This window comes from Mirounga angustirostris, unplaced genomic scaffold (assembly GCF_029215605.1).
Source record: "Mirounga angustirostris isolate CCGP_5_RB_7025 unplaced genomic scaffold, mMirAng1.0.hap1 SCAF_11, whole genome shotgun sequence".
Classification (NCBI taxonomy): domain Eukaryota; kingdom Metazoa; phylum Chordata; class Mammalia; order Carnivora; family Phocidae; genus Mirounga; species Mirounga angustirostris.
Window position 1 is genome coordinate 80,715,616 of NW_026991719.1, and position 144,179 is coordinate 80,859,794.

General features: G+C 40.9%; 4 protein-coding genes and 1 pseudogene across 6 annotated transcripts; 1 reads left to right on the forward strand and 4 right to left on the reverse strand.

The window, feature by feature from the left end:
- Window positions 1-17,435: 17,435 nt before the first annotated feature.
- LOC123848213 (tRNA wybutosine-synthesizing protein 2 homolog) lies at window positions 17,436-34,794 on the reverse strand. Its single transcript, XM_064574340.1, has 5 exons — window positions 34,619-34,794; window positions 32,717-32,904; window positions 32,480-32,626; window positions 20,089-20,210; window positions 17,436-18,872 (listed from the first exon to the last, which is right to left on the reverse strand). The coding sequence occupies exons 1-5, from the start codon at window positions 34,705-34,707 to the stop codon at window positions 18,861-18,863; spliced, it is 558 nt and encodes a 185-aa protein (XP_064430410.1). The 5' UTR covers window positions 34,708-34,794; the 3' UTR covers window positions 17,436-18,860.
- A 302-nt stretch (window positions 34,795-35,096) lies between these two features.
- Window positions 35,097-60,461, forward strand: CSTF2 (cleavage stimulation factor subunit 2). Of its 3 annotated transcripts, XM_045880444.3 has the most exons (16): window positions 35,097-35,246; window positions 36,339-36,417; window positions 36,752-36,921; window positions 37,629-37,765; window positions 38,241-38,360; window positions 38,475-38,612; window positions 39,899-40,022; window positions 45,513-45,575; window positions 47,958-48,017; window positions 48,198-48,284; window positions 48,663-48,804; window positions 49,594-49,769; window positions 50,348-50,655; window positions 53,909-54,019; window positions 54,960-55,085; window positions 57,769-60,461. In XM_045880444.3, exons 1-15 carry the CDS (start codon window positions 35,189-35,191, stop codon window positions 55,080-55,082), a joined length of 1,896 nt encoding a protein of 631 aa, XP_045736400.1. In that variant the 5' UTR covers window positions 35,097-35,188; the 3' UTR covers window positions 55,083-55,085; window positions 57,769-60,461. The 3 variants fall into 3 exon arrangements, with proteins under 3 accessions (XP_045736400.1, XP_045736411.1, XP_045736420.1); XM_045880455.3 differs by lacking the exon at window positions 48,198-48,284; XM_045880464.3 differs by lacking the exons at window positions 47,958-48,017; window positions 48,198-48,284.
- NOX1 (NADPH oxidase 1) lies at window positions 57,925-84,762 on the reverse strand. The gene is given in 13 exon segments (XM_045880482.3): window positions 57,925-61,076; window positions 64,203-64,327; window positions 64,522-64,668; window positions 65,063-65,225; window positions 65,442-65,677; window positions 66,997-67,089; window positions 72,635-72,767; window positions 72,856-73,037; window positions 73,142-73,293; window positions 73,994-74,078; window positions 74,332-74,443; window positions 78,641-78,735; window positions 84,407-84,762. Coding segments are annotated over 13 exon segments (1,695 nt in total). The 5' UTR covers window positions 84,452-84,762; the 3' UTR covers window positions 57,925-60,949.
- Window positions 84,484-105,046, reverse strand: LOC123848248 (NADH dehydrogenase [ubiquinone] 1 beta subcomplex subunit 2, mitochondrial-like; annotated as a pseudogene).
- A 20,104-nt stretch (window positions 105,047-125,150) lies between these two features.
- On the reverse strand, window positions 125,151-139,710 carry XKRX (XK related X-linked). The gene is made up of 3 exons (XM_045880492.3): window positions 138,532-139,710; window positions 134,426-134,694; window positions 125,151-129,041 (listed from the first exon to the last, which is right to left on the reverse strand). Exons 1-3 carry the CDS (start codon window positions 138,864-138,866, stop codon window positions 128,296-128,298), a joined length of 1,350 nt encoding a protein of 449 aa, XP_045736448.1. The 5' UTR covers window positions 138,867-139,710; the 3' UTR covers window positions 125,151-128,295.
- Between the last annotated feature and the right edge of the window lie 4,469 nt (window positions 139,711-144,179).

Here is a 144,179-nt window from a genome sequence, read left to right on the forward strand (position 1 = left end):
AAGGGAGCCTGCTTCTCCCTCTCCCTCTGCCTGCCACTCCCCCGGCTTGTACTCTCTCTCTAATAGAAAAGTTAAAAAAAAAAAAAGAAAAAAAAAACACAAAAAGTCAAACAAAATAAGGAGAGAGAGGAATATGCTCTAAATGATAGAACAAAATAAAACCTTAGAAAAAGAACTAAATGAAATGGAGATAAGCAATCTACCTGTAATTGTAATGTAACAGTAATGGCCATAAAGAAATTCACTGGATGTGAAAGAAGAGTAGATGAACTCGGTGAGAATTTCCATAGAGAGAGAAAATATAAAAAGAACCAATCACACCTGAAAAATATAACTGAGATGAAAAATACACCAGAGGAAATCAATAGCAGATTAAAAGATAAGGGGGAACAGGAGGTGCCTGGGTGGTTCAGTCAGTTAAGTCTCTGCCTTCAGCTCAGGTCTTGATCTCAGGGTCCTGGGATTGAGCCCCACATCAGGTTCTCCACTCAGCGGTGATCTGCTTCTCCCTCTCCCTCTGTGATCTCTCTCACTTTCGCTCTCTCTCAAATAAATAAATAAAATCTTTAAAAAAAATAAAAGATAAAGAGGAACAGATTAGTGATCTAGAGGCTGGGTAGTGGAAACCACCCAAGCAACACTACAAAAAAAGAAAAGAATTTTAAAAAACAAGGATAGATTAAGGGACTTCTGGGAAACATCAAGCATACTAACATTCACATCACAGGGGTCCCAGAAGGAGAAGATAGAAAGGGGCAAAAAACTTAACTTGAAGAAATAATAGCTAAAATTTCCCTAACCTGGTAAAGAAAACAGACATCCATATCCCAGAAGCAGAGATGCTCAAATAAGATGAATCCAACGAGATCCACACCAAGACATGTAATTATGAAAAATATCAAAACTAAAACATGAGGAGAAAATCTTGAAAAACTCAAGAGAAAAGAAAACTTATATACAAGGATATCCCACAAGGTTATCAACTGATTTTTCAGCAGAAAGTTCGCTGGTCAGAAGGGAATAACATGATATATTCAAAGGGCTGAAAAGAAAGAACCTACAACCCAGAATACTCTACCCAGCAAGGTTATCCTTAAGAATTCAAAGAGAGAGGATGCCTGGGTGGCTCATTCAGTTACACGTCTGCCTTCGGCTCAGGTCATGATCCCAGGGTCCTGGGATCGCGTCCCACATCAGGCTTCCTGCTCAGTGGGGAGTCTGCTTCTGCCTCTCCTTCTACCCCTCCTCCCTGCTGGTGCTCTCTCTCTCTCAAATAAATAAATAAAATCTTTAAAAAAAGAATTGAAAGAGAAAGAGTTACCCAGAAAAACAAGAGTTAAAGGAGTTCATCACCACTAAACTTTCATTATAAAAACTGTTAAAGGGACTTCTTTAAGCAGAAAACAAAAGGCAATAATTAGAAGTAAAATTATGAAAGAAAAAAGATTCACAAGTAAAAGCATACATACAGGAAGGATGATAGATCAATCAATTATAAAACTAGTATGAAGGGCAAAAGACAAAAGTAATAAAATCAATTATACCTAAAAAAATCAGGTAAGGGACTCACAAAATAAAAAGACATAAAATATAACATCATATACATAAAACGTGAAGGGAGAGTAAAAAATGAAACAGACTCTTAACTATAGAAAACAAAGCTATGGTTACCAGAGGAGGATGGGGGATGGGTGAAATAGGTGATGGGGATTAAGGACAACTCGTGCACTTGTGATGAGCACCAGGTGATGTATGGAATTTATGAATCACTATATTATACACCTGAAACTAATATAATATGTATGTTAACTATCCTGGAATTAAAATTTTTTTAAATGAAGGTCATTTAAAATGTGTTCAAATTTAAAGAACCATCAACTTATTACAGAATATTATAAACTCAGGATATCATATATAAACCTCATTATAACCACAAACCAAAACCTATAATAGATATGCAAAAAACAGAAAGGAATCCAAGTGTACCACTAAAGAAACTCATCAATCACAAGGGAAAAGAGTAAGAGAAGGTACAGAGAAGAACAACAAAACATCCAGAAAAGAGGGAATAAAATGGCATAACTACATACCTATCAATAATTACTTTAAATGTAAATGGTTTAAGTACTCCACTAAAAACAAATAGGGTTACTGAATGAAAAAAAAAAGCAAGATCCATCTATAAGATGCCTAGAAAAGACTTTAAACTGAACAACACGTAATAGACTGAAAGTGAAAGGATGTAAAAACATAATTCTGTGCAAATGGTAGTGAGGAAAAAATTGTACAGCTAGCAATACTTAGATCAGACAAAACAGACTTTAAAACAAAGACTAAGAGGATGGGAAGATGGTGGAGTAGGAGGGCCCTAAGCTTGCCTCCTCCCACGGATACTAGATAACACTCATATTAGTGTAAATAACCCAGAAAATGACACAAAAACTAACAGAACAGACTCCACAACTAAAGACAGAGAAGAAGCCTCATAGAAAAAGGGAGGAAGGGAGGAGACGCAGTCTGGGAGTGAAACGGACTGTGGAAGTCCACAGTTGGAAGGGAGCTGGGGGCACAGAGAAGAGCAAGAAACATAATGTAACACTGTGGAGTACACTCGGGGAAGAAGAATCCCCATAATACATGGTTTTGAAAGGAAGAGCGGCCAAATTTCGTAAGTTGTTACAATGAGCGAAACTAAAGACCTGGAATTTTTTTTTTAAGATTATTTATTTATTTATTTGAGAGAGAGAGACAGACAGACAGAGATAGCAACAGAGATCAAGAGCAAGTGGGGAGGAGAGGGAGAAGCAGGCTCCCCGCTGAGCAGGGAGCCCAATGCGGGGCTCGATCCCAGGACCTGGGATCATGACCTGAGCCGAAGGCAGATACTTAACCGACTGAGCCACCCAGGCGCCCCTAAAGACCTGGAATGTTAAAAATCAGTGAGCTCTGCTCTAGAAGAGCACAGAAGATAAGAAGCTGAGCCTCACCCTTAAAGAAACAGCATGACAAAGAACCTGCAGAGCTACAGCCTATGGGGCACATGGAAGGGAGAGTGATTTATCTCAGAGCTTGTGCTGGAGAAGCAGGGATCACAAGGAGACCCCTGGAGGAACAAAGGAGTGGGAAGGTGCCATGTCCATTCCTCGCCCCTCAGCATAAACACACAGCCACCTACAGGAACCAGTGTGGTGCCAACACTCCTCCCTAACTTGCTTATACAAACCCTACCCCCTCAACTGACAGATCCACCCTTTTGAGTCATGCTGTCCTCAATCTCTTGCTAAAGGGCCCCTCCCAGAAGACACAGACAAACACGGTCAGTCTCCCATCCCACATCTCTGTGGGGCCTCAACTCTGGTGACGGCTACAACAGCAGCAACTGCCACTACAGTAGCAGGCCCTACTGAAGCCTGAGGCATGCCTTGTTAAGGCTGCACACATGACCCACATGTGCAGATCCCCCTAGCCAGCCCAGTCCCAGCAGCGGGTCTCATTTCAAAAGCAGAACAGCGTGTAACTTGTTAAAATGAACCCAACACAAGCCAGGGACAAAACACGACTCACAACAAAGACAGCCACTGCACACAACTTGACTGAATGAAAACGTGTCCAGGACAAAACAGAGAACACACAACACACATAGGAGACACCACTGAGGTGCCAGGTCCTGGGGGACAGGGACATTGCACTGTGGGGCACTACAGGACCTCTTCTTTGTAAGGCCATTATCTTCAAGAGCAGGAGACATAGGTGACTTGCCTAACACAAAGAAACAGACACAGAGAGTTACACAAAATGAGGAGACACAGGAATATGTCCCAAATGAAAGAACAGGAGAAAAAAAAAAACACAGCAAGGAACCTAAGCAAAACAGATATAAGTAGTACGCCTGATAGAGAGTTTAAAGTAATGATCATAAACTCACTGGACTTTAGAAAAGAGTGGAGGACATCAGTGAGACCCTTAATGAACAGAAAAAAAAGAGCCAATCCGAGATGAAGAACATAATAAATGAAATTAAAAATGGGAGAGTCCTGGGATCAAGCCCTGCATCAGGCTCCCTGCTCAGCAAGAAGCCTGCTTCTCCTTCTCCCACTCCCCCTGCTTGTGTTCCCTCTCTTGCTATGTCTCTCTCTGTCAAATAAATAAATAAAATCTTAAAAATAAATCAAATCAAATAAAAAATAAGACAATAATGTCCACTCTCGCCAGTTTTATGAAACATAATAGTGGAAATCCTAGCAGTAGCAATCATAAAAAACAACAAAAAGCATCCAAACAGGTAAGGAAGAAGTTAAACAGTCACTATCTGCAGATAACATGATACTATATAGAAAAAACCCTAAACACTCCACCAAAAAACTATTAGAACTAATAAATGAATTCAGTAAAGGTGACAGACACAAAATTAATATAAAGAAATCTGCACCATTTCCACACACTAATAATGAATCAGCAGAAAGAGAATTAAGAAAACAACCACATTTACAACTGCACCAAAAAGAATAAAATACCTAGGAATAAATTTAACTAAGAAGGTAAAAGACCAGTACTCTGAGAATTATAAAACACTGATGTAAGAAATTGAAAAGAAGGGGCGCCTGGGTGGCTCAGTTGTTAAGCGTCTGCCTTCGGCTCAGGTCATGGTCCCAGGGTCCTGGGATCGAGCCCCGCATCAGGCTTCCTGCTCAGCGGGAAGCCTGCTTCTCCCTCTCCCACTCCCCCTGCTTGTGTTCCTCCTCTCGCTGTATCTCTCTCTGTCAAATAAATAAAATCTTTAAAAAAAATTTGAAAAGAACACAAACAAATGGAAAGATATACATGCTCATGGATCAGAAGAATTAATATTGTTAAAATGTCCATACTACCCAAGGTAATCCTCAGATTCAATACAATCCCTATCAAAACATCAATAGTATTTTTCACAGAACTAGAAAAAATAATGGTGAAATTTATATGGAATCACAAAAGATGCCAAATAGCCAAAGCAATCTTGAGAAAGAACAAGAAAGTTGGAGGTATACAATGCCAGATTTCAAGATATACTACAAAGCTAAAATGATCAAAACAGTATGGCACTGGTACAAAACAGACATATAGATCAATAGAACAGAACAGAGAGCCCAGAAATAAACCCTCACTTATATAGTTCAATCAATCTATGACAAATGAGGCAAGAATACATAATGGCAGAAAAGACAGTCTATCCAATAAATGGTGCTGGGAAAACTGGACAGCTACATGTAAAAGAATAAAACTAGACCACTTTCTTATAAAGCCAAAACGGATTAAAGACCTAAATGTCAAACCTGACACCATAAAACTCCAAAAAGAAAACTCCAAAAAGAAAATGTAGCACCATTTTTCTGGACAGTTCTCCTCAGGCAAGGGAAACAAAAGCAAAAATAAACTATTAGGACTACACCAAAAAGAAAGCTTTTTCACAACAAAAAAGCCATCAACAAACAAAAAGGATACTACTGAAGATATTTGTAAATGACAGATCTGATAAGAGGTTAATATCCAAAATACATAGAGAACTTTATTCAAGTCATCACCAAAAAACCCCAAACAATCCAATTTAAAAATGGACAGAGGACCTTAATGGACATCTTCCCAAAGAAGACATACAGATGGACAACAGACACATAAAAAGATGCTCCATATCACTAATCATCAGGGAAATGCAATCAAAACCACAATGAGATATCACTTACACCTGTTAGAATGGCTAGTATGAAGACAAGAAATAACAAATGTTTGCAAGGATGTGGAGAAAAGAGAACACTTGCACTACTGGTAGGAAGTAAATTGGTGCAACTACTGTGGAAAACAGTATGGAGGTTCCTCAAAATATTAAAAATAGAAATATCATATGATGCAATAATTCCACTACTGGATATTTACCCAAAGAAAATGAGAACACTAATTCCAAAAGACACATATGCCCCTATGTTTATTGTAGCATTATTTACAATATTCAAGGTATGGAAGCAATCTATGTGTCCGTCAATAGATGAATGGATAAAAGAAATGTAATATATATATACACAACAGAATATTACTCAGCCATAAGAAAGAATGAGATCTTGCCATTTGCAACAACATGGATGGACCTAGAGGGTATTATGCTAGGTGAGAGACATCAGAGAAGACAAAACCCGTATAATTTCACTTATATGTGGAATGTAAAAAACAAATGCATGAAGAAAACAGAGACAGAACTGTAAGTACAAAGAACAAACTCATGTTTGCCAAAGGGGAGGAGTTTGGGGAGATGTGTGAAATAGGTGAAGAGGATTCAGAGTTACAAACTTCCAGTCATAAAACTGGTAAGTCACAGGAATGAAAAGTATAGCATTGGGAATATAGTCAATAATACTGTAATAACATTGTATGGTGACAGATGGAGAGGGTAACTACACTTTATCACGTACAGCATTGTTTAATCACTGCTGTAGACCTGAAACTAATACACTGTACATCAAATATGGTTCAAAAAAAGGAAAAGAAAATATGGTATATATGTACAATGGAATGTAATTCAGCCATAAAAAAAGGAAATCTTGCCACTTGGGACACCATGGATGGACCTTGAGAGCATTATGCTAAGTGAAGTAAGTCAGACCGAAGAAGACAAATACCATATGATCTCACTTATGTGTGGAATCTGGGGGAGGTGGAAACAAACTCATAGAGAACAGATTGGTGGTTGTCAGAGGTGGAGGTGGGCAGTGGACAAAATGGGTGAAGGGGGTCAAAAGGTACAAACTTTCAGTTTTAAAATAAATAAGTCATTGGATATAATGTATAGTATGGTGACTACAGTTAATAATACTGTACTGTATATTTGAGAGTTGCTAAGACAGTAGATCTTAAAAATTCTCACAAGGAAAAAAATATAATTACATGTGGTGATGATGTTAACTAGACTTAGTGTGATGATCATTTTGCAATTTATACAATTCAAGTGACTATGTTGTACACTTGAAACTAACAATATTATATGTCAATTATACCTCAAAAAAGAAAAAAGAAATGAGTAGAAGTAGCCAAAGCCCACCAAAAATATTTACAAAAGACACATTTGAGAAGGATTTTAACCCTGATTAAACAACAGGTCAAGGACCTAACAACACCTCATTAAAGATACACATACAGCACATGAGCATATGAAAGAAGCTCCACATCATATGTCACCAGGGAATTGCAAATTAAAACAACAAAGATATACCACTACATAGCTATTAGAATGGCCAAACTCTAGAACAGTGACAACATCAAATGCTGTGAGAATGTGGAGCAACAAGAACTCTCTCATTCGCTGCTAATGAGAATGCACAACGGTATATAGCCTCTTTGAAAGACAGTTGAATGGTTTCTTACAAATCCATGTATGTTTTTACCATACAATCTAGCAATCACATTCCTTGGTATTTACCTAAAGATGAAAACTTATGTTCATGCAAAAACCCACACAGATATTCATAGGAGCTTTATTCATAATTGCCAAAACTTTGGAAGCAACCAAGATGTCCTTCGGTAAGTGAATGGATAAACAAACTGTGGTACATCTAGATAACATAGTATTATTCATTGCTAAAAAGAAATGGGCTATCAAGCCATGAAAAGACATGGAGGAACCTTAAATGCTTACTACTAAGCAAAAGAAGCCAATCTGAAAAGGTTACATGCTGTATGACTCCAACTATATGACATTCTGGAAAAGGCAAAACTATGGAAACAATAAAAAAGATCAGTTAAAGGTTGCAGGCAGGGGTACTGAGCAAAAAGGATATTTAGGGCAGCAGAAATACTTTGTATGATACTATAATGATGGACAGGTATAATTATACATTTTTCCAAACCCACAGAATTTACATCAAGAATGAACTCTAAGGTAAACTATGAGGTTTGGGTGACTATGGTGTGTCAATGTAGATTCATCAACTGCAACCAAAGTACCACTGTGGTGGGGGATGTTGAAAATGTGTTAGGCTATTTAAGTGTGGAGGCAGGGGGTATATTAAGAAATCTCTGCACCTTTCTCTCCAATTTGCTGTGAACCTACAACTGCTCTAAAAAAATTAAGTCTTTTAAAAAAAACCCACAGGATAGAAGAAAATATTAGCAAATAAGGGTCTAATATCTAGAATATATAAAAAGCTCTTACAATTCAACAACAAAATGACAACACAGGGGCACTTGGGTGACTCAGTCAGTTAAGCGTCCAACTCTTGATTTCGGCTCAGGTCATGAACTCAGGGTTGTAGACTAAGCCCTGCATCAGGCTCCATGCTGAGTGCGAAGCCTGCTTAAGATTCTCTCTCTCCCTCCCCCTCTGCCCCTCCCACCCTGCTCACACTCTCTCTCAAAAAAAAAAAAAAAAAAGACAATCCAATCAACAAATGGGCAAAGGACTTAAATAAACATTTTCCAATGAAAATTTACATATCTCCAATAAGCATATGAAAAGGTGTTCAACAGCATTATTAGAGAAATGCAAAATAAATCCACAAGGAGATACCACTTTACACCCACTAGGCTGGCCACAATTAAAAAAAAAAAAAAAAAAACAGAAACGAGTACTGGCAAAGATCTAGAGAAAATGGAACCCTTGTATACTGTTTGTGGGACTGTAAAATGGTGCAGCCACTTTGGAAAGTTTGAGACTCTGTTAAAAAGTTAAACACAAAATTACCATATCACCCAGCAATTCTACTAGGTATATGCCTAAAAAAATTAAAAACAGGAGTTCTAAAATGATCTAAAATGACTAATAATTGCATGTGCCTGTGATTACAGTAAATACTATTGAGTTATTATTTCTTTTTAAAGATTTTATTTATTTGTCAGAGAGAGAGCACAAGCAGGGGGAGTGGCAGGCAGAGGGAGAAGCAGACTCCCCGCTGAGCAAGGAATCTGACGCGGGGCTCGATCCCAGGACCCTGGCTGGGATCATGACCTGAGCTGAAGGCAGATGCTTAACTGACTGAGCCACCCAGGCATTCCTGTTTGTTATTTTTTTGAAAGATTTACTTATTTATTTTAGAGATAGAGCCACCCAGACACCCCTGAATTGTTTAATTGTGTGAATTATGTAGGAATATCTGAAAATAGCTGCTATACACACCACACACACACACATTCACACATAAATATGGAATGAAGTACTGATACATGCTACAACATAAATGAATCTTGCAATCATTATGTTCATTCAGTTAAAGAAGCCAGTCACAAAAGACCACGTTATAGGATTCAATTTATATAAAATGTCCTTAATAGTCAAATATACAAAGACAAAATATGCTTTATTGGTTACCCAGGGCATGATTGAATGGGGAATTGGGGTGGTTAGACCTACAAATTACAGGGTTTCTTCGTGATGTGATAAAAATATTTTGGGGCACCTGGGTGGCTCAGTCGGTTAAACATCTGCCTTTGGCTCAGGTCATGATCCCAGCGTCCTGGGATTGAGCCCCGCATCGGGCTCCCTGCTTGGTGGAGAGCCTGCTTCTCCCTCTCCCTCTGCCTGCCACTCTGCCTACTTGTGCTCTCTCTGTCAAATAAATGGATAAAAAAAATCTTAAAAAAATACTTTAAAATTGATGGTGGTGACAGTTCCACAATTCTGTGAATATACTAAAAACAATTGAATTATACACTTTAAATGTGAATTGTATCAAAAGAAACTCTTTTTTGTAAAAGAAAAAAAAAGAACTGAAGCAGACTACTAGGAGACAAGGGGATTAGAACTTGGGTTGAGATAACAAGTTAAAGGCATCAACTATGGAAACTCATTCACACATGGACCCTTGTGCCACAGGATTTACCTCCTCTAATCAACTAAAGGACAGGGGTAGATACCCTGCTCATATAGTTCAGATCCAGGACTATGTGATCTACACGGACAGCATAGGATTTTACCAGCTGAATATGTAGGATCTGTGTCTTCAATAGTTGAGTGTGCACTTGGATGAAGAATGGCAGAGCTTTTTTTTTTTTTAAGATTTTATTTAGGGGGAGGGGGGAAAGATGGCGGAGGAGTAGGTGACCCTATTTCAGCTGGTCCCTGGAATTGAGCTGGATATCTACCAGACCACTCTGAGCACCCACAAAACCAGCCTGAGATGTAAGAAGATCTGGATCTCTACAAACAGAATATCGCAGGCCATTGATTTTGAGATACAAAGCAGAGAGCCGTGATTCTGAGGGCAGATATCGGAAGATAAACGGCAGCGGGAGGGAGCCTGGCCGTGGGGATCCTACACTGCCGGTGACAGCCTCGCGCGCTGCGGACGGGGCACAGACTCGCAGACCAGTAGCGGCGGGGAAAGGACTTTAGGGCAGCCCCCGGACAGAAACCCAGAGCAGCGGGGTCGTGCGCACGCAAACTGCAGCCCCCCCCGGACGGAAACCTGGAGAGGCGGAGTCGCGCGCACCTGAACTGCAACCCCCAGGATGGAAACCCAGAGTGCCGGGGTCATGCCAGTGAACTGCAGCCCCCGGGGTGGAAACCTGGAGCGACGGAGTCACGCACACGCGAACTGCAGCCTCCGGGACAGAAACCGAAGCGGTGGAGTCATGCGCGTGCCCTGCGAACTGGGAGCGGCTGGTGGTTTTAGAAGCACAAAGGGCAGAGACGTGCCCCGACCTGGAGGCAGGACTGGGAGCTCTGCGGAGGGGCGCACAACCCAGGACGCTGCAGTTTATAGCAGCACGGACAGAAACAGAGACAGTGTGGCCTGGAGAGCTCACTGAAGAACAGACTGCGGTCTCTGCTCTGAGGCAGAGGGTTGGAAACGGTCTCTTCTGCTCTGACTCATGGAAGAGACGCGGAAAGCCTCCAGGGAAAGGCGCCAGAGAACAAAAGCCCCAAAGACTGATTCCCACTGAGCCCATCCCCTGCCACAGGGGTGCAGGGCAACTCCACCCAAACAGGGTTGCCTGAGTAACAGCGTGGCAGGCCCCTCCCGCAAAAGACAGGCTGGGAAAACAAGAGGCCAGTAACCCTAAGGTCCCAAGAAAACAGGTGCATCTCGCTTGGGTTCTGGTCAATAATTTGGACTCTATACATTCCCTCAAACACCCATCAACAGAATGACTAGGAGGAGGAGCCCCCCAAACGGAAAAGACTCAGAGATCATGACTCATGCTGCAGATTTACAAATGGATGCAGATATAACCAAGATGTCGGAGATGGAATTCAGGCTAGCAATTGTGAAGACAATGGCTAGAATGGAGAAATCAATTAATGGCAACATAGAGTCTCTAAGGGCAGAAATGAAAGCTGAATTGGCAGAAATTAAAAACGCTATTAATGAGATCCAATCCAATCTAGATAATCTAACAGCTAGGGTAACTGAGACAGAAGAACGAATAAGTGACCCGGAAGACAATATAATAGATAAAAAGGGAAAAGAGGAGGCCAGGGAAAAACAACTCAGAATCCATGAAAATAGAATCAGAGAAATAAGTGACACCATGAAGTGTTCCAATGTCAGAATAACTGGAATCCCGGAGGGAGTGGAGAGAGAGAGAGAGGACTAGAAGATGTATTTGAGCAAATCGTAGCTGAGAATTTCCCTAATCTGGGGAATGAAACAAACATTCGAGTCCTAGAGGGAGAGAGGACGCCTCCCAAGATCAAGGAAAACAGGCCAACACCCCGGCATGTAATAGTAAAACTTGCAATTCTTAGAACCAAGGAAACCATCTTAAGGGCAGTTAGGGGGAAGAGATTCCTTACGTACAGAGGGAGGAATATCAGAAATACGTCAGACCTATCCACAGAGACCCGGCAAGCCAGAAAGGCCTGGCAAGACATATTCAGGGTACTAAATGAGAAGAACATGCAGCCAAGAATACTTTATCCGGCAAGGCTTTCATTTAGAATGGATGGAGAGATGCAGAGCTTCCAAGACCAGCAGAAACTGAAAGAATATGTGACCACTAAGCCGGCCCTGCAAGAAATATTAAGGGGGGGTTCTATAAAAGGAGAAAGACCCCGAGAGTGATCTACAACAGAAATTTACAGGGACAATCTATAAAGACAACGTCTTCACAGGCAACATGATGACAATTAATTCATATCTTTCAATAATCACTCTCAACGTGAATGGCCTAAACGCTCCCATAAAATGGCACAGGGTTGCAGATTGGATAAAAAGACAGGACCCATCCATATACTGTCTACAAGAGACTCATTTTGAACCTAAAGATACATCCAGACTGAAAGTGAAGGGATGGAGATCCATCTTCCATGCCAGCAGACCTCAAAAGAAAGCGGGGGTAGCAATTCTTATATCAGACAAATTAGATTTTAAACTAAAGTCTGTAATAAGAGACACAGAAGGACACTATATCATTCTTAAAGGGTCTATCCAACAAGAAGATCTAACAATTGTAAATATCTATGCCCCCAACATGGGAGCAGCCATCTACATAAGCCAACTGTTAACCAAAATAAAGAGACATATTGATAACAATGCGTTAATTGTAGGAGACCTCAATACTCCAGTCTCAGCAATGGACAGATCATCTAAGCAGAAAATCAACAAGGAAACAAGAGCTTTGAATGATACATTGGACCAGATGGACCTCATACATATTTACAGAACATTCCACCCTAAAACAACAGAATACTCATTCTTCTCGAGCGCACATGGAACTTTCTCCAGAATAGACCATATACTGGGTCACAAATCAGGTCTCAACCGATACCAAAAGATTGAGATTATTCCCTGCATATCCTCAGACCACAATGCTCTAAAACTGGAACTCAATCACAGGAAAAAATTTGGCAGAAATTCAAACACTTGGAAGCTAAAGACCACTCTGCTCAAGAATGTTTGGGTCAACCAAGAAATCAAAGAAGAACTTAAACAATTCATGGAAATCAATGAGAACGAAAACACATCAGTCCAAAACCTATGGGATACTGCAAAGGCGGTCCTAAGGGGGAAATACATAGCCATCCAACCCTCACTCAAAAAAACAGAAACATCCCGAATTCACCAACTAACTCTACACCTTAAAGAACTAGAGAAAAAGCAACAAACGACGCCTAAGCCACGCACTAGAAGAGAAATAATTAAAATTAGAGCAGAAATCAATGAATTAGAAACCAGAAACACAGTAAATCAGATCAACGAAACTAGAAGTTAGTTCTTTGAAAGAATTAATAAGATTGATAAACCACTGGCCAGACTTATCCAAAAGAAAAGAGAAAGGACCCAAATTAATAAAATTATGAATGAAAGGGGAGAGATCACGACTAACACCAAGGAAATAGAAACAATTATTAGAAATTATTATCAACAACTATATGCCAATAAACTGAGCAATCTGGATGAAATGGAGGCCTTCCTGGAAACCTGTAAGCTGCCAAGACTGAAACAGGAAGAAACTGACAACCTGAATAGGCCAATAACCACTAACGAGATTGAAGCAGTGATCAAAAACCTCCCAAAAAAACAAGAGTCCAGGGCCTGATGGATTCCCTGGGGAATTCTACCAAACATTCAAAGAAGAAATAATACCTATTCTCCTGAAGCTGTTTCAAAAAACAGAAACAGAAGAAAAACTTCCAAACTCATTCTATGAGGGCAGCATTACCTTAATCCCCAAACCAGGCAAAGACCCCATCAAAAAGGAGAATTTCAGACCGATATCCCTGATGAATATGGATTCCAAAATCCTCAACAAAATCCTAGCTAATAGGATCCAACAATATATTAAAAGGATCATCCACCACGACCAAGTGGGATTTATCCCCGGGATGCAAGGGTGGTTCAACATTCACAAATCAATGTGATAGAACACATTAATAAGAGGAGGGAGAATCATATGGTCCTCTCAATTGATGCAGAAAAAGCATTTGACAAAATACAACATCCTTTCCTGATTGAAACTCTCCAGAGTACAGGGATAGAGGGAACATTCCTCAAGTTCATAAAATCCATCTATGAAAAACCCACAGCGAATATCATCCTCAATGGGGAAAAGCTGAGAGCCTTTCCCTTAAGATCAGGAACACGTCAAGGATGCCCACTCTCACCACTGTTGTTCAACATAGTACTAGAAGTCCTAGCAACAGCAATCAGACAACAAAAAGAAATAAAAGGTATTCAAATTGGCAAAGAAGAAGTCAAACTCTCTCTCTTTGCAGACGACATGATACTTTATGTGGAAAACCCAAAAGACTCCACCCCCAAATTACTAGAACTCATCCAGCAATTCAGTAATGTGGCAGGATACAAAATCAATGCACAGAAATCAGTTGCTTTCTTATACACTAACAACACAACTGTTGAAAGAGAAATTAAAGAAACGATTCCATTTACAATAGCACCAAAAACCATAAGATACCTCGGAATAAACCTAACCAAAGAGGTAAAGGATCTATACTCTAGGAACTACAAAACACTCATGAAAGAAATTGAAGAAGACACAAAAAGGTGGAAAAATATTCCATGCTCACGGATCAGAAGAATAAACATTGTTAAAATGTCTATGCTACCCAGAGCAATCTATACCTTCAATGCCATCCTGATCAAAATTCCAATGACAATTTTCAAAGTGCTGGAACAAACAATCCTAAAATTTGTATGGAATCAGAAAAGACCCCGAATCACCAAGGAGATGTTGAAAAAGAAAAACAAAGCTGGGGGCATCACGTTGCCCGATTTCAAGCTATATTACAAAGCTGTGATCACCAAGACAGCATGGTACTGGCACAAAAACAGACATACAGACCAATGGAACAGAATACAGAACCCAGACATGGACCCTCAACTCTATGGTCAAATAATCTTTGACAAAGCAGGAAAAAACATGCAATGGAAAAAAGACAGTCTCTTCAATAAATGGTGCTGGGAAAATTGGACAGCCACATGCAGAAGAATGAAACTCAACCATTCTCTAACACCATTCACAAAGATAAACTCAAAGTGGATGAAAGACCTCAATGTGAGACAGGAATCCATCAAAATCCTAGAGGAGAACATAGGCGGTAACCTCTTTGACATCGGCCACAGCAACTTCTTTCAAGATACATCTCCAAAAGCTAGTGAAACAAAAGCAAAAATGAACTTTGGGGACTTCATCAAGATAAAAAGCTTCTGCACAGCAAAGGAAACAGTCAACCAAACAAAGAGGCAACCCACAGAATGGGAGAAGATATTTGCAAATGACACTACAGATAAAGGGCTGGTATCCAAGATCTATAAAGAATTCCTCAAACCCAACACCCAAAAAAACAAATAATCAAGTCAAAAAGTGGGCAGAAGAGATGAACAGACACTTCTCTGAAAAAGACATACAAATGGCTAACAGACACATGAAAAAATGTTCATCATCATTAGCCATCAGGGAAATCCAAATCAAAACCACATGAGATACCACCTTACACCACTTAGAATGGCAAAAATGGACAGGGAAAGAAACAACAAATGTTGGAGAGGTTGTGGAGAAAGGGGAACCCTCTTACACTGTTGGTGGGAATGCAAGTTGGTACAGCCACTTTGGAAAACAGTGTGGAGGTTCCTCAAAAAATTAAAAATAGAGCTACCCTATGACCCAGCAATTGCACTACTGGGTATTTACCCCAAAGACACAGATGTAGTGAAAAGAAGGGCCACATGCACCCCAATGTTCATAGCAGCAATGTCCACAATAGCCAAACTGTGGAAAGAGCCGAGATGCCCTTCAACAGATGAATGGATAAAGATGTGTTCCATATATACAATGGAATATTACTCAGCCATCAGAAAAGATGAATACCCAACTTTTACATCAACATGGATGGGACTGGAGGAGATTATGCTAAGTGAAATAAGTCAAGCAGAGAAAGTCAATTATCATATGGTTTCACTTATTTGTGGAACATGAGGAATAATATGGAGGACATTAGGAGAAGGAAGGGTAAAATGGGGGGGGGGAATTGGAGGGAGAGATGAACCATGAGAGATTATGGACCTGAGAAACAAACAGGGTTTTAGAGGTGAGGGGGGAGGGGGGATTGGTTAGCCCGGTGATGGGTATTACGGAGGGCACATACTGCATGGAGCACTGGGTGTTATATGAAAACAATGGATCGTGGATCACTACATCAAAAACTAATGATGTAATGTATGGTGACTAACATAACATAATAAAATTAAAAAAAAAGATTTTATTTATTTGTCGGAGAGAGACAGCAAGAGAGAGAGAGCACAAGCAGGGGGAGCAGCAGGCAGAGGGAAAAGCAGGCTCCCTGCTGAGCAAGGAGCCCAACGCAGGGCTCAATCCCAGGACCCCGGGATCCTGACCTGAGCCAAAGGCAGACGCTTAACTGACTGAGCCACCCAGGTGCCTCAAAATATTTTTATCACATCACAAAAAAACCCTGTAATTTTTAGGTCTAACCACCCCAATTCCCCAGGCGCCCCGCAAAGTGAGTTTCTACATATCGAACCCACGTTTGCCACTCTAGCTTGGCTAACTGCCAGGTTTCCTCACAGAAACCCTGGTAGCCTTATATTTCCACTGGACATTGATAATTTGCTAAGGATAATGACAGTGCTTCTTCGCCTCTATTTCCCTGCTCCCATGAAGATGGAGATTCTTCTCCAGGAAAGATCCTATTATTTGGTGTACATGCAAAATGCCCCCAGTTCTGATACAACATTTAACAGGAAATGAACCAGCCTTCTTCAGAATTACCCTATCAGTGATGTGAAACAGTTTCAGCTATAAGAGGCATAAAGAAATGAAATGAGGAACAACAGCAGTACTATCAAATGGGACACAGCCATAGCAAAGCAAAAGAAAAAACGACTACCTAGATTTTCCCAATTCTTTTCCAGTTGCGTATTCTGAAAAGAAGAAAAAGAAATTCTTCCGCACTTTATTCTGTAGGAAATGAGGATGACTCATCTTTCACGAGTTTTCACTTCTACTTAACATTTCTCACATCATTTTCCTTTTATTTTAATGCAAGCAATACACATCTTTAAACAGTTTTAAATTCCCAAAGTCCCATACTTTTATTTCTACCACTTTATTATCTTCCTGTATTGGTTCCAGACCTTGACTTCCTACCTCATCCCCTCCCCACACGCAATTTCATGCAAATAACTTCCTACATTGTTATCACTCAAATTCTGAGTAAAATCATCAATATAAGAGCAGTACTTTGTATAGTGAGATGATGAAGGCAAGAGATAGAGTTGGTCTTATTTTGTTTTTGGAGAAAAGGATATTTTCTGACTTTATTGTAGAAAGTCACTCCGAGTTGTCAAAAGATATACCTCCCCGGCACTCACCTGTTATTCTCAAAGTATATTTGGCACCAATCTGCTACTCCATCTATCTCTGGATTTTTTTTCTCAGAGCAGCTATGAGGATTCCAATCACAGCCATGGAAGGTAGCACAGCATGAACTGGGAATGGCAATGTAAAAGAGTCAATCTCTACAGAAAGATTAGACACTGCTTGATATTATGGACCCCAAGTAGCCAACCATAAAAAAGGTTCCATGTTCTAAGAATCAGAAATAGCAATTTCCTTGAGGGAATACCCAGCTTTGGACTGAGTCGGGAGTTAATTTCCTATAATCACAGCCAAGGGACTAAAGAAAGCACAGTGAAACCGACTACCTCAGATTTAAGAAGTCCCCTTACTCAAATTTGTAGATGACTATAGTCCAGAGCTATTAGAGTGTTTATCTTCCTCCTGTTTATCAATAAGCAGATACTTAGTCCTATCTTGACTGGGGTATTTACATACACGTTCTTTAGGAAGATGACAGCATTAATACAAATATTTAGAAGATATGTAGGAACATAATCAAATGTTCAACACTTTGAGTATTTATACCATACACATATCAAGGGCCAGTACATTCTAGGGGATAAACCGCAGTGTTCAAAAGGCAGTAGATAGGGAGGTATTAGCACTCCTCGTATTACTCTAGGTGGAGTTTGAAGTTATTTGAATCATAGTCTAGTGAAGAAAATGATGAGAAAAGAACATATCATGCATGAAAATCATGGGAGAAGGTTCACAGGTATAAAAAATATGGCAATCTTATAGGGGGTGCTGACACTCAGGAGGAAGATTTTAGACATCACCCATAGTGAAATAGGAAGACTCTTTAGGATAAGAATCACATGAACAAAAGGAAGATAATTTCTTCTTAAAGGATTCACTTTAAAGAGCTCCCCTAACAGTTAAGGAGGCACTAAATTTGCTAGGAAGATAATAAAACATTTTAATTCTATTAACAAAAAGAGATTTGGGGGGGTGCCTGGGTGGCTCAGTAGGTTAAGCATCTGCCTTCAGCTCAGGTCACAGTCCCGGCATCCTGGGATCAAGCCCCATGTCAGGCTCTCTGCTCAGCGAGGAGTGTGCTTCTCCCTCTCCCTCTGCCCCTCCCCCCGCTCATGTGCGCACACACTCTCTCTCTCTCAAATAAATAAATAAAATCTATAAAAAAAGAGATTTGGTGTTCAGTTCACTTTTCATATTTGAACAACATGATTTTTTTATTTTTGCTTCTTGCAAATTATTTTATTTTTTTTGATGTAGTGAGCCACGATTCATTGTTTTCGTATAACACCCAGTGCTCCATGCAGTACATGCCCTCCTTAATACCCAGCACCGATTTTTTATGGTCTTGAAGAAAAAGATTGATAAAGACTCAAGAGTAGACTGAACCTGAATATGGGTCTGGGGAAGAGATAGCTACTTAAAGCCAAAGGTCCCTAGAACTGTCATCTGCATACAGACCCCCACGTGCTTCTCCAGTACGAGGCAGTGACGCCACTTGCAGCATCTTGGTGACGATCTCAAAGGAAAACACGCACCAGGTCACATCAAAAAGATTCCTAGGGAAAGAAATACAAGGGAAGCTGAGTAACAGAGGCATCAAACAAAAATGGTGAGGGTTCATAGCTGTTCGTGACATTATAGTAGCTAGTTCAGATGAGTACAGAAATGAGACTAGTAATGATAGCTAACATATGAATACTTACTCGTGCCAGGCACAGCAGAGCATGTGCTCTCTATTAGTTAATCATCATCCCAACAACCTCATGAAGTAATTATACCCATATTACAGATGAGGAAATTGAGGTTCACAGACACACAACTAAAATAATGTCAGAGTTGGCATTTAAACCTAAGGTTTCTAAATCTTAGTTTATGCTGTTAAATTACCTCCAATCGTGAACTATCATTCAGCAGAAAATTGGATTATGACCCTTCCGGCTTTCTCTTCTTCTTTGGTCTTGTTAACCACCTCCTACACATACATACCCTTCCAAATGAGTTTTTATTGGCTACTACAATCTATTAGACCTTTCATATTCTGGAAGACATCTTGATTTACTAAAAGGAACCACAGCTCTTTGGATGACTGATTCTCCAACGGCTAAGGCAGGGAATATACAAAATAGGCATCCTGTAGTGTAAGAAAGTAAGGAAAGTGCACAAAAAACACAACAGTGGGGGCATGCCAAAGGGACATGGGCACCAACATGGAGCTTCCAGGGGACAAAGCTGAAACAGTCTTTTTTTTTTTTTTTAAGTCTGTCAGTCTTTTTTTTTAAGGTTTTATTTATTTTATTTGACAGAGAGAGACAGAGATAGTAACAGAGACAGAGAGAGAGAGCATGAGTGGGGAGGAGAGGGAGAAGCAGGCTCCCTGATGCGGGGCTCAATCCCAGGACCCTGGGATCACGACCTGAGCCGAAGGCAGATGCTTAACCGACTGAGCCACCCAGGCACCCCAAAGCTGAAACAATCTGAGAAACAAATAATTCTTCCTACAGAATTCCTACAGAAGAATGCTAAATAATTTATGTAGCTTCTCACCCTCCAGGAAGTAGAACTTAATTTTTCCCAACCCTTCTTAACTGTGGTATATAAAGTGGAAAAAGTAAGTTTACAGAGCAGAAACCTGGCAAACATTACCTTGGCCAGCTGATCAAGGCCTTGACATGACATGATAAAAATGGTCTTCCTCCCAAACACCCATAACCCAGTCTAATCATGAGAAAAGCCATCAGACAAATTCCAACTGAGGCACAGTCTACAAAATACCTGAGTGGTACTCCTCAATACTGTCAAGGTCATCAAAACAAAGAAATTCTGTGAAACTGCCACAGTCAACAGGAGCCAAAGGAGACATGACAACAATGTAATATGGTATCCTAGACTGGGTCCTAGAATAGAAAAAAAAATATAAGTTAAAAGTAAGAAAATCTGAATAAAGTATAGACTTCAGTTAAGAATAATATATCAGTATTGGTTCATTAATTGTAACAAATAGAGCATACTAATCTAACATGTTGATAAAAGGGACAACTGTGTAGGGCAGAGGGTGGGTGGATATGGGAGCTCTCTGTACTATCTTTGCACTTTTCTGGTAAATCTAAAATTATTCTAAAATAGAAAGTTTATTTTAAAAAAAAATCACAAAACTTGGAGAAAGAAATACAGTCAAATCCCAGCCTTTATCCTTATTAACTGTGTAACCTTGTACAAGTCACTATCTGAGCTTTGATATCCCTGTTTATAAAATAGATACTCTGTTTTAGGGGACATCTGCAAGTTAGCAGACTAGGAAGCTCTGTTTAGGCCTTCTATCCCCAACCCACACTGACATTTAAAAAAAAAAAAAAAAACTAGAGGAGACAGGGAAGATGACAGAGTAGGAGGATCCTGGGCTCACCTCCTCCAAGACACACCAAGGCAATGACTTCATGTAGTGCAATGCACTCTGAAAATTACCTAAACACTGGAAGAACAGATCCTCCCAAAGCCAATGACATTACCAAAAAAAAAAAAAAAAAAAAAAGGCCATATTGAGAAGAGTAGAAGGGGCAGAGACATAGCCAGGAATCAAATGCCTGCCATGGTGACCCACAAGCAGAAGGTATATCACAGGCATGGAGGTCCTCTCCTTTGAGGAGTGAGGGGATCAAGACCCAGACTGGGCACCCCCCAGCCCTGGGGAACTACACCAAAAGGAAGAGCCTCCATTATGTCTGTCTTTGAAAATCAGCAGGACTTAAAACTGGAAGATTTGGAAATCAGCAGGGCTTGACTCCAGGAGAGCCATGGGGCTTTAGGAAACAGACTTTGCTCTGCGCCCTCTACACTCAGTCTGAGACTCAGCACGGAAACAGCAGTTTGAAAAACACCTGTGTTATACATGAAGGAGATTTACTAATTTTAGGTATGTGCTGGAGACACAGGGATCTCCTGGAACTTTCCCCAGGGACGGGAGTGCTGGTGGGCAGCACCATTTTTCCTGCCCTCCTTCAGTCTAGCTGGCCCAGCACTGGTGGACACCAGTTCTGATGCTCTCCATCTACCTTGCTAGCACTGCTTGCCCTGCCTCAGTCTTCGCCCGCCAGCCCGCCCCGGCAGGAGCCCCTCCAAAGCAACTACTGTGTCACCACGCCTGGCAGGTAGCCCAGCCTGGGACAGGCACCCCTACAAAGTGACTTCTGCCCTGGGAGGAGGGTAGGATTCCTGCCCCATCCAGCAGCATACCCACAGCCACTCTGGCCAGCCCACTCAGCCAGCTGTACCAAGAGACGGTTGCACCCAAGAGCCACCAGCATCTATAGCCCAGCCTCTCAGCCAGCTACAATGGGAACTAATTCCACCTACCAGCACCACCAGCATGCTCGCAGCAGTCACACCAGTCATTGCTGACAACAGGGATGAGGGCCAGCCACGCCCCCGAGTGTACCAGACACAACAGGAGGACATATGAACCCACAGAGGGGACACTCTCACAGTGGCTGGTTCTGTTGACCAGGGAGCCTGCACTACTGGGCATCACAAAATGCCTTCTTCATAAGGCCACTACTTTCAGAACCAGAAAACATAGCTGACCTACCTAATTCAAAGAAACAAACACAGAGACTCAGACAAAATGAGGAGACAGAAGAGTATGTTCTAAACGAAAGAATAACACAAAAATTCAGAAAAAGAACTAAATGAAATGGAGATCAGCAATCTATTTGATAAGGACTTCAGAGTAATGGTCATAAAGATATTCACCAGACTTGAGAGAAGAGTGGATGAACTAAGTGAAAACAGCAACAAAGAGACAGAAAATATGAAAAAGAACCAATTGGAGCTGAAGGATAAAATAACTGAAGTGAAAAATACGCTAGAGAGGGGCGCCTGGGTGGCTCAGTCGTTAAGCATCTGCCTTCAGCTCAGGTCATGATCCTAGGGTCCTGGGATCGAGCCCCTCATCAGGCTCCCTGCTCAGCAGAGGGCCTGCTTCTCCCTCTCCCACTCCCCCTGCTTGTGTTCCTGCTCTCGCTCGCTCTCTCTCTCTGTCAAATAAATAAATAAAATCTTTAAAAAAAGAAAAGAAAAAATATGCTACAGAGAATCAAGAGCAGGTTAAAAAATATAGAAAAACAATCAAGCAATCTGGAAGACAGGGTAGTGGAAAGCACCCAAGCTAAAGAGCAAAAAGGAAAAAGATTTTTTAAAAATGAGGATAGGTTAAGGGACCTCTGAGACAGTATGAAGCATACTAACATTCACATTAGAGAGGGCCCAGAAGGAGAAGACCCAGAGAGAAGGGGGCAGAAAACTTATCTGAAAAAGTAATAGCTAAAATTTCCCTAACCTGGGGAAGGAAAAAGACATCCAGGTCCAGCAAGCTCAGAGAGCCCCAAACAAGACGAACCCAAGGAGGTCCACAGCAAGACACATAATTAAAATGTCAAAAAGTTAAAAATAAAAGGAGACTCCTTAGGGGCACCTGGGTGGCTCAGTCAGTTGGGTATCCACCTCTTGATTTCAGTCAGCTCAGGTCATGATCTCAGGGTTGTGAGACTGAGCCCCATGTCGGCTCTGTGCTCAGCGTAGAGTCTGCTCGGGATTCTCCCTCACCTTCTCTCTTTCCCTTTCCTCTCTCTCTCTCAAATAAATAAATAAAGAGAATCTTTTAAAAACAAGAGAAAAGCAAATAGTTATGTACAAAGAAAATCCCATAACACTATAAGCTGATTTATTAGTGGAAAATCTGTAGGCTAGAAAGGAGTGGCATGTTATATTCAAAGCACTGAAAGGAAAATACCTGCCACCAAGAATACTCAACCCACAAGGTTATCATTCAGAACTGAAGGAGAGAGTTTCCCAGAAACAAAAGATAAAAGTACATCACCACTAAAACTGCCTTATAAGAAGTGTCAAAGGGAATTTTTGAGGTGGAAGAGAGAAAGCCATAACTAGAAGAAAATTATAAAAGGAAAAAAATTCACTGGTAAAAGCAAACCAAGTAAAGGTAGTAAATCAAACACTTATAAAGCTCATATGAAGGTTAAAAGACAAAAGCAGTAAAAACAATTGTATCTACAAAAGTTAGCTAAGGGATGCACAAAATAAAAAAATGTAAAATATGACATCAAATACATACAATGTGGAGTGGGGGAAGTAAAAATGTAGTGTCTTTAGAATGTGTTTGAACTTGAGTGGCCATCAACTTAAGACAGATTGCTATATACACAGGATGTTACATATAAACCTCATGATAACCATAAACAAAAAACCTATAATAGATAACAGAAAAAGTAAAGAGAAAGGAATCCAAGCATAACACTAGAGAAAGTCATCAAATCACAATGAACAGAACAAGAGAAGATGAAAGGAAAAGAGAAGAACTATAAACATAACCAGAAAACAATTAACAAAAATGGTAATAAGTACACACCTGTCAATAATTACTTTGAATGTTAATGGTCTAAATGCTCCAATCAAAAGACACAGGGTGAATTAATGGATAAAAAAACCCAAAACCCATCTATCTATATGCTGCCTACAAGAGACTCACTTCAAACCTAGATACATACAAACTGAAAGTGAAGGAATAGAAAAAGATATTCCAGGAGCGCCTGGGTGGCTCAGTTGGTTGGGCGACTGCCTTCGGCTCAGGTCATGATCTCAGGGTCCTGGGATTGAGCCCCACATCGGGCTCCCTGCTCTGCGGGAAGCCTGCTTCTCCCTCTCCCATTCTCCCTGCTTGTCTTTCCTCTCTCACTGTGTCTCTCTCTGTCAAATAAATAAATAAAATCTTTAAAAAAAAAAAGATATTCCACATAAAGCAAGAAAAAAAAAAGGCTAGGGTAGCAATACCGATATAAGACAAAACAGACTTCAAAGACCATAACAAGAGACAAAAAAGAGCATTACATGATAAAGGGATCAATTCAACAACAGGATATAACAATTATAAATATATATGTACCTAACAGAGGGGCACCTAAACATATAAAGCAAGTATTAACAGACCTAAAGGGAAGCATTAACAGTAATTCAGTAAGAGTAGAGAACAGCCCACATACATCAATGAATCACCCAGAGAGAAAATCAATAAGGAAACCATGGCTTTGAACAACACACTAGACCAGCTGGACTTAACAGATATATACATTCCATCCAAAAATAGCAAAATACACATTCAAGTGCACATGGAACATTCCCCAGCATAAATCACATGTTAGGCAACAAAACAAGTCTCAATAAATTGATGAAGACTGAAATCATATTTATCAAGTATCTTTTCAGACCACAATGGTATGAAACTAGAAAACAATTACAAAAAAAAAAAAAGGGAAAAACACAAACATGTGGAGGCTAAACATGCTACTAAACAACCAATGGGTCAACTACAAAATCAAAGAGGAAATCAAACATACATGGAGACAAATGAAAATGGAAACACAACGGTTCAAAATCTTTGGTACACAGCCCAAGCAGTTTTAAGAGGGAAGTTTACAGTAATACAGGACTACCTCAATATGAAAAATCTCCAACAGTCTAACCTTACACCTAACAGAACCAAAAAAAGCCCAAAGTTAGTAGAAAGAAGGAAAAAATAAAGATCAGAGAAAAATAGAGTCGATCCTTCAACAACATAGGTTTGAACTGAGCAGGGCCACCTACATACAGATTGTGTTTATTCTTTTTCAAGATTATTTATTTATTTATTTGACAGAGAGAGAGAACAAACTGGGGGAGTGGCAGACAGCGAGAGGAGGAAGCAGGCTCTTCACCGAGCAGAAGCTCAATGTGGGGCTCGCTCCCAGGACCTGAGATCATGACCTGAGCTGAAGGCAGACGCTTAACTGACTGAGCCACCCAGGAGCCCCCAGATTTTGTTTTATAAAGTACAGTACTGTAAATGTATTTTCTCTTCCTTATAATTTTCTTAATAACATTTTCTCTTCTTTAGCTTACCTAAATGTAAGAATAGAACACATAAATACAAAATATGTGTCAATCAATTGTTTGTATTCTCAGTAAGGCTTCCAGTCAGCAGTAGGCTATCTGTAGTTAAGTTATGCAGGAGTCAAAAGTTGTATGCAGAGTTTCGACTTGGCAAGGGTTGGTACCCCTAGCCCCCACACCGTTCAAGGATCAACTGTAAATGAAATAGAGCCCAAAAAACAATCGAAAATATAATGAAACTAAGTGCTGGTTTTTTGAAAAGATAAACAAAATTGATAAACCTTTAGCCGCTCATCAAAAAAAAAAAAAAAAAAGAAAACTCAAAATCAGAAATGAAAGAGAAGTTACAACCAACACCAGAGAAATACAAATGCTAAGAGACTACTACAAAAAATTATATGCCAAAAACTGGACAACCCACAAGAAACAGATAAGTTCCTAGAAACATACTCTTCCAAAACTGAATCAGGAAGAAACAGAAAATGTGAACAAACCAATTACTAATAACAATATTGCATCAGTAATCAAAAAAATCCCAGCAAACAAAAGTCCAGGACCAGAGGCTTCACAGGTGAATTCTACCATTTACAGGAGAGTTTAATAACTATCCTTTTCAGGGGCACCTGAGTGGCTCAGTCAGCTAAGCATCTGCCTTTGGCTTGGGTCATGATCCTGGGGTCCTGGGATCAAGCCCCGTGTTGGGCTCCCTGCTCAGCAGGGAGTCTGCTTGTCCCTCTCCCGCTGCCCCTCCTCCTGCTTGTGCTCTCCCCCTCTCTCTCGCAAATAAATAAAAATCTTTTAAAAAAATAACTATCCTTTTCAAACTATTCCAAAAAATAGAAGAGGAAGGAGTATTTTCAAATTCATTCTACAAGGTCAGCACTGCCCTAATACCAAAACCAGACAAAGGCACTACAAAAAAATTTACAGATTAGTAATCTCTGATGGACAAAGATGCAAAAATCCTTAACAAATTATTAGCAAACAAAATTCAACAATACATAAAAGGTTCATTCACCATGATCAAATGGGATTTATTCTAGGGATGTAAGGATGGTTCAGTACCTGCAAACCAATCAACGTGATACTCCATATTAACAAAATAAAGGATAAAAATCATATGATCATCTCAGTAGATGCAAAAAAAGCATTTGACAAAACTCAATATCCATTCAGAATAAAAACTCTTAGGGCGCCTGGGTGGCTCAGTCGGTTAAGCGACTGTCTTCGGCTCAGGTCATGATCCCAGGGTCCTGGGATCGAGTCCCACATCGGGCTCCCTGCTCCGCGGGAAGCCTGCTTCTCCCTCTCCCACTCCCCCTGCTTGTGTTCCCTCTCTCGCTGTCTCTCTCTGTCAAATAAATAAATAAAATCTGGGCGCCTGGGTGGCTCAGTTGGTTAAGCGACTGCCTTCGGCTCAGGTCATGATCCTGGAGTCCCTGGATCGAGTCCCGCATCGGGCTCCCTGCTTGGCAGGGAGCCTGCTTCTGCCTCTGACCCTCCCCCCTCTCATGTGCTCTCTCTCTCTGATTCTCTCTGTCTCAAATAAATAAATAAAATCTTTAAAAAAAAAAATAAAAATAAAAATAAATAAATAAATAAATAAAATCTTAAAAAAAAAAAAACTCTTATAAAAGAGGGTCTGGAGGGAACACATCTCGATAAAGACATTATGTGACAATCCCACAGATAGCATCATAATCAATCATATAAAGCTAAAAGCTTTTCCACTAAGATCAGAAACAGGAAAAGGATGTCCACTCTCATCATTTTTACTCAACATAGTACTGAAGTCCTAGACAGAGCAATCAGACAAAAGAAAAGGATAAAAGGCATCCAAATTGGTAAGGAAGAAGTAAAACTATCACTATTTGCAGATTGCATGGTACTTTACATAAAAAACCCTAAAGATTCCACCAAAAAAAACTATTCAATGTAATAATTGAATTCAATAAATTTGCAGCATACAAAAATATACAGAAATCTGTTGTTTCTATACACTAATAATAAAGTAGCAGAAGGAAAAATTAAGAAAACAATCCAATTTATAACTGTACCAATAAAAATAAAATACCTATGAATAAACTTAACCAAGGAAGTGGACGACCTGTACTCTGAAAACTATAAAACACCGATGAAAGAAATTGAAGACTACACAAAGAAACGGAAAGACATTCCATGCTCATGGTTTGGGAGAAACAATATTGTTAAAATGTCCAAACTACCCAAAGCAATCTACAGATTTAATGCAATCCTTATCAAAATACCAACATTTTTCACATAACTATAACAAATGATACTAAAATTTGCATGGGAACATAAAAGACCCCAAATAGCCAAAAAAGATCTTAAAAAAGAACAAAGCTGGAGGTATAACAATCGCAGATTTTAAGATATACTAGAAAGCTGTAATAATCAAAACAGTATCATACTGGCACAAAAACAGACACATAGATCAATGGAACAGGATAGAAAACCCAGAAATAAACACATGCTTATATGGTCAAATTAACCTAGGACAAAGGAGGCAAGAATATACCATGGGGAAAAGACAATCTCTTCAACAAATGGTGCTGGGAAAACTAGACAGCTACATGCAAAGGAATGAAACTGGACCACTTTCTAATGCCACACACACACACACACACACACACACACACACCCCTCAAAATGGATTAAAAACCTAAATGTGAGACCTGAACCCATAAAACTCCTAGAGGAAAATATAGGCAATGATTTCTCTGACATCAGTTTTAGCAACATTTTTCTAGATATGCCTCCTCCAGCAAGGGAATCAAAAGCAAAATTAAACTATTGGGACTACACCAAAATAAAAAACTTTCGTACAGTGAAGGAAACCATCAACAAAACAAAAAGGCAACCTACTGAATGGGAGAAGATATTTGCAAATGACGTATCTAATAAGCAGTTAATATCCAAAATATATAAAGAACTTACACAATTAAACACCACAAAAACAAAGAATCCAATTAAAAATGGGCAGAAGACACAACAGACATTTTTCCAAAGAAGGCATCCAGATGACCAACAGATACATGAAAAGATGCTCAACATCCCTTATCATCAGAGAAATGCATATCAAAATCACAATGAGATATCACCTCATACCTGTCAGAATGGCTAAAATCAAAAACACAAAAAATAACAAGTTTTAGCGAGAACGTGGAGAAAAAAGGAAACCTCATGCATTACTGGTGGTAATGGAAACTAGTGAAACCACTCTGGAAAACAGTATGAAGGTCCCTCAAAAAATTAAAAATAGAATTACCATATGATCCAGTAATTCCACTACTGGGTATTTAGCCAAAGAAAAGAAAAACACTAATTTGAAAAGATATATGCACACCCTACACCCTATGTTTACTACAGCATTATTTACAACAGCCAAGATATGGATGAAACCCAAATGTCCATCCATAGTTGAGTGAAGAAGATGTGGTATGTGTGTGTACACACATACAACGCAATATTACTTAGCCATAAAAAAGAATGAGATTTTGCCATTTGCAACAACATGGATGGACCCAGAGAATATAAAGCTAAGTGAAAAAAAGTCCGTCAGAGAAAGACAAATACCATATGATTCCACTCATATGTGGAATTTAAGATAAAAAATAGAGGAACAAAAAAAAGGCAATCAAAAAAACAGATTCTTAAATACAGAAAAACTGGTGGTTACCAAGGGAAGACTGGTGGGGGGAGGAGTGAAATAAAGGAGATAAGAGTACACTTATCTTGATGACCAGAGTAACACACAGAATTGTTGAATCCTTATACTGTAATCCTGAAACTCACATATAACACTGCATATTAATTTTACTTAAACATGGACATTTCTAAAGAAGAGTAAACTTAACAAAGGAGGTGCCTTTAATGCCAGAAACTACAAAAGGTAGCTGAAAGAAATTAAGGAATACACAAATAGAAAGATGACATCCCATGTTCATGCGTTGGAAGATTCAATATTGTTATGATGTTAATACCACTGAAAGCAATCTACAAATTCAAAGCAATCCCTATTAAAATCCTAATGACGTTTTTGCAGAAATAGAAAAATCCATCCTAAAATTCATATGGAATCTCAAGGGATTCTGAATAGTCACCATAATCTTGAAAAAGAACAAAGTTGGAGGTCTCACATTTCCTTATTTCAAAACTTACTAAAAGCTACAATAATCAAAACAGTATGGTACTGGTATGAAGACAGACATGCAGATCAATGAAATAGCCCAGAAATAAACCCTCACAGTTATGTTCAAATGATTTTTTTAAAGATTTTATTTATTTATTTGAGAGAGAGAGAGAGAGAGCACAAGAGGAGGGAGGGTCAGAGGGAGAAGCAGACTCCTTGCTAAGCAGGGAGCCCAATGTGGGACTCGATCCCAGGACTCCAGGATCATGATCTGAGCTGAAGGCAGTCGCTTAGCCAACTGAGCCACCCAGGCGCCCTCAAATGATTTTCAATAAGGGTGCCAAGACCATTCACTGGGGGGGAAAAAGCAGTCTTTCCAACAAATGGTGCTGGGACAACTGGATATCCACATGCAAAAGGATAAAGTTGGACCCTTGCCTAAACCATATACAAAAGTTATCTCAGGGTGCCTGGGTGGCTCAGTCAGTTAAGCAACTGCCTTTGGCTCAGGTCATGATCCCAGGACCCGGGGATCGAGCCCCATGTCGGGCTCCCTGCTCAGCAGGGAGTCGGCTTCTCCCTCTGCCCCTCCCCCTGCTTGTGCACTCACGCCCTCTCTCTCTCAAATAAATAAAATCTTTTCAAAAAAGTTATCTCAAATTATCAAAGACCTAAATGTAAGAACTAAACCTATGAAACTCTTATTAGAAAACATAGGAGAAAAGTTTCATGACACTGGATTTGACAAAGATTTCTTGGCTGTAACACCAAATGTATAGGGAACAAATAAAAAATAGGTAAGTTGGAATCCATCAAAATTAAAATCTTTTGTGCATCAAAGGACACTGTCAACAGAGAAAAGGCTACCCATAGAATGGGAAAAAGTATTTGCAAATTATATATCTGATGAGGGATTAGTATCCAGGATAAAAAAAAAGACTCCTACTACAACAAAAACAATCCCATTAAAAAACTGAAAAGGACTTAAATAGACATTTCTCCAGAAAAGATATACAAGAGGCCAACAGCACATGGAAACATGTTCAACCTCACTCATCACTAGGTATGAGATAACAGAAAATACATATATGGGTCTCTGCACCTGGTTCCCCATTTAGAACTCCTAAAACCCTTATAACTTCTAAGTGATAAGAGCATAAGGAGTGTCTCTTATTCTAATATTTGGTCTTTAACCTTGTACCTGATACAGGGCTCCTAAATACCTTGTTATTTCCTAAGTGATAACAGCATTAGGAGTATCTTTTGCCCTAATGAGGCAACTCTGGGTGGGCTCCTAGATGTGGGCTGGTCACCGAATAACTAAGCCATAATTAGATGTTGGAATTTTCAGCCCCACCCTTCATCCTCCAGAGAGGGAAGTGAGGCTGGAAATGGAGTTAATGACTGATCTTGCCTAAGTGATGAAGCCTCCATAAAAATCCCAAAAGTAGGTAGGAGATTCACAGAGCTTCCAGGTAGGTTAACACATCCAGGTACCAGTCAGGTGACACATCCCAACTCCAAAAGGACAGAAGCTCTTGCACTCAGGACCTTCCCAGAGCTCACCTTACATATCTCTTCATTTGGCTATTCAGCTGTATCTTTTATCATATCCTTTAATAAACTGGTAAATGTTAGTAACTGTTTTCCTGAGGTCTGTGAGCTGCTGTAGCAAATTAACTGAACCCAAGGTTATAGCCAATCAGTGAGAAGCACAGGTGACAACCTAAACTTACAATTGGCATCTGAAGTGGGGTAGGGGGAGTCTTGTAGGATTGAACCCTTAACCTGTGGGATCTGACACTATCTCCAGGTGTCAGAATTGAGTTAAATTATAGGACACCCAGCTGGTGTTGCAGAGAATTGTTTGTTGTGGGAAAAAAATCTCCACATATTTGGTGCCCAGAAATGTCAAAAGTAAAGTGTTCTGTGTAAAAGTAAAGGAGGCACACAGGAGAGGAGAACAGTAGGTTTCCCAATATAGTAGTGAAATGCCAATCAAAACCACGATGGAGGGGCACCTCGGTGGCTCAGTTGGGCATCTGCCTTCAGCTCAGGTCATGATATCAGGGTCCTGGGATCAAACCCAACATTGGGCTCCCTGTTCAGCAGGGAGTCTGCTTCTCCCTCTCCCTCTGTCCCTCCCCACTGCTGGTGCTCTCTTGCTCTCTCAAATAAATAAATAAAATATTTAAACAAACACAATGGAATACCACTTCACACCCATTAGGGTGGCTATTATTCCAAAAATAAAAAAGGAAATAACAAATGTTGGTAAGGATGAAATGGGAACCCTGTGCACTGCTGATGGGAATGTAAAATGATGCAGCCACTGTAGAAAACGGTATGGTGATTCCTCGAAAAATCATACATAGAATTACCACATGATCGAGCAATTACACTTCCAGATATGTATGCAAAAGAATTCAAAGCAGGAACTCAAACAGGTATCTGTACTCCCATGTTCATAGCAACATTATTCACAACAGCCAAAAGGTGGAAGCAACCCAAGTGTCCGTTAATGGACGAGTGGCTAACCAAATTTTCATGTGTACATACAATGGAATATTATTCAGCCTTAGAAAGGAAGGAAATTCTAACACACACTACAACATAGATGAACCTTGAAGGCACTATGCTAAGCAAAATAAACCAGTCACAAAAGTAAAAATAGAGTGTTAAGATTCCACTTATATGAGGTACCTAAAATAGTCAAATTCATAGACACAGAGAGTAACATGGTGGTTGCCAGGAGCTGGCGGGAGGGAATATGGGGGATTAATGTTTAATGGATACGGAGTTCCCATTTGGGAAAATAAAGAAGTTCTGAAGATGGATAATGATGATGGTTGCACAATGTGAATATACTTAGAGCCACTGAACTGTACGCTTAAAAATGGTTAAAATGGTATATTTTGCTATGTATACTTTGCTATAATAAAAATATAGAGAGCACACTAAAACAATCTCCCAAGTGTTGTGAGACTGAAGACCTATGTAGAAAAGCTTTGTAATCTACACAGCCCTTCACAAATACTAGCTCTTTTTAATCATTATCACCCTGTTTACCCCAACCTGATACCATTATCCACATGTTCTGTCCAGCCATGTTCACCCAGCAGCACACTGTTGGAGTGTAAGTGTGGTACAGTGATAGCCACCTTCGTTTTGCTAAACCCTGGATTTCACGTGTCCCTGCAACAGTCTCCCAGAGTTCTGGTCCTGAAACAGAACAAGCCCCCCAAAAGACATAAGTTTTAGACAAGCCTGATTGGAGTCTCGAGAAAAAACTCAGAGACTTCCTCCTCTTACCCAGTTTTCCCCAATGCTTGGTTTGAAAGCAGTCCTCATTCAGCAGCAAGAGGTCACCATGCCATTGCCAAGAACAAGGAAAATCTTCTTCCAATTCAGCTGACCAACTAACTCCCTGGCCTGCTACCATGCAATGTATCTCATAAGACAGCCCTTGAGCAGGTGAACAATCGGGAACCTTCCGGATTCTAGGAAACAAATATAGGAAATGTATTCGTTGAGCATGAATTGAGAATAGAAGTACTTAGATAAGAAATAAAAAATGAGGGGCACCTGGGTGGCTCAGTTGGTTGTCTGCCTTTGTCTCAGGTCATGATCCCAGAGTCCTGGGATCGAGCCCCACGTTGGTCTCCCTGATCAGAGGGGAGTCTGCTTGTCCCTCTTCCTCTGCCCCTGCTCTCTCTCACTCACTCTCTCTCAAATAAATAAAATCTTTAAAAAAAAAAAAAGAAATAAAAAATGAAAATGCTAAAATCAAAAAACCAGAATGACCAGCTTTGATGGACTGCACAATTCTCGATATTGTAGCCTCAGAGCTGAACCCTCAAATACTCACAGAAAGTATAAATATTGCTGCAGAACAGGTATGATAATGCAGTAGTGCAAAACTTAGGAATGTTTCTTTCTGGAAAGCAAGCCAATTGGAACCTACATCCAGATACTGACCAGGATCTGTGTCAGCATTCAGGTGCTCTCTGAGAGCCCCAAGTTTCCTTAGCTATTACAGGTGCTGCTCATTGAGAATCTCTCCAAACATGGATAATGCTACAGTGCCATCTGGAATCTTCTTCATGCAGTGATGTATATCCAGGGGTTGCTGCCTTTGCAGATAGTCCCTGGAGACCAATGAGGGCTTTTATTCCATGGCTCTTTGAGGAACTTAAAATGTAGATCAAACATGAAGTAGTACTTACCCCAGCCTTGGAAGTTTGACCTTCTATGGCCAAGTCTCTGTGCCCTCACAATCTTGAATGTCTTTGCTTGCTTCATTTATACCTTATCCAAGATTCTTAGTATCATCAACCAGACTAAATAACAACTGTTTTCCACAGAACTTTCTGCCAGTGCCCCACAAATCTTGACTGTGGTTTCCCAAATTCTTTGATTCTCCACAACGCACCCTTTCTCTTCTGTACAATTCCCCCAAATAACACTTATTCTAAATATAGTTCCACTTGTGTAGAAATGCATCTTTCCTAGTTTTCCCCCCACCTCTGCATACTGCACCTATGTTGTTAACTGAGGTTCAGTCATAACACCTACAACAACAGCATCAGACGCCCTATCTTCTGTCTTCATTTTGTTATAACCTATAGGCTAAAGATACGTATCACTCCAAGATTGCTACAGTGAAGGAAAACGACTCTGAGGGACAAGAGGCACTGAGGCAGGAGTCACTAGCACGGGGCCTATAAATGAAACCCAAATATACAAAAGCTTACGAAACATCCCCTGCACACACCTCCTCTTTTATAACCAGTAGAGTGAGGTTTGAAGAGAACCAACAATCCATTCTCTACAAACGCCCATTCAGGTTTCGCATGGCACTGGTTATAGGTGCCTCGACCTATTCTTGGGTGGTTCATTGTTATAAGCCACCAGCCTAGGGTCACCAAGTCAGATGCTCTAAGTTCTTTTCCAAAAATGGTAATAAAACATGTTGAGTCACTCATATTCCCTCAGTTATACTGGGAGGCAACAGCTACAGCAGTTAAACATTCAGTCTCCGAGCCAAAGCAATCTGAGTTCAAATCATGCTTTAGCCGCTTGTTGAGTACCAGCAGTCAATGATCTTTTCTGAGAATCCCGTAGCGACGCCCTCCGCCAGCTCGCTCCCTCACCACCAAACGCATGGAGCCCAGGGGCTACACAAGAGCAGACAGGGGTCTGTTCTCCCTTTACCTCCCCATCTCCTCGGCTATGGTGACGCCTTGAATTTGAGCGCTCCGCAGTCTCTCATTCCCTAGACTGCCACGACTCTCTCTCCTCATGTTGCTTGGTACACTCCAGCTTTCACAAACAGGCACGCTGCTGGGGCGGGACCAAGCACTTTCCCTCCCCAACAGGGCGGAACTAAAATGAAAGGGCCAAGGTTGTTAGCGAATGACTTCCCTATTACCATGGTAAAGCGGCTGCCGCCATCTTTATTGTGATCGATGATTCCTCGTGTTGGTCTAAGAAAAAATGAATAATAAGGGATTCTACAGACTAAAATCCTGCAAGTTAGTCCGGCGCCGCCCTACTCTAGGTCGGAACGGAGTTCTCTTCCGGCCGCAGCCCAGCCCGGAGTGGTTAGCTCTTCGGGACAGAGCGTGCGCCGGCTGCTGACGTAATGACGCCAGGGGAGGGGCCATGTGTACGCCCCGCCCAGGTGCTTCCGGCTTACGCGCCGTGCAGAAGCGTGTTTAGCGCAGAGCTCACGCGCCGTACGGAAGTGTGCTCTGGCGCACCGGAAGCTGCCGGAAGAGAGCGATGGCGGGTTTGACTGTGAGAGACCCTGCGGTGGATCGTTCTCTGCGTTCGGTGTTCGGTGAGACGAATTCGTGGAGCCAAGCATCCGGGAGGGACAGAAAGAGACAGGGAGCAGCAAGGAATGCCCCCTGCACCTCTTGAATTGTTGCAGGAGCTGGTGATGGGTCGGGCTTGCAGCTCTACCTGCCTATCCTTTGGGGCGGCCAATCTAGTGGACTCGCGGGCAAAGTGATGCTCTCTTCCCCTGAGGTCTCAAAGCCTTTCCATGATGTGGCTGAGGAAGTTAAACTGGCGTTCAGCTTCTATGTGTTTCTCCTTTTATGAGCTTCAATTATTGTTTGGAATCGAGGGCGCATGGCAACTGTCCCGTACTACTTCTCACTCCCTATCCCAGAATACAGATTATATGCTGAGTGTATAGAACTCTATGTCCACTTCCCGCCCTCTCAAAAGGACTTTCATCCTCTGCTTTTTACCGTAACATTTTAGTTCGATACTGGTAGCGGCCACCGGGAGTCTTAAAGTGGATTGTAAATGAATGAATGAACGAATGATTAAGATCTCGTCGAAGAAATTTTAAAGAGGATCAGGTCTATTCTGAGTAATCTTTTCAGATGAAATAAGTTTCTTTTAAGTACGTGTGGTGATTTTAAAGCACCTTTTGGAAAGAACATAACAAAACAGATTAGAATAATTTTTAAACATCCTCCACTACATTCATGGTTATTCTTGAGTGTGTGTGTATGTGTGGAAATACGGACATAATGTGCCAGTTTTTAAAATACCAAATACATTGGTATTTTTAGTAGTTACCGGTAAGACTTGCAGATCTTCAGGTAAATACCAGTGCGAAGGTATTTATTTTCACCGAAGTTAAGGAAAATCATAACACTTGTCAGATAAGTCTGAGAACTTTTAGAAGTGCCTATACCTTTTATATTTTAGTCTTAGTGGTTTATTTGTTTTGTAATTAAAGTCAGCAGACAAGATTGAAATGTCTGAAATACCATGGAACTGGGATTGTAGGAACACTATTTTGAGGTAGTTGTTACATTTTCAATGATATAAGTTCTGATTCTGTTTACTTTCTCACAAGGGAAATAGGTTACAAACTCAAGAGTTTTAATATATTGTCTATTTTCTTTCATAGTGGGGAACATTCCATATGAGGCTACCGAAGAGCAATTAAAGGACATCTTTTCTGAGGTTGGACCTGTTGTTAGTTTCAGGTGAGATTCTCCTTTGACTACTTGGGGTTTTCTTTAAAATCACAAATTTGGCCCTTAGTAATAATAGCAAGGTTTTTACTGGTGACTTTTCACATGCATCCTTCTATTTGTAACAGCTTTATTCAGGTATAATTCACATACCATACAACTGACATTTATTTTTACTAAAAGATACTTTTTTTTTCATTTAAAAATGTTTAAAAAAATATTTCAGTGAAGCAGTCAGTTATAACGTTATTTGTCTTACAGTGGACCAAATTAGAACATGGCCATGTTAGCAGGAACACTATATGTGTGTAACATTTGTGCCTGATACTTGGTTCTGCTCTTCCAGGTTGGTATATGATAGGGAGACAGGAAAACCAAAGGGTTATGGCTTCTGTGAATACCAAGACCAGGAGACAGCACTTAGTGCCATGCGAAACCTGAATGGGCGTGAGTTCAGCGGGAGAGCACTCCGAGTGGACAATGCTGCCAGTGAAAAGAACAAAGAAGAACTGAAGAGTGAGTATGAACCTGATTTGTACGCAACATGAATTAGTAAAGATGTAACAATGAAGATTTTTCCATTTGTGATATGTTTTAGCACTCGCTGAAATGGTTAGCCTCGTAGCTTCTTGACCCACTTTAGGCGCCTGCCTTAGGGAAGTGTATATCTTTGAGAAACAAGGTAAAGTTGACTTTAGAAGTCCTTCAGTTGTGAAGGAGTTGGTTGACAGTTGAAGATGAATTCAGGCTCACCAAGTCATTAGTTGCACTATGTCATTAGTTTACCACTGCTGTAACGGTTTGTCAGATCTGTAATTGGTGGGATTACTAAGGCATTCTGGCTTCTTTCACGAGGCAACAGATCAGGGATTCCATTTTGAAATTAGCATCTTTTTCTATTCTTTTGCTATTAAAAATTAGCATCTTTATTATTTCTCTTCTGAAATGACTTGTCAGAGGAAATCGATATGCCTCATCCCTAATTCAGGTTAACATTGTCCACCTATGTGATCCTAGTCCCAGCTTTCTTCTGAGAGCAGAAAATACACTCTTGTCACTTTCCTCTGCAGAAATAAGGACTTGCAAATCACTTACTTCTCAGTTCCAGAGAATTTAAAGTTACAACGGGTCCTGGAAAGGAAGCAGCCCTGGAAAGTAAATACTTGAAATGATTTAGCTCATAATTTTGCCTCCTTAACTTTTTGTACTTTCTTCCCGATCAGGCCTTGGCACTGGTGCCCCTGTCATTGAGTCACCTTATGGAGAGACCATCAGTCCTGAGGATGCCCCTGAGTCCATTAGCAAAGCAGTTGCCAGTCTTCCACCAGAGCAGATGTTTGAGCTGATGAAACAAATGAAGGTGGGAGGAGGCATTAGGTTAAGAACAAATCAAATCACATCAAATTTTTGAGGAGCTAATTGATCGAGTGAATGGAAATAATTCCCTGAGCTCAAATATAAGGTGTGCCTGTTGACCACCACTTCTTGCACCTTCGATATGCCATATGTGCACAGCATATTTTACATTTCGTACAAAGAGCTTTCCATTTTTTGTACACAGACACAACTATACAATCTGGCTTTTTGTGACCCATAGATATCAGATGTAGATATTCAAATGTGGCTTTTCTCCTAAATGGTGGTATTATGGTATTTGAAATGCCTCTTCCTTCTCTTGCCTGACATGACCAAAATTTTGTGTGCTATGCCAAAACCGATGATAGCTTAAAAAGCTTCTTGAATATTATATTTCTCAGATGGGAATGGCTCTAAATCGCTATTAATTTCTAAGTACTAAGTATTGAACCTGATGATGAATCTATTTATCTTCTCAGCTCTGTGTCCAGAATAGTCCCCAGGAAGCACGGAACATGTTGCTTCAGAACCCTCAGCTGGCTTATGCTTTGCTACAAGCACAGGTAGTGATGAGAATTGTGGATCCAGAGATTGCCCTGGTGAGTGCTTCTTATTCTTTTATGGAAACGCCACGGTAAACCTTGAGTGGGGTAGGAACTGCCTGATTGCTTTGTTAAGCAGACAGCTCATAGATTTGTCTTTTCGTTTTTTAGAAAATTCTGCATCGCCAGACAAATATCCCAACGCTGATTGCAGGCAACCCTCAGCCAGTCCACAGTGCTGGGCCTGGCTCAGGATCCACTGTGTCAATGAACCAGCAGAATCCTCAGGCCCCTCAGGCCCAGTCTTTGGTAGGGCTTTATCTCCTAACGTTTCTTTTACGTGTTTTGAATGCCATTTTCATGTTAAGAAGATAATACTGAGAGAAGAACAGTCAGGAGCTGAAGATGATAATTTCAATTCCCGGACATAAAAGCAATTTTCAGTTTGCAGAGTACATGGCATCTGTGCCAAGTTTGTGAAACAAAGAGATCCTTCCTGTGTGTCCTTTTATATAGGCTAATTTGATATTTATGTGCATGTGTGGTACTATGGTTGGCACTTTGTTATTCTACATCCATTATCTCATTTAGTACTTAGACTCTAATTGAATGAGGTTGGCACTCTTACTATCTCTTTACCAGTGGTAAAAAGTAAAGCTTGCTTGCCAAGAATGACACAAAACTGAAGCCATAAGAAATCAGTACATTTGAAAACTGAAAAATTTCTGTATAGAGAAAAAGAAAGAAACTGTAAAGACAAATGACAAATTGGGAAAAACTGTTTGCCACACACATGACGGACAACAGGCTGATTAAGAGTTCTTAGTCATGTTCAAGAATGTTTATTGCCACATTATAATAGTGAAACATCGAAACATCCTAAATGTAAATCAGTGGAAGAATGGGGAAAATGTTGTATATTTATCCAGTGAAATACTCTATAACAGTTAAATAAATTGCACAGGTCACCATGAATGACTTCCAAAAACCTAATTCCATGTAGTAGTAAAGATGAACTAGGATACATGGTATTAACACAGATAACTCAAAAGTTACAAAAGTGAAAATAAGTGACTGTGGAAGCCTTCCCAAAATATGGGATGTATGTGTTTGCACATATCCCAAAACCATGTTGAATGAGTTGCAAATATGTCTAGTACATAATGATTTACATACAATTTCAAAACATCTGTAAAAATTCTTAAGTGCTTGTCTTAAGAAGGGGACACAGGATGCAATTGGGGAAGACCATAAGGCAGATTTCAAATATATATAATATATTTATTTCCTAAACTGTATATTTATTTTCTATGCAATTTATATATCTGGAATTTTTCATAAGAAAAGTGTTCAACCTCAAAATAAGGTAAACATAAACAGAAAGAACAGTAATCTACCATTTTTTACCATTCAGATTGGGAGAGGTAAAGAACTTGAAGTCAACCATAGGTGCCACGTATGGCCTCACAACACAGATCAGACTTGTCAGTCTCTGCTTTTAGAATATGGTCCATCTTAATTGTGTTCTATATAACCAGACTCATCATGTGTATTGTCCAGAGGCATATACATACTCTGTTTTTTCTTTTGGTTAGGGTGGAATGCATGTCAATGGTGCACCTCCTCTGATGCAAGCTTCTATGCAGGCTGGAGTTCCAGCTCCAGGGCAGATACCAGCAGCTGTAACAGGACCTGGTCCTGGTTCCTTAGCTCCTGGAGGTAGGTTTCAGTTACAGTCTTCACCATTTTGGTATTTTACTAAAGTTTTGTTGTAGCAAATGTTCTAATGTCGCCAAATTATTATGTGGTAATGAGATCTTTATATAAAATTAATACACAGCTAGGAAGCATATATCCTAGGTGGAGGAAATAGTTGATCTCTTATATACAGAGAGCAGGGAAAAGGACCACAAAATGGAAAAGTATGGTAACACTTCCAAATTAACAAGGGGGAAATGGAATAAATGGAAACTAGCCAACAAAGCCAGCAAATAGAGGGAAAAGAAAACAACATTGTGGAAGTAAGTAATAATAAACATAGAATAAGGAGGAAGGAATAAAATCTCATACAGTCATTATTCTGCTAATGTGAATGGACTGAATTTTCCCACTAAAAGCCAGAGACTTAGATTAGGTTAAAAGGCACATTAAAAAAAAAAAAACAGACACAGAATACAGAGTCACATTTGTTATTATTATATTTAACAGATACGAAATTGCGTTTCACTAAATATAATCAGACCAAACAACAAAAGGAAAAAAGAATTTTTAAAACTGTATATTTTGGGGCACCTGGATGGCTCAGTTGGTTAAGCAACTGCCTTCGGCTCAGGTCATGATCCTGGAGTCCCGGGATCGAGTCCCGCATTGGGCTCCCTGCTCAGCAGGGAGTCTTCTTCTCCCTCTGACCCTCTCATGCTCTATCTCATTCTCTCTCTCAAATAAATAAATAAAATTAAAAAAAACTGTATATTTTGATTGAAAGTGTGTATATAGAAATTACTACTGAGTATTGCTATTATGCTTGTAGCTTTTTATCATTCAACAATCATAACTAAAAAAGTTATGAGTGAAATAGTGGTTCCCTATATGAAACTCCTATATGAACACATGATATATATCCATATTTAAAGTTTCTTATGCAACATATTTGCCTCTTGTTAATTTATCTAATCTGGGTTAGATTGACTACAACACTACTCATAGAGCATAATTGAATCTAAATTGTTCTGTTTTGTAGAGAAACTGGTCTATAGAGCAAGTTGACAAGGAATAGAGGAAGGGATTTTATTTTATTTTATTTTTAAAGATTTTATTTATTTATTTGACAGATAATGAGAGCAGGAACACAAGCAGAGGGAGTGGGAGAGGGAGAAGCAGGCTTCCCACCAAGCAGGGAGCCCGATGTGGGGCTCGATCCCAGGACCCTGGGATCATGGCCTGAGCTGATGGCAGATGCTTGACAACTGAGCCACCCAGTCGCCCCTAGAGGAAGGGATTTTAAAAGAAATTTCAGCAAACTCATGATTTTCATTTATCTATAGAGTAAATATCTTTCAGTGAAAGAAACAGATTCTGTATTTTATACATTTTTGAGTCATGGGTGCCTAACTTACCTTAAAATATCACAAGTTGAAATGTGGCCCTACTACACATGACAAGTATGCAACCCATGACATAGGCAGCTCATAACATGAGCTGAAAAACACCCAAAGTCGTCTGTATCCTGTTCAGTGACAGAAGTGCCCTGATCATGCACTTGAATGTGACAGGAGTGTCAAATTGCTGTAAAAGTTTCTAAGTGTCTGCTCTCCATTTCTGTACTTGTCCTGAATTGTTAACATACAGTGTGTGGATCAGCGTTGTCTGTGGACCACACTTTGAGTACCTTTGTACTAATAGACAAGTAAAGATATTGAGGAATAAAGTAGTGGAACCAATAAGCACGATTTATTATGGGAGATTTATGTCTTTTGACTGAAGAATACACTTTTGCCCCCAAATGACCATGGAACAGTTAAAAAAAAACACATACTTGGCCATAAAATAAAAACAAGTTTAAAAAGTAGAGATTTTACAGGCCACATTCTCTTAATATAAGCCAATAAAATTAGAAGTAATTTTATTGTAATAAAATTTACAGTAATAAGTTACTGAAAATAACCTTCACTTGGAAAAATAAGGAATATACACTAGGTAATCCTTGAATTAAAGAGAAAATAAAAAGGAGATTTATAAATTACCCAAAAGACAACAAAAAGTGTATCTTATACAAAAAAGTATGGGAAATAGTGAAGGCAGTACTTAAAATGAATATCTTCAAATGCCTGTGTTATTAAGGAATAAAGGATCTCTACTAGTTTTAAAGAATTAAGGAAATAATTTTTTAAAGAAACAAGAGATCGGGCGCCTGGGTGGCTCAGTTGGTTAAGCAACTGCCTTTGGCTCAGGTCATGATCCCGGAGTCCTGGGATCAAGTCCCACATCGGGCTCCCAGCTCGGCGGGGAGCCTGCTTCTCCCTCTGACCCTATCCCCTCTCATGCTGTTTCTCTCTCTCTCTCTCTCAAATAAATAAACAAAAATCTTTAAAAAAAAGAAACAAGAGACCAAAAAGAGGAAATTAATAAATACAGAAGTTGAAAGTAAATGGGAAAGGAACTTAAATTACTGGATTTTCAAGTGGTATTTTTTGTGAGTTTGTAGCATTTCTATTTCTGAAGTTATTAAAACATCACTCAGATTTTTTTTTTTAAAGATTTCATTTATTTTTTGACAGAGAGAGAGACAGCGAGAGAGGGAACACAGCAGGGGAGTGGGAGAGGGAGAAGCAGGCTTCCCACTGAGCAAGGAGCCCGATGTGGGGCTCGATCCCAGGACCCTGGGATCATGACCTGAGCCGAAGGCAGACGCTTAACGACAGCCACCCAGGCACCCCCATCACTCAGATTTTTGAAATACCCTGTACAAAACTCCATTGACAGTTGGTGAGAAGGGGAAACAACCTAGTAGAAAAGGAGGCAAAGAAAATGAGTAGGCACTTAATAGAAGAGCAAATCCAAATGGCAACAAAAACAAATGCATTTGTAGTCCTGGGATTGCAAATTAAATTACAATATTTCACTTTACTTAAACGCATCAGACGAACCAAAGTCTCAAAGAGAGATGACACTATTGGTGGGGAAAGTGGGGATCATAAATTGCCAGGAGAAATGTGAAGTGTTTCAGCCTTTTTTTTTTTTTAATTTTTTTTTAAGATTTTATTTATTTGTCAGATAGAGAGAGAGCACAAGCAGAGGGAGTGGCAGGCAGAGGGAGAGGCAGGCTCTGTGCTGAGCAAGGAGCCCGATGTGGGACTCGATCCCAGGACCCCGGGATCATGACCTGAGCCGAAGGCAGACGCTTAACGACTGAGCCACCCAGGTGCCCCGTGTTTCAGCCTTTTAAGAAAGTAGTCTCACATTTAAAATTCATGTACACTTTGACCCACCAATTCCACTTCTGGGAAGCTAGCCCCATACAAATAAAAGTGCCATCATGTGATAGTGTATAATATGAGAAATTATGCCCGTAAGTCCTTCTGCCACTGCTTTCCTCAGATTCTAAATCTTTGTATTGTTTTAGTGAATGGTCTGAATAAATCAGAGAGTGGTTTGTGGTTAGAAGAGACCTTTGAAATTATGTAGACCTGTGGTTCTCAAACTCTAATGTACAGTAGAATCACCTGATTAGCTTATTAAAGCACAGATGCTGGTCCCCACCGCCAGATTTTCTAATTCAGCAAGCCCGAGGTAGGGCCCTGGAATTTGCAGTTCTAACAATTCTTTGGTGATACTGACACTTCTGGTCTGAGCAGCACATTCTGAGAACCACTGGTTTAGACCAACTCATTCACTTTACAGATGAGTAAGCATGGGCAAATGTTAACTTTATCAAATCACTTGTTCAAAATCAGTTACTTACTAGTAGGGGTGGGGCTAGCACGGGTTCTTAATTCATGGCTCTTTGGTGCCTGGCGTATTAAATGGAATAAGAGAATATGATGTGGGGGCGCCTGGGTGGCTCAGTTGGTTTAGTGTGTGCCTTCAGCTCAGGTCATGATTTCAGGGTCCTGGGACTGAGCCCCATGAGCCCTGCATGGGGCTCCCTGCTCAGCAGGGAGTCTGCCTCTCTCTCTCTCTCCCTCTGCCCCTCCCCACCATTCGTGCACGCTCACTCTCTCTGAAATAAATAAAATCTTAAAAAAAGAAAGAATATGATGTGTACTTGATCTTTTAGTTAAGTATTAATGAACTGCAAACAGTTCAGCTTGTCTTTTCTCCCTACTTACAGCATATAAATTTCCTTTGAGGAAAAGAGAATTATTGCTATGTAGAAAGGACGAGACAAGGACTTGTGGTACATAATTATTCTTTGTATAGCAGTCCTCCTATCCCAACTGGTTAGGGTAGAGCAGTGGTTCTCAACCCTATTAGACCCTGTGGCCTCTTTTTATTTTGTAATGACTTTTTACTATCCTGAAATGAAATGCACAGATGTAACCTACTGAACATGAGTTCCCCAAAAAATATAATGCCCTAACTATAATATAAAGAAGTTAAAAGGAAATTAACCTATAGTAAAGAATATTTTTGATATGCACGTGTTCAGGCACAACTACACAAGAAACCAAAAGGTAGCAGTCAGATGCTTGCACCTATCCCACCAGTGTAAAAGCTACAGATGCAGACAAATACAGGTATGATGTTTTGGCAGCTCAAATACCAGAGGGCTGGGGCGCCTGGGTGGCTCAGGTTAAGCGACTGCCTTCGGCTCAGGTCATGATCCTGGAGTCCCTGGATCGAGTCCCGCATCGGGCTCCCTGCTCAGCGGGGTGCCTGCTTCTCCCTCTGACACTCCCCCCTCTCGTGTGCTCTCTCTCTCATTCTCTCTGTCTCAAATAAATAAATAAAATCTTTAAAAAAATAAAATAAAAAAAATAAAAAAAAACCCAGAGGGACTGTTGACATTAGTGTTGTGATTTTCTCAAATGGTGAAAACTTTTGGTAAAGTTCTTAACAAAACAAAATGCAGTACCTGGAATTGACTCAGTAATTGTATTTCTGGAAAATTCAATATATGTGTGTACAGCTGTAAATAGGGCAAAGAGCTTTTTTGTTTACAAATATGGCAGACTTAGGTTCTAAGTTCAGATGACTGTAAACAGATTTTCATTTGTGTTAACGTTCACCAAGACATTTGAAAATTTTGCAAGACAAGATAATTCTGGATTTTGGAGGACTATCTCAGACATTGCAAGGCATCTAGTATCCCTGTTGGCTTCTCATTAAATGCCAGCCATGCCCCATAAATCTTTTCACAACTAAAGTCCACAAATTTACAAAATACCCTGGGAACAGTATTGCCTCCTCTGAGAGGAGTTTTGTGGGCAAGTGCCATCATTCTCCTATATCACAGAACTTCTGCCAAGGTTTTAGTAACCAATGAGATTAAGTATTCTCATTTAACTCATTTTTCTGTCACTGAAGCCTAGAGTTTACTAGCAAACTTTATCTTCTGTATAACTGCATTGTTTAGTGATAGTTATGATCTTTCTTTGTAGTTTTCTGCCTGGGAGGCAGAAGAAGGGAATTTGTTAACTCAGCCACTGTCCTAATTTTTTTCTACATGGTCCTAATTTGTGTTTTTCTTTCCTTCCCTTTATCTTCTAGGAGGAATGCAAGCCCAGGTTGGAATGCCAGGAAGTGGACCAGTGTCCATTGAACGGGGACAAGGTAAATAAATGTTAATATCTGATTAATGTGGACTGGACTCGGAAATGTTGTATTTATCTGCACTGTCTTAATATGGCAGCCACTAACCACTGGTTATTTGAATATTAAATTAATTGAAATTAGGTAGAACTTAAAATTCAATTTCTCATCACACTAGCCACATTCCAAGTGTTCGACGGCCACATGTGGTTATGGCACCACATACTGGATATGGCAGATATAGAATATTTCCCTCATTGCACAATATTCTGTTGGGGACAGCGCTAGTCTAGACTTTCCATCTAGTGACTCAGAGCCCAGCTCTACAAGAATCAAAGCAGATGGATCCTTTGTTTCTATTTAATTTATATCACCTTTTCCTAATAGCCTAATGACACTGCTGGCATGTTCTCTCTCACCCTTGTGGATATCTGTTGACTGAGTAAGGAGCTTTAATAATGAGCATGTAACATGTAGAAGCCTAAATCTAAACCACAGAGAAAACTGGGAGGGGATCAGAGGTCTGTGAAGCCTACTTGGTAAGGGTATGTTGTACTGTGTCAGTAACACTGGATACCACAGCAAGAGCCACTCCAGAATCTCCAAATTATTTCCCTCTGTTGCTGGAGTTTGAAGAAACAGAAAATGCAGTAGTTTGGTTGAAAACAACGTTAGGAGGAGAGAGAGTGAGAAAACAGAAGCAACTAACAGTAAAACTGAGGGCATACTATGGGCCAGGCACTTTAATTTTCATAGACAACTGTGTGAGTTAGGGGGCAGCACCTCAGTATTCAGATAAAGAAATGGAAGCTCAGAGTTTTAAGTTACTTATTCAAGGGCACATGGTAAGTAAATACTGCTCAGTAACGTGGACAGGACTTGGGGCACTCATCTCTTCCAGCTAGTAAGTGGCAGAGCAAGATTCTGAAGTCTCTGACTAAAATCTTCCTCTTTCTGAAAATCCACACCGCCTCTATTAACTTCCAGAAACACTCTTCAGTGTCTTCCATTCTTACTCATGTTGTCATCGTGATGAGAAAGAACTGCTTTGGGCAGCACAGAGAAACTTAAGTTGTTACTTCTTAGCATATGGCCTATAAGTGAAACCCATTTTTTAAAAGCAAAATATTAAGGTGGAGCCTGTGTACTATATTCCTCGTCTACGGTTTGTCCCTTAGGGTTGGTTGCTGAAGTGACAGAACGGATCATCTGGTCAGATGGTTGACAGTGGGACAAGCTCTTGACCAAATGCCTCATCTAAGCAGCCTGTGCTTTTGTGCTGTTGTGCCCCCATGCCCTTGACCACTCTCAGTAGATGGTGTGTGCACCCACAGTATTTCTGCACTAGGGAGAAGGCATTGGGGTTCCAGTCATATTTTTCTTCTTCCCAAGCCATCAATCAGTCAAAACTTCAGCCGTTTAATATATATTTCCGCAAGACCTCTTTTTTCCCGCTATAGTTCTCTTCATCTCTCTGGGTCAAAAGTTAGCAAAGGGAAATGACTTGAGTTCTGAAGGTATATGAGGTGTGTCTTCTCGAAGAGATAAAGTGAGATGAGTTTCTTTTATAGTTTTTGTTCAGTACCCAGCAGAGGAAGCAAGAATCTTTCCACTTGTACCCAGTTTTCTTTCTTTTCCTGGAAGCCATACTTCTTATGCACCTTTGTAATGATAAAAGGAGACAGTGAGATTAGTTTAAGAAGACACTTCTTGCCTTCTGCCACCTCTGTGTAGTGTTGGTGCCCTTGTCATCTCATTAGTCTTTGTCTGCTGTTGTCATGGCGTTTGGTTATCACCAGGGACTCGTAGCAGCGGAGTATTTTTTGAGGAGTGATATTCTCTTTCTTTGTCTAAAGGTCATTCGCTGCATTTCCCGCAGAGATTTTTGTGCTTTAAAATACGGCAAAAAATCGTACGGTCCACTTCTGTTATGGGCCTCTTCAGAAAAATCTTGCCTTCCAGATTCAGTACAATCTCTTTCATGTTTTGCTTATGAAACCTTGTTTATGTTCTTTGCCTAACTAGAGGTTTAGAACCATACTTTTTATGTTTTGTTTCTTTTCTTGTAATGGTATAAGGAGATTTAGGTGGACTCGTAGTAGCAGAGGTGAAAATGGAGAGTGGCTGAATAAAATCAGGGGCCCACCGGTTTCACCTTAGGAGGCAATCTCATTACAGCAGAAGAGTTTCAGATCCCAAAGAAGCCACTTATAGGAAGATTTTGTAGCCTGGGGCAGGCTCCTGAACTCTTGGCTTTTTAATTTACATGTGTAAATCTCCACCGTCTGTATGTGTATGATTCTGTGTGTGTGTGTGTGTGTGTGTGTGCGCGCGCGCGCGTGCGTGCATGCAAGCTATTTTAAGTGTCTGCTCTTTCTCCTTTTGAACTTACTGCTCACCTAGGAACCCTACAGCACTCGCCCGTGGGACCCGCCGGGCCTGCATCAATTGAGCGAGTTCAAGGTACCCATTGTATCTGCGGGTTTCCTTTTGCTTGTGGTGTTCAGGGTGGGACGTTGAGAGGACAAGGGCTGCTTGGCAGTCATCCTCACGTTCGGAACCCAAAAGGGTAGTGTTTTGGGCTTTTGTTTTTACATTTTTTCCTGTTGGGGCCACACGCCTAAGATTGACCTCTTCACACAGGGCAGAGAACATGGATGATATGGGCATCTGTCCGAGGCTGTACTCCCTCCCTACTGGTGTCAGGAGGCTTGGATGGAATAGCAGTCTGTAAGGAGACAGCAGGTTCTTGCAGAGCCATGGCAGTGTTCACATATGCCAAGACCCTACCTCTCTTTTGTGACTCTGGTCCTTGAACTAAGATTGATTATAAGGAAAACCAGGAGCCTAAGTTTCTTCAGGTTGCAGTGCTAGTCCTTGGCAGGTTGCTCCCCACTTTGCTCTTTATATAATTCCATCCATACCTCTGACATGGCACAGATGCTGCCTACACCCTGCTTCTGTTCTTGAGCTGCAAGAGGAGTCTGCCTTGGTGAGGTTTCACCCGCTCTCAGGTGTCTGAATTATGTTGTCAGTGGTATATAGAGTCATTTCTTGTTTCCTTCTGTGTCCTTCACAACAGTAACTCCCTGTTTGTTTCCCTGTCAGTGCCGATGCAGGACCCCAGAGCCGCTATGCAGCGTGGGCCCTTGCCTGCCACCGTCCCAACTCCTCGAGGTCTATTGGGAGACGCTCCAAATGACCCGCGTGGAGGCACTTTGCTTTCTGTAACTGGAGAGGTAGAGCCTAGGTAAGCGCTAACATAGAAGGAAAAGACTGCGGGGATCCGAACTTTCCCTTGGTCTGAGAACACTGTCATTCTGTACCTGTTTGCCTACTTCAGCAGATAAATAAATATTCATGGCCGCTGTCCGAGACTAAGGATGCACTTCTCCTTGGACAGAACTGTATCTGTTGAGTATGTCATTTTGAATGAACCATGGCTACCCGAGTCTTTAGAAATTGGAAATTCTAGCACATACCCAAACGGGAAAAACTTCTGTTGCTTCTCGGTAGTAGCAATAATGATAAGATGATGATGATTGATATGAATGGGGATTATGCCTCTGACTCTGCTGTAAGTACTTTACTTAGATCATCTCATTAAATCCACACAACAGCCCTGTGAGATTGGTACCAATACAGTCCTATTTTACAGATGAAGAAACCAAGGCATAGAGAAGTTAAGTAAATGTGCCCAAGATCACACAGCTATTAGGGATAAAGCCTAGATTTGAACCTATAGAGTAATCCACGTTCTTAAGCACTGTACTACATACTCGTTCTATACAATGGATATCCATTACCTCCTCCTTAATTATGAGTGCCCCAAGCAAATATGAAATTCTAGAATACGTGCGTTTATATCTCCATAGCTTTTTTTTTTCTTTTTGGACCTGTTTGGTGTTTATTCTCTTAACATTTATAGACTGATGTTTGCATCAGTTCTTTGATTTTTTTACTTACTGATCCTTCTGGTTGACTCTTTTTTTTGTTGTTTTGTTCTGTTTTAAAATGTAACATTTTTCTCCATCTCTAGAGGTTACCTGGGACCACCTCATCAGGGTCCACCCATGCACCATGTCCCGGGCCATGACAGCCGTGGCCCACCCCCACATGAGTTGAGGGGAGGGCCATTAGCTGAGCCCAGACCTCTAATGGCGGAGCCAAGAGGACCCATGCTAGATCAGAGGGGTCCACCCTTGGATGGCAGAGGTAAGGGGAGACCACGTCACAAGGCCGACTGGTAGTTGTGGGCTGATAATAAACCCAACTCTCTTAGGTTCTAATCTGGGATAAAGAAGGCTGGGGCAGTGAGATTGGCAAACATATTTAAGATTTATCTGCAGACCTGTAAAACTGGGAAGGAGAAAACGGTCTCGTGTACAGTTGACTGTTGAATAACACGTTTGAACTGCGCAGGTCCACTTACACATAGATTTTTTTTATATATAAATATAGTGCAGTACTGTAAGTGTATTTTCTCTTTAACGATTTTCTTAATAGCATTCTCTTTTCTCTAGCTTACTTTATTGTAAGAATGCAGAACAATACACATAGCATACAAAACAGGTGTCATCAACTGTTTTATGTTTTTGGTAAGGCTTCCAGTCAGCAGTAGGCCACTAGTAGTTAAGTTTTGGGGGAGTGCTCCAATCCTCGCCTTGTTCAAGGGTCCCCTGTAGTTGGGGGGAGACGTGACTGGAGGAATAGATTTCTTTCTTTGATTATTGTTTCTTTTTGCAGTAAAGATGAGTAGCTACACAATGGTTTTCTTACAACTTACTTTACAGGTGGAAGAGATCCCCGAGGCATAGATGCACGGGGGATGGAGGCACGAGCCATGGAGGCTAGAGGATTAGATGCCAGAGGATTGGAGGCCCGTGCGATGGAAGCCCGTGCGATGGAGGCCCGCGCGATGGAGGCCCGCGCGATGGAGGCCCGTGCGATGGAGGCCCGTGCAATGGAAGTCAGAGGGATAGAGGCCAGAAGTATGGATACAAGGGGCCCGGTCCCTGGCCCTAGAGGCCCTATGCCTAGTGGAATCCAGGGTCCCAGTCCAATTAACATGGGCGCAGTTGGCCCCCAGGGATCCAGACAGGTATGTGCGATACTCACTTCTTGCTTCTACATGAAATCGTGATCTATTCCGGAATTGACCGTTGAGCCTGACTATGACTGCTTTCTGATTTGGGCTATTTCTCAGCTTGTTAGAACAGGAAGATTAGGAAACTCCCTTCTTCTAGTTTCTTTGTCCCTTAAGGTGGTTATTTTCTGGCCAGCAGGATTGTAGCAACCTTGTCCCACAGTTTAAGGAGTTCTTCCATTCAGAGCAGAGCCCCTGCAGATTTAGGAGACAGAGTGTGTATCACTAGAATCTAGGCATGGATAATTTGAAAAACTTCCCCCAAGCGATTCTAACGTACAACCGTAAGAACTGCATTAGAGCATGTGAAGAGCTATTAGCAGTCATTTCGATAATCTTAGGTTTGCCGAAACCTATTTTAGTTTACTTTCATCACATAGCCTAAGTGAACAGTGGAATATGAAAGGCAGGTTTTACTAACGTTCACCTTAAAACCTATGGAACTGAATTCTTATTTCTTCTTTCTCCTTATTTGGCTCTCTCTAGCTAAGTGTATATGGCGATCTCTGATCGCCTATGTGTTGTCATCTCCTCCTTCTCCACACACAGTTGGTTGTGGGGAGATAGTATGTGTGTCTGTTCCCTGAATTTGTATGTGCTAGCACCTTCGTCTCCCTCTTGCCCCTCCTTCCTCTATGTACTTCTTCTCTCTTCCCTCTTCCATATGTTTATGTGTCTTGCTCCCCTGTGTGTGTATGTGTGTGTGAGACAGAGAGAGAGAGGGAGGGAGAGTGTCACTGGAATGGAACATGTCAGTCATCCAGTTCTCTCATTTTATAGGTTTGGAAACTGAGATCCAAGAATTCAGGTGGCTTATCCAAATTCACACAGCTAAAAAGTGACAGAGCAAGGAGTAGAACCCCCTGTTTTTTTCAGTGTACCACTCAATCCTGTTATCTGCACATCATGTATTGTGTATGTGTGTGTCTACCTCCCCCTCTTTAATAGGAAATACGAATATGTTGTTTTCTGGTACGTGTAAAAGAAAACTGTTCTCCTTTTTTCAAATTGTGCTTTTTAAAAATGTGTCTGTGGGCCTTGATGTTTATTCTGCCCTCTAGGATCAGTAGCCTTATAATAGAAATGGTTTTTATTCATTTATTCAGTCATTCAGCAGATATTTATTTGAGCACCTACTGTGTACCAGAGAGAGCTCTAGGTACTGAGGATATAGCAGTGTGAACAAAACAAAGTCCCTGCTCCCGTGGAGCTTGCATTCTAGCTGGGGAGACTGACAACAAGTAACTACATGATGTCGTTATATAATTCTGTCAGTAGTTTTGTGGAGAAAGACATTGAAAATAATGTTTGGAAGACCATTCTGGATAATGTGTTGCTGTTTTGTCTCTGCTAGTGCTTGAACTCATTACTCTGTAATATTAGGTTTATATAGTTTTCATTAGTAGATTGTATAAAGCCTATTGGATCTGAGTGGAAAAAAATAAAAATTTTATCTTCAAACTTTTTTTATACTGTTTAAATTAATATGTTTACTCATATATAAGAGATAGTGAGACCCTTGCTTCCTCCCCTGTATCCATCTCCCCTGTGACCCCCATCCCCTATAGATCATTGCTTTTATTCAATTTTGGATGTATCTTTCTAACAAAGAAGAAGATATTAGGAAGAAATGCATCTGTATTTCCTTTCTTTCACTGTTCTGTGCTTTGTTGTTTTTTTTTTAACTTTACAGTATATCCCTAATTCATAATTTTAAATCAGATTTTAAAATGAACTCCAGTTCACCTAGTTGGAAATTTGTTAGTTAAAAGGCTTATTATTACTAGGGTGATTATATGACTTACCCAAACAGGGACATGTTTGGAGTGAGAGTGCTGTTAAATAGTTACTCTGGGGCAAAAGCATAAACTGGGACTTAGGCAGACCTTGGACGTGTGGTCACCTATATTGTGACTTGTCTGCCTAGAACATGTTGGCACTCCTGGAAACTTTATAAATGGCCGTTATTGAATGGTTAGCTCATGATAATAATACCTCAAATTAGTATTAACTGTGAAGCTTCCAAAACGTTGTTCTCCTAGATGTTTCAGATCTGTAATGTAACATTAAGGTTCAGACCGGTCTCTGGATTCAGTATTGATAAAGAACAGAAAGTGATAATGAAGTGTATTATGCTTCCTTCCCTTCTTAAACAAGATAATGAAAAATGATTTTAACCATTTTTGATTACTCAAGGTCATCATTGAATGTGCCTATTATTGTATGTGCTATAATAGAAAGTACAGTTACCTCCTGTTTGGTTTCTGGTCTCCTTCACCATCAGGCTGTCGCCTGGCTCTTCACATTGCTGTCATGGTATCTGCTCCTAACAGTGTATCCACATTTCGTTTTGTGCTTTGCTGCTTCTGATCTACTGGGGAAGCAGGTAACTAAGTTTGTTCACAGTTTGTGTTTCATAAGAGTACCTAAACTGGGTGAATGCCTGAGTGTGAACATAATAACAACATAGGGACCTTTAACAGTTATTCTTGGTGCTCTGAGGCCTTTTCTTTGGGTTCTGGTGGTCTTCCCAAAGATCGAACTCACTGAAGATCTTAAATAAGTATGATATAACTGCATTTTGTTCTTTTAACTTGAGTCATTTCTTGGTCTGTATCTAGCAGAAAGCATCTGCTGCATATTCTCTCTGGAAAGTTATAAAAAGCAAATGTTGAGCTAATAGCAGTCTTTTTCCCAGAGGCCTTCCCATCTCCTTTCTGCCTCTGCCATAATGATCGTCTCTGCCTTACTTGTGGGATAGGGCCCTTTGGGGCGAACTGCCTATGTCTTATTGAACTAGAGGTAGGCGGTATCTCTGTGAATGAAGCTTCCCCAGTGGACCAGCATACATTATCTCTAGAATCTGCTGGCTTTCATTTCTGTTTCCACTGAGCACTAGTTTCTAGGATGTTCTCAGTTTTCTCTGTGCTTATGCGGCTGGATTTTGCTTGATTTGATGGTACTGTGTGATATTTGTTGATGATGCTAGAGCTGCCGTAAGCAAATGTGTCTAACTCGCTAGTTGATCTCTTGCTAAACCCTGCCTCCTGCCATTGCTAACAGTAGGAAATGATCTTCAGAGTCATTAATTTGCTTTTTTTTTTACTCATATCCATAATGAGATCATATCTTTCACATTGCTGTTACTGGATTCTGAATACTATATGAGAAGTTCTGAAAACTCTCCTCCTCCTCTCTGTGCACATAGGTCCCAGTCATGCAGGGAACAGGCATGCAAGGAGCGAGCATTCAGGGTGGAGGTCAGCCTGGGGGCTTTAGTCCTGGCCAGAACCAAGTTACCCCACAGGATCATGAGAAGGTAAGCAATACTGTCTGTCTCCAGAGGCATACATCTTTTGGATTCCTCTTTTCAGTTACGATGTGGAGGTCCTGGGTCTTTAGAGTTCATTTGAAAGTGATATTTACTCTTACAAGTTTTTATGATCTTGTTATCTGAATATCTGTGGGCCTGGTCTTAAAATTCTTAAATGGATGTATGTAAATGGCAGCTTATCTTACATTTCAGACTCATCGGCCAATAACAGTTTTTTGTGCTGATTGACCTGAAGCTCTAAGTCCCTTTTCTTCCCCTCCCCTTTCTGTTTTATCCCTAAAAACAATAGCAGATTCCCCATGAGTATATATGTTTCTATATTTGACCATCATGGGGAGCTCACGTCTGATGGAAAGACTAAAACTTGTGAAAAAGAGAGACTTTTAAAAGGGGATTAAAGGGGCGCCTGGGTGGCTCAGTCGGTTAAGTGGTTAAGCATCTGCCTTCGGCTCAGGTCATGATCTCAGGGTCCTGCTGGGATTGAGCCCCACATCAGCTTCGGGCTCCCTGCTCAGTGAAGAGTCTGTTTCTCCCTCTGCCTCTGCCCCCTCCCCCCACTCATGCTCTTGTGCATGCTCACGCTCTGTCTCTTTCTCTCAATTAAAGAAATAAAATAAAAAGTCTTTAAAACAGGATTACAAACTGAAGACTTCCCAAGGTCCATAGATAGCATGTTAGTCTGCAAGAACTTTGGGTTCATGCAGGTGTCTGTTTGATTTGAGTCTCCTAATCTTAGGTATGATTGTACTTGAGCTTTTCATTGTGCCTTTTCTCACCAGCCGGTTTTGGTTTGATTTGGTTTGGGGTGGGGTTTTTTTGCCTGCACTATTCTATGTGTGAGGTATCCTTCCTTTTTGGACAAAAGCTGGTGGTGGTTTTTTAGTTGCCATCATTAAAACTCATTCCCTTTCTTTTCTCTTCACAGGCTGCTTTGATCATGCAGGTTCTTCAGCTGACTGCAGACCAGATCGCCATGCTGCCTCCTGAGCAGAGGCAGAGTATCCTGATCTTAAAGGAACAAATACAGAAATCCACTGGAGCACCTTGAAAGGTGAGCAGACTTAACCTGCCTAAGTTGAACAAACTCCTTGTCCATTTGGGGTATTAGATACTTTCAGCCTTAACCAACAACATTCTCCTGATCTAAAGACTATCCGAGGCCCACACTCCTCGTGGCTAGACTCTTCACCCTTCATTAGGTCAGCCTCTGTCAGGGTAGGGAAAGGCAACAGGGTATCTGTTCAGTTGTTGAGTTGGTTGTAATCTTTTTTAACCTTTCTTTCCTAATGGCAAAAGTAATGTGATCACTTTTACAAAATGAATCAAATACCAAAATGGAGAAAAGTCGGGGTAAGAAGCTCTGCTTCCTTAATCTCCTTCCCCAGACAACCTCTAAGTGTAGTTTATTGTGTATCCTTCCAGGATCAGTTGTGTTATTTTACTCCAGCTGTCCCATCAAAATGGAGAAAATACAAAGCATTTCCATAAAACGTATAAATATTTTGGTTTCCAGTATTTATTTAATATTAACTATTTTGATGGTAAACTGTTAGAGCACATATTTCAGGGTGGTGACCGTCCATCATCACCATCAGTCCCTTTACGTTTTAGAGGTTGCTGTACACTGCTGCCCTTTCTTTTTCTTCCTTATCTGTCAGATAAAACGGATCATAATCATGGAACCATCTGATTCCATGTATTGGCATTTCTTTTAAAAACCATTTTGCCCAATATATTGTATTTCATAAATAATTGTATTCTTGGGGAGCCTGGGTGGCTCAGTCAGTTAAGCATCTGCCTTCAGCTCAGATCTTGATCTCAGGGTCCTGGGATCGAGCCGAGCTCGATCGGGCTACTTGCTCAGTGGGGAGTCTGTTTCTCCCCCTGCTTGTGCACACGCTCTCAGTTCTCGCTGTCAAATAAATAAATAAATAATCTTTAAAAAAAAATAAATAATTGTTTTCTTTTTTCTTTAAAGATTCTTTTAGTTTTAAATAATCTCTGTACCCAACTTGGGACTCAGACTTACAATGCTGAGATCAAGAGTCGTATGCTCTACCAACTGAGCCAGCCAAGCACCCCAATAATTCTGTTTTCTAAAAACAGTTTAAAATTCACATTGTCCCAGTGTCAGCTGGAATATCACATTTTGAATTTCTACTTGTTACCCCATCTGTATTATAATCCCATTCATATATTATCATATAATAGTGAACTCATTTACAGTACTTAGCAGTCTTTACCAAATATATTGTGTTTTAATCCATATTTGCAAAATTACTAAAACATCTAAACTGGAAATATGCTTCATATCTGTATTTAGACTTTGTTTTCTTAATAATTTTATTTATTTATTTGACGGGGGGCGGGGAGAGCACGAGCAGGTGGAGCTGCAGGCAGAGGAAGAGGGAGAAGCAGGCTCCCCGCTGAGCAGGGAGCCCGAAGTGGGGCTCAATCCCAGGACCCTGGGAGCATGACCTGAGCCGAAGGCAGACGCTTAACTGACTGAGCCACCCAGGCATCCCTGTATTTAGACTTTAAATGACTGAACTATAATGAGAAGCTATCATAGATGGATAGCTAGCCAGACTTTTGGTATGACCACTACTTTACCTTTTTAGTCCAGATGCCCAAGGCCATTTTTTTTTTTAGTAAAAGTATAGACTATTATATTCAGAGGAATAGATTAAAAACTGTTCTCCTCTTTTACTTTTTCTAATTTATTTATGTCAGAGAAGGTATTCCCTACAATATGGGGAAATTACTCTTTTTAGATAGTGGAGACAGAAATGTTTCTGAAAGTTCTTTCATTACGTATTCTAGCTTATAAGATATTTCAAAGCCTTGCACATACACCACAGGGCAAAGGTTTTTGCTTGTTTTACATTTTATTTTGAAATAATTATAAATTCACAGAAGGTTGGAAAAATAGTACAAAGAGCCTCTTGTACCCTTCCCCCAACCTCCCCCAGTGATAACATCTTGAGAAGCTGTTGTGCAATACCTTTTTGGTTTGTAGTACAAAACCAAGAAACTGACATTGGTACATTACAGTTAGCTAGACTACAGACCTTATTCCATTTTTACCATTTTTTAAACCTACATTCAGTTTTCACCATTTTTTAAACCTACATTCATGTGAGTGAGATGTGCTGTGTGCATGTAGTTCTATACAGTTTTACGTGGGCAAGGTTTTAATGTGTATTTGCTGTTACCCGTGCATACTGTGGCCAAAATGTTGGCTCTCTGTCCATCCGGTACCTTGCTGGTTGTGATCCATTTCTGCTATCACTTGTGACAGGTCTCTCTACTATTACTGGTAGATCAGTGGTTTTCAACCAGAGGCAGTTTTGCTCCCTGTAGGACATTTGGAAATGTCTGGAGACATTTTTCATTGTCACAACTTTCGGGATATGGTATACTACGGGCATTCAGTGGGTAGAGACCAGAGATGCTTCTAAACATCCTATAATCGTAGGATATCTCCCCCCCCGCCCCCCCGCATAACAAAGAGTTCTCTGTCCCCAAATGTCAGTAATGCTGAGGTTGAGAAACCCTGCTATAAGAGGTGATTACTTTGGGGATCCTGGAGGCAGACCCCTTAGGAATCTCTCCCTGGTGATTTGCTCTTTTGCATAGCCTCCCTCCCCTGCTTTGAAATTTTTTCTCCTGATGTTTGGGAAAGAGAACTTTGTCTCCATTTCTAATGGCTTTCTCCCAACTTTTCCTTACAGGTTTTCAAAAATACCTGGCAACAAATCGGGAAATTAATTCCATAACTTTGTTGAAATGTTGCAAAAAGATGACTTCTGCATCCTAACCCTTGAATGACTCAAATTGGTGCCAGGTGGAGGATTCCCATCACCTTCTCTCAGAACAAAATCAGTTCATTCTGTTGTCTTAGTTTGTATATTTTCTGTGACTTGAAATAAACTTTGAACACAATTTTAGTATACTGCAAATTGATATACACGACCTTTTTGCTTTTAAAAGGCTGAACACCAAGGGTGAAACCTTAGATGTGTTTTCAACCCTTACCGCAGTATTGTACTTTAATGTTATATTGCCATAGTTCTGTTTTTCCTTTAAGTTAACCACTTATTCTTCTTGGTGATATTTGAGAATTTCTCAGAAGCAATGTTTTCTGGAACTTAGTTTTTGCTTTGTTTGCTTCCAGCAGGAATAATATTTGCCCTTTGAGAACTTGCTAGAACTTCTGAGTTTACTGGGAGAAAATAGCCCCTGCTTAGAGCTATTAAATGGTCAGAAGGCCAACAAAGCAAAGAGCCTAGCAGAGCAGTGTATTTAGTTTAGGAAAATCTAATGATCAAAATGCACTTTTTTTTATCAATAGCAGGTTTATTCACATGCATATTTCAGAGCTAAGACAAAAATGTTATATTGGCACTGGTTCAAGTGTGTCAGCAACACAGGAGACTGTTAACATTTACCTGTCTGTTCTAAAACTCTTCAGTCTTGGTAGTCAACCTTAAAAGTTAAAGAAGCCACTAACTTTTCACATGTTCAAGATGAAGTAAAAACTAAATAGAAATCAAAGGAACAAAATACATTTCATTCTGCCTTCTAGATAATCACTAACTTATAGCCTTCCCCCATAACCAAATTTATTTTGGGAAATTAAAACATAGAAAACCCTAAAACTTTTACATTCTTCTCATTTATTTTAAGAGGACCAAGTGTAGATCACAAGCAGTCAGATTGCCCATTAGGCCTGCCCCTGCCTGCTTCCTTACAGATGGATATGACAGTAATTAGTGCCACTCGCTCTGACCTATGGCTCCTCCTACCTAGTATTCTCTCTCTCATAGTGGCATTAAGGAGGAACATGATTTCTCTCCCATCAGGCCAACCTCAAGAGGTTAAGAGATGCCTTAATAATTAGTAAAGTTCCACTGGAACTATTCTTTGAACCTATTTATATTCTCAGAATCCTACCCTCTGGGTGAGGATTATGGTCAAGTGAATTAAAAGCCTGCCATAGGCTTAGAGAATGTAATAGCATATTGCTTACATGTCAAGCAAAAGAATGCAATGATAATCAACTTTATGAGAGACATTGAAATTGAGGGATTTTCTATTCTGATATATAAACGTTTACTACGACAAAAATTTGCTGAATAAGCTACTTCATATTACAACCTAGGAAGAAAAACGCTCAAAACAGCTGAGGAGCTTTCTGGGACTCCTGCTCATCCCCAATTCAGGCTTGGATGTTGATTATACATAGGATTTATTATTATCATTACCTTTTCTGCCTACTTCCATGAATATTCTAGGCCTTAACATGTTGATTTTAGCAGTAGTCCTATCTCAAAGTATTGATATAGTTAGACATTGAAACCGAGAGTGAAGCCTTTCTCATTAGGAACTCATTATGTAAGTTTCAAGGAACACTAAGATTCCAGATCAAAATCAACGAAGATCAAATTATGTAGTCAGCAGTTGTCTAAGAGGAACCAAATCATCCAGGTTCCATTGTGCATTTTCCTAAAGCCTTATTAAATTTCATTTAGATTGTTGAAATCCAGGAAATCAGCAACAGCAGGGATATTCCAATCTGTTCCTACGGAAATATCCATTACTATTTTTTCTGATGTCCAATTAATAAATGAAACACAATTAGCTGCCGTGAGTTCATGACACCTTTGTTTTGTTCAGACTAGTTACTGAAAATGGATCTTACTAATCCTTCAAGTCATACAGATTTTTGGATAATTAGAAACAACCATCTGTTCATTTTTGGTCACTTAATGGTAGAGAAATAGGTGCTATAATGCTAATTTAGTAGAAACAGTCTTACAAATTTAATCAGTTGACTTGTCTTTGGGCACAATGAAGTATGGGTTTTTTTTCCCCTCTCTTTTAAGGGCCCCTCAGTCTTCGCTTCTACTGATCACAGTGTCTACTAACATCCCAGAGCCAGGTGGATGGGAGAAATAAAAAGCATTTTGATAGGAGATAAGACATTTTGCTTATGTCATTAGGTGAATGATTCCTTAATAAATAGGGAAGAGCCGGAAAAATGGTATCAAAGTTTTAAATTATCTTTTTTAAAAAAGAAACGTTCGTAAACCACCTTAGTAAAAATGATGATAAAGAGCCCCTGTTGACTAAGTCATCTTAAGATGGAGTTCAAGTTTTTGCAATTATTTCCAACAGAACCATGTAAGCTAATGATAATATATCTGACTTTCAATTATAATTTCAATTATAATTAGCATCGTTTCAAGATTTTCTTTCCCAAATGGAGAACCTAGATTAAGTAATAAGATTCATTCATTAAGCAAAGAGGAAAATCCTTCATTTCTTGACAAGCAAAAATAAGTAAAGCAGAAATTGCTATTCACACTGGATAAGATCATGTTTTAAATAACAGTAAGAATGTACATAGTGTTATATAGGGATGGGGTTCTTGGTGATTTTATGTTCATTGTTTTATTATTTATGCTTATGATTATGTTTTGTCATTAATTCTTCAATAAATTTTTTATTTAAAGAAAATCACCCTATTTACAAATTTTCTTTGAAGGTCAGAGGGAGGGGAAAATATGACCTAAGGCTGGGAGATTCCAAGTAACACTTGGAATCAGTATCACCTGGGGTCAAGTCATGTAGCTGTCAACCACCTCGGCTCTCAGGCCTTGTTGCAGTCATGGCATTCCAGAAGGATTTACAGTTCTTTTCCCAAGAAAGGATCCATGGCCTTTGCAATTATCGTGGCCTCGTGAAGATCAGTGACATCCAAGTTGAATCCAATCAAAAAAGAGAGGCTAGGGAGTCAGAGCCTGAGGCATGTTACTGTCCTTAAAGGGCTGCCCAAACCTGATCAGACTAAGTTGTTGGGAGATTCAGAGGAGAGACTAAAATGCAGAGTAGCATCCTCGTTCCTGTAATTCAGAAGTTTTCCTTGTTGAAGTAGAATTGAACCTTCCTGGGATCCAGACTGGAGTATTGGTGACAGCGTTTGCTCAGGCTCTTTGCCAGGGTCTGAGGACCACATAGGAAGACTCCCACCACAGACCTGCAGGAATCGAACAATTGAAAGGGCTAGAATCCAGCGAAAGGGGCTATGTCGGTGAGGCTGGAGAAACTGCCTCTGCTAGGCCTCTACTACTCCCACAACCTTGCCTAGTCAGGCATTCTGACTCCCTCACATTCTTCACGGTAGTTTTCTCACCTTTTCTGCCCGCAAGCCCCCAACGTGCTCTCAGCCCTTGTCACACTCTCCGCGGTCACACTCTCCGCGGGCAGCCTTGCCTGTTCTGTTGAGAACAGAAACTCAGGAGACAACGGTGCAGGGTACAGGTGAAGTGCTAGACCCTGGAGCCCAGCTATCTGGGTTGGAATACCAGCTCTGACACTTACCCCAGCTGGGTGACTTCAGGCAAGTTTCTTTAACCTCTCTGTTTCAGGTTTCCCCCCTGTAAGACGAGGATCAAGATAGGCCCCACCTCACTGGGTTGTTTGGGGGTTTGAATGACAATGTATGTAAAGCAATTCGAAAAGTGCCTGGCACATAGCAAGTTAGAGCCATCCACTGTGCATCTACCCCACTCCAAAATTTCTCACACTGAAGAGGTGGTGAGCCTTCTTGCCAAGGATAATCTTTCTAACTGTGCTCTGGGTCTTTTCCTTGAGGCGCCCCTCAAATCCACTTTTAAATCTCTAGATTTGCCTGTTCCGAACATTTCATATAAATGGAGTCATACAGGGGCTCCTGGGGGGCTCAGTCGTTAAGCGTCTGCCTTCGGCTCAGGTCATGATCCCAGGGTCCTGGGATCGAGCCCCGCATCGGGCTCCCTGCTCAGCGGGGAGCCTGCTTCTCTCTCTCCCACTCCCCCTGCTTGTGCTCTCTGGCGCTCTCTCTCTCTCTCTCTGTCAAATAAATAAATAAAATCTTTTAAAAAATGAAATAAAATAAATGGAGCCATGCACTAGGTGGCCTTTGGGGTCTGGTTCTTGAACTTAACATGCTATTTTCAAGGTTCATCCATGTCATAGCGTGTGTCAGTACTTCATTCCTTTTTTTACAGCTGAATAAGATCCCACTGTGTGGATATACCATATGTTGTTTATCCCTTCATCTGTTGATGGATACTTGAGTTATTTCCACTTTTTGGCTATTCTGCATGCATTCATGTACAAGTTTTTGTGTGGAGAGCAAAGGCTGTTTTCAGTTCTCCTGGGTATATACTTAGGAGCGAAATTGCTGGGTCAGGTGGTAACTGTTTATCATTCTGAGGAAATGCCAGAGTTTTCCCCAAGTGCCTCACTGTTCCACATTCCCACAAGCAATGTGGGAGGAACTCTCCTACAATTTCTCCACTTGTTCGCCAACTCTTATTGCCCATCTTTTTTTTTTTTAAGATTTATTTATTGGGGCGCCTGGGTGGCTCAGTCGTTAAGCGTCTGCCTTTGGCTCAGGGCATGATCCCAGGGTCCTGGAATCGAGCCCTACATCGGGCTCCCTGCTCCGTGGGAAGCCTGCTTCTCCCTCTGCCACTCCCCCTGCTTGTGTTCCCTCTCTCGCTGTGTCTCTCTCTGTCAAATAAATAAAATCTGTTGTAAAAAAAGATTTATTTATTTGTTTATTTATTTATTTATTTATTTATTTATTTATTTATTTATTTGAGAGAGAGAGCTCAAGCAGGGTGAGGGGCAGAGGAAGAAGCAGAGTCCCCGCTGAGCAGGGAGCCCGATGTGGGGCTCGATCCCAGGACCCTGAAATCAAGACCTGAGCCGGAGACAGAAGCTTAACCAACTGACTGAGCCACCCAGGCACCCCTTACTGCCCATCTTTTATCATGGCCACCCTAGCCCTCTCCCCATTTTTGCATATTTACTTTATTCCTATCCACTGGCTCCTGTTCTGTCTATAAGTATGCTTAGATCATCGTTAAGTTAAATAAGCATTTTCTGGACCCTGCCACTCCTCCAGCATTGTTGACCACACTTCTCTAATATTTCCTCCCTTGGCTTCTGTGACACCATTTCTCCACATTCTCCTACTTCCTCCTTGGCTCATTTTTCTCCCTTCCCACACAATGTAAGCATTCCTCACTCTGTCCTCTGCCACCCTCTCTCCTGGCAATCTCATCCATCCTCACAACTTCAGCTATGGTCAGCTCAACACGATAATTAACATAATCTCTTTCGTTTAAATGCTGCTTTACTGTTTACACAGCATTTTTCATGTATGTATTGCTTAATGTTTACAACAATTCTGCAAGTGAGTAGAGAGGGCATTTACTAATATAACCCCCATTTCATAGATAAGAAATCGGAAGATCAGAGGACTTTCTAGCTCAAGGTCCCATAAATGGAAAGTGTCAGAACTAGCATTAGGACCCAGGATCATCTGAATCCGAGTGACTAAGTGTTCTCACCACTGCCTTCATGAAGCCTGCCCTGACCACCCCACGTGGGCATAGACTTTCCTTCCCTCCATGTCTACGTACTTGTTTCATAGAGTGCATCATTCTGTTTTGAGTTGACTGTATGCACCTCTTATTAAAATGTGTGCTCCTTGAGGGCAAGAACCATATTCTATTTCTCTTTCAACCTCCAAAACTTGTAGAATAGTGAGTGCTGAGCTTATAGAAGGTAACCAATAATGTCTGTGGAATTGAACTGATCTTCAGCTGCCAACTTGTTCCAGGAACTTATCTAATGATCAGCTCAATCTCCTTCCCCTTGAAATGGCTGATTTCATGGCACCAGGTTTTCCTATATGCTCTAGCATATCTCAAAACTCTTCAGAAAGACAGAGGTCAGGTTATCAGTTAACTAGATAATACACTCTAAACCTTTCTTACTTTAAGTAGGGATTATTAAGGCCAAAAACAATGCATTTGAATTTTTCCAGTTTTCCATTTTATTTGGTAATACTGATCAGAACTGAGTCCCCTTGCCTCACTGTTTGAATGGGGAATGTAGGGGCAGAAAACATCTCATCCATTACAAGGTCATAACCCTTATTTGGCTAAAACCCCGGATGAAATTTTGTTCAGCTTGGAGCGAGAATCTAAGAATGGTGCAAATAGTTTCTGCCCCAGAGATCTTTTTCCTAAGAGTGTTCAACATGCTGTAATAGCTTTCCTAAACCCTAACTCTGCAAACTCAACTAACTAGAGGAGAACACACTTACCTGGGGTGGGCATTAGCTATTGTAGAAAACTCATTGTCCCACATGGGTCTCCCAAAGGAGGTTTTCTGTTTCAGACCTGTCAGGATGTCAGTGGCCTTGTCAAAGTTTAATGCGGCGTGACCGGCCTGGATTCAAAGAAATAAAAGTTAGAAAAAGCAGGTCCTGACAGCTGTCTCTTCCTTCAGCCACTTTTAAACTTGGGGGTGGGGGTGAGGGCGGGTAAGAAATCATTATTTCCAATCAGCACGCACGACCTTGTCTGACATTGATCTTGCATCTAACGTGGGAATTAGTGTTTCAATCAATTGTTTGAACTCACTATGTTGCTGTCCCATCCGGTGAGGAAGAGACGGTAGTTTAGAAAATCCACTTTGCCTAATTCCTCCATCTCACGTTCCAGAGAAGCCAACAGGTCATTGAACCAGGCAAAGGCACCTGTCTCCCTGCAGATCCAGTAGAAATAGATCTGGAACCAGCAAGAGAGAACATAGCCTTATTCAAGTGCCTTTAAGATGTCCATTGTGGTGACATGACTATTATATATACTCTATATTTGTTGGTCAAGTCTACAGGTGACCTGAAAAATCAGTTGTACAGAGCATCATGAACGTCCAGAGTTCTCACGACTTCCCTTAAGGAAAAAGACTTCCAACATCATCTATGGTTCAAGGTGATTTTGAACTCCAAATTGAAAATGAAGACCCTGTTCCTATGATGAATCTTACAGAAATGGATGCCTTGGCAGAGAGAAGAGATCACTCACTCTCATAGCTCCAGGGATCAGTTGTGAAGAGCTTAAGCCATGAAAGCAGTGGACCTGTCAGTCCCAGACCAGATGAAAAGAAGTATGAGGGAGTTACCGTTTGTGTTTTAAGGTTGTGATCTTCACGCTGAAATTTGTACCAGATGGATTTTAAGATGGAAGCAAAGGGGGTGACCCCAATTCCTGCTCCAACCAACACAGCCACTTCATATTGGAAGACATCTTCACTGACAGTGCCAAAGGGACCATCCACCTCAGTCCTGGCAGCAGACAGAAGACAATGGGCAAGTGAAGTCTCACCTCCAGCCCCAACCTCAAACATCCCTCCCAGGACATAGCTGTTCCCATGGTTCGTGTAGTGCCTGTTTATCTTCATCATATTCGATTGCACCAGACTTAAGGTTCAACAAGGAATCGCTTCCTCTTGTCTGCCTGTCTGCCTCTGCTCTGGGTCTCGGCTGCTCTCAAAGACCCACCTGGGAATGGGTGACTGCTGCTGCTCAAAAGCCCTGATGAGATTTTCTGTCCAGTCCCCCGCCGCTCTGATATGAATAGAGAAGAAGTCTTCCTCTGGAGCAGAGGTCAGAGTAAAGGGATGCCACTCCAAATAAGAGATGGAGGGACAATTAACAAAAATATACTGTCCCACTTCCATGCGGAAGCCACGCTTGTTCATCTGCAATTCCAGAACTTTGGATGGGTGCATGACAACCTGCGAATGAAGCACAGAGGCCAAAGGAGGCAAACTCAAATGGTGATAAGGGGCAGGCAGATGAACTAAATCAGTAAAGTGGGAGGGCTGGCGATGGTGGTGAACTGCGAGCAGAAGTCCTTTCGAAAGGGGGCACCAGTGACTTTGCCCAGATGGTGGGTGCACTATGGAACCGCAACTCAGCGTTATCGGGTTGCCTGATTCTTCAGTAGAAGATAGAAGGGCCATTTTTCTTTTACTGTGAAAGCCTCCCTCTGGATGTTTAAATGTCAGCAACCAATTCAATTTTCCAAGCAATCAGTGTGCGGGCCAACCGAAGGATGTCTGTGGACTGGCCCAGGCCACCTGTTTGCAGCCTCTGATGAAGACCCATGCTGATGATTTCTGCCAAAACTTTTCCCCCTAGTTCTGTCCAGCACTGGGGGAACTAAAGTATGTTGCCTCCAGCTCTTTTTTATTCCTTTCAGAGTGACAACATCACAATCTATTCCTATAATCAGGAAGAAAAGAACTCTTATGACAGCTAGAAGAAAGTGCATATTCTTTTTTAAAAAACATTTTTTAAGATTTATTTATTTATTTTAGTGGGGTAGGGGAGAGGGAGAGAGAGTCCTCAAGCAGACTTGGCCCTGAGTGTGGAGCCCGATGCAGGGCTCCATCCCACAACCCTGAGATCAGGACCTGAGCCAAAACCAGAAGTCGAACTTTTTTTTTTTTTTTAAAGATTTTATCTATTTATTTGACAGAGAGAGACACAGCGAGAGAGGGAACACAAGCAGGGGGAGTGGGAGAGGGAGAAGCAGGCCTCCCGCGGAGCAGGGAGCCCGATGCGGGGCTCGATCCCAGGACCCTGGGATCATGACCTGAGCCGAAGGCAGACGCTTAACGACTGAGCCACCCAGGCGCCCCCAGAAGTCGAACTCTTAACCGACTTCATCACCCATGTGCCCCAAATGCATATTCTTTTTTTTTTTAAAGATTGTATTTATTTATTTGAGAGAGAAACAGACAGATAGTGACAGAGAGCGAGAGAGAGCACAAGCCAGGAGGAGAGGGAGAAGCAGGCTCCCCGCTGAGCAGGGAGCCCAACGTGGGGCTCGACCTCAGGACCCTGGGATCATGACCTGAGCCAAAGGCAGACGCTTAACCGACTGAGACACCCAGGTGCCCGGAAGTGCATATTCTTTTTTAAAGTTTTTTTTTTTTTTAAAGTAATCTCTACACCCCATGTGGAACTTGAACTCATGGCCCCAACATCAAGAGTCACACATTCCTCCCACTGAGTCAGCCAGGATCCCTGGAAAGTGCATATTCTTTACCTTGGTAATCACGACCTTCTGCTGCGAGCGGTAAAATCGGAGAATCCGTTCAAAGATATGAAGAACCCCTGGTGCAAGGATCCACTTGCAAGACTGCACAGAGAAACAATAAAGAGTGAGGTTACATATTAATCTCCTGTTGAGGATTTATATGTGTAGCAGTTCATTTCTTCATTCAATAATATTTATCAAGTTCTCTGATGTGTATCATTATTAAGCCACTAATTTCGCCAAATCTCACAGACGGAAATGGAAAGGAATAAATTATAATGGTTTTGTTTGCTAATCTGTTACTCATAAAGCAGATCATTTCCTGAAGTTTTACAAGTCTCACTAGGAAGCAAAGAAAAGCACAAAAATAAAATATGTGGTAATTATACATATAATGTATATTATATATATTCTTAAATTATATATACATTTTAATTTTAAGACTCCAAGACAGTCTTCCAGTACAATTTGTCCAAACTGAAAAACCAAGAGAGAAGCAGATGATTAAAAGCAAAACAAACTAACAAAGAAGAGAAAGCCCATGGCTGACACTATTGGTAACACTATATAAAACTTGGTATTTATCCATCACATCTTTTCTCAGGTGCTCAAAACACCTAACATAGTACTATACTTTTTATCTTCTCTACATTTTTTTTAAAAGCAGTCTTTCTATCCCTGAGATCCTCTCAAAGGTAGCAGGTTGCTCCAATATGCACAGGAGCTACTAAAAATGTATTTCCTAGCAATGCTAAGTCATGTCCTTTCTTGCAAAATTGCTTCAGCGTGAAACATCAGAACTGTGTGGAATGAGGTTTCTTATGCTGTTTCAGGCAAACAACTTCCTTGGGTATCTCCAGGGAGGAAAGGGGCAGAGATGTGGCAGGTGAACTTGAGAGTGGGTATTATACAATTTGATGCTACTCCTGATTTGGAAAAAAATTCTCCATGTCTTCAGAGAAAACACACAAAAAATATATTTAAGAAATGGCTAATAACAACGTGGCAAAAAAATTTTGACCTCAGAAGTAATCAGAGAAATGAATATTAAACCAAAATAACACTCTAGCCTCTCAGATTGGAAAACAACATTAAACAATATGCCCACCATTAACTGGGATGCAGGGAGATGGGCACATTCACACGTGCAGTCAGTGGAGGGACAAATTAGTAGCATCTTCCCAGAGAGCAATTTGGTAATACATCCCAACAGCCTTAAAAGCATTCCTTCTATTTGACCCAGAAATTTCACTTCTAGGAAATGGAGCATAAAGATATAATTAAGGTGTGCACAAAGTATACGAGTATAGGAATGGCCCTATTATTTACTAAGAAAAAAAATGACAAAAATGGTATACCACACAGATTTTTTTGCCAATACCCAACTGTGTTTTTTTAATTTTTATTTTTATTTCATTTTTTTGTATTGAGATATAATTGACATATAGCATTACATTAGTTTCAGGTGTATACCATGATGATTCAATATTTGTATATATTGCAAAATGATCACAATAAGTATAGTTAATATCCGTCACCATACATCGTTGCAAAAATTTTTTTCTTGTGCTGAGAACTTTTAATATCTACTATCTTAGCAAATTTGAAATGTGCAATACAGTATTATTAACTATAGTTTCCATGCTGTACATGGCATACCCATGACTTATTTATTTTATAACTGGAAGTTTGTACCTTTTGACCACCTTCACTCATTATGCCCACTCCCCACCCCCTGCCTCTGGAAACCACCAATATGTTCTCCATATCTATGAGTTAGGTTCATTAAAGTAAGATTCTACATACAGTGAGATCACACAGTATTTGTCCTTTTCCATCTGACTTATTTCACTTTGCATAATGCCCTCAGGTCATTAAAAATAATCACATTAAAAAATTGACAAAAATGTTATACCATAGAGCTTTTTAAAAACAAATGTTTCAGTGAAGCCACAGAAAGAGAAATTAAGAAAGCAACACCATTTACTATTACACCAAAAATAATAAAATAACTAAGAATAAAATTAACCAAAGAGGTGAAAGACTGTACTCTGAAAACCATAAAGCGTTGATGAAAGAAATTGAAGATGACACAAAGAAAGGGAAAGATATTCCATGCTCATGGATTGGAAGACAAATACTGTTAAAATGTGTGTATAACCCATAGAAATTTGCAGATTTAATGCAATCCTTATCAAAATACCAACAGCATTTTTCACAGAACTAGAACAATCCTAAAATTTATGTGGAACCACAGAAGACCCCAAATAGTCAAAGCAATCTGGAAAAAGAAAACAAAACTGGAGGTATCACAATTCCAGTCTTCAATTCCAGATTTATGTTAGAAAGCTGTAGTATTCAGGGCCCCTGGGTAGCTCAGTTGGTTAAGCGACTGCCTTCGGCTCAGGTCATGATCCTGGAGTCCTGGGATCGAGTCCCGCATCGGGTTCCCTGCTCAGCAGGGAGTCTGCTCCTCCCTCTGACCCTCCCCCCCTCATGCTCACTCTATCTCATTCTCTCTCTCAAAATAAATAAATAAAATCTTAAAAAAAAAGAAAGCTGTAGTATTCAAACCAGTATAAAAAATATAAATAAATAAATAAATAAATAAATAAATAAATAAATAAATAAAACAGTATGATACTGGCACAAAAATAGACACATAGATCAATGGAATAGAATTTTAAAACCCAGAAATGAACCCACAACTGTATCATCAATTAATCTTCAACAAAGTAGGAAAGAATATCCAATGGGAAAAAGACCGCCTCTCTGACAAATGGTGTTGGGAAAACTGGACAACAACATGCAAAAGAATGAAACTGGACCACTTTCTTATACCATCCACAGAAATAAACTCAAAAATGGATAAAAGACCTAAATGAAACCATACAAATCCTAGAATACACCATAGGCAGTAATTTCTCTGACTTCAGCTATAGCAACATTTCTCTAGATATGTCTTCTGAGGTAAGGGAAATAAAAGTAAAAATAAACTATTAGGACTACATCAAAATAAAAAGCTTCTGCACAGCAAAGGAAATAATCATCAAAACTAAAAGGCAGCCTCCAGAATGGGAGAAGGTATTTGCTAATGACATGTCTGATGAAGGGTTAGTTTCCAAAGTATATTAAGAACTCATCAAACTCAACACCCAAAAACCAAATAATGCAGTTAAAAAATGGGCAGAAGACAGAATAGACATTTTTCCAAAGAAGACACATAGATGGCCAATAGACACATGAAAAGTTGCTCAACATCACTCATCATCAAAGAAATGCAAATCAAAACTACAATGAGACATCACCTTAGACCAGTTAGAATGGCTAAAATTAACAACGCAGGAAACAATAGATGTTGGCAAGAATGCAGAGAAAAGGGATGGATCCCTCTTGCACTGTTGGTGGTAATGCAAATTGGTGCAGCCACTCTGGAAAACAGTATGGAGGTTCCTCAAAAAGTTAAAAATAGAACTACCTTATGATCCAGCAATTGCACTAGGTATTTACCCAAAGGATACAGAAATACTAATTCAAAGGGATACATGCACCCCGATGTTTATAACAGCACCATCCACAATAGCCAAATTATGGAAAGAGCCCAAATGTCCATCGACTGATGAATGGATAAAGAAGAAGTGGTATATATATATATATATATATATATATATATATATATATATATATATATATATATATAGGAATATTAGCCATAAAAAAGAATGAAATCTTGCCATTTGCAACAACATGGAGCTAGAGAGCATTATGCTAAGCGAAATAAGTCAATTACAGAAAGACAAATACCATATGAGTTCACTCACATGTACAATTTAAGAAACAAAGCAAATGAGCATAGCAAAAAGAAGAGAGAGAAAGGCAAACCAAGAAACACACTCTTAACTCTAAGAACAAACTGATGGTTACCAGAGGGGAGGTGGGTGAGGGGATGGGTGAAATGGACATGGGGATCAAGGAGTGCACTTGTGATGAGCACCAGGTGTTGTATGGAAGTGCTGAATCACTAAATTGTACATTTGAAACTAATATTACACTGTACATTAAATAACTAGAATTTAAATAAAAATTTAAAAATTTATATAGAACACATTTTAATATATATTTATTCAAATTTATTTTATTTTATTTTCTGACTTCAAGGTCTTTTTAAATCTTATTGAGGGAATTTTTTGCTAATCCTTCGGTATTAGAAAAAAATTTACCAGATGGTCTTAGGATGCTTTTATGATTTCTTTCCTTTCTTTAACACTTAAATCCTTGATCCATGCATTCCTGATTCATATTTTAGTGTAAAGTGTGGAATCAAGATTCAGCTTTTCTTCCTGGATGGATAACCTATTGTCCTAAAAAATTGTTGAATGATATATATTTTTCTCAACTGATTTGAAATGCCAACTTTAGGGGTTTTTAAAAGATATTATTCCCATTTTTGATGAGGATCAAGATACTGCTCTTAATTCTGCAACTGATTTAAAGACTTTAATCACCCCCAGAGCACTCTGAGACACCACAAGTTTACCTTTCCCTTCCATTTATTCCTCCATCTAACATATTTTATGAGCATGTAAAGGTAAACCATGATATCCACAATAATTATCCCAAGGCACACCTTGAGTTTCCTGGAATCCAGTTTCTTGGTTGTCCACTATTTAATAATAATTTCCAAGCATGTTCTTATAACACCAAAGAAAACTGACTTCGAGAATGCTTTAAAAAAAAAGAAGTTGAACTTATAGAAACAGAGACTAGGAAGGTGGGTAACCAGGGTCTGGGATGGGAGGTGGGGAAGTGATGGAAAAATGCTGGTCAAAGGGTATGTGACTTCAGTCATAAGATGAATAAGCTCTGGGGATCTAATGTAAAGCATGGTGACTGCAGTTGATAATACTGTATAGCATACTTGAAATTTGCTCAAAGAGTAGATCTTAAGCATTCTCACCACACACACAAAATGGTAACTGTGAGGTGATGGATGTGTTAATTAATCTCATTATGGTGATCATTTCACAAAGTATGCATGTGTCACTCACCACATTGTATGTTTCAAATATATACAATTTTATTTGTCAATTGTACTTCAATAAAGCTGGGGGGAAAAGAATGCATTTCTTCCCCCCAAGAAAATTGACTGGATTTCAGTGGTTAAGAGCGCAGTCTTTGGAATCTGAAAAGCCTGGGCTTGAATTCCAGTTCCACTAGTTACTTACTGTGAGAGCCTGACAGTTGAATTTCTTTGAATCCTAGTCCTATTGTCTCACAATGGAGACCAAAAAATACCTACCTCATCGATTATTGCTATGTATAAATGAGATAATCCATATTACACAGCAAACCTGTCCCATGGTAAACACTATTAATAATGTGAGGTATCATTATTACTTTTAGATAGGGTCTCACAACATGCAATAACCATTAGTCCTTCCTCTTCAGGATCCCCTGCTAATGGTAATTCCCTGGCCTGTTGCCAGGAATAATGGAGTTCCTTGATGGAAGGAGCCTTGTGAATATATCCTCCATTGGACTCAGCACAGCACTGAACTAGTAACAGGAACAATAATAAGAGTAATAATAACAACAATAGCAATAACAGCTCCTAACTAGAGTCTATCCTTGTCTCTGGGGTTCTTACCTCAGCGGGGAGCCCTTCAAATCAGGGATGCTTGCAGTGGGAGTCATGATCATCCCAGTGCTTGAAAGATTCTGCACACCTGTGAGGATGACTCTCATTCAGGCTCTCTTCTGTTTGACCCCGGACAATTCCACTGAGACAGACAAAGAAGGACAGTTGGAGGCAAAGAATTATGCAAGGTCAGGGGCTGGGGCATGAGAATGAGGGTTCGAGGACCTTACCCAATGCCGTGAATCCCTAAACCAATGAAGTAGATGATAAAAATATGGTGTGTGTACCAGAAGACCTCAAAATAACTCCTCTGGATGAACTCCATAGCTGAAGTCACCACGAGAACCAGAGCTATTGTGATGATCACTCCGGTGAGACCAGCAATGCTGGTAAATGTCAGATACTCCACTGTCTACGAAAGGAGAAATTTCAGCCTGACACAGTGGGTGCCAGACACACCATGCCCTTCCATACTCGTGACCAGATCGCCGACGCTTTGCCATTGAGTCAACTCACCATGTTTGGGGACTGGATAGGATTTAGCCACGAACCTTCCCCTTTCTCTTGATGAGATAGGGTGGAGAGAATGGAGGCAAGGGATCCATCTGTGTCCTGTCGGCTTCTGCTGTAGTGTTCAAAGTTGAACAGGTGTGCAATGATGTGAATAGCTAAATGGAAAGACGATGGGGCACGTATTGCACTGAGCACTGGGTGTTATACAAAAACAATGAATCATGGATCACTATATCAAAAACTAATGATGTAATGTATGGTGACTAACATAACATAATAAGATTAAATTAAAAAAATAAAAATAAATAAAATATAGTTATATCAGCAACAACAAAAAAAGAAAGACGACGGGGAATTGAAAGGTATCTCAGAAACCTCACTGCAGGCATGCCCCACTAGCAAAGGAGAATCCTGTGGATAGTGTCTAGCAGAATGCTCAGTCCATGGAAGGTGCCTGATAAATCTTGATTGCAGAGAGAACCAAGATTTTTTGTATTCTCATTCTGTTCCCAAATGAATCGAATATAAGTTCCATGAAAATAGGCCTACAGGGGTGCCCGGGTGGCTCAGTCAGTTAAGGGTCTGCCTTCGGCTCAGGTCCTGGGATCAAGCCCCGCATCAGGCTCCTTGCTCAACCTGCTCCCCCTGCTTGCGCTCTCTCACTCTCTGTCAAATAAATAAATAAAATCTTTAAAAAAAAAAAAAGAAAGAAAGAAAGAAAATAGGCCTACAACAGTGCCTGGCAAATAGTGCCAGGTGTTAGATAAATACTTTTTGAATATCTAAATGCAGAGGTCAATGAAACTATATTCTGAATGCTCATGAGCTTGCAGTTTTGTGGTTTGCCTCAGTTACCTGTGTGTAGGCAGATCATATATGCTACTAGCTTGTGGAAGGTGAGGTTGTGATCCAGTTGCTTTCTCAGGGTGCACCTGCAGAACTACAAATGGAATGTGATCAAGGCCCGGTGTCTCCGGGCAGTTGATAAAATTCAGCAACCCATAACCAGCATGTCTTAAACAAAGCATACCAATACCCACCCCCCACACCAATACTTGCCTACCCCCTTGGCTACCAAAGGAGATCCCTGGCTTCCATTCCTAGGGGTTTGAAGATATTGGGCTGTCCCACTGAGGAGTTCAGGGTCTCTTGTCTTTAATGTGAAAGTTGACCTAGGAGGGGTTGGGACTCACTGAGCAGGTGCCCCTCAGGAAGGACAGCAGATTTCGACACACAGGAAGCAAGATCAGCATGCTGTTAAAATTCAGGCAGCAAGCAGAGGCTCGGGCCCAGGCCAATGCCGAATAGAGCAGAGGAGAGAAGAGACCATCAGCTGCTTCATCGCATCATCTAGGAGGTGAGCACAGCCCAGTCCACTTGTCTGAGACCTGGAAAAGGGCAGGGCAACATCTTCCTCACCCCTTTCTCAGTAGCCAGCACACTAGGTCCAGGCTCTCTGCAAAATGACAGAACATTTGCTGAACTTACCAGTGAATTGAGAAATTCTCATGACAAGTGGCTTGGAAATATTTGACTACACATCTAACAATACAAAAGAGAACAGGATTCAATAATTTCACATTAACAGATACATTCTATCGATGTAATACTTTGCAACGAGTATTTTCGCCTAATCCACTCAATTATTGGGGCACCTGGGTGGCTCAGTTGGTTAAGCGTCTGCCTTCGGCTCAGGTCATGATCTCAGGGTCCTGGGATCGAGCCCCTATGTCGGGCTCCCTGCTCAGTGGGGAGCCTGCTTCTCCCTCTGCCTCTGCCCCTCCCCCTGCTCATGCTCCCTCTCGCTCTCTCTCTCACAAACAAATAAATAAAATCTTTAAAAAATATACTCAATTATTATTTTATTGTTTGTCATTTGTAAAACAATCTTGAAGATTGTATGTTTTTATTTGCATTTTAAATAAAGCTTATATATTTAAAGTATAATTACAGACAGTGACTTTCTCTTTCCTGTATTTTCTAACATTGCAATTATAAGCAGATATAATTATAAGCAATATTACAAATATTGCATTGTAATAACCATGCAAACAAAAAAATTTAACCATTTATATTTAAGATGCCTTTAATGATTGAATACAGCTTAGGCAAAACTAGTGAACCCCTCAGAGCAAACATTTTAAACTCAGGCAAAGATTTGAGAAAGGAGAGCTTCTGAGAACAGAATTTCAAACTGATTTCCTTGGGTGGCCAGGCAGCATACACCAAGATCAGTCTGATCCAGCAGTAGAAGTTGCCAGAAAAGGAGACTGGCCAGCCTCACATGTGTGCCCATCAGCGACTCGCCGAAAGGAAGAATATGGGTTAGAGTTAACGATTTCTCCTTTTTTTTTTCTAACTCTTTTTTTCTCTCTCTTTTTTTTCCTCCCTAAATTTTTCTAATAATCTTTTCAGCACAAAAACTCTTTTTCATGTGACACCTAAACCCAGGGCAACGTGACATCAAGCCAAGTCAAGATCCACCTAACATCCGTAATGGCTTCCCGCGTTTGGCAGCGCAGGGAACAGGAGCCGCCCTACTGTTTTCCATTGCTGGCTCTTCCATATGATCTGTGTTTTCTCCCTCCGCTGAGTCACACTCCGACTGTTTTTCAGAGAGACATCCTGTTCCATTTCTGAGTAAATTTTCTCTGCGCATCTCAAAGAGCCTGCCTTTCCACATTGGAAAGCAAATAAGCAATTGGAATTGCTTATTTGAGACACAGAGGTTTCTTAAAGCTAAAATTGGCAAGTGAGTGGAAAACATAGGACTACACTTTCATAGTTCCATATTCTGGAGGGGCTATCTGTATGGGATCAATTCTTTTTAGAGGGAATCTTTTCTCCCCCCATTGCAACACACCGAAATATCCCAATTTACGTGTACTTTTTGATATCAACACCACCTGATGTTCAAATTCAACTGCTGCTATCATTAATGTCTCACTGACTATGGATTTAAACTGCTTATTCTGTTACTTATTTGCTCTGCTTCATAGTGAATCAAATAACTCTGTATTTTCTTAGAGGAAGCACAAATTCAAGAAATAACTACAGAATGATTAAATAAATTATGGCACATCAATGCCATGGACGGTTAGGTTCTTAAAAGGATGAGAGCTATATGCAGGGGAGTAGGAGTGGTAAACGTTTAAGAACCAGCTTTCAGGGGAAGAGGGGAGATTGGTTTCCAGCCTTTGCCAATTTACATGATGTCAATACCGCCGCCGTGGCAGATTTCAAAATACCAATTTGATGTCATTGAACACCATTGAATATAGGGCTGGGAAGAGATGCACATAAGTGGCTATTGCAAGCTGATATGAGCTAGTTCCAGCACATCACTAGTTACGTACTCACATGGAAAGCTATCTGAAATACATTAAGTGTAAGAAGCAATTTCCAGCCAATATCTACGATGTGATCCCTTTTTTGGTGAAAACAAAACAAAACTCAAAAAAAAACCCCAAACAAAACAAAACAATGGCAAAAAAACCTCTTTGCTACTTTATGTGTTTATCCAAATTCATAGAATGGTGCATACACCAGAAAAAAAGAGCGAATTTTACTGTATACAGGAAATTAAGAAGTGAGTAAGAATGGTACCTACCTCAAAAACAAAACCTATATGTCGATGCATTCATGAGCTTAAGTCAGTGCATCTACACAAACACACACACAGACTATTAACAGTGGTTATCTCTGGGGAATGGATGGGAGGGCAATTTTCACATTTTTACTTATACACTTCTGTATCATTTGCTATCACGGAAAGTAGCAGTATTTATCATTAAGTGTTTTTAAAAAACGAAGTGAATGAAATATCCACAGGATATCAGCATGATTCATTTTTCTGCTGCTGACATTTTGGTCATAAAGCAATTAAGCTCTTAATAACAAGTCACATTTATTGCATCATTCTCTTACTAAAAAGCTATTTTTAAAATAAATTAACACTTCCTTTGGAGTTTAGAGTTTCCAAAGAAGGATCAAGGACCAACATTTAAAATGGAAAACAGCAGGGTGAAATAAGCCATGAACAGAACATTCAAATTGGTTGTGATCTCAACATGGATCCTTTGATTACAGAGAGAAAAGAAGGATTTTTTTAAAAGGACAAGCTGTCTTTAAACATGTACATCGGATGGGTCTTTGTGGAAAGCCAATGATCTCATCAAGATGAAAGTGATTTAACCAAATCCCTTCCCTGCTACTGAAAAACTCACTAGAGTTAGCAGTTAGATTTGCTTTTCTAATCAGATAGTGGCCAGACTGATGAGCCTGTGAGAGAATCATTCTCACCTCCATGCTTCTAACTCTGGTCACCTAAACATTGACGTACCCTATCCGGCCCCCACCCTCCCTCTTCTGTTCTTTACCTACCGCTTCTACAGCCTTCTCTGTCCTGTTATTCTCACCCGACCCCTGCCTTTCTTCAGGCCTTGAGTTCTGCTGCGCCCCTCACCCCACAGACCCTCTAAGTATCCCTCTTATTTGATGGAGAGGTGTTTTTCTGTGAGATCAGTCCACAGCAGTGGCTTTCAAGTTGTTTGTTTACTTGTTATAAACCAAACTCTTTCCGGAAATCATAAGCAGGAGTCCATAAGACTGATAAAGGCTGAGGGGCACCTGGGTGGCTCAGTCGGTTAAGTGTCTGCTTTCAGCTCAGGTCATGATCTCAGGGTCTTGGAATCGAGTCCCATGTCAGGCTCCCTGCTGAGCAGGGAGCCTGCTTCTCCCTCTGCTCCTCTGTCCCACTCGTGCGCACTCTCTCTCTCTCTCACAAAAATAAATAAATAAAATCTTTAAAAAAGACAGGTAAAGGCTGCTTTGGTTGAAGTAGGGGCAGGGGCAGGAGTGCTACCCAGTTAGCTTTCCCCTCACACCCTATAGGAGTCCTTGAGTCATTTGAAATGACTGCTTAATAGTTTTCTTTACTGTGTGTTTTTATCATTGGGTCTGGGGAGTGTGCCCTAGATAGGGCTGTCAGATTTAGTGAACAAAAATACCAGATGCCCAGATAAATTTGAACTTCAGATTTTAAAAAGTGAGTAATTTTTTTTAGCATACCTATGTCCCATGCAATATTCAAAATATACCAAAAAAATGATTTTTCTGGAATTCAAATTTAAGTGGGGTTGGGGGGGGTCTCTTGGGCGGCTCAGTCATTTAAGCATCTGTCTTCAGCTCAGGTCATGATCCTGGGGTCCCAGGATCAAGCCTCCCCACCCCCCTCGTGCTCCCTCCTCCCTGGGCTTCTCCCTCTCCCTCTGCTCTTCACCCAGCTCATGCTCTCTCTCACTCACTCTCTCTCTCAAATAAATAAACAAAATCTCTAAAAAAAATTCAACTGGGTATCCTGTATTTTATTCTGGGAACCCTAACCCTAGAGGAAATCAGGGCATTGGGTCTCAAAGGAACCAAGGTCACAAACAACAACAACAACAACAACAACATCAACAACAAACAGAGATTCTCCATATCACAACTGTGATACTCACCCCCAGGATTTCTCTTGTGTAGTAGTACTTATCGGCTTTCTCATATGACAGGAAGGCATGCACAAAGAGGAAAACATTCAGCCCCAACCAAGTAGCCTGGAGGAAATAAAAAACAAGTACCTCCGAAACAAATAATACAATATATGTTAAAAAAAAAAAAGAAGAAGAAGAAGATAGCAGGAGGGGAAGAATGAAGGGGGGGAAATCGGAGGGGGAGACCGAACCATGAGAGACTATGGGCTCTGAGAAACAAACTGAGGGTTTTGGGTGGGGGATGGGTTAGCCCGGTGATGGGTATTAAAGAGGGCACGTTCTGCATGGAGCACTGGGTGTTATACGCAAACAATGAATCATGGAACACTACATCAAAAACTAATGATGTAATGTATGGTGATTAACATAACAATAAAAAATTAAAAAAAAACAAGCAAAGACTCAAGTAAAATTTGGGTATGGGGAGGAATAGGTAAGGGATAGGAAATAGTGTCACCATTTTGGCGATTTTGTGTTTACCTGTTTTCATTTTAAATGAGTACAATCCCTCTAGTATCTAACTTACTTTCAGAAAGAGTTAGCACTTCAAGACATGCATTCATTAGACCAGGGTCAACAAATCAAGGCCCATGGGCCAAATCTAGCTCACCGTTTATTTTGTACAGCCTACAAATTAAGAATGGTTTTTACTTTTTTGTTTGTTTTCACATGTTATTTTTTTAAGATTTTATTTATTTATTAGACACACAGAGAGCACAAGCAGGGGGAGCAGGGGGCAGAGGGAGAGGGAGAAGCAGGCTCCCCAACAAACAGGGAGACCAATGCGGGACTCAATCCCAGGACCCTGGGATCATGACCCAAGCTGAAGGCAGATGTCTAACCAACTGAGCCACCCAGGCACCCCTGTTTTCACACATTTAAGTGGTTGGAAAAATTAAAAGAAGAATAATATTTCATGACGTGACAATTATATGAAATTCTAATCTCAGTGTCCATAAATAAAGTGGTATTGGAACTTAGCCATGCCTACTTATTCTTATCTTGTTTATGGCTGCTTCCATAATTCGATGGAGGCAGTGAGTAGCTGTGACAGAGACCATAGGGTCTGCAAAGCCTAAAATATGTACTACCTAGCCCTTTACAGAAAACATTTGCCAACTTCTGGACTGGTAGCATTCGAACTATTGCAACCAAAAGATGGCAATAAGTGAATAAATGGATTTCTAAAGAAACAAAGAATAAATAAAAAAATAAAATCTATAAAAAAATAAAAATAAAATCTATAACAATACCCATTTGAAAAGGACTAAACCATTCCAGATGGGCCTGCCTCTTTAATTATTAATTAAATTTATTTAATTAATTAAATTTAATTAAATTAATTAAATTTATTAAATTTATTTAATTAATTACTCCCTGACACACATTTTCCTGTTTTTAGATTGTGAGTCTCTTTTCAAATTAACCTGTCATTGTCCTGGACTCATTTGAGCTCTTAAGACTGCTTTTGTCTATCCCAGGCTCTGTCTCTGTAGGCAAAGGGGGAACTTGGAACCCACTGCCGCATTGCCTTGGAGACCAACCAATGCAGTTCTAGCCCAAGCTTTGAGGTGCTCGTTTATAACGGAGCAGGACTCTAGGGCACTGGGATGCCCTTAATATATATTGTTGGCCCCAGGATGGATCAGAACCATCTCAGCCCCACAAGTAGAGAGCCTTTAGCTTAGGACATGGCCCATTCAGATTCCCTAGATATGGACCACTCACATACCTCCAGCAGCATAGCATAGTTATTTCAAGTGATATTGGAGTCAAACTCCTTGGGTTCAACTTCTAGCCTCACCACTTTCTAACTCTGTAATCTTAGACAACATGTGATTTAACTTCTCTAAGCCTTGGAGTCTTCTATAAAGTGAAGAGAATAATGCTATCTACCCTCACAGCAATACTGTGAGGCTTACATGAAATAACACATGCAGAGTGATTAATACAATGGTTGGTACATTATAGGTACATAGTAGGAGCAATTTGGGTTATTACCAGGCTTCCCTAGTCCATTTCTTCCTGCATCCTTTGCTCAGACACCATTTCTGGACTTGAGTGTCTTTCAGAGATTCTTTGATCCTAACAGAAAAAGAGAGGTGAGAACCACAGATACCTCAAGAGTTCAGAAGACAGAGAAGTTTCTTTAGAGAGAGCAGAACTATTTTAGGATCCAAGAGTTCTTTGTCTTTGTGAATAGAGTGACATCTGGGAGTAAGGAATTCCATTTCCCACCCTCACTATCATTTCCTACATTATGGGTGGAAAGTGAAGTAGAAGACCTGGCAAGAGGAGGAGTAAAAATGTTTTCTGAATAATTTATTTTTTATTTTAAAAAAATAGTGCCGGGTGATGCAGTCGGTTAAGGGCTGACTCTTGGTTTTGGCTCAGGTCGCGATTTCGGAGTCATGAGATCGAGCCATGAGACCAGCTTCCTGCTCAGCCTGGAGTCTGTTAGAGTTTCTCTCTCTCTCTCTCCCTCTCCCTCTCCCCTGCCTCCCTGCATGCTCTCCCGCACAAATAAATAAGTCCTTTTAAAAAAAACAGTGCGGGGCGCGTGCGTGGCTCAGTCGGTTGAGCCTCTGCCTTCGGCTCAGGTCGTGATCCCAGAGTCCTGGGATCGAGCCCCAGGTCAGGCTTTTTGCTCTGCGGGGAGTCTGCTTCTCCCTCTCCCTCTGTCCCTCCGCTTCCCCCTGCTCATGCTCTCTCTCTTTCTTTCTCTCTCTCTCTCAAATAAATAAAATCTTAAAAAAAAAAAAAACAGTGTATTAGAGTATATGTCAGAGATAGCAAGAAGTCTGAGCCTGCCAGCAGGATTGGTAGGGGGTGGAAATTCAAAGCTACATAGTTAAATGTGAGTCACCATAATGGGTGATGAACTGTCTGAGCAAAAACTAAGAGAGGGATACAAAATGCAGAGGATTTTAGAACTAGAAGCAGGCTTATATTTGTATCTAATCTAGTTATTTAATTTATCTCACACACACACACGCAGGTGACGTGAAGTCCAGAGAAAATAAATAATCTGATCAAGATCCCTCAATTAACAGCAGAAGTGAAACTCATTCCCAGGTTCCCTGTCTCCTAAACTAGTGCAAAAGAAATTAAATATACAGCATTGAGCGTCAAAAATATAAAGCATAGGGTAACCTGCCAAAATAAGCACTTGGCCTTTTGTTAAATGCAAAACAAACAACCCTCCAGGGAAGTATGATTGCTCCTCACGCCTTTTTCCCTCGAGCACCTGGGTCGTCCTAGGGGACTGAAAGGAAAAAGTGGAAGAAAAGAGATGACCCCAGAAGGGGTGATGACATGAAGATCTAGGAATGTGAGAAAGGACAAAGGGAGTTCCAAGCTCTGGGGTGGCCCAGAAATGGAAGAAAGAGTGGGGATGTGTGTGTGTGTGTGTGTGTGTGTGTGTGTGTGAGGAGAAAGGGGTTGTGCATACGTGGTGTGCACAGTAAACAATTTCTGGCCTGAACACTGGGAAGTTGGGTTTGAGTGATGGCTCTGCATCCATTCACTGTGTGACAAATGGGTCTTATTTTCCCTTGTAAAAAATAAAGGCGCTGGTTTGTAGCTGCACTAGGCAATGCCATTAGCCACGACCCACCTGCGATCACTGGGAATGTGGCTAGTCTTAATTTAGATATGCTGTAAGTACAAAATACATATCGGGTTTCAAAAACTTAGTAAAAATAAAAGACATTAAATTATCTCATTATTGGGACGCCTGGGTGGCTCAGTTGGTTAAGCGACTGCCTTCGGCTCAGGTCATGATCCTGGAGTCCTGGGATCGAGTCCCGCATCGGGCTCCCTGCTCGGCAGGGAGTCTGCTTCGCCCTCTGACCCTCCTCCCTCTCATGCTCTCTGTCTCTCATTCTCTCTCTCAAATAAATAAATAAAATCTTAAAAAAAAATGATCTCATTATTATTTTCTTTTGTCTTTTTTTAAATATTTTTTTGACTGGAAAATTTATTGGAAACTCTATGTCAAGCATAATTTATTGTATATTGGCTAATTGAACATCAAAAAAGACTAAAATTACTTAAAACAAATTAAAAACATCTATAAAAGGTCAGGACATTCAGTATTTTAAGATAAAACTAATTAGGAAAATTGGGGCACCTGGGTGGCTCAGTCGGTCAAGCATCTGCCTTCGGCTCAGGTCATGATCCCAGGGTCCTGGGATCAAGTCCCAAGTCGGGCTCCCTGCTCATTGGGGTAGCCTGCTTCTCCCACTCCCTTTGCTGCTTCCCCTGCTTGTGCTCTCTCTCTCTCTGTCAAATAAATAAATAAAATCTTTAAAAAAAACTAATTAGGAAAGCTGTAGTATCATGGTTAAGAAAATAATAATTATGGGAAGCTATACATTTTTAAATTATAGAAAACATTAAAAATTAAATATCTAACAAAATATATCTTGCCGTTGCTCTGGGGGAGGAGATGGGGACAAATATTTTGTATTTTATTTACATATATTTATTAAAAGATTTCCCATATGACATTGCAAATTAGTCCCATTTCCCTTGTATTTTGCTATAATACGTGAATTCACACAAAGGAGTTGGAACACATAAAATTACAAATATGGTAGAAAAGTAAACCACATCACACCCAAATACACAGTGAATTACAGCAAAGTGCATAAGCCAAACATGTAAGGCATATTAGTTTTAGAAAAAGAGCACTGCCCACCCTCATCTTGTTAATATTTTCAATATTGATTACATGTTGAAAGGATAACATTTTTTAAAGATTTTTTATTTATTTGTTTGTCAGAGAGAGAGAGAGCGCACAAGCAGGGGGAGCAGCAGGCAGAGGGAGAGGGAGAAGCAGGCTCCCCACTGAGCAAGGAGCCCGATGTGGGGCTCCATCCCAGGACCCCGGGATCATGACCTGAGCCGTAGGCAGATGCTTAACAGACTGAGCCATCCAGGCGCCCCAAAAGGATAACATTACTGATATATTGGGTTAGACTAAATAAATTACTAGACATTAATATCACCTATTTCTTCTTACCTTTTTCAATGTAAGTGCTAGAAAAATTTTTAATTACATATGTAGCTCACATTACATTTCTAAAATGGACAGCACTGGGCCATGATCTCCAGGAGTATTTCTATCTCAGACATTCGATGATTTTATGAAATCTTGCCTTTGGTGGTACAGAAAGGATGAAGAGAAATGAAGGCTGCATGGCAGTAGTTAGAAGTGAGATGGAAGAGAAAAAAGATGGAAAAGGAAACATTGAAATTCCAAATACTTGTGGTTTATATCATTTGTCTCTTTATCAACCAATTTCTGGAGTTGGATTTTTTTCCCCTTTTCTAAAATGGTGAAATACATCATACACAGAAGATTTTATAAAACACGTGTAATCTTAGAGTTGGGCTTTTTAACTGATAACTGGCCTCAATGGGCCCAATCTTGGCATGGAATAGTTCCATTTCAAATAACTTTAGAAATATTAACAAACAGGGTGTCTGGGTGGCTCAGTCAGTTAAGCATCTGCCTTCAGCACAGGTCATGACCCCGGAGTCCCAGGATGGAGCCCCGCATCCGGCTCTCCGCTCAGCAGGGAGTTTCCTTCTCCCTCTACCCTGCATCCCACTGGTGCTCTCTCGCTGTCAAATAAATAAATAAAATCTTTTAAAAAAGAAATATTAACAAACATAATCTGTCCTTACTCTGTTAGGAGTAATTAATAGATAGTGAAACATTACTTACCAGAAACAAAACTGAGAACCAGTGGTTAACCACCCAGTTGCCCATTGCCAAAAGGTGGTTTGGATTCTCTCTAGGCAGCAGGGAAGATTCAGCAACCTGGATTCTGGAGAGGTTCTTCAGGGTTGGGACCTCTGTCTAGCTCAGAGTATGTGAGTCTTTAAGATATGAAAGATGCACAATTACCCAGAAAGCTTCAAGCAATGAAGTAAGTGCATTCAGCCTTCCTCCTCTGGTCGGAACTATGTTATCAGCTTGAGGAGACCAGCCCTACCTATGACAACCACAGGGGTTTTCCCTGGTGGGGTTTTATCCCTTCAGGAAATAGCAATCTTCTTGAGTGAGAATATTCTTTCATCATCTTATCAACATGACCTAATGTGAGGCATTGCTTGCCTTGATAAGACATTTGCTACGGTTGCTCACTAAAGGCTAGGGCTATAAACAGATGACCTCAGGAGAAGCAGGGCAGGAAGCAAGCACGTTAAGCTTGCAGGTGGGCTTTCGGAAGAGTTGCCGCAGCTGCCCACTGCGACTGGGACCTCAGCCTGGCTAGCTCAGAAATGTCGCTCTCTATGTTCTCCTGGAGGATGATCTGGCTCTGGGGAGAGCTTGACTGGCTGGGAGGACAAGGGGAAAAAATGGCTAAATAAATAAGAGAAAATTTAGGAGATATAAAAGTACACCTCAGTTCAAAAAAACAGAGACAGGGCGGCACCTGGGTGGCTCCGTCAGTTAAGCGTCCAACTCTTGATTTCGGCTCAGGTCGTGATCTCGGGGTCCTGGGATCGAGCCTGCCTTAGGCTCCACACTCAGCGGGGAGTCTGCTTGAGGATTCTCTCTCCCTCTGCCCCTCCCCCTGTGAGTGTGAGCCCATGAGCATTCTCTCTCTCTCTCAAAATAAATAATCTTAAAAAAAAAAAACAACAGAGAGAATACTCAAAATGAGAGAGGTGATGGTTTTCTAGTATGGATTAACTGGAGTTGTGTGTTCAGTTCTGGGCACTGATTTTTTTTTCCTTTTCTAAAATGGTGAAATATATCAAACACAAAAGCATGCATGAAACATATATATGTATGTAAAAGAATAATTTTAAGGAATGATTATTTATGTACTCACTACCCAGGTTAAAAAAAACAGAATATTTATTTCCAGCATCTTAAAACCCTCTGTATGTCCCTCTCTGATTACAACTCCCTTATTCCTCTCTCCCTTCCCCATCAGATGTAACCACTACCTTAAAATTTGGGGTAATTATTGCCTTGTTTTTCTTCATTGGTTTACTAACTGTATGCATCCCTAAACAATATACTGTATTGTTTCATCTTTCCTGTTTTTGAACTTTTTAATAAATGGAACCTAGTTATTTGTATGTATATACGCTCCTGGGATTTGCTTCTTTCACTCAATATTGTGTTGGATGATGACAGAATAATGTTGATAAAATGATGTATATATGCTACAGTTACTCTAGAGTATATACCCTGGAGTGAAACTCCTGGGTCCTGGGATTTGCACATGTTCAACCTTACTACATAATGCCAAACCTTTTTCCAAAGTGCTCACATAAATGTATAATCCAGTGAGCCATGGATAAACATTCCACTTCCTCCACGTGCTTACCAACACTTGGTATTTCTTATTAGACATTTTTATTTTTATGATTCCAGTGAGTATAAAATACTTTGTTGTGATTTTAATTTTCATTTCCCTGATTACTAATGAGGTTGAGCATCTTTTTTCTTAATATAAGATTTTATTTATTTATTTATTTATTTATTTATTTATTTATTTATTTATTTGACAGAGAGCGAGAGAGAGGGAACACAAGCAGGGGGAGCTGCAGGTAGAGGGAGAAGCAGGCTCCCCACTGAGCAAGGAACCCGATGAGGGGCTCAATTCCAGGACCCTGGGATCATGACCTAAGCCGAAGGCAGATGCTTAACCCACTGAGCCACCCAGGCACCAGAGGTTGAGCATTTTTTAACTCAACCATTGACCCTTTGAATTTTCTGTTTTGAGAAGTGACTTTTAGCTTTTGACCTATATTTCTATTGTTTTATTTTTCTATGTTTATAGAGTTGAGTTCTCTTTAGAATCTGATATTAATCCTTGATTGGTTACATTTATGGCTGTGTTATCATCCTCTCAACAATGTTTCCTGATAAACAAAGTTCTTAATTTTCATGTATTCTGATTTATGAGTTTTTTCTTTTGTAATTTATACATTTTTTGTGTCTTCTTTTAGAAATCCTTTAATACCCAGAGATCAAGATATTCTTTTACATTTTCTTCTAAGTTTTATATTTTTGCCTCTCACATTTGACTCTCACATTGACTCTTATCTGGAGTTGATGTTTTTAAGTATGGTGTGAGGTAGGGGCCCAATTTACTATTTTTCCATATGGAAAACTAATTGTGCCAGCACCATTTTTGAAAAGTACACTTTCTTCGCTGATCTAAAGTGTCAGTTCTATATACAGGTGGGTTTATTCTTGAACTCTATTCAGCTCACCCCATGCCACAGTCTGAATTCCTATGTTGTTTTTTTTTTTAAAGATTTTATTTATTTGACAGAAAGAGATAGCGAAAGAGGGAACACAAGCAGGGGGAGTGGGAGAGGGAGAAGCAGGCTTCCCGCTGAGCAGGGAGTCCAATGGGGGCTCATTCCCAGGACCCTGGGATCATGACCTGAGCCGAAGGCAGACACTTAACGACTGAGCCACCCAGGCGCCCCAATTCCTATGGTTTTATAATAAATCTTGACATATGACAGGGCAAGTTTCCCCACCTTGTTCTTTAAGAATGTTTTGGCTATTCTTGACCTTTTGAACTTTTATGTAAGTTTTGGATTCAACTTCTCCTTGCACCTCCTTTGTTACATTTGTTGCTCAGTACTTTATATTTTTTATAGGATTGTAAATTATACCTTTTTAATTTTTAATTGTGGCTATTACATAAAAGGGCAACTTATTTTTACATATTGATTTTTATATCCAGCAAGGTTGCTAAACTTATTTATTAATTCTAATAATAATTTTGTATTTAATGTTTTGGATTTTTATAAACTAAGTCATACTTTTGGTATTACAGTTATTACAGTTTTATGTCTACCTTCCTGATTCTTATATCTTTTAGTTCTTTTTCCTTTCTTTCTTTCTTTCTTTTTTTTTTTTCGCTTGCTGCACTCACTAGAACTTCCGATACAATGTTGAGCAAAGATAATAATAGTGATCTCCTTATCTAATTCCCGGTCTCAAAGGGGATTCTTTCAACATTTCACCCTATTTTTAAGATTTTATTTATTTGAGAGAGAGAGTAAGCAAGAGCACAACCAGTGGGGAGAGGCAGAGCAGACTCCCGCTGAGCAGGGACCCTGATGTGGGACTCAATCCCAGGGATCATGACCTGCGCCAAAGGTAGACACTTAACCAATTGAGCCACCCAGGCTCACTTTATTACAAAAGTGAATATTTAAAATAAGAAAAGAAATCATAGCACATTTTTAACAGCTTTATTGAGGTATACTTTACATACCATAAAATTTCCTCATTGTAAGGGTATAATTCAATGCATAGCACATTTTGTATTTTATTTTATTTTATTTATTTATTTATTTTTTAGATTTATTTATTTATTTATTCATGAGAGACAGAGAGAGAGAGAGGCAGAGGGAGAAGCAGGCTCCCAAGGAGCAGAGAGCCCCATATAGGGCTTGATCTCAGGACCCTGGGATCATGACCTGAGCCGAAGGCAGATGCTTAACCATCTGAGCCACCCAGGCGCCCACATTTTGTATTTTAAAAAGCTGATAAATCTCTTCAATATCACAAAGCTCATAAATATAATACTTTCATTAGCTTTCTAACATACCTGCAACTTAGTGTCACAATGCTCCGTGAAATTAGCACAGCGGGTGGTAAGGGTATTCCTGGAAGCCATTCCTACACTATGACAGCTAGCAATCAGTTAACTATATATGAAAGTATCAGTGAACCACATGATATATATTCTCCTAAACTCAAACTAAATATACCACCAACACAACTTCCCCTTAGCTCTATCCAGAAATGCTCATGGCCATTCCAGTGTGGCTTGACATGAGAGGAAGTATGACAGAGGGGAAGGAGGAGAAGAAAGAGGCCATCATCTCAACCATGTGTGATAAAAATATCTTACTTTTGCAAATTTTACAAAAACACTCGACCATGCCCATGACCACACCTTAAAAGAGAAACGAAAGCCTGTCCTTGGGAGGGTAACCAGGATGATGTAATGATTTGAAACCATCTTATATTAGGAAGTGTTAAAGGATTTAGGGAATTTGGCCATGGAAAAGAGGTTTGTCCAGAACATGAGCTTATCTATGTTTGGGTGTTGGGTTGTTTTTTGTTTTTTGTTTTTTGTTTTTGAGGTTTAGTTTGTTTTGTATATGGTCCCAAGAGGTCAACCTAAGACTGAGGGCTCTAAAGTAGTAACGCATTTTTGTTCAATATAAAGCAGAATTTTCTAACACAGGTGTTCAGAGAACTGAAGAGGTAATGAGTTTCCTGTTATTTGAGATGCTTAAGGAAAAATGAATGACTCCTCCCCAGCTACGTTATAGGGGAAATTTCAGCACCAGATGGATGGTTAATTAAATGTCTTTGAAGTATCCTCAATGTTGAGATCCTGTGATTCATAAGAGCATGATTCATAATCTAGATGACAATTTATGTATTATCTAAACTATTATACATGCCACACTGAATGGAGCCTTGTGTCTGTGTGAGGGGCCCCTATTCCCAATATCAGAGTACTAAGAAGTCAGTTAATAAATTGGTGGGCATAGAATCTGGGCAAAGAGAGTCTGATGATCTTAATGGAATATTATTATTAAACTACAGCAGCAGGATCAGTTGGGCCCTTTCAAAATAGGGCACTATTAATCCAAATAAATTATCCATGCCCCAAATCTGAGGCTCCTTTTTCTTGGGCAATCCTGGACACAATAAAAAATTCTTACTGTCAACTTCCCTTTTTTTTATAAATTCTCCAAGAATTGCTTTCCTTCTTTTGGCTGCAGACCTTATAATACCTCCCCTCCCTTCTGTTTTACCAGACTGTCTTAATGTTTGCATTTCCCAGGTTTATAGATTGACAAGTTTGAGGTTGGCTGCTTCCTGGAGACCTCTATGGAGTACTTAAATGTCATCAGTAATTTTTTTTTATTTAATAAATTTTTTTTTATTCTTATGATAATCCCCATACATTACATCATTAGTTTTAGATGAAGTGTTCCATGATTCATTGTTTGTGCATAACACCCAGTGCTCCATGCAGAATGTGCCCTCCTCAATACCCACCACCAGGCTAACCCATCCTCCCACCCCCCTCCCCTCTAGAACCCTCAGTTTGTTTTTCAGAGTCCATCATCTCTCATGGTTCGTCTACCCCTACGATTTCCCCCGCTTCATTCTTCCCCTCCCGCTACCTTCTTCTTCTTTTTTTCTTAACATATATTGAATTATTTGTTTCAGAGGTACAGATCTGAGATTCAACAGTCTTGCACAATTCACAGCGCTTACCAGAGCACATACCCTCCCCAGTGTCTATCACCCAGTCACCCCATCCCTCCCACCCGCCCCACTCCAGCAACCCTCAGTTTGTTTCCTGCAATTAAGAATTCCTCATATCAGTGAGATCATATGATACATGTCTTTCTCTGTTTGACTTATTTCGCTCAACATAATACCCTCCAGTTCCATCCACATCGTTGCAAATGGCAAGATCTCATTCCTTTTGATGGCTGCATAATATTCCATTGTATACATATACCACATCTTCTTTATCCATTCATCTGTCGATGGACATCTTGGCTCTTTCCACAGTTTGGCTATTGTGGACATTGCTGCTATAAACATTGGGGTGCACGTACCCCTTTGGATCCCTACTTTTGTATCTTTGGGGTAAATACCCAGTAGTGCAATTGCTGGATCATATGGTAGCTCTATTTTCAACTTTTTGAGGAACCTCCATACCGTTTTCCAGAGTGGCTGCACCAGCTTGCATTCCCACCAACAGTGTAGGAGGGTTCCCCTTTCTCTGCATCCCCGCCAACATCTGTCATTTCCTGACTTGTTAATTTTAGCCATTCTGACTGGTGTGAGGTGGTATCTCACTGAGGTTTTGATTTGTATTTCCCTGATGCCGAGCAATATTGAGCACTTTTTCATGTGTCTGTTGGCCATTTGGATGTCTTCTTTGGAAAAATGTCTGTTCATATCTTCTGCCCATTTTTTGATTGGATCATTTGTTCTTTGGGTATTGAGTTTGATGAGTTCTTTATAGATTTTGGATACTAGCCCTTTATCTGATATGTCATTTGCAAATATCTTCTCCCATTCTGTCGGTTGTCTTTTTGTTTTGTTGACTGTTTCTTTTGCTTTGCAAAAGCTTTTTATCTTGATGAAGTCCCAATAGTTCATTTTTGCCCTTGCTTCCCTTGCCTTTGGCGATGTTTCTAGGAAGAAGTTGCTGCGGCTGAGGTCAAAGAGGTTGCTGCCTGTGTTCTCCTTCAGGATTTTGATGGACTCCTGTCTCACATTGAGGTCTTTCAACCATTTGGAGTCTATTTTTGTGTGTGGTGTAAGGAAATGGTCCAGTTTCATTCTTCTGCATGTGGCTATCCAATTTTCCCAACACCATTTGTTGAAGAGACTGTCTTTGTTCCATTGGACATTCTTTCCTGCTTTGTCAAAGATGAGTTGACCATAGAGTTGAGGGTCCATTTCTGGGCTCTCTATTCTGTTCCATTGATCTATGTGTCTGTTTTTGTGCCAGTACCATGCTGTCTTGATGATGACAGCTTTGTAATAGAGCTGGAAGTCCGGAATTGTGATGCCACCGGCTTTGCTTTTCTTTTTCAACATTCCTCTGGCTATGCGGGGTCTTTTCTTGTTCCATACAAATTTTAGGATTATTTGTTCCATTTCTTTGAAAAAAGTGGATGGTATTTTGATAGGGATTGCATTGAATGTGTAGATTGGTCTAGGTAGCATTGACATCTTCACAATATTTGTTCTTCCAATCCATGAGCATGGAACATTTTTCCATTTCTTTGTGTCTTCCTCAATTTCTTTCATGAGTATTTTATAGTTTTCTGTGTACAGATCCTTTGCCTCTTTGGTTAGATTTATTCCTAGGTATCTTATGGTTTTGGGTGCAATTGTAAATGGGATCGACTTCTTAATTTCTCTTTCTTCTGTCTTGTTGTTGGTGTATAGGAATGCCACTGACTTCTGTGCATTGATTTTATATCCTGCCACTTTACTGAATTCCTGTATGAGTTCTAGCAGTTTTGGGGTGGAGTCTTTTGGGTTTTCCACATAAAGTATCATATCATCTGCAAAGAGTGAGAGTTTGACTTCTTCTTTGCCAATTTGGATGCCTTTGATTTCTTTTTGTTGTCTGATTGCTGTGGCTAGGACTTCCAATACTATGTTGAATAGCAGTGGTGATAGTGGACATCCCTGCCACGTTACTGACCTTAGGGGGAAAGCTCTCAGTTTTTCCACATTGAGAATATTTGCTGTAGGTTTTTCATAGATGGCTTTTATGATATTGAGGTATGTACCCTCTATCCCTATACTCTGAAGAGTTTTGATCAAGAAAGGATGCTGTACTTTGTCAAAAGCTTTTTCTGCATCTATTGAGAGGATCATATGATTCTTGTTCTTTCTTTTGTTAATGTATTGTATCACATTGATTGATTTGCGGATGTTGAACCAACCTTGCAGCCCAGGGATAAATCCCACTTGGTCAAGGTGAATAATCTTTTTAATGTACTGTTGGATCCTATTGGCTAGTATTTTGGTGAGAATTTTTGCATCCATGTTCATCAGGGATATTGGTCTGTAATTCTCCTTTTTGATGGGGTCTTTGTCTGGTTTTGGGATCAAGGTAATGCTGGCCTCATAAAATGAGTTTGGAAGTTTTCCTTCCATTTCTATTTTTTGGAACAGTTTCAGAAGAATAGGTATTAATTCTTCTTGAAATGTTTGGTAGAATTCCCCTGGGAAGCCATCTGGCCCTGGGCTTTTGTTTTTTGGGAGATTTTTGATGACTGCTTCAATTTCCTTCGTGGTTATAGGTCTGTTCAGGTTTTCTATTTCATCCTGGTTCAGTTTTGGTAGTTGATACATCTCTAGGAATGCATCCATTTCTTTCAGGTTATCTAATTTCCTGGCATAGAGTTGCTCATAATATGTTCTTATAATTGTTTGTATTTCTTTGGTGTTGGTTGTGATCTCTCCTCTTTCATTCATGATTTTGTGGATTTGGGTCATTTTTCTTTTTGATAAGTCTGGCCAGGGGTTTATCAATCTTGTTAATTCTTTCAAAGAACCAGCTCCTAGTTTCGTTGATCTGTTCTACTGTTCTTTTAGTTTCTATTTCATTGATGTCTGCTCTGATCTTTATTATTTCTCTTCTCCTGCTGGGTTTAGGCTTTATTTGCTGTTCTTTCTCCAGCTCCTTTAGGTGTAGGGTTAGGTTGTGTACTTGAGACCTTTCTTGTTTCTTGAGAAAGGCTTGTATTGCTATATACTTTCTTCTTAGGACTGCCTTTGCTGCATCCCAAAGATTTTGAATAGTTGTGTTTTCAATTTCATTGGTTTCCATGTACTTTTTAAATTCTTCTTTAATTTCCTGGTTGACCCATTCATTCTTCAGTAGGATGCTCTTTAGCCTCCATGTATTTGAGTTCTTTCTGACTTTCCTCTTGGGATTGAGTTCTAGTTTCAAAGCATTGTGGTCTGAAAATAGGCAGGGAATGATCCCAATCTTTTGGTACCGGTTGAGACCTGATTTATGACCTAGGATGTGATCGATTCTGGAGAGTGTTCCATGGGCACTAGAGAAGAATGTGTATTCTGTTGCTTTGGGGTGGAATGTTCTGAATATGTCTGTGAAGTCCATTTGGTCCAGTGTGTCATTTAAAGTCTTTATTTCCTTGTTGATCTTTTGCTTAGACGATCTGTCCATTTCAGTGAGGGGGGTGTTAAAGTCCCCCACTATTATTGTATTGTTGTCAATGTGTTTTTTGTTTTTGTTATTAATTGCCTTATATAATTGGCTGCTCCCATGTTAGGGGCATAGATATTTACAATTGTTAGATCTTCTTGTTGGATAGATCCTTTAAGTAGAATATAATGTCCTTCCTCATCTCTTATTACAGTCTTTGGTTTAAAATCTAATTTGTCTGCTATAAGGATTGCCACCCCAGCTTTCTTTTGGTGTCCATTAGCATGGTAAATGGTTTTCCACCCCCTCACTTTCAATCTGGGGGTGTCTTTGGTTCTAAAATGAGTCTCTTGCAGACAGCATATCGATGGGTCTTGTTTTTTAATCCAGTCTGATAGCCTGTGTCTTTTGATTGGGGCATTTAGCCCATTTACATTCAGGGTAACTATTGAAAGATAGGAATTTAGTGCCATTGTATTGCCTGTAAGGTGACTGTTACCGTATATTGTCTGTGTTCCTTTCTGGTCTATGTTGCTTTTAGGCTCTCTCTTTGTTTAGAGGACCCCTTTCAAGATTTCCGGTAGGGCTGGTTTTGTGTTTGCAAATTCCTTTAGTTTTTGTTTGTCCTGGAAGCTTTTTATCTCTCCTTCAATTTTCAATGACAGCCTAGCTGGATAGAGTATTCTTGGCTGCATATTTTTCTCATTTAGTGCTCTGAATATATCCTGCCAGTCCTTTCTGGCCCACCAGGTCTCTGTGGATAGATCTGTTGCCAATCTAATGTTTCTACCCTTGTAGGTTACATCTCTCTTCTCCCGAGCTGCTTTCAGGATTTTCTCTTTGTCTATGAGACTCATAAGTTTTACTATTAGATGTCGGGGTGTTGACCTATTTTTATTGATTTTGAGAGGAGTTCTCTGTGCTTCCTGGATTTTGATGCCTGTTTCCTTCCCCAAATTAGGCAAGTTCTCTGCTATAATTTGCTCCATTATACCTTCTGCCCCTCTCTCTCTTCTTCTTCTGGGATCCCAATTATTCTAATGTTGTTTCGTCTTATGGTATCGCTTATCTCTCGAATTCTGCCCTCGGATCCAGTAGTTGTTTATCTCTCTTTTTCTCAGCTTCTTTATTTTCCATCATTTCATCTTCTATATTACTGATTCTTTCTTCTGCCTCATTTATCCTAGCAGTTAGCGTCCCCATTTTTTATTGCACCTCATTAATAGCCTTTTTGATTTCTACTTGGTTGGATTTTAGTTCTTTTACTTCTCCAGAAAGGGTTTCTCTAATAACTTCCATATTTTTTTCAAGCCCAGCTAGTATCTTTAAAGTGATGATTCTGAACTCTAGATCTGACATCGTACTAATGTCCATATTGAGTAGGTCCCTGGCAGTCGGTACTACCTCTTGTTCTTTTTGTTGAGGTGATTTTTTCCGTCTTGTCATTTTGTGCAGAGGAGAATAGATTGAGAGAACAAAATGCTAGCAGAGTAACAACGTCCCCAGAAAATATACTCTAAACCAATCAGAAAAGAGCTGAAGCAGTGCGTAAAGGGAAAGAGAGAAAAAAGAAAAAGATAAAGATAAAAACAAAAACAAACAAAACAAAACAACAACAACAAAAAAAAAACCAGAATGTGATCAAATATGATCAGGCTGGTATATAGATCAGTGCCACACACTAGATTTGGGGTGTATTTTGGTCTTTTAGAAGAAAGTGCCTCCCAAATTTTTAAAGAAAGAAAAACTTATGTATGTACAAAAATAAGGGTTGATACGATGAAGGGATGGAATATGACTGTAAAGATGGAAATTATAAAAAATTTTATAAAAGGAATTGATAAGAAGTTGTTTGGAAAAAGAAAGAAGAGGATTTAAAAAAAGAAAAAAGAAAAAAAAGGGAGAGGATGTGATCAGGCAGGGGAATAGAAAACACCATATACTAGAGATTTAGGGTATATTTTAATCTGTTAGAAGAAACTATCTCAAAATTTTAAAGAGGGAACAACTTATATATATAAGCCAAAAATAAGGGTAACTACTATGAAGGGATAGAATATGACTCTAAAAATGAAAAATAAAAATGTTTCTTTTAAAAAAAGGGATTGATAAGATGTTGGTTGAAAAAGGGAAAAAGAAAAACTCAAAAAGAAAAGAAAAAAAGACAGTTAAAAAAAATTAACTTTGAAAGACTAAAGAATCATGGTAAAAAAGCCGTGAATTCTATGTGCAGTAGTCCCCTAGCGCTGGAGTTCTGCCGTTCTCACTGATCGGTAAACTTGGTCTTGGCTGGCTGTTCTCGCTGATCTTCTGGGGAGGGACCTGTTGCCGTGGTTTCCAAATGTCTCCGCCGGAGGCGGAATTGCCCCGCCCTTGCCCCCCTCCCGGCTAAGTAATCTGCTCGGGTTTGCTCTCCGTTCCCTGCGAGTTTTCCGTACAGCTTTGGAGGCGGAGAGTGAAAATGGCGGCCTCCCAATCTCCGCCCCGGAGGAGCCGAGAACTCGGGGCCCCCGCTCCTCAGTGAGCCCCCAGAGAAAAGCCGTCAGTCACTCCCGTCTCCCCGCTCTCCGGCCGCACTCCGTGCTCACCCGGCCTGTGACTGCGCGTTTCTATCTGTGGCACCCGACCCCGGGTGGAGTCTCCAAACCCAGCAGATCCCTGCGGTGCGCTCCCGTGTGGCTCCTCCCGGGAGAGGAAGGTGAGTCTCCCCGGATCTGCCGCTTGTTGGGTCCCTGCTGGAGGAGCAGGGGCCCGACTGTGCCGCGGATCATGGTTTAGGGCAACCCCGAGCTGAGAGCCCGCGCCTGGGCTCCGCCTCTGCAGCCGGCTTCCCTGCTCCGCTACCTGGGAGCTCTGCCACACTCAGGCACCCCCGGTCTTTCTGTGACCCCGAGGGTCCTGAGACCACACTGTCCCGGAGGGTTTCACCCCCCGCTTAGCCACCAGAGTGACGTCCCTCAGCGGAGCAGACTTTTAAAAGTTCCGATTTTGTGCTCCGCGGCTCTATCACTTGCCAGAAGCGGCCGACGGAGGCCCCTCCCCCGCCGTCTATCCTCCCGAATATCGCCTCGGATTCACTTCTCCGCACGTCCTACCTTCCAGAAGGTGGTCGCTTCTCTGATGAGAGAGTTGTTGCTCTTCTTTTCTTCGATCTCCTGTTGAGTTTGTAGGTGTTCAGAATGGTTTGATCCCTATCCAGCTGAATTCCTGAGAGGAGACAAAATCCAGGTCTCCTACTCCTCCGCCATCTTGCCCCGCCCCCTGTCATCAGTAATTTATCCACAGTTAAACTATAGGCTGTAGTCTTTTGGAAAAATTTCCTGTAGACAGTTGATCCCACCCATCGTAGGTAGAGTTTTGTAAATTGCAAACACGGAGCCCCTCCCTGACTTGCGTGCTCTGTCTTCTTCCTGATCACTTGCCTCTGTCATTGTTTGTCCCAAACGTACTTTTACAACTGTAACTTTTATACACCTTTTCCAGGAATTAATATGTAACAGTAATGGTCAGTAGTGAATTACTTAACCATTGAAACGTGTGCTTAGGACACCCAGAAAAATGCTTTTAAGAATTCTTTTAAGACTTTGATTGTTGAGGGGGTGCCTGGCTGGCTCAGTTGGTAGAGCACATGCTCTTGATCTCAGGGCAGTGAGTTCAAGCCCCATGTTGAGTGTAGAGAGGACTTAAAAAAATAAAAATCTTAGAAAAAAGAATTTGTTGGTTTTTAAAAAGAAAAATTTAAGCAGTCATGATGAAAAAAATGGTATTTGTATTTATTTTACCATTTATGGCTATAATTATTATTAATTGTTTTTAATTTGAATCCATAGAGGATGGTTTGGGAAAGACAGCCTTCTCTTTTTTAGAACTTAGAGTTTCTAAAGGTATTAATCTGGCCTTGATCACCGTGTCTAAAAAGAAAACATTCCATAATGATAATGTGGTATTATTTGAAATAAATATTTTATTATTTATTATTCTTTTAAATTCTTTTTCCTATGTCGGATCACAACCACACCTCACAAAGTGGCCTCTATTAAAGACAACATGGAGTGATGAAGCTGGATTTAACTCCCAGCTCCTACTCACTACCAGTGTTGCCTTGGAAAAGTGTCACTTTTTTTGGCCTCAGTTTCTTTATCTGTAACTTAGTGTGTTGGTTCCTCATGGTGAAAATGTCCAAGTAGTAGTCTATATTAACAGGCAGAAGGTGAGGTGGTGTTAGAGAAGAGGCAGTGATGATCCAGTGGGGTATAGTGGTTGGAAACAGATTTCAGAGCCAGTCTACTGGGATTTGAAGTCTGCTTCATTTTACTTATCCATAAAATGGGTTGTTGTAAGAATTAAAATGAGTTAAAATATGTAAAGCAATTATAACAATGCACTCTATAGTTGCTTGCTGCTATGATGATGAGGATCCCTAAGAAAATATAAGCAGAGGGCCTGAACCCAACGGTACTTTGTGTTCAGGCAAAGCAAAAATTATTAATCAGAGGCCAACATTATATAAACTTTGTAAGATTATGGAACATTTGCCACTGCTTTGTACCTATTAGCTTTATCCCCCGTTTGTCCAGAGTGGTTAGCAGATAAAACTTAAAATTCAATGAGCCTGTATGCTTGGCTTCAATGGCAGCAAGGAAGTGGGGGAGGTAGAGAGACTGTCTCCTTCTGCATTTAGGCTTAGAGAGCTGCCAAAAGGAGAGAAAACAGGGGTGTCTCGGTGGCTATAAGGAAGAAGGAACATGGGAAGCAGACCTAGACCTGGAAAGGGACCTGGGGACTTAATGATGGCAAGGTTCATGTGGTTCCCTGTCCCCTCTCTGTCCCTCACGGGGCTGTGGTGAGCATCAAATGAGCTTATGACAGTGCTTTTTAAGCGGATAAGTGTTACAGAGACATCATGTTAAATAGTGAGTACTTTCATTTTACAACTATTACATTGGAAAGCTGCACTCAAACTGTGTTAAAAGAGAAACTGAGGTATATTAAAAATATTGACGGGGCGCCTGGGGGGCTCAGTCGTTAAGCGTCTGCCTTCGGCTCAGGTCATGATCCCAGGGTCCTGGGATCAAGCCCCGCATCGGGCTCCCTGCTCAGCGGGAAGCCTGCTTCTCCCTCTCCCACTCCCCCTGCTGTGGTCCTTCTCTCGCTTTGTCTCTCTCTGTCAAATAAATAAATAAAATCTTTTTTAAAAAAATATTGACAGTTTCTGTGAACAAAGATCAATGCTTATCAGGGAGCACTGAACCGGAAATGGTTAGGAGCCGTCGGCCGGCAGGAGCTAGGGCAGTAACTCCCATAGAGAAGGTGCAGAGGCAAAGAAAGGAAATTATTTGATTGACTGTAGCTCAGAGCCTAGTTGGCTGTTTGTGATTGGTTGTCTTTAGGTTTCTATTTCTTAACCTTGAGGCACTTACAGGTAGAGGTTTTAGTTTGTTTATATAGGCCACCAAAGCATTAGAGCTACCTCAGTCTCATGGCCTCCTTGTTTAATTAAACAGTATGTAAGACCTGTTCAACTCCTTGAACTCAGTTCAGTGTTTCATTATTGTTGGAACAATAGTCAAACTCCCTTTAAGACCGACCGAGCAAGTTCTGTCTCTTCCAGGAAGCCTTCTCTGAACACATCAACAATCACACCACACCCTCTTCTAATTTTCACAGGGGTTCCTCTTATCTTCTTACAGCTCCTGCAGCCTGTGAAACCTTCTATTGTTATTTACCTTTCTCTGAATAAGTCCTGTTTCATCCACATGGCCCCCTAAGGCGGAGCAAAAAGCTTTCTATTCATAGGTGCTCAAAAAATACTTGTCAAGTGATGGCATGATATGCAGTATAATGGCTCCCCCCAAAATGCCCACATCCTGATCCCTGGAACCTGTGAATGTCACCTTATATAGCAAAGGAGAATTAAGGTTGCAGGTGGAATTAGGGATGCTAATCAGCTGACCTCAAAACAGGGAGGTTATTGGGGCGCCTGAGTGGCTCAGTCGTTAAGCCTCTGCCTTCGGCTCAGGTCATGATCCCAGGGTCCTGGAATCGAGCCCCGCATCGGGCTCCCTGCTCCGCGGGGTGCCTGCTTCTCCCTCTCCCACTCTCTCTGCTTATGGTTCCTCTCTCGCTGTGTCTCTCTCTGTCAAATAAATAAATAAAATCTTAAAAAAAAAAACAAACAGGGAGGTTATTCTGGATTATGCAATGAGCCTGATGTAATCACAAGGACCCTTAAAAGTGGAAGGAGGCAGAATAAGTCAGAGTGATATAATGTGAGAACATGATCCTCCATTGCTGGCTTTGACAATGGAGGAAAGGGGCCAAGAGCCAAGGAATGTAAGCAGCCTCTAGAAGCTGGGAAAGGCAAGGACATGGGTTCTCCCCTAGAACCTACAGAAAGGAATGCAGCCCTGACAATATCTTGATTTTAGCTTAGTGAGACCCACTGCAGATTTCTAACATCCAAAAGGGTAAGCCAGCAGTTTGCAGGACTTTGTTACTGCAGCTATAGGAAAGTAATACAGATGGCAAGAAATGACTTTTCTGTGACTGTATTCAGTGGCTCTGAACTTCCTACTCAGCCTAACAAGATAAAGCCTCAAGTTTTCAGAGCTCAAGTTTGAGAGTCTACAGTTCCTACTATTAACATGTACTGTAGGGGAAATGAGTTAGAACTATTTTGGTTGCAAGCAAAGCAGGATATAAATGATTGGTCTTTTTAATAAAGAAAGGTAACTGCTTTATAAAAAAAAAAAAAGTTTTCCTTTGTTGTATTAGAAACATTAGGCACCTGGGTGGCTCAGTCAGTTAAGCGTCTGCCTTCAGCTCAGGTCATGATCCTAAGGTCCTGGGATCGAGTCCCACATTGGGCTCCTTGCTCATCAGGGAACCTGCTTCTCCCTCCGCCTGCCACTCCCCCTGCTTGGGCTCTCTCTCTCTCTGATTAAAAAAAAGAAAGAAAGAAAGATTTAGCTCATTCTCGGGGTAAGGGAACCCTCCCAAAACAGGATGCAAATATTTGCCCTCCCTTCCAGAGAGCATGAGATGAGATTACCTAAATTTTGAAAACTGAGCTTTTCCTGCTGTCAGGAAAAGGATTTTTGATTGTTAAAAGTTGGGACTCTGGTTTCAGGCTCTTCACCATGGATTATATCAGAAAGGAAACCTTGATTTTCTTGGTAAAGAAAATAGAACTGGGAAGGCGCCTGGGTGCTCAGACGGTTAAGCGTCTGCCTTCGGCTCAGGTCATGATCCCAGGGTCCTGGGATCGAGCCCCACATGCTTCTCCCTCTCCTTCTGCCTGCCGCTTCCCCTCCTTGTACTCTCTCTCTAATAAAAAATAAACAAATCTTTAAAAAAAAAAAAAAAGAAAATAGAACTGGGGGTGCCTGGTGGCTCAGTCGGTTGGGCATCTGCCTTCAGCTCAGGTCAGGATCCCAGGCCCTGGGATCAAGCCCCGCACATTAGGCTCCCTGCTCAGCAGGGAGCCTGCTTCTCCCTCTCCTCTCTGCTCTTGCTATCTCTGTCACTATCTCTGTTATTATCTCTCAAATAAATAAATAAAATCTTTAAAAAAAAAGAAAAGATAATAGAACTGGGTTTGGGATAGAGAGGAGGCATCTTGAAACCCAGGGTGGATTTGCAGGGGGGTGGTGAGACAAGGAAAAGAATTGCTGGATATGTTAGGGAAAAGTGGCCCAGATGCTCTGGGGCTCAGTCCTAGAAAGCTGTCCCCCCACCTATCGCTAATCAAGGGCGCTAAGAGCCACACCAAAAGGCAAAACCCACACCTAGAACCGGTGCCCATTGGTCTTCCGGTCTGCACAGGGGCAGGAACATGATTCCATTCTGCCCAGTGCTTTACCAGCCGACCATCCTGTGGGAGGCAGCAATGCCTGGACCTCAGGAAGATTTTTTTTTAATTGTGGTAAAATACACATAACCTAAAATTTGCCATTTGAACCATTTTAAAATGTACAGCTTAGTGGCAGGTAGTACATTCCCAATACTGTACAACCATTACCAGTCTCTACCATCATTTCACAATGTATACAAGCATCAAATCATCATGTGCACACCGGAAAGGAATCTATGTCAATTATACCTCCGTTGAGAAAAAAGGAAAAACAATATTTCTCCCTGTCACCAACCACCCATATTCCAGGCAGATATCTCCCCACAATACCCACAAACACCACTTGTTGGAGCTCCTCCTCCAAGAATCTCTTATGCTCCTACAAATCTTGCTGGATATGCCAAGGAGGCAAGGTCCCGACCTGCTCTTTGCCCAAGCCATTTCTCCGAGTCAGATTCACAGGGAGCAGCCTTGCGGGATGAGGTAATACCTCTCCACAGACAAAAAGCGGGCTTTCTTCCGCTTGCTGCAAATCAGCGAATCCCCCAAGCTGAGTGTTCCTTGGCCGCAAAGCAAACCCATTCCGAGCATAGCATCTGCCTGGCCCTACCCTACCCTGTTTACACCTCCCCTGTGCGACTTGAGAGGCATGGGGCACCCACACAAACCAACATGAAGCTCATGCTACTTGCTGTGCCATGGGTAATAAAGTCCAGTGTCTCTGAGCCAAGAGTCTCGGGTCTTTGCCAGCATCCATGACACATGCCATCTCACTTATTAGCCTATAAATAAGGTAAAATCCTGGACTCTTCAGTTCTTTTTTTTTTTTTTTTAAGATTTATTTATTTATTTATTTGAGAGAGAGAGCGGGCGAGCGAGCATGAGTGGGGGTCAGTGGCAGAGGGAGAGGGAGAGACAGACTCCCCACTGAGCAGGGAGCCCGATGTGGGGCTCCATTCCAGGACCCTGAGATGTTGACCTGAGCTGAAGGCAGATGCTTCACCGACTGAGCCACCCAGGCGCCCCATGGACTATTCTGTTCTCAACACCTATAAGCCTTAGATATTTATTAGGGTAGTGAGGATGATCATACACATCTGTTCTGGGAGGGAATGTGAACAGAGCAAATTTAAACCCTAGGGCTGGGACACAGCATTTGGTATTTTAAAATGTAATGTCTCTCTATAAAGTATTATTTAACCATAGAAGTCTTGCATATTTTTCTGTGTATTCTTAAAAATTTATATTTACTGGGGTGCCTGGGTGGCTCAGTCAGTTAAGCGTCTGCCTTCGGCCCAGGTCATGATCCCAGGGTCCTGGGATCGAGCCCCACATCGGGCTCCTTGCTCAGTGGGGAGCCTGCTTCTCCCTCCCCCTCTGCCTGCCACTCCCCCTGCTTGTGCTCTCTCTATCAAATAAATAAATAAAATCTTTAAAAAAATTTATATTTATTATTGCCTGACAATTTGAATGATGTTTTAGATTTCACTTTTATCTGTTTGTCACCTATATAGGATTCAACTGATATATTTATTTTGTATCCAAGAACCTAGCTCAATTTTTTAAAATTCTAATATCTAATCTGGACATTCTTTGGATGTTACAATGTGAAAGTTAATGAAGTTTGTGGCCACCTTATAAAAAATTATTGTTGGGATGCCTGGGTAGCTCAGTTGCTCAAGCCTCCAATTCTTGATTTCAGCTCAGGTCATGATCTCAGGGTCGTGAGATCAAGCCCTGTGTTGGGCTCCACGCTCAGCAGGGAGTCTGTTTGAGATTCTCTCTCTCTCTTGCTCTCGCTCTCACTCTGCCCCTTCCCCCCACCTGCATGCACTCGTGTGCTCTCTTGTGCTATCTCTCTCCAAAATAAATAAATAAAAACTTTTCTTTAATTTTTTTAAAGATTTTATTTATTTATTAGAGAGAGAGAGAGAAAGCACGAACATGGGCAGGGGGAGAAGCAGGCTGCCCACTGAGCAGGAAGCCCAATGCAGGGCTTGATCCCAGGACCCTGGGATCATGACCTGAGCCAAAGGCAGACACTTAACCGACTGAGCCATCCGGGCACCCCTAAATAAAAATCTTTTAAAAATCATTATTACTTAATGCAGGTTAGACAATATTTTTCAAACTATAAGGTCTATAGAGAGAAATATAAGGAAAGAAGTCCTAAGTGATGAAAAGATTGCGATCAACCAAACTATGCTATCCAATTTTGGTGACTTTCATTCATCATAGAAAAATTGAATTTTATATTTGATATTTATTGAATACTTGTCATAAACAAGGTATAAGGAAGTCAGAGATGAATGAGACATAGTCTTTTCCTTCAAGGAGGTCACAGTGTAGCAGGAGGGATGGAAGGAGTGGCTTTAATGTTATATTTATGTGGAAGCCACTGACTTCATAATCTACTATTCATTTATCCCTCTAGGCTCCAGTGTTTTTTCCTTCATTATTGCTTATTTTCTCACCCTTGTGATTCAAAGAACAAAAACCAACTAAATGTACTTCAAGAATAAAGAGGGCTAGTTTCAGGTGCATTTTCTCTGTTATTTCTATGGATTACTTTCCCTCTCATCTCTATACCGTCTCTGTTCTCTCACCAATGTTCCTGAGAATAGAATTTGATTGGCTGAGGCTTTCTTATGCTACAGGCCAGATGTGTGTGGTCGCTGGCCATTCTATTGGACGGGATTGCCTATCCTTGGGTTATGTTATCATCCAATCAGTTAATGTGACTATTAGTGCAGGACATGCCACTCAAGCAGGAGGAGGATATGAAAACACTAGAGTATAGGTATGGCATTAAGTAGAGCAGACAATCATTTACATCTCTAGTATGCAAATTTATCTCTTGAGGAGCCCATTTTTGTTCCTATAAATGGGCATGAGAATAAACCATATAGAGGCACCTGGGTGGCTCAGTCGGTTAAGTGTCTACCTTTGGCCCAGCTCATGATCCCAGGCTCCTGGGATCGAGCCCTGCATTGGACTTTCTACTCAGCAAGAAGTCTGCTTCTCCCTCTGCGGGCTCTCTTGCTCTCTCACTCTCTCACGCGTGCTCTCTCTCTCTCAAATAATTAAATAAATAAAATCTTTTTAAAAAATTTAAAGAGATAATAAGCCATATAAAATACTTTGTGCTGTGGGTTGAAGGCCTAAATCAATAGTTTTAAATAGTTTCAATTCTATCAAAAATGAAGAAATTAAAGAAAAATTATTAGGTGAAATACTGGTCAAACAGTATCAGGATTCTTTTTTTACCCCTTGCTGTTAACCAAAATACTTTAATTTACAACTTTCATGTACTATATGAAGTCTGCAATTGTTTGAAATTCTCACCTGGCTCTTGTAAAGAGTTCAGGCTACACTTTCGGTCTTCATCATCAGAAAGGATACCCGGTTCTTCATCAGTCCACAGGGAAGGATCTGGATATGGAAAGTGACCCAGTACAGCATCCGAGTCATGCCAAAAATGCCAGGGAATCCAAAACCACATGGTCATACCGAAGAACTCTGCTGCGGTCACCTGGGACCTGGTCAGCTGGGGAAACTGTATACCACGGCTTGATATGCACACCACCGCCAGCAAGATGGACTCCACTGCCTCTAGCTGCCGGGGAGCCACCTCTCAAGAAATGGCCTCCAACGTAGAGGAAAGATGCCAGCAGCGTCAGAGCTGACATGTCAGCCCGAGTCCCCACCACAGTCCCCAGGCCACCAATATCAAGATTCTTTAAGCTTCAGTAAATACCAAGCAATGTACTATCATGTCTAGATCTCTTGATTCACTTGCTTTGGAACTGCAACTCCTTTGTACATAAACATGAAATAACTGGTCATTTGACAGTTTCATGGTTCCACTTCTAAAATTAGACAATCTTGTTTTTAATGAGACCAGCGCAAATGAGAGGTAGAACAGAAAGTATAAGTAGGTCAGGTAGGTAGTCTCCTATGGTGTATAATATTTTGAGAAATTCAAAATTATATTGCTCCTCCCCACCCCACTAAAAAAATAGCATTTTAATTAGTCTGTTATAGGGCAGGAAATTCTTACCATTGGTTAAACTCCATTGCTACCTTGTGCTGGTGGAGGAGTGGGTGGGGTTGGTCTTCTGCTCAAGAGAGAGAGAGAAAAGTAACTAATCAATCCACTATCACCTGCTATCCATTATATTTTCACAGATGGCAGGGTCCAGAGAGAAAGGGACCTAAAATAGGTAAATTTGAAGGCGCGGTAAAAACAGAAACATCTGTAGCTGGGGCTTCTGGCAAAAAAAGTGGTAGTTAAAATGGGGTACTGTAGCAGAGAGCTTTAGAAAACGGATGCCGGGCGCCTGGATGGCTCAGTTGGTTAAGCGACTGCCTTCAGCTCAGGTCATGATCCTGGAGTCCCGGGATCCAGTCCTGCATCGGGCTCCCTGCTCAGGGAGTCTGCTTCTCCCTCTGACCCTCCCCCCCTCATGTGCTCTCTCTCTCTCTCTCTCATTCTTGCTCTCTCAAATGAATAAATAAAAAAATAAAATCTTAAAAAAAAAATAGAAAACGGATGCCTTGGGTCTTTGGAGGTGGGTTGAGGCATAAGCGCGTACCTAACAGGGGAAGCTTGAAGACCCACTTGATCTACTTTATAATGCCCTGTCCAGACCTACGGAATCAGAATTTTCATTTTAATAGGATCACCAGGTGGTTCGTGTGCACATTAAGTTTGAGAAGTATTGCTTTAACGGGTCTGCAACCCACAAGGGCTCAAACAACCATTGACTCAAGCAGTTTTGGAAAAAGATTAAACGGAAAAAAGCTGGGAATTGATCTCACAAAATGGTTTAATTAAATTCCTTCTCCATTATTTGACCAAATTCGTCTTTTAAGAAATAGTTTAGAAACTAAACATTCTTCCCCTCTTGCTTGAATCTTCCCAGATCACAAACCACAAACAATCCCCTTTTTTATTACAGGAAAAATATAAGTTTAGGTGAATAAACATCAAAGATTCAGGTTAGAGTCCTCTTATGACCGTTAAGGAAATATGAAAACAAGCAATGGTCAAAAACTCCCAAGAGACTTTGTTTAAATATCACTTTATCTTAACACCTGTCATAGCTCATACAGCTCAGAGCAGGGAGGCAGGTGGGAGGTCATTAGTTTCAAACTTCGCAGGTCAGAACTCAAAATGTACAATTCTTTTTAAAAAGCTTTGAAGAACAAACTATAGCCATTGCTCTGCCTTAAGACTCTTACATTTAGGTATCTCAATTAGAAGTCAGCTTAGTTCCTTGGTCTTTTCTGAGCAAGTTGATCCAATGAAAGGAATCCCCTTTTTTCCTAATGAGCATCCCAGCCACACCCATAAATGGGTGCCTACTGGCCCTGCAAAGAACTAGCCAGGCTGGAGAAAGAGCAGAAAGTGGGCAATCTTTGAGAAAAGATTGAAAATGTGCCTCTGCCTTGAAAATGACCTTTCTTCACTCTGAATTTTTGCTGCCTTCAGGTTGTTTCCCGGTAGTCCAAGCAGAGAGAAAACAGCTAAGTAACTCTGGGAGCGAGGAGTAATATTATTTTATTGTTTTATAGTTGATCTCTTATAGAAGATTAGTTCATTTCCAAGTGGGGGGTAGTGTGTGAATATCTGAGGATTACCCCGGGATAATTTCCACTTTCTTAGGGAAAACTTGATTCTCCTGGGCTTTCCAGGGACTATATCAGACAATCTCAAAGTAAGCATTTGCTCATCCAACGTTCATTCAACAAACATTTATTAAATATTTGCTCTCTAACAGATACTGTGTTAGGTGAATAATAAGCTGAACAAGCTCCTTGTCCTCATGGAACTTATATTCTGGTGGGAGGGACAGATTTTTAAAAAGGTAAAAATAAATCTATATCATGTAGTGAAGGGTGCTATTGTTACGGAACCTGGACTGGATCACCCGACGGAAGAACCAAGCGCACTCAAAGATCTTGAAGGATAGGAGGTTTATTTAATGCCGGCGGGCTCAGAGGAGAGTGGTCTCCAAAGGTCTGAGCCCCGAGCACAAAGGGGGCAATTTATATAATTCTACTTCCGCATACTTGGCACTTTTGGCACGTGCGCGAAGCGGGGCAGGGAGAAGAACCTGGAAGAGCCCCAGGGCAAGGACTGGGACTCTCTCACTGGCTCGGTCGGCCATCTTAGGACACAGATTTTCCTTATCACTATGACAAAAATTGAAGCCGATAAGGGAATAGAGAATGATGTGTGTGTGTGGTGGAGGGGCTATTTTAGATAGAGTGATCAGGGAAGGCCTTTTTGTGGGGATGACACTTGCATGCTGAGAAGGGAAGAGTCATGCTTCTTTGGGGTTCTAGACAGAAGGACTAATATGTATAAAGTACCCGAGGTGAAAATGAGCTTGGTATGCTAGACGAACAGAAAGAAGGCCAATGTTATGAGTTGAATCGTGTCAAAAAATTCATATGTTGAAGGCATAACCCCCAGTACCCCAGCATGTGACCTTATTTAATGTAGTGAAGACAAAGTGGTACTGGAGTAGAGTAGGCTTTTAATCCCATGTGACTACTGTCCTTACAAAAAGGGGGAAATCCAAACACAGACATGCACACACGGAGAACACCATATAAAGATGAAGGCAGAGATCAGGGCAATGCTTCAATAAGCCAAGGAATACCCAAGGTTGCCCCCCCCACCGAGCCCCCAGAAGCTAGGGGGACAGACCAGGCATGGAACAGATTCTTTTTCACAGCCCTCAGAAGGAGACACCCTGCCGACATCTTGATCTCAAACATGTAGCCTCCCGAAGCATAAGCCAACCCGTTTCTGCTGGTTAAGCCACTCATCACACTTGCTTGTGGCAGTCCTAGCAAACTGATACAGTGAGTGCTGCTGAGAAACATCGGGAATAGGTGGTAAGAGTTGAGGTCAGGGGGCGCCTGGGTGACTCAGTTAGTTAATCGACTGCCTTTGGCTCAGGTCATGATCCCAGGGTCTTGGGATTGAGCCCTGCGTTGGGCTCCCTGCTCAGTAGGGAGTCTGCCTCTCCCTCTCCTCCCCGCTCATGCTCTCTCTCTCTCAAATAAATAAATAAAATCTTAAAAAAGAGTTGAGGTCAGAGAGGGAAATAAAAGTCAGATCCTCTAGGGCCTTGCAGGGCTTTGCAAATGTGTTTCGAATGGACCTAAACCTAGTGTTTTGGGTATATTTAGGTAGTCCCTGAAGGTCTGAGGTAGGTGAGGGCTGTAGATCACCTCCCCTACAACCTCCTTACTACAGTATATTGCAATGAAGGCAACTGCCAGATTGAATTCTATGACACATACAGTTATTAGCAGTTAGGGACCAAAACAGGCAGGACTTGCTCTCTGACTTTTAGGAACTCTAGCAAGTTCCTTCCATGAAAGATTTACCTGAAACAGATAGCCTCATCAAATGGTAGGTAACAGGATCTGTCTATCTTCTGGGTGAAGCAGGAAAATCTTCTACCGAGTGGTATATATTAGTTAACTATTGCTGTGCTACAAATTACCCCCCAAAATTTAGTGCCTTGAATCAACAAACATTATCCCACATAGTTTCTATGTATCATGAATCTGGAAGCATCTTAGTTGGGTGATTCTGACTGAGAGCCTCTCATGAGGTTTGCAGTCAAGATGATGGCTAGGGTGGTAGTCATCTGAAGGCCTGAGTGGGCTGGGGTATCTGCTTCCAAAGTGGTTCACCCGTATGCCTAACAAGTTAGTGTTAGGTGTTGGCAGGAGATCTCAGTTCCTTACCATATGCTATAAGAATATGCAAGTTCAGGGCAATGATCCAAGATAGAGCAAGACAGAAGCTGCAGTATCTTTTCTGACCTAGCCTTGGAAGTCACACTCTGGCATTTCCATAATATCCTAGTGGTTACACAGTTGTCCCTATTCAATGTGTGAAGGAACTACACAAGGAAGGAATCACTGCAGACCATCTGGCAGGCCGGCTCCACATAGCGGGATAGAGGACTCCACAGAGTCTGGGGTGGAGAATGCAGCTCCAAATAGTGAGGAGCTGTTGGGCTGACTTGCCAGATGTTTACACTCTCTTCATGCAAGGGTGGTAGGACCTAGGCAATATTTCTAGCCACTCCACGTATTTTGAACACAATTCATTTCACCAGTGAAATATTTTTTACATCTCTTATGCCTATTAATGGAGTCTGTGGAGCAAGGATCCCTTGGGTCCTGTGGATAGAATTCAGGAGGACTGTGGACTTTGATGGAAAAAATTATGCCTTTATTTTTATCAATTTCTAACTGAATATAGTTAACAAACCACAGTCTTATTAGCAGTATCTGAGACTTTGTCATCAATACATACCAAAAATTTTTTCACATCACATTACAGCTGTTGCCCATATCTCAAAAGTTCATTTATGTTCATCACTATTTCAAAACTATGGTTAGTACTAGAGCTACTGCTAGCTCTTGTTATTTGCTGGGTTAGCAAACAAGTGTACATATTAATATGTCAAAATTGTATCTTTAATATTTTGATGATTGCTTTACAGCACAATTGGTTTTAATTATAATCTTATGTGTTTTATCTTGTGCATTAAAAACATGTCTCTCATTTCTCCAAAGACCTACAAATGGGCAACAGACACGTGAATAAATGCTCAACATCACTCGGCATCAGGGAAATCCAAATCAAAACTTCAATGAGATATCACCTCACACCAGTCAGAATGGCTAAAATTAACAAGTCAGGAAACGACAGATGTTGGCGGGGATGTGGAGAAAGGGGAACCCTCCTACACTGTTGGTGGGAATGCAAGCTGGTGCAACCACTCTGGAAAACAGTATGGAGGTTCCTCAAAAAGTTGAAGATAGAGCTACCATATGATCCAGCAGTTGCACTACTGGGTATTTACCCCAAAGATACAAATGTAGGGATCCGAAGGGGTACATGCACCCCGATGTTTATAGCAGCAATGTCCATAATAGACAAACTGTGGAAAGAGCCAAGATGTCCATCGACAGATGAATGGATAAAGAAGATGTGGTACGTACGTACGCACACGCACACACACACACAGAGGAATATTATGCAGCCATCAAAAAGAATGAAATCTTAACATTTGCAATGATGTGGATGGAACTAGAGGGTATTATGCTAAGCAAAATAAGTCAATCCCAGAAAGGCAATTATCATAGGATCTCACTGATATGTGGAATTTAAGAAACAAAACAGGATCATACGGGAAGAGAGGATAAAATAAAACAAGACCAGAGAGGGAGACCATAAGAGAGACTCCTAATCATAGGAAACAATCTGAGGGTTGCTGGAGGGGAGGGGGTGGGGGGGATAGGGTTACTGGATGATGGACATTAAGGAGGGCATGTGATGCAATGAGCCCTGGGTGTTACATAAGACTGACAAATCACAGGACTGTACCTCTGAACCAGTAATATATTACATGTTAATTAATCGAATTTAAATTTAAAAAATGTTTAAAAAATAAAAATAAAATAAAACATGTCTCTTAAAAGGGTTCACCAGTTGGCCAAAGGGGCCCATGGCACAAAGAAAGTTTAAGTACTCCTGTTTAGCACAGGTTCAGATAGGAAAATGTGAACATCTGGGTATAGCTACTTTTGGGTTAAGGATACCTGAGTAGGAACTTTCATTTTTTAAAGACTTTATTTATTTATTTGTCAGAGAGAGAGAGAGAGAGCACAAGCAGGGGGAGTGGCAGGCAGAGGGAGAAGCAGGCTCCCTGCTGGGCAGAGAGCCCGATGTGGGGCTCCATCCCAGGACCCTAGGAACATGACCTGAGCCGAAGGCAGACGCTTAACCCACTGAGCCACCCAGGTGCCCCTAATTAAAATGAACTTTTAAATGTTTATACCCTCTGGGGCGCCTGGGTGGCTCAGTCAGTTAAACGTCTGCCTTCGGCTCAGGTCATGATCCCAGGGTCCTGGGATCGAGTCCCACATCGGGCTCCCTGCTCAGCGGGGAGTCTGCTTCTCCTTCTACTCTGCCCCTCCCCCAGCTTGTGCTCTCTCTCTCTCAAATAAATAAATAAAATATATTAAAAAATAAATGTTTATAGGAATATGTGCTGTGAGGTGATCTGAAATTTGTAATATTTTCGTCATGAACTGTACTGCTCCTAATTGTAATGTAATAAAAATAGTTATGGTGACTATGGTAGTGTGTTAGAAAAAAACCCCAAAATATATATTAAATCCACCCCTTCTTCCTACCTCCACTGCCCCACCCTAGACCAGTATTTCAAAAGATCATTTTGTGGATAGATATACCACTTCATTAAATCATTGATTCTATGAATCCATGAAGTCATAGATTTTAAGACCCATCATTCTTTTGTGCACCAAGAAAGAAACACTGCTTTCATTTAAACTATGTCATGCCATTAATAGTAACATGCACCCCAATTTTAAAGGTGATAAAAAGTGAAAAAAATTGCATCTTAGAATAAATAAGGTATATTGCACAGCTGATACTGAAGCGTTTTGAAGTAAATCATAGTATAAAACACTGCACATACACAATATAACATAGCAAGGACTGAATTTGAATTTTATTTTAAATGTGATAGAAAGCACTTTTGAGCAGGGAAGAGTTGGGATCTGTTTTCCATTTTTTAATAAGTATACTCTGGTAAAGAACAAATCATGAGAGAGGGGGCTGTGACCGAAGTGGATTGGTTAGGGTCAGGGCAGTCGCGAGGTAGGAAGAAAGGGTAGAGTCAGGATATATTTTGAACAGAAGGAACTAGCAATGTTTATTCACATTGATAAACAATTTATACAACTCACTAAGCAAAAACAAAACATTGCTACAATATCTAAATCATTCCCAGAGTTATTAATGGTTGTTTTGGCATTTTTTTCAAAAGATTTGATTTATTTGAGAGAGAGAGAGAGGGAGAGAGAGGGCACGAGGGGTGGGGGGATGGGGAGAGGGAGAAGCAGGCTCTCCCCACCCAGCAGGGAGCCCTAGGCGGGGCTCACTCCCAGGACCCCGGGATCACGACCCAGACCCAAGCCGAAGGCAGATGCTCAGCCGACTGAGCCACCCAGGCGCCCCTGTTTTGGCATTTTTAAAAAAGATTTTATTTATTTATTTGAGAGTGGGGGGGGAGAAAGAGGGCATGAGCAGAAGGAGGGGCAGGGGGAGGGGCAGGGCCAGACTCCCCGCTGAGCAGGGAGCCCGACCCTGGGCTCCATCTCAGGACCCCAGGATCATGACCTAAGCTGAATGACCTGAGCTGAAGGCAGATGCTTAACTGACTGAGCCACCCAGATGTCCCTGTTTTGGCATTTATTAACTCGGTACTGTGGAGTGTCTGTGACTTCCAGATCTGCCAATCCCTAATTAGCTGCAGCTAGTTTGACCTCCAGGTGCCAGTATTTCACTTCGTTGTAAAGAAAGCAGCATATTAAATTAAGTAATCCTAGGGCATGAATGTCTGACAACAGCCCCTTGTGTTAGTCTTCCCCAGGGACATTGATATTTTGACATGGGTGTTTTGGGTTTTTTTTTTAGTTTTTATTTAAATTCCACTTCGTGAGCATACAGTGTAATATTAGTTTCAGCTGTACAATAGAGTGATTCCGCACTTCCCTACAACCTCTGGTCCTCCTCACAAGTGCACTCCTTAATCTGACATGGGTTATTTAAAATACACGGTAAGTATATGTATCAGTCTGCATGTGCTGTCTTCACAAAATTGCACAGACCGGGTGGCTTAAACAACAGAAATTTCTTTTCTCACAGTTCTGGAGGCTGGAAGTCCACGATTAAGGTGCCCTCAGGATTGGTTTCTGGTGAGAGCTCTTTCCCTGGCTTGCCTAGAGCTGCCTTCTCGCTCTATCACCCTCACATGGGCTTTCCTCTTTGTGCACAGAAACAGGGATCCAGAAGGAGAGCTAGAGGAGGGAGGGAGGGAGGAGAGCAAGGGGAGAGAGGGAGAGAGAGAGAACTGTGGTGTCTCTTCCTCCTCTTATAACGACACCAGCCCTACTGGGTTAAGATTCCATCCTTATAATGTCACTTAATATACGTTACCTCCTTATATGCCCTATCTCAAATACAGTTGCATTGGGGGAGGGGTTAGGGCTTCAACGTATGGTTCAGTTCCTAATAATATCACTCTTCAGAATATATACTAGGGAAATAATTTGAAGTACAGGAAAAAATTTATGAATCGAGAGGTTCATTGTTCATTGAAGCATTAGCTATAATGCCCCCCCCACCAAAAGGTAACAATCTAAATGCTCAATAGCAGAATATAGTCAATTATAGCATACCTAAACAGTGGAACACTATAGAGCTCTTTCAAAGAATGTAACAGGAAAATGTATATGCTTTGAAGTTAATGGAGGAAAGAAAACAAGCTACAGCGTAATCACAATTATGTAAAATTTGGCATGTAAAAACACCTGAAAGGAAATATAGAAACACATTAAGTGTGACTATTGATAAGTTTCTTTGCGATTTTTTTTATTTTTACTCCTCTGAATTTCCTAAAATTTTATAATGAGCATGCATTGCTTTTATATTTTATTTTTATCAGTTCTACATTATCATAATTTACAGAGTTAAATCATTCTGTGAGTTTTGTTCTGAAAACAGGGCTCTCTTTCTCCTTCCCCATAATTTCCCACTCCTCAGAGGGGCCCAAGCTTTCAACTCTTTTAGCTGATTCTTTTGGTACTTATCTTGGTTCTCTAAATAACATTATTTTATTGCTACTTCTTTAAGTTTTTTACATTGTCTATTGAACTACCTACCCACACCCTGCTCCCTACCTCACCCAAAGACCCTTCCTATCCTTACATTCTTCCAACATAGGCATGTCATAATTTTGGTTGGACCACTATTCAGCGTTTACAGTTGGCCAAGTAAACATTATTCACAGCTGAGCCATGAAGTATCACAAATAACTTTTCCTTACTGACACAACATATTGTTTTTTCCTGGAGCTAATATTTATTTTGCTTTTTCTTTAAATAGTTTTCTATTTACTTAGCAGAAATTCAATTTTAAGCTCTTCCTCAGTTACTTCCATTACCTCTCCATGTGTTCAGGTGTATGAGGTATTGCAGATATCTCTTCTGATCCTTTCTGACCTGTAGGAGCTGGTTGCCCTCTATTTCTTTCTGATGTGCCGATGTCCTCCTGGAACCTCCCTTTCACCATCATTCTGGAGCTTCCCTTTTGCCTCTTTCTTATGCTGGATCCTTTCCCCAGTAAACCAAACCTTTCCTCTTGGTTTTAAAATCTTGTTTTAACCAAGAGGTGCATGAGGATTAAATTTTTGAGATTTCGCTTGTCTGAAAAGGTCTTTATTCTGTCCTCACACTTGATTGACAGCTTGGCTGCTATAGAACTCAAGGTTGAAAATAATTATTCTTCAAAATTTTGAAGGTGTTTCTAATTATCTCCTAGTTTACATTGTTAATATTGAGAAATCCAAAGCCATTCTGATTCTTGATCTATTATATGTGACATGTTTTTACCTCTGGGAGCTTGTAGAATCTTCCTTTTAACCCAATGTGGACAAATTTTATGAAGATGTGTCTTAGTATGGGTCCATTTTCATTGCTCATGGGATCTTTCAACCTGGAAACTCCTGACCTTCAGTTTTGAGGAAATTTCTTGAACTAATATACTAAAAACTTTATTCCCTTCATTTTCTCTTCTTCTCTCTGACTAGAACACCATTATTCAGATAATGGACTTCTTTTTTTCCTATATGATTTAAAATGCAAGTGCATAAAACAATAACTATAAATCTATGTTAAGGAAAATACAATGTTTAGAGATATAATTTGTGATCATAATAACATACAGAGGGGATGATGGGACTGTATAGGAGCAGAGTTTTTGTATACTATTGAAACTCACTTAGTCTTAATTCAAACTTGTTTGTTATAAAGTTAAGATGATAATTGTAATCCCCAGGATAACTACTAAGAAAAAAACCCTAAAAAACAAAATACAGAAAAAGAAATGAGAAGATAATCAGATTGGTATACTATAAAATATCAAACACAATAACCATAAAGTAAATGGAATACACTCACCAATTAAGAGGAAGGGATTGGCAGAGTGGATTAAAAAACATGATCCAACTATATGTTGTTTACAAGAGACTCACTTTACTTTTTTTTTTCCAAATAGGCTCCACACCCAGCACAGAGCCCAACATGGGGCTTGAACTCACAACCCTGAAATCAAGGCATGAGCCAAGATCAAGAATCAGACACTCAACCAACTGAGCCACCCAGGCACCCCACAAGAGACTCACTTTAAATTAGAAGACACAAATAGGTTGAAATAAAAAGGATGGAAAGAAGATATTTCACCCTAATAATTACAAAATAAGAGCTGGGAAGGCTATACTAATATTAGACAAAAAAAGCTTTAAGACCAACAATCGCTGCAAGACACAAAGAACAACATTACATATTAACAAAGTGGTTGACCCATTTAGAAGATATAAAAATTATAGGCATTTATGCACTAACCACAGAGCCCTCAAAATATATGAAGCAAAAACTAACATAATGGAAGGGAAAAAGAGATAGTCCTACTATAATACTTGGAGACTTCAATACTCCACTTTTAATAATGGCTAGAACAACTAGACAGGAGATCAATAAAGAAACAGAGGACCTGAATAACATTATAAACCACCTAAACCTATGAAAAATATATAGAACGTCCACTCAAAAACAACAGAATACACATTCTTCGCAAGTACACATTTTTCAGAATAAATCATATGTTAGGCCACAAAACAAGTCTCAATAAATTTTAAATGATTGAAATCATACAAAGTATCTTATCTAACTAGATGTGGAATGAATCTAGAAGTTATAAAAAAAGGAAAACTGGAAAATTCATAAATACTTGGAAATTAAACAACACACTCTTAAACAACCAATAGGTCAAAGAGAAATTACAAGTGAAATTAGAAAATACTTTGAGACAAATGAAAATAAAAATATAATCTACCCAAACTTATGGAATACAGCAAATACAATGCAAAGAGGGAAAATTATAGCTGTAAATAATTACATTTAAAAAAAGAAGATCCTAAATCAATAACTTAAACTTTACACCTTAAGGAACTAGAAAAAGAAGAGCAAGCTAAACCTAAAGTTAGTAGAAGGAAGGAAATAATAAAGATTAGAGTGAAAACAAGCAAAGTAGAGAACAGAAAAACAATGAAGGGGATTAACAAGATCAAAAGTTGGTTCTTTTAAAACAACAAAATTGCCAAGCCTTCAGGCTAAACTGACAAAAAGAAAAAAGGAAAAACAGAGAGAGGATTCAAATCACTAAAATCACAAATTAAAGTGGGACATTACAACCAAATATACAGAAAATGAAAGAATTATATGAATATTCATTGAACAATTGTATGCAACAAATTAGATAACATAGATGAAATGCACACGTTCCTAGAAACACACGAACTACCAAAACTGACTCAAAATGCTATAGGAAATATGAACATACCTATAACAAGTAAAGATATTGAATCAGTAATCAAAATCCTCCCAACAAGGAAAAGACCAGGACCAAACCGTCATAAACCTGAGAAGGCTAAGGGAGACGTGACAGTTAAATGTAATGTGGTATCCTGGGTGGGATCCTGGGACAGAAAAGGGGCATTAGGGAAAAGCTACTGAAATCTGAATAAACTATGGAGTTTAATTAGTAACAGTGTACCAATATTGGTTTCTTAGTTGTGGAAAAATATATCATAGCAATGTAAGATGTTAACAATAGAGGAAAATGAGTGAGGGGTATATGAGAACTCTATTATCTTTGCCATTTTCTGTAAGTCTAAAATTGGTCTAAAATAAAAACTTTCTTAAAAAATGACTGCATTGGATTGAAGCATATGAAACATATAAAAATGTATGAGTTCATAATGATGCTAAAGGCAAAAAACCTTTGTTGATTGCTACTGGAGATTTAAAGCATAAACTTATTACTTAGAAAACTGATAAAGAGAAAAAAAATGCAGCATTTATCCTGCCTTTCCCATATAAATTGTGTCTTAAAGTAAGCAATAGCTGATGGGAGGGAATTCTTATTTATAGAAGAATTCCAGCTAATAAATGTAGGAGAAATGTCAGCATTAGAAAAATCATTTTACAATTCCAATATAAAATAATGGATCTAGGTGATGATTATTAGGTAAAAGGCTGATGGAAATCTTTAGAATGGGGAGATAGACTGGCATCATCTGAACCCTACTGACCAATTTTAGCATCAATCAAAATGAGATATGCAGACATAATGTACTTCATGTGATGCAGTAGGAAGTAAATAGCACCATCCATCAGGTATCCTTGTCTAAAACTTGACACTGAATCTACTCAAACCTCTAGATCTATTGGTTCATAGGAAATACAGGGGACAGAGGAGCAAGTTAAACAACATCATAAGGAAGCAGTTGGCCAAATCCAGAGTGCAGGACAGTCTACAGAAAAAAATGGCCCAGTTTCTTCAACAAATCAGTGACATAAAAAAGGGAGGATGGACTATTATAAGAGAGACGTAAGATATCTATGAACCAAGTGCAATGGGTGGATCTTGTTCAGATCCCGATTTGAATAAGTCAATTGTAGAAAGACATCTTGAAAACAATTGAGAAATTTGAATATGAACTAAGAATTAAGAAATTAGTGTCAATTTTGTTGACTATGATGATGGCATAGTGATTCTGTGTATTTTTTGATGTCCTTATCAGTCACAGATTGCATACCAAAGTAAGTACTGTAAAATTTTCCTTAAAATCCTCCAGCCAAACTGGCACAGCCACTGTGAAAAAGAGTACAGAGGTTCCTCAAAAAATTAAAAATAGAATTACAATATGATCCCACTACTGGGTATTTACCCAAAGAAAACAAAAACACTGATTCAAAAAGATATGTGCACTCCAATGTTTATTGCAGCATTATTTACAATAGCCAAGATATGGAAGTAACCGAAGTGTCCATCCCTAGATGAATGGATAAAGATGTGGTATATATGTATATATGTGTACACACACACACACACACACACAGGAATATTATTCAGCCATAAAAAAGATGTCATCTTGCCATTTGCAACAACATGGATGGATCGAGAGGGTATAATGCTAAGTGAATTAAGTTAGAGAAAGACAAAAACCATGTTTTCACTCATATGTGGAATTTAAGAAACAAAACAAATGAACAAAGAAAAAAAAAGACAAAAAAACAGACTCTTAAATGCAGAGAACAAACTGGTGGTTGCCAAAGGGGAGATGGGTGAGGAAAGGGGTGAAATAGATAAAGGCGATTAAGAGCTGTAATGTATAGAAACATTGAATCATTATATTGTGCACCTGAAACTCATAGAACACTGTATATTAGTTATACTTCAACAAAAAATAATAATCAACAAAATCCTCCAGCCAGTTGAAAAAAGATTGTAGGCTAGATGAAATAAGAATGTCAAAATGATAATTGTTGAAGCTGGGTGACGGTACAGGGAAATACATTATATTATTTTCTCTTATGTATGTTTGAACATTTTCATAAGAGAGAGGTGTGTTGTTGTTGTTGTTGTTTTAATCTGGACTAGGGGTATGAGCCCTGGCTTCCATTCTAATTTGCCCTTAATTAGCTGTGTGATCCTGGCCAAGTCACTTCATTACAGTACCTCAACTCTCTCATAATACAGAAATAATAACTGATTAAAATGTATCATGTATGCCACATACCTAGAATTATACCAAGTAGTACAAAGGACCAAAAAAACAAAAACAAAAACAAAAACAAAAACTGTATCAATCCTACCTATTCTTCTACCTATTCTCAAGGCATCAGGGTCAGAGGAAACAGGGCTTTTGGAAATGTAGAATATTCTAAAGAAGAAAATTATCACCTCTAATTCCACCATGCAGAAATAACAAATTAAGGTCTTAGTGTATATTTGACACCTTCCAGACATTTTTCTCTGAAAACAGATGCATGTCTTTAAAAAAAAAAAAAAAAGACATTTGAACAATACTGTACGTGTTCTTTCATGGCCTGTTTTTGTTTTGTTTTGTTTGTTTGTCTTTCTGTGTGTGTGTGTACTGTTATATCCTTTGGGTAATCATACTAAAGTACATCAAAACATTGTAGTTATAAAACATGACCTAGTTTAGTGCCATTTTCTTCCCACAGCTGTTTCATTAACCACAATCAGCCTTTTAATGAATATGTGCCACATGTGCCAAAGGAATGGTCATTTCTGGTTTGAACTCTTGCAGCTGGTCTCCTGGCTTCTAGTTTTACCCTACTCTAATCCATCCTTCCCACAAACACCAAAATAATCGTCCTGAAATACCCCTATGTCACTACTCTGCTCAAAAACCTTCTAGAGGTTATGCACCGTATGATTCCATTTATATGACATCCTCAAAAAGACAAAACTATAGGGACAGAGAACAAGTCAGTGGTTGCCAGGGGCTAGGGGTGTTAGGAGGATGTGATTACAAAGGGGTAGTATGAGGGAATTCTTTGGAGGTATTGGAATTGTTCTGTGTCCTGACTGAAATGGTGGTTACATACATCTCTACATGTGTTAAAATTCATAGAGCTCTACATTACCCCAGGATGTCCATTTTTTCCATACGATAATTTTTTAAAGCCTTCAATGATTTTCCATTGCTTAGATTCAAATTCAGCACTAAGCCAACATATGGAAGGTTTCCGTGGCTCCCCCGTCTACCTTTCTAACCTCATCTCCTTACTGAACCTCACCCCCAATGCACACTATATTCCAGCCACACTACAACTTCTTGCTGTTCAGTGAACATATGTCACATGTGAACTTGATACCTGTGTGTCTTTGCTTGTAATGATCCCTCTGCTAAAATGCATCCCCACCCACCACCAGTGGCAACCCTGCTTGTCCTTCAAGGCTTAGTTCAAATCTCACATCCTCTGCGGACCTATCCTCAGCTCCTCAGTCAAAACTGAATCTCTCTTTCCTCAGTGTTCCCACAGCACTTTACTTAGATCTCATTGCCTGACACCACCAGGTATTATAGGGAAAGCCCAAGCAGAAGCAGGCTCCAATGACTAGGCAATAAAACCCCAAACCTCACCCAGAAGTATTCACTTAGTGTCAAGCATTTGCATTCCTTCTTTCCTTTCCTCGGTGCCCAATGACCCACTGGTTTCCAGGCCAGGCTACACCTGCAGACTTTAGTTGTGCCCTGTTATTTACCTCCCCAACCTTCAAACCCCAGCTTCAACTTCATTCTCAAATACATTCCTGCTTTTCTGCTCTGGCGCTGGATTTCTGGCTTGGCCCCAAGCACATGATTCTTCCATGCCACTCCCAGGATGATCTAGTTTTCTGACCTATGCCTGTTCAATCCTACTCTCCTGGCTGAAAGACAAGGGAGCTTGCCTAACAGGTGTGGGTACCTGGGGCTGAGGCTAGTGGGAGGAATGTCTCATTGGGAAGCGAGCCAATCCAATGCGGAAGAGCAAATTGGAGAGTCAAGTGAGGCAGGCAGAGGTTGGTAAACCAGAGCAGCAGAGCCAAATTACGTCAAGAAACCAAGGAGGGACTAGAGCCTAAAGCCAAGAACATGAGCACATGCAGATGGCTGGGAACCATATTAGAGCAGGCTAAGCCATAGGCTAGTTGGGTAAATATTGACCTTTGCCTGTTCCCTTCTGTTATATGTGAATGCACCTGCCCCCAGTTAAAGAGCCAAAGATGAGTATAAAATACCCAACTTCTTCAGTCCTACCCAGTCCAGACCATGGGACCCAACATCTATGGGAGGCAGTGTGGTTGATTGGAAAGAATATGAGCTTTGGAATCAGAAAGACCAGAGTTTAAATTCTGACTCTTCCCCCTTATTAGTTGTGTTATCTTGGGTAGTCACTCAGCTTCAGCTTCTTCATCTGAAAAATGGAGATAGCATCTATCTCAGAGGATCATGATGATGATGAAATGAAATTGTGTAAATGAAACAACATGGACCTTGGTATCTCATAAACACTCAACAGATGACAGCCCACTTCTTTAAAGGGCACCTATCATAATTTGCCTCATATTTCTAGTCAGTTGTATGCAATACATGTCTCTTGCTCTCTCCAATCAGATCTTAAACTTGAAGGCAGACACTGTGTATGAGTCATTTTTTACACGTCTTTACTTTTTAAATATATTTTTCTGATTGCAAATATCATGTAAAGTTATACAAAATGTAAATATTGCAAACTATTTAACACAGAAGAAATCCCCCAACACCCCCTCCCAACCAGAGAGCTGCTGTAAATTAATTTGGAGCATTTTTCTCCAGCTCCCGCAACTACCATATAGTTTGTTTTGTTTTTACAAAAGCAGGATCACTGTTAAAGTATGATTCTCAGAATGTTTTTTTTAAAGTTTCATACAAATAGAGAGTGAGCATGTGTCAAAGTTTAATTTTAACTCACAAACGAGGAAACCAGAAAGATGGCAAAGTTCACTCAAAAGAGGATATGAGAACTGGCATTTTATAGTCCCCTTAAAAACAAAGAAATGCTAAAATAACACTAAAATAATATTGCTAAGTTAGAATTAAAGCTGATTAGTCCTACAAGGCACTAAGAACCAAAATCATGCTTTAGGCAGATAGAAAATCTTGTTGCATTTGGTGAGTTTCATGGATATTTAAAATGACTGAACCCTAATCACTTGTGCTAAATTACAATTCTCTAGGTGTAGAGAGTCAGATGACCCTCAGGCCTGTTAGAAAATGCTCTTAAGGTGACATTAAAGTATCAAGTAATCATCTTTTTCCTTTGTATTAGTTTCCTAGTGCTGTTATAATAAATCATCACAAACAGTTGTGATTTAAAAAACACACATTTATTTTCTTACAGCTCTGGAGTTCAGAAGTCCGAAATCAGTTTCACTGATTTCAAGGTGAAATCAAGGCTGAAATCAAGGTGTTGGCAGGGACATGCTCCTACTGGACACTCTCTGGGAGAATGTTTCCTTGTGTTTTACAGTTTCTAGAGATGCATTTCTGTTTGTGGCCCCTTCCTCCATCTTTAAAGCCAACAGTCTAACGTCTTCCATATCTGTGTCTCCATCTCCACATCACCTTCTCTCTCATGAGAACCTTTGTGTTTACATCCAGCACACCCACATAATTCAGGGTAATCTCTCCATCTCAAAGTCAGCTGATTACCAACCTCAATTCCCCACTTAATTCCCCTTTACCACGAAACGTAACATATTCACAAATTCTGAGGATTAGGACGTGGAGATCTGGGAGGGAGACACTATTCTTCCTATGATACTCATTTCCAAATTTTGAATAATTCTTCATAATCTCGTCCTATACATTTTGTTTTTCAACTTGTTTTTCACCAATCTTTTCACTTAGCACATACTGTATATGTCTACCTGATTCTTTTTTTTTTTTTTTTTTTTGTAGTGGACACACAATGCTACATTATGTTTCAGGTGTACAACTTAGTGATTTGACAAGTTTACACATTATGCTTTGCTCACAAGTGGAACTCCCATCTGTCACCATACATCACTATTACAATATTATTGACTTATTCCCTATGCTGTGCCTCTTATTCCCATGACTTATACATTCCATAACTGGGAGCCTGTATCTCCCTTTCCCCTTCACCCATTTGGCCCAATCCCCCACTCCTTTCCCTTGTGGCGACCATCAGTTTGTTCGCTATTTATAGGTCTGATTTTGCATTTTGTTTATGCATTTTTTAGATTCCACTTATGAGTGGAACCATATGGTATTTTTCTTAGTCTGATTAATTTCACTTAGCGTAATACCCTCTAGGTCCATCCACGGTGTCTCAAATGGCACGATCTCATCCTTTTTGTGGCCACATAATATTCCATTATACACACACATGTACACACACACACATCTTCCTTATCCATTCATCTATTGATGGACACTTAGGTTGCTTCCATATCTTGGCTCCTGTAAATAATGCTATAATAAACATAGGGGTGCATATATCTTTTTAATGGCTGGACAGTATTCCAATGATAGAATTATCAGAATTTAATCATTTCCTTATAGGTGGAAATTTAAGTTGTTACCAACTTTTCATTGTTACAAACAGTGCTATAATGAACATTCCTGTACACATCTCTTTGCACAAGTGTGGCTATGTTGCCATAGGAAAAATTCCTAGAGGTTAAAATTCTGAGACAAAAAGTATGCCCATTTAATTTTGACAAATACTGACAAATTGCCTTCCAAAAACTTAGGCCAATACTTTACTCTCATACCAGTGATGAGAACCAGTGGCTATTTATCTCCAATGTCACTTAAGCTCAATATTTGGGATTTGTTTTTGAGTCTTTCAGCATCTATAAAGCACTCTGAAATATCCATGTAGGTTTTCCTGGCACAAAATGAGTTTAATAATTGTTTAATAAATTAAAGGTTAGAACAATGCAAATTCAAATGTACAGCTCAGAGGGCTCACACAGGTTAGCCTTGCTGCTTCCCAGTTTCACATGGTATATGCTTTGTTGCCAAGGCTCATATCACACTTTCTCTGTGCACCCCAGAGGCTCTAAGGTCTAAAGTGTGTGATTAATGGTGCTAGTCCTTCAAGAGGAAAGGCATAAGATTCTGGGCATGTGTGTCCCTTGAAGACAGTAATAAAGCCCAACAGCAAAAGTTTCAGAGAATGAGGTTCCCCACTCTTGGGGAGGTAAATATTTTGGAGGGTCCAGAGTTCACTGCTTTTATACTAAAGGACTTTTCAGAAACAGAACTCCACAGGTTTTTGGGTTTTTTTTAAGATTTTCTTTTTAAGTAATCTCTATACCCAACAAGGGGCTCAGATTCACATCCCCGAGATCAAGAATTGCAGGCTCCGGGCGCCTGGGTGGCTCAGATGGTTAAGCGTCTGCCTTCGGCTCAGGTTATGGTCCCGGAGTCCTGGGATCGAGTCCCGCATCGGGATCCCCGCTCTGTGGGAAGTCTGCTTCTCCCTCTGCCTCTCTCTCTCTCTCTCATGAATAAATAAATAAAATCTTTAAAAAAAAAAAAAAAAAAAAAAGAATTGCAGGCTCCACAGACTGAACCAGCCAGGTGCCCCGGAACTCCACAGGTTTAGATGGAATGTCCCGGTGAACATTCTACCCTTCAGCTGCTCACACCACCCTTACCATGGAAGTAGCAATCAACTCTGAATGCTGAGGACCATGAGCTTGAGAGGTACAGGTGGGAGCAGGTTAGCTGAAAGAGCACTGAATGTTGATTTAGGCTCTCAGGACTGGGACAGATGGGGGAGGGGCATTATTCTTCCACATCCTTATCCGTGGCCTGCTTTAGAACTAGGAGTCAGCTGGGCGCCTGGGTGGCTCAGTTGGTTAAGCAACTGCCTTCAGCTCAGGTCATGATCCTGGAGTCCCGGGGTCGAGTCCTGCATCGGGCTCCCTGCTCAGCGAGGAGCCTGCTTCTCCCTCTGACCCTCCCCCCTCTCATGTACTCTCTCTCATTCTCGCTCTCTCAAATAAATAAATAAATCTTTAAAAAAAAAAAAGAACTAGAAGTCAGCTTCTCAGCAGGAGTAAGGGCAGTGTTGCTAAGAGGAAGTATAAGAGAGTGGGCTTCAGCACTCCCCTGCTGTGGTTGGTTGTTTGGGAGGTGAGGGGGGAGAAGATTCATACAAACCTGGGTAGTAATTGCTCCCTCTAGTTTTATTCCCACGACCAGGGTCTGGAAGCTGTGTGTTTAAGAACACACAGGAGACAAAATCCTGAAACTAGAGAGGAAATGGATCCACCCACCACTCTCCCCCACCTTATCCCCCCACTCCCAGTATATAAGTACCTGTAAACATTAAATATAAGTACATATAAGTACATGTGAACATTAAATAACATCAACCTATAAGTACAGGTGAACACATACTCCATTTTCATCCCAGGCCTTTTAGGACTTGACCTTTTTCTCTCTAGAGTAAATCGAGTGATGCCTCTTGATTACAAGTATTTGTAAGAAAGAATGCTTGATATGAACCGAGCCACAGCCCAGAAAAGATTCCTGGAACCACTAACATATTAAACTAATTCCACAAAGGACCTAAGAGGATTTAGAGGCTTGTGTCATGATGAAGAGTGTAAGCTCTGGGGTGCCTAAGTGCCTAAGACTGAATCCTGGCTCTGATACTAGCCATGACTTTGGGCAGGTCACTTCACTGTTCTATGCCTTAGAATCTTCATCTGTAAAATGGGGGATGATAGTACCTACCTCATAAGGGATTGTTTTGAGGACTGAATGAAATAATGCATATAAAGCACCGTGCCAGACATACAGTAAATGCTTATAAATATCAGCTATTATTTAATTCTACAGTGCCTCCCAGTTCTATGCCCCATAGAACAAATGAAATTGACAACTATGAGTTTATTTAATACATTTCCTTAACATGTTCATTTGCCCATACTCAGCTTACCGAATTTCCAATAATGTGGAAAAAAAAAAAAAAAAAGCTGTTGCTACAATAGCCTCTCTTTCCCACCACACTTCATGGTTCTGCCTTCCTTTTCCAAGACCCATTTGCTGGCCCCATCTCTGCCTCCTCTCCCACTAACACTTGCCCCTACACAACTACCCTGTGTCACTTTAAGATTTCAAAGGGTACAAGGAGAGTAGTCAATTAAAGAGGTGTTTGCAGATGGGAGCACTTCCCTTGCCCCACCACCATATTCCAAAATTTCTCCTTTTCTGGTGTATTGGAAGACTTGTGGAACAGAAAGGCCACCACCTACAGGAGGTTCTGAGAATTCATTTGCATAACATATCGCTAGAATCTCTTCTCCTTGGGTTAAGGGCAACAGGTTTTTCAGGTCCAAAGCTGCTCCACAGCCCTCACCCTGAACTCCCTGCATTCCAGAAATATTAAGTCATGGAGGCTGCGGAGGGTAGTGGGAAAAAATACGCCTGGTCCAGTACCAAGGCACATGTTTCTGCCCTGTGTATCTCCACTGTAGCTCTAATTGGCCTGCTTGGCTTAATGTGTGTCACTGTGTTCCCACAGCACCTGTGCCTTAAGCAGCTGATTCACATGGCTTTTATGGACCAAATTACATTTCCACGCTGCTTCTGATTTTAATAGAAGGGCATATTAACCACCAGGGAGAAATTATTGCTTGAATTCCAAAGAGACAGCGTGTTCTTCTGGAGGCCTTAATAGATTCTTTCAAATTCACCTTAAATAACACAGTCAGAAGATGGGAGTGTGAACTTCTTCTGACACCAACCTAAGTCTCTTCATCAAAGATAAAATGATGGATTGACAAAAAAAAAGTGTCCACTGCTCCAAAGCAAGTCACTTGACTCTCCCCCCAAATTAATCTTCAATCCTTTTAGCCCCCAAACAGTGGTTGAAGATGGGACAACCACACTAGACATGCCAGGAAATAGGAAGGTTCTGGCTAACAGTCTTGCTACTTAAAGGAGGGAGCTCCTCTGCCATAAACTCCTGACACTGGATAAAAGGGAAACGGCTAAAGATAACCTCTTAACATGATCTCATGAGTAAAATTGGATGGGGACGAGAAGTTTTAGGTCAGATCGTTCACAATTTCTCAAAACATTGTGGTAGCAACAATTGGCACATGCTACTAGGAATTCTCGACTTTTCCTGGTGTGTGAGGGGTAAGCATTAGGTAAATGCTGGGGTACTAGGTCCCAATAGGCAGTGGCCATACTAGCCTCGATTCCTCGGTTAACTTAGAGGCATCTAGCTGACTTCCCCATCAAAATACCCCACTGATAGGAGATACACGAGAAAGGGAGATATGCATTCATCCGTTGGGGGTGTGGGAATGAGCAGAAGGATGATAAACATTTCCTTATTAGAAAATAAAACCCGGTGGGCAAAAACCAGTACCAATGATGAGTTAATGTGATCTGCTTTCCCTCCTCTGTCTTCACTCTACCTTGGAGTATTAGCTGCCATCCAAAAACCCAAACAGCATGAAGGTAATAGCACAGCTATTATTACCTTCTCTCTCCCCTGGGCGGGGCGGGGGTGGGGAACCAGCAAAATACTCAGAACAGTAGGAGACACAACACAATCTTCATTTCTTCTATACATTAGAAACATTTTCAATTACAGTTCAGCTTCTCTGAGATCTATCTCAAGTAGTAAAATGACAAGAGCACAGAAAAACCAGGTTGGAGGGAATTCCTGATAACGAGGCACGAAGTGAGAGATTTTACTCAACCACTCCATTCCACAAGCTGGATGCCCCTGCAGGTCCCTGAGAAAGAGTCATTCTGGCTTATGCCCTGCAGGAATCCTACTCCACACTCCCTCCTCGGAGTGTGCCTAGGAAGGGCTGCTTGAAAAGAGAGGTCTTTGATGAATGATCACTAGTAAAATCCGAATGGAAAGCTAACTTGTTTGGGAAGCAGCTCTTTTAGTAGTGGGGGTTTGCTTCTTAAACCACAGTTTCTCAGTGGATTTAAAAAAAAAAAAAAAACAAAAGCAGCCATGCTTACAGTTACAATTCCACATTAATCAGCCAGTTTCCTGGGAGGTACCCATAATTAGCAAGTTGTCACATCCTCTGATCAGATTCTGGTGGAATTCTGGGCCTTCATCTCAGCCCTAGGAAAGCTCAGGAATGCCCTGGAGCAAATGAGCAGAGCTACAAGATCACATCCAGAGAGCTTAAGGTGCTTGGAGGTAAGTTATCCCCTAGGGCAGCCAAACAGCTGCCCTGGGTGGGCGGGGGGTTCACAGTATCTCTGACCCTTCTTGGTTTATAGTAGCTACCCTGGGTTTCCAAACATAACAGTCAATCTTAAGGAAATAAATCCCATTTGGGAGCTGCCCTTTCTTCTTAAAGGCTTACCAGAAAATTCAAGAAAATGTCCCAGTGGGTACTCACCTATGAGCCTCATCCTCTCCTTTAGTTTCAAAGTTGCTCTTGACCACCCCCAGCCTATCCCAAAAGACCCAGAAGACAGAATCTCAGACAATGCTTTGCCTTGCTTCAGCATCACGGGATGGCTCTGAGTTCTCAATCCTGCCCCGAGGGTGCCGGTGACAGCAGACACAATGGAGGTAGTCCACTACGTTGTGGGGAAAAAGTGAGCGCAATGGGTGCAAGTACTGGAAGAAAAGGAGCATGAAGCCAATGGAAATCAGATAAGCAATGATGAGCTGCAAAGCAATCAAGGAAGGACAGTAATCCAGTAACACTTTGACTCCAAAGAACTTGAAAACCAAAACCATGATCACGTTCTCTACCAACCTTACACTATAGTGCAGGCCCATGTGCCCCCAGTTCTGGCCTTTGTCAACGAGGTCCCTGTCTGCCAGTTTCAACTGCAAAGCTGACCAGCAAGAGAAGTTGATGCCCGCATAGAGAACGGTGATGGAGATCAGCACCACCAAGGTGCCAACCCGGCTGAAATTTTTCTCAATGTTATTGGGCATCTGGGCACCACTCCTCCAGAACTTAACCCAGGGCTCAAAGAGGATGATCAGGAAGTTGAGCAATAAGAAGGGCACAGCCTTCAGTTTCAAGGTGGCTGAGAAGAGCACCAGAATCACGAGGCGGGAAGTGATCTCCAATGTCCGCCAGATGGTGATGCAGAGGACTTCTAACGGCCCAAGGCGAATCTTGTATTCATCATACTTGATCTGGATAGCCAACATATTGCAGAGGGTAGCCCCATAGGTGACAGAGATCAGGGAAAAGACCATTAGCACAGCTGTAAGAAAAAAAAATAACAGAAAAAATAGACAATCAGACTATGTTAGAGAAGCTTGAACTCAGACCCGGAGGTCCAGAGAGAGGATAGGTGAGGCTTGAGGGCCCAGTTAAGAGCAAATTCACATATGAACACAGCTATGTTAGCACAGCACACAGCATGCACAGGAAAAAAAATGGAAAGAAATAAACTAAAATATATTTTTTGTGCTAGGGATTATACCAGTTTTCAAAATCCTTTTTTTCTATGTTTCTCTAGTTTCTAAATGTCCCAAAATGAACATACATTGCAACACTTTAATAATCATGGAAACATACAAAATGAACTTTTTAAGAAGAGTGGATCTCAGAACTAGCATTGAGAGGTCACTAACACAAGAAGAGCACATATATGAAGGGATAAGGCAGCACCCACTTGATGAAATAGGCTTCTGAGCAAACAATGAAGGAGGCAGAAGGAATTCTGAAAAAAGCCAGTCCTAGGAAATTCATAGGTAATGCCTTTGGCTACAGAAGTCCCTTCCTTGACACATACCTTCTTTAAGGAATGAATCTTGTATTTATTTCTAGAATGTGTCAGAACGTATACTGGAAATTCCATGAAGGCAGAAAGGACCATGGCTACTTTGTTCCATGCTGTGTCCCCAGAGCCTAACACACTGCCTGGAAGATAGTAGGTGCTCAATAAATGTTTGTGGAATTAATGAGGAATTCTGAGTTTAGAGAGGCAGCATAGAATATTTACAATTAGAAGCCCTTAGTTCAGCTCCGTGAAAGCCACTGAATATCTATGTGCCTTAGTTCCCCAATTCACTGAGATACTCTAGAATTGCTTGCATAAATCATCAGCAATATCAATTTATCACCCAGGTGCTTTGGTATATTTTAGGAATCTCCAAACTTCTACCAGAGTGGTTTAAAAAAAAATTTTTAAACCCCATTTCAAAGCGTATCACATCCATGCCACTGTTTAGAGTTGGGGCCCTGAAGGGTCAGGATGCTCCATAACTTGCTACACTAAGTCTCAAGTATAGATCACACGGTGTCCCTTTCCTTTCATTCCTTTATATCAAAGAATGCCAATCACTAAGAAAAATCTACTGCTCTCAAGGAGAGTGAGAGGCCTGAGGGGTAACTCATCAAAAAAAAAAAAAAGCTGGAACTTTCTGTTCCCATAAAAATACTAGATCCCAGGGAACTGGAGCCATGGAGATGTCAACTTAATCTGCAAGGAAAGTGAAGACTTCCCCATGGAAACCCAAAAAGAAGCACAGCTTTGTTTCCAAGATCCTTTTCAGCTCTAAGTAGAGTGTTGGAATCTCAAAGACTGGAGAGACTCTCTTGAAGGGTCTACTCTTAGCCTTATTTTTATTTATTATTTTTCCATGTTTATTGAGATATTATTGACATATAATATTGTATTAGTTTAAGGTGCACAACAAAACGATTTGATATACTCTTAGCTTTATAAACCACTCTTAGTCCCATCCTTAAGAGTTGATGCTCCTAGTTGGGAACGTCATCTAGCCAAGTGTGGTGATGCTTTCCCTTAAATTAGAACTCATTTATTGATAGTAGTGTAATAAAAGAAAGCCTGATGCTTCCAATAAATGTAAAAACACCTTCCATCTGTCTCCCTACAAATAGACTCATGCCGTAAGAGATCATAATGCTGTTAGTGAATTTGCTCATCTATGCTGATCCAGATGGCCTCCAAGAGAAAAAGAGATTAGAAAAAGGGGTAGCAAGGAGAAGACAGCAGAGTGGATGAAAATGAGGAGATCTAACCCCAAAAACTGTTTACCAAACTTTAAGAGATGGTACTGTCAGCAAGTTTTTAATAGGAGAAAGCACCAAAGAGTTGAAACCAAGGCCTCAGAGAAAGTTTCCCTTGCATCCTTTGTAGAGCGATACAGTTAGAAACATGGGCTCTGCAGGCAGGCATCTTGGATTCCAATCCCATCTTTGCCAACTATTACTTATGAAAGCATGAGGGGAATTTGCTTAACCTCTCAATGCCTCTGTTTCCTCATTTGTTAAAATGGGGGTAATAATTCTATCACAGGGTTGTTGTAAAGATTAAATAATTACATGCAGGGGGCTTAGAGAAATGTTCAGAACATAGTAGATGCTATCTGCTACCTCCTATCATCATCATCATCATCATTCCCCATTTCCAAAAGACTAGTACGTGCATTTCCCCTACTCAGGCAATCAGGTGATTTAAAAACTAATAGAATACCTAAAAATAAGCCTTACAAAAATGTGCAAAACCTATAGCAAGAAAACGATACAACTTTACTGAAGTACATTTCATTAAATATTTTTTAATGTACTTCAATAAAGCTGTATCATTTTCCTGCTCCGGCCTTGCACATTTATGGCATAGACTGTGGGGTTATTTCCTGGATGTATACTTATCTCCAGACTCATCGAGCTGGATATGTTAAATAGGTAGAGGTTTCTGTCAATCATACCTCAATAAAGTGATATAAAACTATTTAACGAAAAAAAAACTATTTAACGAAATGGAGAGATACATCACCTTCTAATATGAAACTGATTGATCCTGTAAAGATGTAAATTCCCTCCAAAACAACCTAAATAATTTAATGCAAGCCAATACACAGTCTCAATAAAATTTTTTTTCTTTTGTTGTTGTTACTGTTTTGCTTTGTTTTGTATTTTGGTGGGGGAATTGACAAACTGCTTGTGGAAATTCATCTATTTGGAAGATTGGGCTAAATTGCCCTATCAGATAGGGGTTGTGAAAGGCCTTTGTGAGAAGTGCACAAGATCCAAAAGCAATAAAGAATTTAAATGCATAAAAATTTAATACTTCAGAAAGCCAGAAGACCATTTAAAATGTGTGTATGTACACAAATACAAAACACATAAATGTATACATACACACTTATCTACAGCAGAGAAAGGATTAATACCAGAATAAGAAAACTGCTCCTGCAAATTAATAAGAAAAAGACAACCCACTATAAATCAGCAATTTAAAGAACACAATAACCAAACATGAAAAGATGCTCAGCTACCCTCACAATTAAGAGCAAATTATTTAAGTAATCAGTTATTTTATAATTATACAACTAAATAATATTTAGTTTAATATATAAAGAAAAAGCACATTCATACACCTCAGGTGGGAATATAAATTCACACCACCTTTTGGGAGGGCTATTTGGCAGTACTGATAAAATTCCAAACATGCATAGCCTCTCACCCAGCACTTCCATTGCTAAGAACTTATCCTAGGAAGTCTCATTCCGGTACACAGATACTTATAAAGATGTTCGCTGGAGCATAGTTTGTGATTAGAAAAAACTTTTTTAAATGCAAAAATCAGAAACAAACTTTAATCCTACCAATAGAAGATTAGAGAAATAACAAAGAATGGTCCAGTTCATATAAAGAAAATATATGTTATCTATTTATCATTTACTATTATATATGCATATATAAGTAACCGTTGAAGGAAGATATATTGGCATACTTTTGAAAAAAGACATGTTGAACAGAATGTTTAATACAGCCCTTTTTGACGAAAATATATATACATATATATTGTATGTATGTTTACATAGTAAAGAAAAAAAGAGTCTGGAAGGATATATACTGAATGGTTAACAGAGATTACTTCTGGGGAGTAAAATTACATCTCCTATTTGATATATGTTCTGTGTGGTTTTGACTCTTTATCATAACCATGTCTGATTTTTATAATTAAAAAAATAAGGACCGGGCGCCTGGGTGGCTCAGTCGTTAAGCTTCTGCCTTCGGCTCGGGTCGTGATCCCAGGGTCCTGGAATCGAGTCCCACATCGGGCTCCCTGCTCCGCGGGAAGCCTGCTTCTCCCTCTCCCACTCCCCCTGCTGTGTTCCCTCTCTCGCTGTGTCTCTCTCTGTCAAATAAATAAATAAAACCTTAAAAAAAAAAATTAAAAAAAATAAAAAAATAAAAAATAAATAAATAAATAAGGACCAAAAATAGTAATACATGGTCATAGCAAAAATTTTAAACCATATAAATTTCAAACCATACAGAAGGGTATAAAGTAAAAGGTAAATGTCAAAGGACTTCTCATTTTCACTCCCCAGAGGTAAATGGTTTCTGACATATCTTTCCAGAAATTTTCTACGCATCTGTGATTACTTGCAGGTCAATCGGTTTGTGCATGCATTACTTCTGTAACGTATACATATTTTAATTAGATGATTTGATGACCTTCAAAATTCTCAGGAGGAAAAGCATCATCACTTCCTTTTCTCTTCACACTACCGTCAATCCTAGGTACGTAAAAAGCTTCAAGACCAACAATTCCATGAACAATTCTTAGTGGAGGAAAAGAGAAAAGGGAACAAATTCCCTCCTTAGGTTCATTTGTGACATGCGGCTTTGCCAAGCAGAATCAGCATCTAATAATAAGGAAATGGTTCAAAATTGTACCCACAGCTGTACCAGCTCCAGCCCAAGCAGACGAAGCTAATCTTGAGCTGTTAAAACTCATTAACAGTACTTTATCTTGACTTTGAAAACATGACTCACATTTCCTCCTCTCCTAGAGGTCTTACTCATCTAAGGATCCGTCTTTTACAAGTGGGAAATTAAGACTGTGACCTCTTGGGTAACTTCCTCCAAAAATCACACAGAAGGTCAGTACTGGGACCAAGGCTCATTTTCACCAGTATTCATTCCACACCCCCATTTCTTTCTCCCCACTGGAGTTGAGAGAAGTAATTAAATCAGTGGTTCCCAAATGTGGCTGATCAGAATCAACTGGGGTATATTTTTTTAAATACAGATTCTTGGCCTCCCCACACTCAGATTGAGTCTGGTCTGAGTAGGAGAAAAAATTCTTTTAAAAAGGAGCTTTCACCCAGTAATATGTTTTCTCGTGATCAGTAATATTTGGGAACCTCTTATTAAAAGATGGCCATCCCTAAACCCAAACAAACAAAAAACCCTCAGTATAATTTAAACACTCTGGGCTAGGGAAAGTGTCCTACTGACTGCTGGTATTACCAGCTACTTCTGGGTCCAGAGAGGGCTTATCTGTGGCATTTTTAGCCTTAATAGCTTATGCCAGTTAAAGAAATCTGGCAGGCCTAAGATGTCTGGCTCCCCAACTTCTTTGACTATCTACCAGTGCTGTTCAAAGGTTCTGTAATACCTGTGCTATCCAATACAGTAACCACGGCTATTGAACACTTGAAATGTGGCTAGTATGACTGAAGAAGTAAATTTTTTATTCCATGTTTCATTTTAATTTAAATAGCCCCATGAAGCTGATGACCAGTGTATTGGACAGCTCAGGTCTGGATTTCTAAGACCCTTGATTTAAATGGAGCCCTCCCCTCTCCTGACCCCACTCACCTCTACCCAGGGGAACCTCTGCAGAGATCAGAGTCACATAGAGCTGATAGGTCAGCTGGGGCACTGAGCCCAGGAAGGCTTGGATCTGTGACATACGTTTGTAGGCATTGCGGTGCATAGCCAGGGTCCGGATGGAGTGGCCCACCTCCCATTCTATCAGCACCTCCTCGCCATTTATTAGCATCTTCTTTCGGGTGAGGCTGACATAGGGCTCCTCCTGCCCCTCTTTCTTCCACAGTGTGAGGTACTTAATCATGGCCTCCAAACATCTGCAGAGGTAAAGCATCACGGGTACTTAACTAAAGCTGTCCTGGGAAGGAAGGTTGTAGGATGAGGGGAGAATAATACAACTCAGGGAGTTTGTGCTGCTTTTTGCCATTCCTTAATTCCCATTTTACTCATTTCTCATGAGTCAAAGAGTTCGTCATGCCTTCCACAAGTTACTTGAGTTTAAATCCTTTTTTGTTTGGCTGGCCATCTACTGACCTCTGTGAACACCATCTCAGGGTGTTTCTTGGAGGATTTAAGGAATTGCTTTGTCTCCTTAAGAACAGGCCTATAGTAGAAAAGCACTTTGGACACAATGATATTATGTAAATAATGTGTTGGGAGAAAACGATGAAGGTTCTTAAAGGCCCCGGTTTTCATAACACCTCAAGTTCCTGAGGGAAAGCATTCTTTATGCAAAGCATTCAGCTCCATACTTGGGGCTTTTGAGTTCTGCTTTTTTCAAGACAAGGCCCACAACTGTAATTGTCTTGCCAAAAAGTCTTGGAGGGGGATCTAGAAAAAAAAACCTCACATCTATACAGTGATGCCATTCAAGAACAAAGGTACTTAAAGACTTGACAACTCAGAACTGAATGTGCTACATCCCTCAGGAACATCAAAAGATCTCTCTGAAGGTTATTTTTGGGGCCTCTTGATCTGTTTGGGGCCAAGAGCCTTTTAAACTTCCTTCTTTCTTTACAGAGAGGAAAACATCCTTATGAGAGCCTACCAACCTTGAAATAGTGAGAAGACCCCATTTCTTGCTGTCTCCCTCCCATCTCTCCCACATGAATCAGAAGCCTTTAAGCAATTCTGATGTGGTGACTAGAAGAGAGGCAACTAGAACATCTTGTTTTGGAACACCTGAGTTACCGCTTCCTCCACTCACCCTGAAATGAATAGAAACTGTGGACTATTATAATAAGCAAGAACAGTTGTGGTGAAAAGTAAGCTGTCTTTCCTGACTGAGGGCATGGGTTGTATTTATCTTGCCCACCACCCTTATCATGGTGGGTGTTCGATAAATATTTTCTGAGTAATGAAAGAGTAAGAAGGAAGAAAAGAATACAGGGTGAGAAATGATGGGAGGGGAGGATGATAAAAATAATGGCAATGTAATTTAATGGAAAAATAGGCTAAAGACAAGCTCAGAGATTTATATGCTCTCTAGGCCTTTGGCTCCCAATTAGGAAGGTTTGGACATGTGCCGGCTGCCATTGTCCACAGGACCCCTCTGAGACTGGGGCATATGTGTCAGTCTGAAGCATGTAGTTTCTCCCTAGGAAGTGGACGTTTCAAACTCTAAAACGCAGGAGAGGAAAAGGTGGAAGGAGGAGAGAACAGAGAAGAAAACAAGCTAAGTGCATTTCCAACAAAAGATTTTAGATTTTAACCCAGGCCCATCAGTGCTATTGCTGAATAAAATACTGGGGGAGGTAGCGGCAGGAAGCATTCTGTTTATGCTTCTAAAGGCTATTCACTGGTTTCAGTGAGGGTGTTCGCCTTGTTACAAGCCTCAGTAAATTAGAGCACATTTTCATTTTCAGAATATCTTTGCATTTCATATAAGGGAGCCAGGCCCTCCAAACACCTTCATGTGCCTAATAGCACTAATCAAGTTCCTACCTACCTAAAAAGTAATTTGCCTTGAACATAAGCATATCAAGGATATAATTTATGAGCTTTTAATTATTTTTTCCCTGCTGTCAGGTTAGCTGATTATTATAAATGCTTTCCAATCATTTCTAGTGGAAGCTAAATAACAAAAATGAAATACAGTACTCAATACTCCATATGGTGGGTCCGAGTCAAAGCTGGCTTGGGAGGCCACAAAGCAAAGGAGGGAAGTCTAAACTCCAGACTGGGGCAGTACTTGCTGAAATTTGCACCTTCAGAGTGCTTGATCTGTTACCTCAGTATATCACATTTGAAAAGGCTGATAAGAATGGTTTTCCTTGTTCCTCTAGTGACATCTCTTAATTTGTGGGGGTTTTTTTGTGTGTGTTTTTTTAGAGAGAGAGCACGAGTGAAAGCATGTGCATGCAGGGGGTGGGAAGGGGGAGAGGGGGAGGGAGAGAGAGAATCTTAAGCAGGCTCTACACTCAGCATGGAGCCCCATGCGGGCTCCATCTCAGGACCCTGAGATCATGACCTGAGCTGAAATCAAGAGTCGGACACTTAACCAACTGAGCCATCCAGGTGCCCCAACATCTCTAAATTTCTTGGTTCCAAGTTCAAGATGAAGTATTTCTTTTACAGCTTAACTTCAAAGATTTAGAATTGGAAAGGAGCTTTAGATTGCTTAGTCCAAAGGCTGCATATAGGCCAGCTGAGTCATATCTGACCAACAGCTGTGGTTTGTCCATACTGTGTTATTTAGTCAAGTTGCCGAAAGTCAAACTGATATTTCATATAAAATCCTGTCTTGGAAGCTTCTCTTGAAAAGTTGGGGAATCTGGCAATACTGGGTCTGAATTCCAAAAGCGAAACAATGGGCTGGAACTGTAGAGTAGCCGCCTCCTTTAGGCAAATCATGCAGACTCTAGCTTGCCACACTACTCTCCATCATTTCTCTAACACTGAGACTTCCTTTTCATTTATCATCACACATGAAGCTACTGGTTTTCTCATACTGGGCCTGCTTCACTCATTTATGAGACCTGCCTGGCCCCTGTAAGCGTTTGCGTTTGAGACCCATGATCTAGCCCAACCCATTTATCATACAGATGAAGAAACTGGGGCCCAAGGCATCTTCAGAGATTTCACCAAAGCCCTGCAACTAACTAGTCAATGACAGAGGGAGGACTAGACTCCAGGCTACTGGAATTCCAGGCTACCGTTTTCTCTAATGGAGCCTAATCAGTCCCTCCTTGTTTGAGCATATATTGATTTAAAAAAATTTTAAGGCAGGGGAGTTCCATCCTTGAACAGTTTCAGGCTGTGTTTAGTTCTCTAAGGATGAAATATCTTCCCACTGCAATTACAACATCAACACTCTGACACATATTCTTCAGCTGATTGCAATCAAGACAAACTTGGTCCATTCTTTCCTCCTGACTTCATAAGTTTTGCAACATCTCCCTACCTTGAAAATCCCATAGCGTCCAGATGAGACTGCTGACACAGAAGCCTGTCTCCCTAAGATAAGGCACATTCTCATCCCTTCAAGGCAGTCTGAATGGAAAGACTTGATATTATTACAGTGTACTCCAGCATCCAGATGGAGAGAGATGGACTATCTTCTTCTGCCCCCTCTAACCATGTACTTTTACTGCAGAAAGATACAAAGAGATACACAAGAGACTGGTGAACCAACAGAAAAAAAAAAAACAAACTACAATGGGTTGGGGTACTAGATGATGACAAATAGCTGAAAATATTTTCCAGATGTCAAATAACTCTGGAAAATTTGAAAATGCCACCACCATCAGCCCAAGCAGCTCAGGGTAAAGAAATTGAATGTGAGATCCAGTTTATAGAGTGTCTAAAAGGCAGAGTCAAAATAACACACTCTGAAGCTATGGCCGGTGCGCACAGGTTAAGCACGTCAGCTGGTCCTGTACCAATTTTCACAACTCAAATCCGAACAGCAAACACTGTCTACCGAAGTCTCAGCAATGGTACCATACATGGTTTTGGAACACAGGTACATGCCACATGTTCATTGTGGTGGCATCTAAAGTTTCAGATAAGATTTTCTGGATGGGAGGCAGGGAAGCCAAGAGTGGGAGGGAATGGGAGAATTGATTAGAGGCACAGTATCAGTTTTGTAAATATTAGCTTCATCTTTCTCTGCACAAACCCTATGGGGGTGGTAGAAATGAAAAATTGCTCACCTGATAACAGGTCCCAAGAGGATTAGATGCATAAACAATGACAGCGGCTTGTCTTTGGCCAGATCTCTGTGAACAAAAATGAGGGTCAACTGGACCATAATGGATGAAAACATAAAGAAGGATAAGGTGTATGTCATCCAGTAGGTTTCGCTATTCTTTCGGTAGATTCTGACCATGTACAAGGCAGATGCAGCCTCCCCACAGTACAAAAAGGTGGAGAAGAGGATCCCAAATGGAAAGGTAAATCGAGGGTTGGGCCCACGGATGACATCTTCCTCCAGAGATGAAGTTGGATCCACGGTGGGCTCCTCAGGAATTTCATAAACTCGGTCCATTGTCGAGGTTCTGAGCAACCCCCACCCCCACCCAAGAGAACCCTGTAGCCAATGCAGTCCAAGTATTGAAGAGAGCTGTCAAGTACAATTCCAGAGCGGAGATCTGCTAGTTAGAGTAGGAGACTCCTCTTTCTAGTTTCAAGTTACACTTGTTGGGAGTATGGGACAGAGAACCCGGGAGTACCACTTTGAACTTGACTCTTCATTGGCCCAGGCTTCCAATCGTCCACAGACGTGCTAAGAAACCTGGACAGGGCAAAAGCAAGCATTTTAGCGCCCAGTCCGGAGTCCAATTCCAGGCACGTGAAAGGCTTGGGGACAGCTGTCTCCTTGGCCCCTTCTCCTTCCGCAGCCCCGCAGGGAGCGGGGTAGCCACTCTGTCGGGGGCACCAACACTCAGCAGCACCTCTCGAGGAGTCCTGACCAGCACGCCCTCTCAAACCTGCCGAGAACTGAACCAGGGCAGAAGAGGGGGTGCAGCCTGAGCGTCCCTTCGGGGGCTCATTTCAGTGCCTAGGTACCCTAAGCTATCGTTAGGCTGTGGCTACTAGCTCGCCTGCTCGCCCGCTCGCCGCTGCTCCCTCAGGAACCGCGCCGAGTCCAAGCTTCTCCAGCTCGCTCTGCCGATTCCCCAAGCTCCGCCCCCGAGGCAGCCGGCCGGGGGCTGGAGCAAAGGCACCAACCCGGGCCCGGAGCGCAGGCTGGGGGGAGGGGCGGAGCGCCCCCGCGCTCCAGGAGCCAGAGAAAGCTAGAGGGGCGTCCTTCCCACAGAGAAACTTTGCGAGCGAGAAGCACGACGTGCGGGGCGCCAGCCCGGGAGGGCAAAGGCAGATGCCGTCAGACTCTTGGACGCCCCGTCGGCTGCTGGGGTCCTCCCTGACCTGCAGTTCCAGCTGGGAGAGATCGGCGGCTTGGGAAACTAAGGCACTGAAGGCGGGGGCGGGCCAAATGGGAGGGACGGCTGGGGCCAAACAAAACCAGCCTGCGAGTTCCAGGGCGGGCAGCCCAAGGATGCTCCCCGTGGAGAGGCGCGACAAACCAAAGGGGGGACTTGGGCTGGCCTTCGGAACAGCTTCTCACCACGGCCGCCGGATCCCAGAGGGAAGCCACAGCTTTCCTCTTCCCCCAAAGCAGCAGACGCCCACTTCTACCCCGCCCTCGGGAACTAGCTAGCTCGCACACTTGCACAACCCACGCGGTTAGGCAGGTCTCTCTCTCTCTCTCTCTCTCTCTCTCTCTCTCTCTCTCTCTCTCTCTCTCTCTCTCTCTCTCTCTCTCTCTCTCTCTCTCTCTCTCCTCTTTCTCCTCTCTCCCCTCTCCGCCCTCCCTCTCGGCCTCAGGGTTAAACTTCCCTAGGTCCTATTGCCCTCCAGATAATATCACGGTGGGGTGGGGCGGAGGAGACCTGAGAGGCAATTGGGCCATAGTTTCCTTTCCAGGCAAGTCTGTATGCAGCAGAGGTTAAGATAGAAAAGGATGGGGGGGGAGGGGGGGTTGTCAAGACTCAAGGTCAGCACTGAAAACTCATATTATAATGCCTTGATTTCCCCACTTGCAAAATGAGGCCGGGATAGGAACTTTAGAATTGAACTTTCAGGTCTTTGGCTGGAAGGTTCTCAAGAGGTGCCAAATTCTAAATAGACTGGAGAGGAGCCAAGAGAGCTGTTAGTAAAAGCTGAGAGGGGTGACTTAAAGAGCTCAGAAAATTGCCAGGATTCTTAAGATCAATCCTCCCCCACCTCACTGAGCTTTTGTTTTCATGCCTTCATTTGCATAATTCTAAACCCCAGAGAAACAGAGAAAACATCTGCCTCCTGGTAATAATTTAAATGTAGCAGAGCCTGTGCCAATCTCCTTTTGCTGCAGGAAGTCAGTACAAAGGATATGTGAGGAGTGGCCAACTAGCTGCCACCAAAATGATGGCCTGGAGAAAGACTTAGTCTTGTGGTTGTGTTGATTTAAGATTCCTGCTGTTGCTGCCTCCTTTCCCCAGGGCTGATTCAGGGACAAATCTACTTCTAAAGCTTGTTGCCATTGAAGCAGGCACACTATCTTGGTCTGCACCTGTGCGCCTGCTCAGAGCTGGGTTAGCTGGGTTAGCAGGCTGATCCTTCCTCCTTTCCTTTTCACAAGGCAGGTCAACACTATCTGAGAACACTTCACAGATAGTGTTAATTGGCTGGGGCTTTCCAACTGGCACAGGGTTCTCCACCAACAATATAGGGTGAAGAACTTCTGGGGGCTTCTTAGGAACCTGTTCCCAAGATGGATCTCGAGTAGGGTGACAAACTCATCTCAGTTTGCTGGGATGGGATAAGTTGGTCACCCTAGCACGGGAGACTGAATCTAGAAAGAATGGAGAATCCCAATTCTTTTAGCCTTTCCTCCTTCCCTGTGCCCTCAGCATGCCCCCAATACACAAGTCTACAAGACCTTCCTACTTTGTTCCTAAACACCCCCTCCCTCTGGATGCCACTAAAGGCTCTCTGTAATCACCACACTACTTCCCTCTCTAATTTCATTATCCACGTTACCCTATCACAAACCCTTTGCTCCAGTCCAGCAAACTTTCTCATTTAATTATACTTGCCTCCTCACTTCCACCTCTGTGTCTTGTTGAGGTCATTTACAGTGTCCTGCACTCTTTCCTCCATTAGTCCAAACCCTAACCTTCCTTCAGGGGTCAGCTCAAGTACTCCCTCCTCCAAGAAGCCTTCTTTCACCTCCCCAGCCCTCACTCTTCCCTCAGTCTCTACGCTACTGGCTCACTCTCTCTTGCACCAGTCCTTCAACTCTTTCTGTGTTTGGCCTGCCTACCCAACAGAAGTGTAGACTCAGGGAGGGATGCTCAATGAATGTTTATCGTGGTTCTTGTTGATGACAGTAATGATTTAAAAATGGCGATGATGATGAGGCTTCCTCCCCCACACTTCCTCCAGGAAACTATGCAAGACTCGGGCACACTCATCTCTAGAAAAGCTATAGCCACTGTAACTGGGGCATAAAGTCCTGGGGCATAAAGACCTACTTCCTCAGTCAGCCATTCAGCTCACAGAGGACGCCAGCCCACATGATATGTCCCTTCTCCAAGTTCCTACAGCGCTTTTTTGTCAACACCATGGTTTAGCACCAAATTACAAATTATTGCAAGCATATTATTTTTTATTCCACAACTACATTGCCATAAGCTGCTTAAAGGCAGAGCCCCAACTGTTATACTTTTTTTTTTGGACTCCCCCATGGCTGATACAGACCTGTAAGTTTCCAGCCATCTGATCCCCCTCACCCACCAGCTTCTCTATTTTCAGCCCTAGGACTCTCTGGCGCTTTAGGTCACTAAATCCTCTGGTCTCTTATTTCCCTGTTCCTTTTGCCCTCCTGGGAGAAACTGAGAATTTGCCCTGTTTCTGTCCAACTCTCTTTCCTCTTTCAGGCAATCTCTAGATTTCAGCCCTTTACTCCTGAGGAGTAGAGACACTGGAAATGTTGACAGGCATGAGACTACTGAGGCCCTGGGAACCCCTTCCCCATTAAGACCACTCATCTCCTGGGGTGCCTGGGTAGCATCTGACTCTTGATTTCAGCTCAGGTCATGATATCAGGGTCTTGAAATCAAGCCCTGAGTCAGGCTCTGGGCTCAGCACAGCATCTGCTTGAGATGTTCTCTCTCCCTCTCCCTCTGCCCTTCCCCCCACTTGCTCACTCTTTCTCTCTAAAAAAATAAATAAAATCTTAAAAAAAAAAAAAAGACCACTCATCTCCCAAAGACTGGTCAACTGAGGTGATATCCCTAGGCTGCCCCCCTGAATACTAGATAATGTTCAGGGTCAATTTCTTCTTCTTGCAGAACCAAAGTTCTACAGGAAAGGGAGACCCAAGATTTGACTCTCCCCTGCAACACCTCCAAACTCAGCAGGAACAGAGAACGAGTCTAAAGGCTCTTGCATCTTGAGGCACCTGGGTGGCTCAGTCGGTTAAGCATCTGCCTTTGGCTCAGGTCAGGATCCCAGGGTCCTGGGATCAAGCCCTGAATCAGGCTCCCTGCTCAGTGGGGAGCCTGCTTCTCCCTCTCCCTCTGCCCCTCCCCCTGCTCATGCTCTCTCCCTCTCTCTCTGAAATAAACCTTTGAAAAAAAAATAAAAGCTCTTGGCATCTTTATTAGCATTCAGAACACCTCTGAACTATATAAGCCTCCAGAATAGGTTTAAGCTTTCAAAGCCACTGCAGTCAGAGCTGACTTGTAAGAGGCAGCTGGTATGCATGAAGGAAGAGGAGAGGAAGGAGCGAGATGTGCAGCAAGTGGCTGATAGTCGTCATAGAACACTAGCTGGTGGGAGGTGAAAGGCAAGGCCCAGAGAATCATTAGCTAGGATGGAAGAATGCCTTCCTTCTATAGAACGCTCAGTTTGAACTGTTAGAATCTTTAAAAGATATCTAATGCAAAATCTGTTATGCAGCCTCTGGGCCTTCTCTTTTCACTGTAAAGCAACCTGAGGATGAAGAATTTTTTCCTATCCTGTTCTGAGCCACTCCCTCGTCAGTATCATCCATAGGGCCTGGAGTCAAAACACGAGTGAGTTCCCTGCAACCCTTATCCCTAGTAGTTTTGTTTTTAAAAATCTGGTTTAAATGATCATCTAAATTAGCACTGAAGGGAAAGAAGGGCTATTGCAAAATGCAGCATGGAATTTGGGGATGATGGGTGTTGCCAGGCGGATGGCAAGCTGTACATACATTGCCTAGCAGAGGGGAGGGACAGGAGACAGAATTGTAACGGATATTATTTATTTTTTATTTTAAGTCTTGTTATTTTTAAAATAATGGCGATATTGAGATATAATTCATATACCATACAATTCACCCATTTAAAGGTTACAATTCGGTGTTTTTAGTACAGAGTTGTGCAGCCATTACCATTACCTAATTCTAGAACATCTTCATCACCCCCAAAAGAAACCACATACCCATTAAGCCCTCACTACCCATTCCTCTCCCCCCGCCTCCCTCCCCCCCCCCCCCCCCCCCGCCTGAGCCCTAGTCAACCACTAATCTACTTTCCATCTCTCTGGATTTGTCTATTCTGAACATTTCATATGAATGGAACCATATAATATATGGCCTTTTGTGTGTCTGGCTTCTTTCACTTAGCATAATGTTATCAAAATACACATTGTAGTATGTATTAGCATTTCATTTCTTTTTATGGTGAATAATATTCCGTTTTGTAGGTATATCACATTTTGTTTATCCATTCATCAGTTTATAGACATCAGGGTTTGTATTAGGGTTCTCCAGAGAAACAGAACAGGGAGG

Bases quoted from the DNA above. Each gene is read 5' to 3' on its own strand.
- CSTF2 (XM_045880444.3), top strand. From the start codon at position 35,189: ATGGCGGGTTTGACTGTGAGAGACCCTGCGGTGGATCGTTCTCTGCGT. The intron at 40,023-45,512 runs GTAGGTTTCAGT...TTTATCTTCTAG, and splicing joins TGGTTCCTTAGCTCCTGGAG to GAGGAATGCAAGCCCAGGTT. The intron at 54,020-54,959 runs GTAAGCAATACT...TTCTCTTCACAG, and splicing joins CCCCACAGGATCATGAGAAG to GCTGCTTTGATCATGCAGGT.
- LOC123848213 (XM_064574340.1), bottom strand. From the start codon at position 34,707: ATGAGGAGAGAGAGTCGTGGCAGTCTAGGGAATGAGAGACTGCGGAGC. The intron at 32,627-32,716 runs GTAAGAGGAGGA...GTTCTGTTTCAG, and splicing joins CAAGCATTGGGGAAAACTGG to GACCAGAACTCTGGGAGACT. The intron at 20,211-32,479 runs GTTGGGGTAAAC...TTTCTATTCTAG, and splicing joins CATGTGGATAATGGTATCAG to GACCCAGTCTAGGATACCAT.
- XKRX (XM_045880492.3), bottom strand. From the start codon at position 138,866: ATGGACCGAGTTTATGAAATTCCTGAGGAGCCCACCGTGGATCCAACT. The intron at 134,695-138,531 runs GTGAGCAATTTT...TTACCTCTGCAG, and splicing joins CTCTTGGGACCTGTTATCAG to ATGTTTGGAGGCCATGATTA. The intron at 129,042-134,425 runs GTGAGTGGGGTC...TTTTTCTTACAG, and splicing joins AGAGGTTCCCCTGGGTAGAG to CTGTGCTAATGGTCTTTTCC.